Source organism: Plectropomus leopardus, chromosome 12 (assembly GCF_008729295.1).
Source record: "Plectropomus leopardus isolate mb chromosome 12, YSFRI_Pleo_2.0, whole genome shotgun sequence".
Lineage (NCBI taxonomy): Eukaryota > Metazoa > Chordata > Actinopteri > Perciformes > Serranidae > Plectropomus > Plectropomus leopardus.
The window spans coordinates 18,318,181-18,441,727 of NC_056474.1; the positions used below are offsets into that span (position 1 = coordinate 18,318,181).

General features: G+C 38.8%; 7 protein-coding genes across 12 annotated transcripts; 6 read left to right on the forward strand and 1 right to left on the reverse strand.

Moving 5' to 3' along the window:
• The first annotated feature begins 21,208 nt into the window (after nucleotides 1-21,208).
• Nucleotides 21,209-42,982, forward strand: LOC121951265 (nicotinamide/nicotinic acid mononucleotide adenylyltransferase 1-like). Its single transcript, XM_042497530.1, has 10 exons — nucleotides 21,209-21,351; nucleotides 23,593-23,776; nucleotides 26,533-26,618; nucleotides 29,025-29,426; nucleotides 33,445-33,623; nucleotides 34,928-35,029; nucleotides 40,103-40,253; nucleotides 40,750-40,928; nucleotides 42,521-42,622; nucleotides 42,818-42,982. The coding sequence occupies exons 1-10, from the start codon at nucleotides 21,240-21,242 to the stop codon at nucleotides 42,869-42,871; spliced, it is 1,551 nt and encodes a 516-aa protein (XP_042353464.1). The 5' UTR covers nucleotides 21,209-21,239; the 3' UTR covers nucleotides 42,872-42,982.
• rbp1.1 (retinol binding protein 1, cellular, tandem duplicate 1) lies at nucleotides 32,852-37,626 on the forward strand. Its single transcript, XM_042497972.1, has 4 exons — nucleotides 32,852-32,980; nucleotides 33,445-33,623; nucleotides 34,928-35,029; nucleotides 37,019-37,626. Exons 1-4 carry the CDS (start codon nucleotides 32,908-32,910, stop codon nucleotides 37,067-37,069), a joined length of 405 nt encoding a protein of 134 aa, XP_042353906.1. The 5' UTR covers nucleotides 32,852-32,907; the 3' UTR covers nucleotides 37,070-37,626.
• Nucleotides 42,983-44,436: 1,454 nt separating the features above from the next.
• On the forward strand, nucleotides 44,437-53,169 carry copb2 (COPI coat complex subunit beta 2). Its single transcript, XM_042498252.1, has 22 exons — nucleotides 44,437-44,527; nucleotides 44,996-45,133; nucleotides 45,311-45,397; nucleotides 46,073-46,199; nucleotides 46,324-46,472; nucleotides 46,644-46,790; nucleotides 47,044-47,143; nucleotides 47,248-47,390; nucleotides 47,593-47,792; nucleotides 47,940-48,050; nucleotides 48,140-48,228; nucleotides 48,332-48,438; nucleotides 49,117-49,260; nucleotides 49,387-49,517; nucleotides 49,755-49,962; nucleotides 50,135-50,245; nucleotides 50,402-50,616; nucleotides 50,725-50,863; nucleotides 51,796-51,933; nucleotides 52,033-52,110; nucleotides 52,257-52,430; nucleotides 52,690-53,169. Exons 1-22 carry the CDS (start codon nucleotides 44,525-44,527, stop codon nucleotides 52,783-52,785), a joined length of 2,835 nt encoding a protein of 944 aa, XP_042354186.1. The 5' UTR covers nucleotides 44,437-44,524; the 3' UTR covers nucleotides 52,786-53,169.
• Nucleotides 53,170-54,523: 1,354 nt separating this feature from the next.
• LOC121951106 (segment polarity protein dishevelled homolog DVL-3) lies at nucleotides 54,524-73,573 on the forward strand. The gene is made up of 15 exons (XM_042497330.1): nucleotides 54,524-55,096; nucleotides 59,291-59,360; nucleotides 62,048-62,163; nucleotides 64,314-64,426; nucleotides 64,918-65,053; nucleotides 66,187-66,277; nucleotides 66,396-66,465; nucleotides 66,716-66,855; nucleotides 67,425-67,501; nucleotides 67,658-67,725; nucleotides 67,821-67,970; nucleotides 70,228-70,359; nucleotides 70,686-70,853; nucleotides 70,975-71,178; nucleotides 72,824-73,573. Exons 1-15 carry the CDS (start codon nucleotides 54,936-54,938, stop codon nucleotides 73,180-73,182), a joined length of 2,055 nt encoding a protein of 684 aa, XP_042353264.1. The 5' UTR covers nucleotides 54,524-54,935; the 3' UTR covers nucleotides 73,183-73,573.
• Nucleotides 73,574-75,671: 2,098 nt separating this feature from the next.
• Nucleotides 75,672-91,639, forward strand: LOC121951307 (AP-2 complex subunit mu-A). Of its 4 annotated transcripts, XM_042497575.1 has the most exons (14): nucleotides 75,672-75,843; nucleotides 77,762-77,883; nucleotides 80,998-81,003; nucleotides 83,404-83,669; nucleotides 83,906-83,988; nucleotides 84,560-84,565; nucleotides 84,749-84,884; nucleotides 85,788-85,932; nucleotides 86,230-86,247; nucleotides 86,728-86,847; nucleotides 87,611-87,746; nucleotides 87,931-88,028; nucleotides 88,264-88,375; nucleotides 90,486-91,639. In XM_042497575.1, the coding sequence occupies exons 2-14, from the start codon at nucleotides 77,810-77,812 to the stop codon at nucleotides 90,618-90,620; spliced, it is 1,335 nt and encodes a 444-aa protein (XP_042353509.1). In that variant the 5' UTR covers nucleotides 75,672-75,843; nucleotides 77,762-77,809; the 3' UTR covers nucleotides 90,621-91,639. The 4 variants fall into 4 exon arrangements, with proteins under 4 accessions (XP_042353509.1, XP_042353512.1, XP_042353511.1 ...); XM_042497578.1 differs by lacking the exon at nucleotides 86,230-86,247 and having other exon boundaries at nucleotides 75,674-75,843; XM_042497577.1 differs by lacking the exon at nucleotides 80,998-81,003 and having other exon boundaries at nucleotides 75,677-75,843.
• An 11,437-nt stretch (nucleotides 91,640-103,076) lies between these two features.
• pcyt1aa (phosphate cytidylyltransferase 1A, choline a) lies at nucleotides 103,077-117,449 on the reverse strand. 3 transcript variants are annotated; one of them, XM_042497768.1, is made up of 9 exons: nucleotides 117,124-117,449; nucleotides 112,721-112,834; nucleotides 111,467-111,566; nucleotides 111,127-111,243; nucleotides 110,491-110,642; nucleotides 110,153-110,231; nucleotides 109,264-109,406; nucleotides 108,934-109,122; nucleotides 103,077-106,276 (listed from the first exon to the last, which is right to left on the reverse strand). In XM_042497768.1, the coding sequence occupies exons 2-9, from the start codon at nucleotides 112,832-112,834 to the stop codon at nucleotides 106,058-106,060; spliced, it is 1,113 nt and encodes a 370-aa protein (XP_042353702.1). In that variant the 5' UTR covers nucleotides 117,124-117,449; the 3' UTR covers nucleotides 103,077-106,057. The 3 variants fall into 3 exon arrangements, with proteins under 3 accessions (XP_042353702.1, XP_042353704.1, XP_042353703.1); XM_042497770.1 differs by lacking the exon at nucleotides 117,124-117,449 and adding an exon at nucleotides 116,925-116,976; XM_042497769.1 differs by lacking the exon at nucleotides 117,124-117,449 and adding an exon at nucleotides 116,751-116,821.
• A 2,908-nt stretch (nucleotides 117,450-120,357) lies between these two features.
• Nucleotides 120,358-122,947, forward strand: LOC121951266 (extensin-like). Its single transcript, XM_042497531.1, has 4 exons — nucleotides 120,358-120,445; nucleotides 121,460-121,510; nucleotides 121,939-122,078; nucleotides 122,288-122,947. Exons 1-4 carry the CDS (start codon nucleotides 120,358-120,360, stop codon nucleotides 122,945-122,947), a joined length of 939 nt encoding a protein of 312 aa, XP_042353465.1.
• The last annotated feature ends 600 nt before the right edge of the window (nucleotides 122,948-123,547 follow it).

A 123,547-nucleotide genomic window follows, 5' to 3' on the forward strand; every position in this document is an offset into this window, starting at 1 on the left:
TCGAACATTTGTGTCAAATTTGAGGAACATTCCTTCAGATGTTCACATGATATGTTCACAAGAATGAGACAGATCTAATCAATTCATCCTCGACTACAAGTGGATGTTGGAGCTAAATTTGAAGAATTTCCCTTGAGGTGTTCTTGAGATATCACGTTCACAAGAATGGCCAGACGGACAGACGGATGGACAGACAAGCTGAAAACATAATGTTTTTGGCCTCGGCTGTCGCCTGCACGGAGGCATAAAAAAACACTAAAGTCCAATAAAGGCAAAGAGCCATTACTTCCCTAAGATGCAAGCCTGGAGCTGCCATAGCTGCTAAAAAGAGCACTTTCCTTTCTGATGACAACTCAGAACCATTTTCTGGTCAATTACTTTAAATAACGTATAATGGGTGAGCAGTCACAAAGAGAGAGAGGAGAAAGGATTGATGATGTGTTTTAATGTTAATACATCCCAAACCAATACATCAGCAGCGTGATCAGTGCTCTTATTCACTTCCATACACTTCCATTCTGGTTATTTCATCTGTGACCCTTCTCCTCCCCTCTCCTCCTCCTCTCTTTCTACACGATTGCCTCTAGGGCTCCAGCTTTCCTTCACAAAAACCTGTTTTCTCTCACTAAAGAACTATCTCCTATGACATGTAATAATGTGTAATCACAGGTTCAAAGCACAACCAATCTGAGCTTTAAAAGTTGAAGGGTGACTGATACTCAACTCAGAGTAACAGGCAGATGAATGACACATTTATCAGTGCAATGTGCCCCAGTTCGACCCATCGCTTTATGAATGTGCAACATATTTCATTATCACGGTCGATGTTGCCAGTGGATCGCATAAATGGAAAAATGGAAGCTGTAAAGTTTTTATTGCCTGTAGAGTTAAATTTATTCATTCAATAATCTGGAAGAGAAAAGCACATTTCTGACTATAGTGTTCTGGTGAAAAGTAAATTATTTAGTCGCAAAAGGATGTGTATGTTGCCAGAGGCTGACTAAGTATTTCCTTCTTTTAAACTATCAAAAGTAATTTCTGAACACCAATCTAATGTGCCAGTTTGGTGGCACTGTCTTTTCAACTCAATACAATAAAGTTATTGTCTGCCTCTGAAGAAAATTGACTGTAATTATTAGTGCCACAGAGATATGGGGGTGAGAAATCCACACACAAAGCCTTGGCATTATAATAGAAATTTAGCAGTTCAGTCGTGGGTTAATTGTGACAGGTAGACTGATGAGGATGTTCTGGCTTCTTCTTGCCAGGCTTTTTGTTTGGAGGACCATCATTTCTTTGATCTGACTTCCTTTGACTCTCGAAAAACAATGCACAAAAGTTTATTTAACACAGAGGAATCATTTCACTGCCTTGCAAAAACATACTGCCTCTGTCTATTCAGACAGAACAGACTGCGTTTGAAAGAGAGACAGACAAAGGAGGGAGAATTGTTTTAATTTATAGTCCTATATATTTCTTAGTTACCTTTCTGTTTGACAAACAATACAGAAACGGATGCAATAAATTATGGTGGTCTCTTTTACAAATACCAAAAGCCAAGGCTCAGTGTTAGGGCTCATTTATGCTCAACGTTAGATATGTATTTGGACCGGGATAAAGCCTCCATACTCTTGTTTTCAGTTCGTCCTTACTTAAAGACATCCAAAAATTAGTGTGGCGTTACAAATTGATAACATAGTGAAAAGACTTCTCCAGTGCAATATATTTAATGACCTCGCAGACCGTAAGGCTGTATGTCGCTGATTATTTTATGGTTATTTTCTTGCAATTTTATGCTAAATTCCTGTCTGTAGCTAGCTAGTATACGTTCCATTTATTACCCAGTAAACAGCCCATACATTCTGAGCATATTCTTCTGCTTGTTTTGTGTCCATTAATGTTCCCATCAGCTGGTGATGGGAAACTTAATATTTTACCATGGGACCAATGATAACACATGCATGAAAAGGTAACGTTGTTGTCAATTTTGCAATGTAAATGTGATTGTTTAAATCAATAATATTTTGCTAAAAAATGTCAGTAATTGAATGGAGTGAAATCTGGCCTACTGGAAAGTGCTAATCAATCAACTATTACTAATGTCAGCTATTGTAGCTAAGTTGCCTGCATGTAATTATTCCCACATTCACCCAGCGACACACAACCCCCAGCAGATTTGCTCCTCTTAGTATTCACTCCATATTATAGAGCAATAGGAGAAAAACAATTCACTGAGGTTTGAGATTTATTTTAGATTTGCAAATTTGTTTGTCTTGATCCTCAAGAATATCCACTGTGGAAGACTGTATCATACCATTTTGCGTGCACTGCATTTGTGAAAGACACAAATCAGTGGAACACCCTGCCTGATGATGTGAGGAACTGCAGCTCTATCAGCACTTTCAAAACGAATGTTAGAAGTCTGTTAAAAGCTGCTCAGCTTTCTACTTACTGACCTTGAGTTCTATATTATGGTCTTCATGACTTGCTTTTATTTGACAAGCATACCCTTGTGATTTGCAGCTGTGTGTAGCTTTCTATTGCATGTTTTGTATGGGGATTTTTTGTATAACATGGCATGTTTTTACTCTGTATTGATTCTGTTGTGCTGTCATTTTGTTTTGAACTGACAAAGATACTACAGATGTGAATTAATTCAAGCTATATTGTGTTATGGTGCATTAAATGGTGACAAAAAATGTATGAAAACAGTCAACTAATGCAGCACACCAACACCTCATATACTCACTAAGTCCTCCTCAGAAAGAGAGACAGAATCACCTTTGAGACATGTGAAGCAACGTGACTATATGACTATCAGTGTAAGAACCAAGTATCAAACTTTCAACTAAAACACATTACAAAATGCACACACACACACACACACACACACGTACACACGCACACCTTTACAATACAGGGTTTCCAGCAGAAAAGTTATTAGGCCTGGCGGCAAGCATCTTTTGAGGGGGCCAGGGGCCAAATATCTTTTTTTTTTTTTTTTTTTAACGGGGGCTCAGCATCGGCCAGCAACAGATGGCAGAGCCCTATAGAAAACAAATCCACAGAGGGAGTTGTGGAATTGAGAATTTAGAAGAGGTGTTTCCATAGGGTCCTGCATCAAGTTAATCCCAAAGTTGACTGGAGATTTGAAAATATGACGATGTCTCCAGTATTTCTTCTAATAAAAAAACTGTCTAAAGTTTTTGGGCTTTTCCTCCTTGACATGTAGGCCTACCGTTATGTGTGACGATTGATGAGGTTCAAATGTAGGCAGCACCCTAAATTCCACCGAGTCTGTCAGCAGCACATTGCGGCCGCGGCACGGCCTCCTGAGCCAATCGCAGATGTTCTAGTCAATGCTCGTTATTCAACTGAGTGCGCCTCCGAACGTCTCAGCAGTGGCTTAATGCTCCATGTGAAACACGCGGCGAGTCTATTTTTGCTGGACACAGATAGCAACCATGTCAAGCCTTGCACAGACTCAGGATCATGTTTAACTTGACTAAAACGTTACATCAACCGTATCTCATGCTTCTCTGTCCAGCAAGAGAATGAATACTCCTGATAACAGTCACGGCACATGAAATAGACAGAAAGTAGATCATAATTAACAACAGCACTGTACTATTAACAAAAACACGGGTAAAATCTTATCTCATATCTATTTCGTTTATGATTACATTATTAATTATTCATCTATATTAATAAGATATGATATGTTTTTAACTAAATCACAGCCACACTAAAAAATGGAATCAAAACTCTTTTATCTACTTTACCTGTAGACTGCAGGCTGCAGCCCAACAAAGTCTCATGGTAGAATCACTAAAATCAAGGAAAAATTACCACAAAATCAAGGGAAAATGACGAAATTAGCACAATCTCATAGAGTCTACAGTATCAGCTGGCAGGATGCTCTGCTTCTGAAATGCTTCACAGACACTCCTGGTGGAATATAGAGCCACGTGGAGAACGGAGCAAAACTGCGCCGCCATCATAATGCTCTCGACATGTTGCCGGTGGAATCGAGGGGTTAGCATTTGTTACTTGGAAGTGGTTTGAGGCGAAATGTCTGTCTACTGAGTCTCTCCTGAGTCAGTAAAACAATCATTGATCCAAATAAAAAATTTATTTTGCCATTATTGATACAATAACTGTTATGTACTGTTAAATTATATTAGTTGGGTTAGGTTTTATTATTATGTGAATGTAAACAAACTACAGTAATGTGCAAGATGTGTCATACGGTCATGGCTGCACGACACAGCTTTCATTTTTTCAGTTCTCCTGTATTTAAAGTTAAAGGACATCCAGTGTAAATAATAAACACCAGAGTTAATGTTTAATAACTGCACAATGTTCTCAAGGCCAATGAGTAGTCATGTTAAATAACTGTTAAATAATCATTATTTCAAAATCAATCAAAATAATTGTAATTATTATTTTTGCCATAATCAAGCAGCACTACTTTGTAGGAGGTAATATTACCCCCCAAAAAAATGTAATTGTTGTATATGAGAGAACGCATCTGAACATTTGTTCACAAGGATGCACAAAGGCTTCGTGGAGCTCTCGCTGATAAAACGGATGTTTCATTTTCTGTGTGTGATGACGAATGTCAATCGATTAACAATAATGAGCTCAAAAAACCTGGGTAAGCACCATTATCACAGTGTGCAAAAACAATGCTGAAATTGCAGAAAGATTAATAGGATTTTTTGCTGACAGGGAGCAGAGTTGTAATAGCAAAAGCTGTGGACCATGAATAAAATAAACAGAAAATGTCATTACACCAGAGTAAGTAAAAATTAAAACTCATCTGTTGTGACATGGACTTGATGGGAAATGTTGCTATGCTGACACAAGACTTGTGGGTGGTAAAATACTGCCCGTTCCTTTAAGGACAAACAGAGAGAGGGATGGAGAGAGAGAGATAAAGAGAGGTGGAAAGCAGCGAGGATGTGTATGAGTAGTCAGCAGTCAGGTTGAAAGGTCGGATGAGTTTATAGGAAGAGTGTACCAAGGAGGAGGGCCAAATGACTCCGAGGGCAACAACAGACTATACATCAAAAACACTGCAAATGGGGAAAAAAAGGGCAAAGCTGCGGAGTAAATTACAAATCGGAAATTGAGGCTCTGTTCTGACTCATCCTAATTTATGGATCGGGGAAACAAGCAGTAGGTGACTCATAATCACACTACTTGTTTCACAGTAATACAGTGTAAATGCCCTCATAAACCCTATGCCCGCAGTTCATCTTTCACGTGGACAGGGACACTAAATTATGCTTTGAAATTATAAACAAAACTGTGGATTACACAAATGAGGCCATTAAGTCCCTGGAGACTTACTTCCTGTTACAACAATTAGTGACACGGAAAAGTCAATATTTGCACATGTGCTAAACTATAGCAGGTTTGATCTGCTTAATTCTAAGCTGATAAATAAGCATGAATACAGCGGTCTAATACATGAGTGAATATATGAGAAGGACACCTATTTAAAGAGAAACTTTGCTCTGCATCATCGGACCGGTGTAGTGTCATGATCAGTGTCTGAAATTAACTTTTTGACTCACCAGCCAAGGTGGCTGGTAGAAAATAAAAATCCACTGAACATGCATATTTATTTTAGCAGCCAAAATGATAAATTGCCTTTTTTGTTTTACATAAACATTTGTTTTAGTATATTTTACTGAGACAATAGTGTATTATGTTGAATACAAACTTTAAGAGAGAAAGCCAGAACAAAATCTGAAGCAAAATTATTTAAATACTGTGAACAGCACATTACCGCAGCTTCAGCCTGTGAATAAGTTCCCTCTAGTCAGCAGTGATGTCTTGTATATGCCTAGGGCTTTTATTTTAAAAGGTGAGAACGGAAGAAGTGGAGCTAACGCGCTGCCTCTGAAAATGTGGGAGCAAGTAAGAGTTTGCCATCTTAATTTTTAATTTCCTAACATCAGCTGTTGTCCCCTTCATAAACAGTGCTGCAGAACTAGTAGGGCTCAAGACAGCCAGCTCATGCATCAGTGTGTGCGACACGGACGACCGAGGAGCAGGAGAGCTGTGCGCACCTAAATGACACCAAAACGCCACAGACTCTACCCGATATTGAGCAGGTCATAAATTGTAAAAGTTTCTGTGTTCAAACTATTTTAATTTGTTTTCAGAGTTCTGCAACAGCAAAAGGAAATAAAGTCTAGAAAGCTCCTTTTTACGTCCCTTTATAGTTCAGATGTTTATTTTCTGCCAAAAACACGTCATAACTTCCAAACCTGTGCTGTTCACAATGAAAGCTGAAGAGCATTGACAAGGTGAGCAGAAATACAAAACACACCAAAAACAAGAAAAAAGAAGAAGAAGAAGTGTGTTTTTTCAAAGGTCCCTGAGTTTTAAAAAGAACAGAAAATAAACCAGTTTCTCTTAGTCTCACTGGGGAATTTTAATTAAACAACAATTATCTATACACAGTAAAATTTCAAAAGAAATACTGCCCATTTCTCATTACGGTATACAATTATTAATTTCATAACTTGAAAACTTGGCACTTCAGTGTGGATTCCTTAAGTATATCAGGCACATGTTTTTAAGACATTTATAAATTAAAAACTACTCCTTTGCTGTTCCATCAAAGAGGTCATTTTTTCAGGAGAAAATTAAATTAGGGTATTAGGAAAAATTAAAAACAATTTTTGTCTCGGCTGTATTAACAGGAAGATAAAAGAGTATATGTACTGTTCTCAAACCAATCGGCTTGTAATTTAACACAAATTTTCATTTATTTTCATGCAACATAACACCACATTATGAACGTAATCTAAGCCCATGAGGCATGAAAAGCCTAATTAGCAGGTGTCTCAGGTAGGCATATTGGTACATGATAAGTTGCTAAGATGAATTTTGCACAAGCAATCCATTATACACACAAAAGAGACACGATACACAAATATGATACACACACAAACACAGATTATGATGCAGCAATGTCACCTCAAAATACGGCTACACTTCATAACGACATCATCTAAATGATTTATAAATGCAACAGTGGGAGAGTAAGGGGAGTGAGGGATGGAGAGCAGACGAGGAAGAGAACAAAGAGGAGACATGAAGGACGATGGCAGAGGTGAGGACATACTCTCTGTCATGAGGTGAGACTCGAGACAGGCAGATTTACAAAGGAAGGAGAGGATGAAAATATGAAAGTGATCCGAGAGGAGAAACAGGGGTATTTGCACTGACACACACAAACCCAAACCCTTATATCTAATGCGCTGCTGCCAGAAGGGGAGAAGAAAAGAGAGGCAAAGTCAGTGACACAGACAGAGACAGGTGGGGTGGTAGAGTCCTAGAGGAAGAAACGGGAAGATAGACAGAGAGAAACAGAGATAACACTCCTGACTGATGACTCATGAAAATTAAAACCTTTCTTCTTGAGAACATGCTTTCATTTTCCCTCCCTGCTGTGATTCCTTTCTTCCTGAGCTGCGATTGTAGCTTCAGGTACACCAGGTGCATGAGTCTGTGTATGCATGCGGACGTGACTGAAGGTGTGAGCAAAACCACACAGACTCTTGTCTGTTTTTCTCTCGCACACATACGCAGTAGCACACACACAGTTATGTTCAGTCTCCTCTCAAGATATTCTTTTGTTGTGATTTGTTTTTCAGTCACACACTGAGTTGCCTTGTAGGCAACGCATTAGAAAACTTAAAAGAATTCCCTTTGGCATGACTTGCCGTAGCACCTGTGATGTTACACTATGTAGTTTTACTTTGTAGCCTACCTCTCCAATATTCACGCAAACCTGCGGTTGTAAAACATCTCTGGAATCATATCTCATGATGGAAAATACATGGCTCTTTCATGATTACCACTGAAGGGAATCAGAAGAGGCAATAAAAAAAAAATCAAATATAAAGCCATTTCAAAGCGTATAGCAAGGCTTTGGACTGACTATACAAGTAACCCACACAGGACAACTTGAAAGGGAGATGAAGGAGATGACTCAATCCATGCGTGAGTGGGTCTGCATGTGTGTGAGTGTATATCTGTGCGCGTTTCTTATATTGGGCTAGAAACGAGCACACACTGCAATGTTAACTTGTTTTATTAGGTGTACAAATACACAGCAGGCTAATAAGTTTGTATTGGAATTATAATTAAAACAGTGTGCAGTGGTGCATGTCTTCATAACTTCAGGCTTTATCATGAGTCACAACAGACCACGGTCTAATGTTTAATAAAGGATTTCCAGGCCTGTGTACATAGAGACCATAAGATAACACTTCAATGACACCAGCTTGTGGGACACCGCAGAGGCACAGCGCTTCAGTTCAGTCTGAAGCTGTTGCTGAACGTTGCTCTATTCAGCCGAACCATTTTCAAAATTTGTAGTTTTGCATAATTATCTGAGAACTAAAAAAACATCTCTCAAGAAAAACAATCCACCAACAGAAAACCTCCGTAGAGTTTCAGGGGCACTCAACCTCCCTCTTAGCCGACCTTGCATCTGCTCTTGCTGCCAACACTGAGGCTATTTCTCGTGTTTTAACTGTAATGTCAGTGAGAACAAACAAGCTAAATTTAAACAAAAGAATCATTCCGCATCATTGGGGACTGTTATTAGATTTAAGTTGAGGGAAACAGATTTGAAGAAATCATTTTATATTTGGTAAATGAAGCTTTTTGTCATCTAATGACAGCAAGAAAGATGTCTGCTGTTGTTGACAAAAAAAATGCAAGCGTGCCTATTTGGTGATTCTTTGGTGAAACCAAATGAAAAAAAGACAGCCAGAGAACATCAATGAAGTGATTTGTAAGTCAGGACTAAAGATGGAAATCTCTGCTCACATGTTGAAACTCAAAATCTAACAAAAGTCTGCCACACGGTGAGCAATCAACTCTCAATCATTGGGGTGTTAGCAAAAGCATTAGGCCTATATCTGTGTTATCCTTATCCACAATACATCAATGTTGACAAGCATCCAATTAAATAAAAATGACCTCACCACTTGAGAAATTTGATCCCTCTGTCAAAAAGGGCTTATTGCCTATATATTGTGGACATTGCAACATATGCGTGTCCAGTCCACAGATAATTACATCTACGTGTCGGCTTTTTTTTGGATGATACTTTCATACGTGGTTATTCTAAAAGGAATACTGTCAACAGGAAAATGTAACTTTACAATGTCGTCCAAACCTACTTATGGCTGAGTAAACACACGAGACAAAACACTGAACAAGTGGTCAGTTACGACTGGATTTCTGGTGGCAGACGACCTCGAAATCCTGCAAGAAAGTCAATTCTTACGTTCTTTAGCCAAAATAAACATGGAGGGCAACTAGCAGCATTAGTGTTAAAAAGGTCTTTAAAGAGGAAAAAGGCACAGAGGCACAGTCCATCTGGCAGGTTGGACTGTGAAGCCTACAGAGAGAAGGGAGGTGAATGAAATTTGTAAAACAAAGCAAATTTTAAGTGAGGTAAAGCTGTTGATTCACAGGCACATCTCCTTAGAGCAACACACAAGTGAGGTCATCGATTGTAGATATCGGTTGCAAATTAAAAACATGTCTAAAACAATCTTTATGAGTGGCTGGCCACAACTGAATTGCTGGCTGAATTGCTTTGTTCGATCATATGTCAGGCAAAAATTATTTTCAGAATCGGCTCAATGTTTCTATTGTCTTTACCTACCTTGACCCGTGCACCACATCCTTTGATGCTGTAACATCACAGTTTAGGAAAGGCGGTATCTAATGCTTTTTGTCACATTGTCTGTGTTTCTATCTCTTCTGACATCTCAAACATTGGTGTTCCTGAAGCATAACAAGCAGTGACACTCTACTTAAGGCCAAATCTGGCCCAAGATAGGGTGCCAGGTGGCCCCTCAACCATTTTCTAATTCACAGTAAAAACAAAGTGAGTCACACTTATTCACATTTAGTATAAGTAAAATAAGGTGCCAGAGTGCATAAAACAGCACCAAAACTAAGCTTTTTTTATATCAAAAAAGTGCCTGTGGAGGTTCCTCTGCACCTCCTTACAGAGGTCCTAGCTAAGTTCCTAATGTCCTAAAATCCTAGAATTGTCATAAAATCTGAGACATGTCTTAGAAACCCAGAAATGTCCTAAAACCTGAAAAAAATATCCAGAAAACTTAAAAACTTCCTTAATTCCTGGAAATGTCCCAAAATCCTAGAAACATCATAAAGTCCTAGAAATGTCCTAAAATCCTAGAAACATGTACGAGCTGCTGTGACCGGCCCCTGGCCTCCTGTCATTTTGCAAAAGTGGCCCCCGAGCAAATCAAGTTTAGTATCCCTGATATAGAGGGAAATGATAAACAAATCAAGAAATAAAAATATAAAGACTTTAGAAGGATTATTGTCAGAGTTTCATAGAGAATCCACATGTACATTACATATACTGTTTTTGTAGCATGTCTTCTTTCCTATTACTGTTTCTACTCTCTCACTCACTGTCTTCTTTACGGTTCCACCTCAGTCATTTACTGACAACCTGCCACCTGGCGAAGAAGAAAATATGTTTCTTTATTAAGAAATAAAAAAGTGTTTACTCTGATAGTTTTTGAGTACAAGAGTGTCCGTGCATCAGTGAGAGAGCAGGGCAGTGTGTCTCTCAGAAGTCAGCACTGCATGCAATGTTTATCCACCACATATTGAGCCGTGCTGACCAGAGAGCCCCACCGGGGCCACTGGACCAGCTGGTGTGATACTGGCATACACACAAACCCACACACAGACACGCCTCTCTCTGCCTCTCTCTGAAACACACACAGACAACAAACACACTCATTCTCTCATCACCAAACATACATCATCCTATGGCAGCCTTTCCATTTCGTTCCTCTCCTCCACCTTACGCCTCATCAGACATATTATAATTAGCCGTGCTGAGTAATTAACATCCAAATTAGGACATTCATTTGCATATCTGCCCTCATTTGCATATACTTCTAGCAACACATACCTGACACTCCTCCCCGCTCTTGGAAATGCCAGTACAAAACACAAGGGTACTCAGACTTTTTCAACACAACTGCCTGCTATCACGACTCATGCACACACCTTTTTACCTATAGAAAACATGTTTGTTTTTTCTCCTCTGTGAGGCACTAGAGAATAGGGCTGGGCAATAATGGCTAAAAATGTTATCACGATGAAAAGATTTCATGTAGGTCGACATCGATAATGATCTACTTTAAAAGTCAAATCATTATTTAAAGGCTAACTTTTGCTCCTGAGTGAAAGTTGAAGAAATTATAGTGTTGATTGAAGTTTTAACTATTATTTATTGTCAGAACATGACAAGATTTTCCATACAGCAGAACATTTAAAAAATCTGAGGTATATTCAAAACAATTATAATAAAATAATGTTATTAAATTAAACAAATAGACCTGAAAACTTGAATTCTGGTCAGCAGCATGTCAAACTCTTTGGTTTACAACTTCTCTGTTTTATCTGACAATGGAATCAGAATAATTAAAAAAGACAAAAATCTCAACTGTGCTCAGTATTTTCTGCATAAGCTATAAACCCACAGAATGTAAGTTTTCCATTTCTCAATCAAAACAATAACAAAAGACATACTTTGATAATGTAAAGTGACGTGACTGAGGCAGAAATTATGTTTACAGACGAGGAAATGTACAAACATTTTATTCACGTTACCTCACACAGTCACACAAGTCATATCATTACAGCTGATCAGCCAGTCAAGTTAACTTGCTAACATACTGTTATCATTAGATGAGTAAACTATACAGTGACTGTAGCGAACATTATGGGATGAATTCAGTCATAACTTTATGCGTGTCTTAAATGTTGTTATGTTGTAAATGTTGTTAACAGTATAACATTGCCATACGCTTTAGTGGCCGGCGAAAGTTGGTCGGTCAGCCGGTCTTCTTCTTTTACGACAGCTGATGCTTCGTCTTCCTCTGGTTAAAATCTAGTTTTAAAGGTGCCTTACCACCTCCCACTATGGGCATATGGGTTGTTTAATTATATGGAAAATATCTCAAACATTCATTATATCACTATCAAGGAAAATTAAATTGAGATAATTATCATTACCATTTCATTGCCAAACCCTATTACAGAACAAAAACTAGTGATGGTAAAGGAGAGAGAAGGCTTGAGGTGGTGGGAGGTTGAGAAAAGGCGCAACGTGGGTAAAAGAAAGTGAGAATCCGTACAGGTTTGGACCTGTACGGATTCTCAGTACAGGTCCAAACCTTTACTCACGTTGCGCCTCTCCAAAGAGGGAGGGAGAGAGGGAGAATATAAATGGAGCTGAGGAGGGGGTCAGTAATAGAGGCACCCAGGATAGAGTGAGAATGTGACACCCTCCAGATGAGAAAAGGCAAAGTAAGACAGAAAGAAGACTGCCTCACCATTTATACAACTCACTTAAGCCCATAAAACTTTGGAATTGAATCCAGGGCGGTGAAGAGAGAAAGAGCAGCAGCTCTGGAAATCAGAATGAAGGTTATTGGAGCTTGGAAAAAGAATTGAGAAGGAGAATGACGAAACACTTCTCTCTCTCTTTGACATTTGCCCTCTGAATGGCATCAGCCCAGCAGAGCGAAGCAACAAAAGTCAGAGAGTCGAAGGAGAAGTAAGAAAGGAACAGGGAGAGAAACACAAGCGAGAAAACAGTGGAAAGAAAGAGAATTGAAAGGGCATGAATGACAGTAAAGAGGAAAAAAGCGACAAGACGGGCAGAGCACTTCCCGCCCGACATTGTTTCACCAGCCATTGCACAGAAGAGGAAAACCTGAGTTATGCCTTTGCGTTCCACATCGCTTTCGCGATTTATGTTCCGACGAGGATAATGCAGCTAGACGGCTCTGTTCAAAAGACAACCATAAATCTGATCTTGTTTTCGATTTTTTTTTTTCAGCCCGATTCTTTCTTTTTCAGCGCCCCTCAAATCCTTTCAGCAGACATTCATCTGCTCTGGTCTATTTCCTGACTTCTTATGTAAAGGTATTCAGCAGCAAGCCTTTGTCTCATGTATATACTGTATTCTGCTGAGCTTGTAGAGCTTGTAAATACAAAATCCACACACACAAAAACTCTGTCTCTCTTATACAGCCAGAAACACCCGCCTGCACACAGAGGCCTTAATTTATTCCTTGTCAAATGTTAAAGGGAAACGGCTTTACTTAAAAAAAACAATAGATGATCAAATCTGAGAAATTTACGATGACTTCTGTGCTGAGTCAAAGTACATTAAAATAGGACAAAGCTGAGTTCACACATCACATTCACCAACTGAATGAGTCACAGAGGTCTCCATAGAAAACCTCTCTCTAAACTTAATCTAAACCTAGTTAGCCTTCCCTCTGGCTCCCGGCCATATGGAGGTCTTTCATAAACAGGGAAAATAATGATAATGTTTGGTTGAGCGCAGACAGCCAGTCAGCCCTGCGCTCTCACTCCAGAGACCCAATTAATACCACTGTAAACCGCCGCTGCCCTTCATAGGCAGCACCAGTCAACGCTGAGTGTGTCTGTGTGTGAGAGTGAGTGAGAAAGGGAGAGAAAGATGTGTGAATATCACAGGGTGAGGATGTGGTTGAATATAACGCCCTGACCGTGACTGCCCTCCCCAAGCACCAATTGATTATCAAAGTTAGAAATCATCTTCAGATCACTGACCAACCAACCAATCATGACCAGCAACATAACCGCTGATATCCTCAATAAATGTCATGTTTATGGTGTTATTAATCATTTCAAAAGCAACTGGGGCATGTAAGGTTGCTGCTGTAACACAATGTTATGGGAAAAATAACTTCCCAGCAACCTTTAAGGGTGAAATAAATACTTATATGCTGCTAATATATGATTCAACAGAGTATGTTAGGCAAGTAGACTGTGGTGAGTAATGTTTATCGTCGAAATTCTATAATCAAGTTATCGTTTTTCATTTTTCAAGCTAAATACCAAACAGTTCCTAGGATAAGTTTCTCATTTGGGAGTATGTGTTGCTTTTCATCATCTTATGTAATGTAGACTGATCAGCTGAATATATCTGGGACAAAATAAGACATTTAAAAACATTGGCTTGGGTTTTAGGAACTTGTGATGGAGACACAAAAGGCACCAAAAGCACCTTTGACTGTGAAGTACCTTTAAATCTTTGCAACATTCTCATTTTATGTGCAACATCCTCTTTTGTTATGTAGCTTTTCATGTCGATGCATATGTAGGTACTGAGCATGTGTGTTTGAACTGGTATGTGAGCATGAGTGTGTGTGTTTTAACATAATGGCTTTTTACCTTGTGCTTCTCCTTTTAGTTTTTTATTCGTATTCTATTGAGCTCTGCAAAATTTCGTTTTATATATACCTGCACAATGACAATAAACGCATTGACACGATTTTGTGTCAATTTATAACAATTGACAAGTAAACGATGAATCGATTAATTGCTCATTTAAATCATTTTTTGTCGCCCTCCTGTCTAATGAGGGTTATTTGCAGATCTTTCCCATGTATCCCTCTTCCCAGCACATCACAGTGAGACTACCTTGCTTCACAACAAAGCTGCAACTTCCCATCAAACCGAACACCTGTCCCGTTAATTACCCTGTCCGCCATGACACGAACTTTAAGTAACTCCTCAGTGATTAACCAAGAACAAAAACAACAATCTGAATACTAAGCAGAACTCAACTAGCAACAGCCCCCAAAAAACCTAAATGGCGACTAAGTTGTTGGACGGAAGGTTGACGCTCTCCTTCGCAACTTGAGCAACTCAAACGCGATAGAGCACAACATTTTTTCGATATTTTTTCCATCTTTTTCATGTTCCTACCTTTTCCGCCGAGAGTGCAGGAGTGGCCCCAAAGGAGCCAAAACAGCACAAAAGGGACCCCGAGTGTGTGCATGGTTGTCGAGCAGTGTGGGTGATGTTTCCTCGTCCTTTCCTCTGCCGAAATCCTGGATCTCCTCCCAGGCGCGAGGATGTTTTCAACTGGTCGGGCGCGAGGCACTGTGAGCAAGGAGAGAGAGACTGACGTTTAAATTGCGTCAATAAAACAAAGTTTCCTGTTGTAGGTTTTCAAAATAAAATATAATCGCCTGACAATGTGGAACAATGTCAAATAAAGGTGTCAAAACAAGGTTGCATATATGCAGGATGAACATCAAATTATTTTCTAACATGTACTGTCAGACTTTAATGATAATATGTGCTCGAAAAAAGGATTTACCCAAGAATGACAAATTCTCCACATTTATTTTGAAGAATGAAAGCGTCCCTTTCGGGTCAAATTTAGCTTTATTTGGTAGGCTTGACATAAATCTGTTAATGAGAGAAGTGGTAGAGAGGAGGGAATAAAGGGAGGAGATCTGTCTGTGATGACTGTGAATGTGTTGGTAGTTTGGAGGGGATTGATTTTGAAGGCTGCTGCAACCGAGAATTTGCTGTCAGTGATTGGATTCCTCCAGAGAAACACAGCTACAGCTATTCAATCAATTCAATAAACCCCGAGCTATGGCAAGGTGGCACACCAGTAGCTTACCACAATCTCAGAAAATGAAGCAATGGCTGATTTATTATGGGAGATAGAGGATCACAGTACTACGAGCAAGACAGGGAACATTAATTCTCCGATGATCCAAGTTTTCAACACATGAAACAGCTACTAAATCAGCATTTTCTAACTTTAAAGAAATGTCTATCTAAATCTACTGGGTGTGATGAAATTCTTTGTCCCTCAGCAGAACACGGCTCGAGGGTTGTTAATGGAAACGCACTCCCACCCCCACCCTACAATATACTGATAAAGATATAACCTAAATTAAACAATTTGTCATGCAACAAGAGGCAACCACGCACCTTTGTCTGAAATAACCATTATCAAAGGTAATCAAAAATAAATAAACTTAAGAAATTGGTTTTATTATTACTACCCAAGTAAGTATAGAGAACCCCAGGAATGCCTTCTAAATCTACTGGGTGTGATGAAATTCTTTGTCCCTCAGCAGAACACGGCTCGAGGGTTGTTCAACTACCATTAATGTCTTTATTATGTTGTATTTGTAAGAGAGCCTAAGCAAAGTATGAGTAAAATGTCAATCGTGTATGTTGCCCTGCATGTGTAATTCATGTGGACAGTAGTTGCTTTCACTTATTGCATATTTATATCAATATTGTTTGAGAGTTTGAAATTTTGTCCCAGTGGGCAGACTTGGTTGCCTCCAGTATTGACTCTATAAATACAGCCTTGGGTATTTCACAGTAAAAATCTGATTAATCTGATTGTCAGTGTGACTATCTGTTAACATTTGATTGACATTTGTCCATTATCACAGTAAAAAAAGAAAGTGTTTTATCTTAATTCAGGTGCAACAAGTTGCTGATATCCACCTGCTGGCAGTTTAGGTTTTCAGATTAGTCAGCAGCCCATGTGCATGGTTTAGTCAGTTTATTAGCTGTTATCCTCCATTAATTGCCTGTGTAAATTAGGCTACATTTGGGAAAAAATATATATCACTTTAATTAAGGAGTAACATGAACTGCAGATTTCTTTTTTCATTTTCTTACAGCGATATTCCTTTCATAATCGAATGAAGCAGCTGCTACACTGTGATGTTTTTCCAGCTGTATCCTCCTAACAAGAGCCTGAACGGCGAAGCGATACTCCCCCTCACAGATTTGAGTCTTTCAGTTTTCACCCTGTGGCAGAATCACTGGTTTTCTCTAACGGCCGTATGTTCTTCAATTATTCCCCCATGCTTCTTCATCTGTTGGGTGTGGGTGTGGGGATTAGAGTGAGAGAGAGAGAGAGGGCAGACCTCAAGTGAGTTAAGAGGATAACAAAGATAGAAGAGACACACACATCCACACGCAGAACCACATTTACATGCACACACGGTCACTTACACACACACACATACTCCCAATTGGCTGTTTCCATGGGCAGTGCCAGCTAAGTTACAGCAGAGCAGTGATGGGAGAAAGATGGTGTAATGAGCAGATTGTCCTTCTACTGAGGCATAAGCTCAGCAATCATTCAGAACAGGGCACAGAAGGAGAGATTCACTCTGGCATCACTGAATAATTTCCTGTTCTGTTATTAATAAATGCACATTTTAATCTCAACATTTCACACAAACTCATATGGAGTAGTACATTTAAGCCCTTGAAAAAGTGTGCAGCCTTCTTTGTGGGGTTGGCTGATTTCTCTTTTTGATTTTGCACTTTTTCAAGCTTCTGTATTCTCCAATACTAATAATAATAAATACTCAAAAGTTTTTGACTGTTGACCTGCTCATGTTATTTATAAAGAACATTATTAAATCTTTACTGAGATAAGAACTTAAAATCTGCAAGAACTTTACTTAAAAAAGGACATAACTTATATATATCCTTTATTTTACCAGGTAAACATCTGGCCAAGAGGGCCCCAAAATACTGTTAAAGCTATTAACAAACAGACATCACACAAAGAGCAAGCACAACATCCAGTTCAAATGCAACAGTTAAATACATTAACATGTCTAAGTGTCTGAAATGATTTCAGTGAAAACTTGAATAGCACTCTCATTGTCCAATTGTACTATTTTCTCAATCCTTAAAAATTGACTTAGATTCCCACATAATAATCTGCTCAGCCAATTTCAGATCCTTCTGCAAGTTATACCAAGAAGAAGTGAGCAGCATATATAACCCTTTATAACATGAGCAAACTGCCTTGGTTTCTTTCAAAAGGAAGAAGGCAGTGAGCAACAAAAGAAGAAATGACCCAAATATTAGCAAGAAATTAGTCAAATGTACAAGAAAATCTTCGATAGTTCAAGCAGTATGTGTGAACATAAAACACATATCAATGATTCTTGAAGGACACACCATCCACACCTGGTTGTCACATCAGTCTCACTTTAACAACAACAAAATTAACATCCAGGTTATATGTTACAGTTGTATTACCCCCAAGAAAATCCAAATGTGAAATTGTTTCTTCATCCCAAGAAAATGAATCTGGGAGCTCTTCTTCTGTCTATCTAACTCTGGTGTGGCACCACAGATTATTGTCTAAGACAAACTCCTCTCTGCTGGGGTAAAGAGACATGTGGATTTTAACTGATAGAGACTGAGCGGTCGAATCAATAACAAGTTTTAGTTTTCCAGAAACATGATGGTATTTGTCTGTTGTTGTTTTGTTTTTTACACAGTCGATAAGGGACTTGCATGTACACAGTTTTTCAGTTGATACAGTCCAGTTAATACTGACAATAACAACACATAACAACATACTATACTGCAAAAAGGTGAAATAGGTTGCATGCATATTGTATTGTATGGCATGCATGTCCAGTTCTTGCTGCCTTAACTGTCCTCACTGGGAGAATTAAATGCATTTCCCAGTGGTATATAGCAATGGTCTGTGAAATGCCACATCACTTACTTGAACCTTTGTATAATTTTAATGTTATTCTTTTCCCCCTGCGACAAAGTAGTTATTGGAAAAGCCATTTGCTGTACAGCCATGCTGTCAGACAGTCAATTAGTGTTCGACAAAGCTTCTCCTTTCCATCTGACAAGCAGTTAACAACAATGGGATAAAAGGTTACCAGGAGCATGTAGGTGTTTGATGCTGCACTGCTGAAAAGGTCAGCTTATGATTGTGGTTTGTTTCTTCTGGGAAGACATCCTTACCCACAGAAGCACATAAGATTAAAAAAAAACTCACAAAAATGTAATACAGGTTGCAAACAAGGAGCAATGTTGAGCATCTTTACTGTGTACAGTATAATTACCTTGATTTTGAAGTGTATTTCAGCACCATGGAGAGCGCCGTCACTTTAACCTAACCTTTCTCCAGCAGGGGTCGCACTTCAGCAGGGTGTTCTGTGCGGAACCATCGAGTAACAGCTCCTCAGCACTGGGGAGCAGGATCAGTGTGACACACGTACCAAACAATGTGTGTAAAAAAAAAGAAAAGGTAAACAAACGATTTATTATACCTACCTTTATACTTCATGTTTTTTGCACCGTGACAGTTTCATTAAACTGCTGCTCAGCTTCATTTATCAGTCATTTGAATGTCTGTTTGTCGCTTCGCACGTAGTTTGGTCCGCTAGGCTAATGAAGGTTAGCTGCTCGTTCAATGTCAAGCTGTCTGCTGAACGATTTTGGATTTGCTTGTTGTCCTCTGGCTTTAACTGCACTGTAACAACTGACAAAAAAACTCTCAGCAGTTCATAGCTGCTACGTCTTACAGCTGTGAACTTGGAGCTGAACTGCGAGAGACGACAGTTTCTGGTCTGTTGCATGTAGCATGCACCTGTCAAAACCTCCGAATCAAAAAATTATTTTGTTTTTTTTAAAGGAGGTAGCTTAACATGTGATTTAGAGTCAAAGGCGGTGAACATCGTACACATTCAACAGTGCATGCACTGTTGTCAGTTGTGTTGTCATACGAGGTCAAAATTTACAGCTTTAAGTTGTTTTTTTCAGGGCACTGTTATTATCTGCTTTATCTCAGTACATAAATTGCATTCAGTGGAGGAGCAATGTCTCTTTTCAAAATCAAGTAGAAGTCATTGTGTCAGTCAGTCAGTAAATACTTAAGATAATCATTTTCTTTGAATAGCACTTTTCTAGCGAGGAGCATTAACTGAAAAACAAAGTGCAATTAGAACAATAATAGGACACTATAACACCACATACATAAAGTCCTATTGATGCACTAAAAAAGGCTTACGAACAGTTAAAAAAGTCATGCAAATCCGTCAAACAAGAAAAAAATAGAAGATCAAATATTAAATAGGAAACATTACTATCTGGAAGAGCTGTATTATGCAAAAAGTACATTTAGGGGTCACACAGGAAGACAACTAGGGTTGCAACAGTGTACCACTTCCAAAGTATCCCATGTTATTAAAACTGACAGCTATCATACCGTGTACATTTGCTTATCCACTGTATTGGAAAAAAATGCAACTGGATGGAGACTCTCCTCATTCTTTTACATTTATCTTCAAAAGGAATACTTTTAATACATACGTCCATAAAGAAAGGTTTAAAGTTTCAAGTACAATAACATGTTTGGATACAGTGATATGTGAAACCATGATATTTTCATATGAAGTAATTGTTCCATGAAAATTTCATATTGTTGCAACCCTAAAGACGACACTATATTATAAAGTGTATGTAAAGTTAACCAGGTAAACGTTTAGTGCGTAGGATTTAGTGGCATTCAGTGGTGAGGTCACAGATTGCAATCACCTTAAACTTTTTCCGTGGGCCAAGTGTGCAGGAGGAACTACAGTGGCCGATGCAAAAACGCTACAACAAGGATGGCTTTATCTAGAGTCAGTGTTTCGTTTGTCCATTCTGTATGACTGTAAACACAACATGGCAGACTCCTTGTAAGAGGACCTGCTCCGTATGTAGATATAAACGGGTCATTCTCACGTAAAAAAAAACCCCAAAATGATTCTTAGTTTCAGGTAAGTATATATAAAAAATCTAGTTATCAGTATTATATTCAGTTTTTGCCAAATTATCCCCCTAAATTCTGCACACTGGACTTTTAACCAACAAATTCAATGTTTGCAGTGAAATACGTTCTTTAAATGATGGCTGCGTACCTGCCGAAGAGGCTGGTTGAATTGAACCATCTTCCCAGCCAATGTTTGGAGGAGGGTTGGTGTTAATTTCCCTCTAGACTCTCTACACATTCATGTACACATTAAAATTAAAAGCCACTGCAGCTGCTCCCCTCCTCTGGTGTCTGACTCTAGCGAAACGCTGCCACATTTATTGTTGCCAATGTTTCTAACAGCTTTTGGTGTCCCAGTGATAAATGAGCAGAAAAAAATGTTATGGGTTGTTCTTTGGGGCCACAGATACTAATGCTGAGCTCATATATTGTAAGGTGCTTTGGTATTAAACCAAAAAAAAAAACTAAAACCAAATGACAAATTGGTTGTTAACGTAAATGCAACTAAGGCGAAACCCTCTGCAAAATGGTACAGCAAGGCAGGTACTTAAAAATAAAAATGATTTGTAGATATATCAAATTTTCTTGCACAGTGTCCTGCAGAAAGTTCAAGAAGAGGACACACTAATGTTAGCTTTCTTTAGTTTTCTCACCTTTGCATCAGATCATCATAATGTTGATAACTCTTTGTTTTCCTTCAAGGTTTTTTGACAGCGGTGTGAGGGTGTAAACCAAGATGGCCACCCGCCGTGTTCCGCTCGTCTTGCTCGCCTGCGGCTCCTTTAATCCCATCACCAACCAGCACATGAGGCTGTTTGAGCTGGCCAGAGACCACATGCACAGCACAGGTCAGATCCTGACATCACAGACACTGAGCATTTATGTGTTTATTTTGTCTTTCCGAATAATCTTCAGGGTCAAAGCAGCTCCCGTAAAAAACAGTATATGTATTATTATTTATATGAACAATGTTTCCAGTGTCTGTGTATATTAAAAGAGGTAGCTCACACTGATGAACCTCACAAGAAATATGACCCCACTCTGCAGCTGTACAGAGATTTTTAAGACTCTAGCTCATTGGTTTTCTTTTATGGCCTTACAAATTTACGGTTTGGTCCAGTTTCCTCACTTTCATCAGCCTCGTTTCCAGCAGCAGCAGGCAGCGTTTTCCAGCAAACAAACTTCAATAAACCTTCTGTCTGACCTGTCCAGCACCAAGCAGCAGCCTCACAAAGTTAGAGACAAGCTGGAGAAGAAAATTGAGCGCCTAGCAACGTAAAGATGCAGATTTTTGTCTCAGGAGTTGTTTTAATACAAAAACTCAAAGGAAAATTAGGTCAACATAAACACCCTCTAATGAATGTTAATGTTGCTTTGTGTCCTGCTGCCGTGAAAGTAGGGTATTTGTGAGCGCATTAGCCGTAACAACTTAAAACGACAATAGCAGGGCTTTGTTTTCAGCTTGTTGTGTTGCCCTTCTGCCCCCTAGTGGCCCAAATATCAATGAATGCAGTTTTAAATGCCCCACATTCTTGTCTGTTTGCATTACTACAGACAACAAGAAGAATTAATACGACACATGTATTAAGTGTTCACAAACATTCATTTTGTTTGATGCTGCAGAGACCTAAGTTGCTCTACTTGTTGTTCTTCTCTTGTATAAGTGAAAAAAATATCCCTACGCTGTATGTGTCTGTTGTCATGTGCTGCCACGCAATGTAGTCATGTAACAACCATGTAAGCAAATACCTCCAAAGCTGCTGAGCATAAGAGTACGGGGCTGGTCACATGGTCACAACAGCATCATTGTACCTGAAGAGTTAAACTGGTCCTGAGTCAGCTTTCTCAGTCTAAGATGCTTTATGAATAAAGTGCTCAGTGCAGCATTTCAGTGGGCGGGAACTTAATGCTCTTACAGTTTCCCTTGGACCCCTTCACCTGTAACACGTCAGCTGACTAGTTTGAAAATTACTGTTAGCTGCGCACAGGAGCTGTTTTTATTCTGCTGAATGTTTGTGCTACAGAAGATAATCTATGTGTTTTTAACCCGTTTTTAAATGCTAGAATTAGCCCAATTTGCTTCTGTCGAAATTTGAATTGTCAAACATTTAGTCGGATCCACTCCTTATAGCAGTTTCTATACTCTTCATATTGATTACACAGTTTGGTACTTTACATCGTGTGACTTCATCACCCATGTTAATCTAAATTGCTTTGGTGTGAGTTGCAGAGTGTTGGAGAAGTCAGTCACAGAGATGTCTGACTTCTCTCAAATATAATGGAACTAGATGGCTTTGTGGTGCTCAAAACGCCAAAAAAGATTAAATTAAAAAATTCAACAACCATGTCTCATTCCAGAAATCATGACCAGGCTACATAGATCTTGTTGTGAGCAGTTTCATGTATGAGCTGTTTTCTTTCTACCACACCCACCTACTGTATCACTGCACAGAAGGCAGCGTAAGTCAACCGCTAGCTCACCACTGAGGTAGCTGTTGTTACAGTTCAGCTGAGGAGGACGCCGTTAATGTTTACTGCTTGCGCTATCACTAGCATGAGCCTCTCGTCCATGAATAGATGCACAATTCCTTCTGCAAGGTGATACAGTCTGCAGGTTTCATTAGGTAGAAAGAAAATAGTTCCTGCATGAATCTGCTCACAACAAGGTCTGTGGATTATCATCAGTAGCCGGGTCAAGATTTCTGGAAAGAAACGCTGCTGTTGAGGTTTTCAAATGTATTTTTTTTGGCGCTTTGAGCACCACTAGCCGAGTGACATCCAATCCTATCGCATTCTAGAGAAGGCGGATATCTCTACAGCTGATATCTCCAACACTCAGCATTTTACACCAAACAATCTAAATTAATGAATACTACTATAGGTAAGGGGAAATTATGTATATTTTTATTTGGGGGTGAACTGTCCCCTTAAAAAGAAGAAGATTTCTCCTTACATATGAGGTATGACAAAGCACTGATAATGTTACCATCCATATCTTAGAGATAACTGTATCTACTGATTTATATTCTGTTTCTGTATCAGCTGTCATGACCCAGAAAAACTGTATTAATCTTCTTCTCTCCCTTCAGGCCTGTACCAGGTGGTGGGTGGCATCGTGTCTCCAGTGAGTGATGGATATGGAAAGCAAGGCCTGGTACTGGCTAAGCACCGAATTGCTATGGCAAAGCTGGCTCTCCAGAGCTCCAACTGGGTCACTGTTGATCAATGGGAGAGCCAGCAGCCAGACTGGACGGAAACTGTGGTCACCATGAGGTATAAAACAAGTTTATAGCAACATAAGAGCTCACACTGCTTTGTTTGAAAAAGAAGAAACTGTGGGGTAATATCATCCTCTGGTCCTTTTGTGCTGTCACCTTGTGTCTGCAGCTAGTCATTAGTTTTGGGACCTTATTACCAATACAGGTCATGAAAAACTGGAAAAGTCATGGAATTTCACAATCACATTTTCCAGGCCTGTAAAATTGATGAAATTATTAAAAATCATTAAAAGTTTTGGGGAAGTCAAGGAATGTTGTTGCATTTAATAAAATAAATTAAGAACGTATGGTAATTTTCCAAGGATAACCTTCAATATTATGTATCTTGACAAATACATAATTGTTGTATCTCTATCTTCATGTGCCAGGTAGCTGAAAGAGTTCAAATCTGATATGTTTTAAACCCTAAGCAGGTGCAGCAAGAAAACAGATTATTATGGGTCCTTTAAAAGTCATAGAAAAGTTTTGTATTTTTGTCAAAAAAATGTGTGGGAACCCTGAATCAAGCACATCTTGTTCCCAGTTTATATTTGCCACTCAGTAGCTGCTATTTGTTTCTATTAGCTTTTACTGTGTCTTCTTACGTCCCTCATCATCCAAATATTTTTTTGCCCACACACCATGCACATAAACATCGAGTACACTCACCCACAGGAAGAGAAACGAAAAATGAAAACGTGAACAAGGTCACATTTAGCCATATCCGATGTCATTTTGTGTATACATGTATACATTTGTATATAACTACAAGCTTACAGGCCTACATGGCAAATACACAGTAAATACAGCATGTATACATAATATGCATAATAGGCATATTCTGAAAAATATTTTTGACATTTGGAGTGGCATGTGAAGAGAAACAGAGCAAAAAGGATAGTTATACACACATTGCGTAGGTGCAAGGCTTCAAAAAACTTTCCCCAAGAGAAACAGAGCACCCAAACTATTACTTATCTTAGCCCTGTTGTAAATACAAATGGACAAAAAATAATAAATACAGAAACAGTGAAAGTAATTGGTGCAGAACAGACACTATACATACTGTTGTCTGAAACCAGATCACAGATGGAGAGGAAGTTTTTCCCTGGACCCTGAAGTGCATTTCTTATTGTCTCTAACAGTATGAATTGCATCAGGTCTTTCAACCAACGACGCTTTCGCTGGATTTGTTGATTTCTTCTCAGCGCAAGCAGTGTTGTAAAAGCAGAGGTGTTTTTATGTCTTTTCTTTATTATAGAATTTTTCTGTCTGTGATACCAAATATAGCTGCTGCTGCTGCTGCTGCATTGGGAAATCAATATAAAGTGCTCCTAAAAGTGTTTTAAAGATCCAAGACCAGTGAGTTGCCAAAGCAGGGCATTATCAAAATATATAGGTTAAAAATACAGTTACTGTTATGAAAACTGTCAATGAGGCAGCACTGATCAAACATTGAAACAAGGCACTGTTACTGCATTGTCTTTTTCTGGAAAGAGACTTTGCTGTTTAGTTTTTTCAATTAAAAAAAAACTTTTTTCTTCTTCTTTTTTTCAATTTTTTCTTTCAGTGTTTCAGTTTTTCAGTTTTTCTTTTTGTCCCTTTGAGCAAGCCAAGCACCATCTAGTTAATTCTATTGTAGAGAAGTCAGACATCTCTACAGCCGATATCTCCAACACTCAGCTGCTCACACCAAAACAATTTAGACTACTAAATAGCACCACAGGTAAGAGGTAAAAAAATATATATATATTGTGGGGTGAACTGTCCCTTTCAGTTGGCCGGGGTTTTGCGACATCTGTCTTAACTTGCGTCTGTGTATTTTAGCACGTCTTGCTTTGAAAAAGTGATGTAGAACTCTGCTGACATGTCCTAGTTTTACCACAGCACCAGCAGAGCTCACAGCGATGTACTCTCCTTTGCTGCTCCTCTGCCTGCACCGCTTCTTACCAACTTCAAGTGCTTATATAACAGAGTGTTGCCAGGTTCTGGCCTCTTGGGTGCCGCCAGACTAGACTGGACCCGTGTCAGGTCTGGGTTTTTTCATGAGGTGAAATCAGGGGCACCGGCTGTTAAACTCTCGGGCAGAGTGAGGATGGTGTTGATGCAGAAAGCTGTCTGTGACATGAAGACGGGTGAAGAGAGGCCTGCGTAGGTGATATGAATAAGTCTTTTTTAAGAAATGTATTTGCAGATGGCTCTTATCAAGGGGTTTGGCCCAGAGGAATGAAAGTATTATTGCACACACCCACTGCATGTCATTTATGTCATGTGCACATACCATGTTGAAGATTACTTTAGAAAGATATCTTACGCTTGCATCATTGAACTTTTTACGTTTCATTCTCTGCTCCTTCCCTGCTTCGCATTTCTCACAAATCCCCTCGAGTGTTTGCGCAACACGGGTGCTGATCAAGGCATGAAGAGGTCTGTTGTTGACCAGAGGCTCACACACACGCACACACAAGCAAATAACACCTTTAAGAAGCTTTACTTGAAACGAGTTTTCCTTCCTCTGTGAGTCATCGATATTTCTCTTTCTTCTAGTTCAGTTTGTTCAGGCTTTATTGGCGTGATTGATGTTTAGATTGGGAAACATGTTGCCAATGCGCATGCATAAACGGAGCAAGGCAAATAAATGAATACACAGTTAGCTGCTGGTAACAACAGAAGATGAAAGGAGGCAAGACCCAAAGACAAATCTATGTATTACTGTTTCTGAAATTAAAGAAATCCATTCTCAGTCGCTCTTTCTCTGTCATTGTTGGGCAGGTATCATTATGGACGTATCCTGAAGGAGTACGAGCAGAGCGCAGGAACGCACAGTGACTCCAGTGGAAACAACACTCCCCTTGCAAGTAAGAACCTCTTACTCTTGTGAAGTTGGGATCAGCTTAATAACCTTTGACCTTTGACTGTTTCAGGCATTTCAGATGTGGTTTTAATTCTTGGGATGGTAATGTTGGTTGGTCAGTTAACATAGATTTCCATGAATTTTTGTACAGATATTTATGTGAGGAGGATGAATAGTTCCTTTGGTGATCCCTGTTTTTTCATTTAGAGCCACCAGCATGTCAAAGTCTGTCCATTACTTTGGTTTATACTCAAATACCTGCAGAGCTAATGACATTAAACATCAGCCTCAGCTGCACTTTATATTTAGTGTTAATTAGCAAATGTTAAAATGTTAACAATATTTTTTTAAGAAAGCCCTCAAACAGAGTAAAGGCCTTTTAGGGTTAAGGATCTGAATCATTTCCACATAATGTGCCTGTGTTTAACACGTGCAAAGTAGAAGCAGAATGGTGCTTTGCGGTCCTGACTCACAGTGGTTAAAGAGTATTAGGTATGGATTTAGTACTTTGAAGACTTTGTGTGGTTGCATGCATGCGTGCATGTGTGTAAATGCTCCAAGAGCGTATAAACTCACAAATACATAGATGTAGTTTATGTGAACATGATGGCTGTTGTGTAACTGAAAGCTAACCAATCAGTATTCAGGAACGTTTTCCTGGATTATCTATGATTTATCAAACACATTCACACGAGTGTTTGTTTGGGCCCTACACAACACTGCATTAGAACATGTTTTATTAAAAAGAGAACTATGGATAAAAATAGTCATGAGAACAGTCATTAATTAAGCGGACAAGATATGTGTTTTTACAACAAAATAAAAAGTTATTTTCTGTTTTGGTCTCCTTTTCAGTTCACTTTATGTCGAGCCTTTTAAACACAAGTCACAGTTCAATTTGAGTTTTACAGAAAAGTTGAACTCCCAGAGTAACTGGTGTTGTTGTGTTGTGTTTTAGCCTCCAGCAACATGAATATCTAAGCTGTGTAATTTTTAGAACTAGGAAGTCAGTTTTTGTAATGTTCAGACTTTTCATTTGCCTGCTCCAGACTCAGAATATTCACTTATTTTGTCCTCGGTATTAGCATCAGTGATGTCTCCAGTTTTTGAATTTTTCTCCTCAACAGTATGAGCTCTCTGTGAGGAGACGGTGATTTCATATGGGATTGCCATTTTTGTAGCTTGATTGTGAATCAGCCAGTTGGCACACACTACTGGACGGTTTCCATGAATGAAAAACTATCAGCACTTGAGGATTATCTCACTTTCTGCCATCGTAATTGCTCTGAAAAATATCAACCATTCACAGAATGATTATTTGTGGGTAAAATCATTACAAGGGAATCAGCGATACCAGACCCCAGTGACTGATCAGTGGATAATACCTTGTGAAGATAAAAACAAAGGATTCAGCGATCTGAGTTGAACGAGCCTGATGTTATTGCAGTGTGGCATTTTTTACATCAACAAGCATCAAAGTATCTGAGGCTACATCCACACTAATGCGTATTTGTTTTAAACCGCATGACAATTGCTACGTTCACGCTTAGCATCCAGACTACTCTGGCATTTTAGAACCTCTACAATACTTTTGAAACGCTGCCAAACCTGCTTCAGTTTTAAACCTCTGGGGATGTGTTTTATCTGGACACGAGAAACAGAGACTTTTGAAAACAATGACACTCATGTTCGTCCCCCAACTGGGACTTATTGGTCACGCCTTGTCAAGCGAAAACATAATAGGTAGGTCAGAAAAGATTTTTATGATGTTTTTTTGGGGGTGTTGTTGTCACTTTGATACTCCTTTCTCAGTACAGCAGCTTCCTCTATGGATAGCACAACTCTGATAAGTCTTGCTTTGAGATGTCTCCAAATCTGTTTTCTGCCACCTTGATGGCTTCATAGTCATGTTACTCTTAGTAAGAGTAACACGCATGCCCAGTGGACGTGAATGGTATTTGTTTTTTTGGCGTGATGATATAGAAATATTTCTGAAAAGAGTGTGTGAGGCCACACTGCACTTGTTAAAGGTCCAGTGTGTTCAATTTAGGGGCAACTTCTTGCAGAAATGCTATATAATATTCATAAAGATTTTTTCATCAGTATATAATCACCTGAAAATAAGAATTGTTTTGTTTTTGTTACATACGGAGGGGGTCCTCCCTCAAAGAGTCCGCCATTTTGTTTCTATAGTAGCTCAGGATGGACAAACCAAACACTGGCCATTTGCATTTTCGTGTCAGCCGCTTTAGTTCTCCTACATGCTTGGCACACTGGAGACATTTCAGTTATGCAAACTCAATGCTAGATGCCACTAAGTCCTACATATTGGATCTTAAAATATTCAAAGCTAGCCTGGTTAGTAAAAAGCAGCCGTCCTCCTCACATCTTATTCCGCCTCTCACCTCAGGCCCGTGTCCACAGTTGAAGCTCCTGTGTGGAGCTGATTTCCTCGACACTTTCGAGGTCCCTGGCCTGTGGCTGGACGAACACGTGGAGGAGGTGGCCGGACGTTTCGGCCTCGTCTGTGTTAGTCGAGGGGGGCTTCAGCCGGAGCAAGCTGTGCACAAGTCGGACACGCTCTCACGCCACCGTCAGAACATTTTCCTCGTGAGGGAGTGGGTGAGGAATGAGACGAGCGCCACCGAGGTCCGCCGGGCCCTGAGACACAATCTCAGTGTGAAATATCTGATCCCAGACTCTGTGATAGAATATATTCACCAGCACAACCTCTACACGGAGGACAGCGAGAGGAGAAATGAGGGCACAGTGCTGAGGCCGCTCATCAAACAGGCACAACGGCCAGTGAAGAGTCTTGATGACTGATAGAGGAACTGCTGCAGCGCTGAGCTGAACATTGGCCCTTGAAGTGTGAATTCACTCACAGATCAGTGCTTCTCTTCAGGGACAGGAGTCTGTCTTAACTTCCACTGGACTGCAGCGTGATAGAAGTTTGCACAAAGAACCACACATTAGGTGTTTTCCAGGCATTGCTTGTTTTCAGTAGGAAGCATCTTCACAGTGCAGTGGTGTCTTTAATCGTACCCACCAATGTTGCAAATACTGAGCCTCATCTTTATGCCAAGGTGTCAATAAGCATTTGTTTGTTAAAAGTTTTCATCCTTTGTAGTTTTACATATTTCACAGCTTTGCAGAGTTGAATAAATTGAAATGAAATTGCATATATTTTAAGTACTTGGTGTCTTTTCCTTGTTGCTGTATAAATATATTAATAATAATCAGGATTTTAGAAATAATGAGGTCATGAGTCCCTCCAATAACCCAAATCCCACATGCAGAAACACACACAAAAAACCTTGTCTACTCGGGTTTTGGTTTAGTGACATCATTCTAATATATTTCTAAAAATAAATATCAGACTTTGTCAGAGATAAAATAGATCTTTGACTTTTTTTCCTCTCATCTCTGTCCTTGATGTTTACACAGTCTACCAACCTTTATTAAAACAGATAGCATTCAGTGTCTGACATTAAGATATATTAGAAAATAAGACCTTTAAAACTGAATCATATGAGCACAAAATTAATTTTATTCTCAGATAGCAGTTAAGGTAGAAAGCAGCCAAAATCAAATCATATCATGAAAGAAACAATTTTTGTGAAACATAGTTCAAAGTGCAAATTTCTATTAAGATGTTTTGGAACTGTCATGTTTTTGGGTTTTTTTTTTAATGTGACACTAGTCTTAATCAGGGGTGAAACCTACGGTCTGTGGGTCAGAACCGGCCCATCAAAGGGTCCAGTCTGGCCCACTGGATGAGTTTGCAGACCTAATATTGATCCATTGTAAATAGGTGCCAGATTTCAGGACCAACTTAAACAGAGAAGCCAACTTCATGTAAAATGCTGCTTCAGAGGCTTTTCTACCCTGAACAGAATACAGTTCTCTGAAAAAACGATGAATACTCATATTGTGGTCATATTAAAAGATATAGAACACTGTGCAAAATATTGTCAATCAGCAGCTTTAGCACAAAAGAATCTGTAACAATAACTGTGAAACCCTAATGCTTGTTTGTAAGGTAGTGGATATCTTAACCTGCTTCTTCCATAGCTTCCACTTAAGTTTGGTATGGTGATGCCAACATTGATACACAGGAGAGGAAATATGGAAAATTGTGTGTAATGACAGTGACTAGTGGACTGACTGAATGTGAAACTGAAGCTGAGACATACAGTATAGTTGACATTGCACTTATTTTTCAGTAGACAGCTCAGGCTGTTCATCATCTGTTCTTTAAATGGATGAACATTTTCAGAAAGTACTTCTGTACACTAAAAGAAAGCAAAGGGGCTCAAAGTGTCAGCACCCCCAAGGTCTTTACGTGCAAAATGTCACAAGACATGGGCGAAACAACCATAAAGAAACACAAAATGACTACTAAAAGACAAGACAAAACAAGACCATTAAACCATTAAAAGAGATAGAACAACCATAAAGAGATGCAAAAAGTACTAAGATATGAAAAGGAGGATATACAATGTGACTACAAAGAGACTCAAAATGACCCCAAACAAACATTAAATGACTACAAAGAGACACCAAAGACACCAGAGATGCAAAACATCTACAGAGATGCAAAATATCTGCAAAGTGACCCCAAAAGACTCACAATTAAAAGAGGTAAAACAACAACGATACACAAAATTACTACCAAGAGATGCAAAGTGACTACAAAGCGATAACAATATGTTTACAAAGAGACACAAAATGATGACAGAGATTTAAAATGAAAATTTAAAACTAAGAGATACAAAAGGACCACATAGATAGGTAAAACATCTCAAAAGACGAGGAAAACAACCACAAAGACAAAAAAAAATGACCACAACAGACACAAAACAACTACAAAGACACACAAAGAGACTCACAACACAAAAACAACATGAGATGCGTAACAACTCCTAAGAGATGCAAAACAAAACAAAAAAAGAGGCTAAACACACTATAAAGTCTGTGTAGTAGTGTTGGTGGGGCCTTCTGCATGTTTGTGACCAGCAGCAGCGACCCATTGTCTTGTAATCCTTCCTTTGGGTCTGGCCCACTTGAGATCAAAATGAACACTTCACCTAAACTGAATTTGACATCGGTAGTCTAAATGCTGTTCAGATGTGTCATTCTGGTGGAAAATACTGAAACTTTTATGTATGTATTCATTTTTTAAAAAAAACATCACCCTTTAAAATACAACCACGGGTGTATGTGTGTATATATTATATATATTAAATGATGTGCATCTAAATTACAACGTTATCCAACGTCCCATATGTGCGTTCTAAACTCTAGGAATCTAAACCGAATCCTGTTTTAAAAATTCTCTAATACGAAGATGCTCATTGGTGTCTCTTCTCTGCAGAAGCTTCCCAATAGCAATTCATTGCGGATCTATTCAGTTTCCCCATTATCATCCACACACTGTATCTGCGAGCCTGTATTTTTTTCCACCAAAGGATTTAAAGTAATCCTGACAGTTGCTCAGCTACAGGAGGTGTTCTCTCACTGAGGCCAATGGCTGAAAGCGCCACTGTGACTGATACTGACTGGCATCCTTTGAAAGACGGTGTGTGTTTCTGTGTGTATGTGTGTCTTTGTCTGTGTCCCAGTCAGTAAAGGATTTAGACAGTGGGTTTGCTGCAGCTGGCCCAAAAGAGAGATTATCAAATTAATTGAGTTATTTAGGCGAAACAAAAGATATGACAGTCCTATTGTGCTGCATTTAATTGTTTCAGTCGGATCATTTTAAGATCAGGTGATTCTTCTTTTGTAGTGAGCATATCATCCACACTGTGTGCTCCACTCAGACACATTCACACACTGATCTGTGTTTTGATAGATCTTTGTGGGATTTCACTCCATTACGCTGATTGTTGATGGCCCTGCATCATCATTAAAACCTCATCTTATACAACAGAAGCAGGCCAAATCTGCCACACGTGGAACTCCATAGAAGTGTGCTTGTGTCAGTTAATAAAGAAAGTGTATTCATCCTAATCCCACGCAGGCGGAGTAAGCACTACCCAACATAAAGCACACAAGTGTACTCTACATTATGTATGCATGCCGCATACAATATGTAGGGAAAGCGTGGGGAGGATTGAGGGGTTACGTGGTGCCAACCGAGGGAGGGAAGTGGGAGGTAATCGGATTAAAGTGAGTTTGGTTCAAATTGAGGCTTTTGACAGCAGGTTCTGCACTCGGTCACAAGTAGCCATCCACAGCGGACCTCTTCATCATTCACTGGGAGTAAGGAAAGCAGCAGAGCAACAGCCAACATGCCAGTTGACTTGAACGGATATTGGAAAATGATTTCCAATGATAACTTCGAGGAGTACCTCAAGGCTCTTGGTGAGTTTGTATTTGTAGAAGGGGAGAGTGGAGGACAGGCCTGGTAAAGATGAAAGCACTGAGCAAACATATCATCATCAGAGCTCTTTATAGCAATGTTGTTGCTTTGTAGACTATCCATATATTTTTACTTTAGGAGAGCAAGCTATCATTTTAGTTTTATATCTCACATTGTAGCAGTACAGTAATGAGAGAAATACAAAGTTGTTGTGATACTTTTTTTCGATACCATTAGTTTTAGGTAATAACTATATATTATTGCCAGGAATACTAGCCATTTTAAAAAGTTAAACTCAATAGAAAATTTCCATTTTACCTCAAAGTAAACAGCTGGATAGAAAAATGTCTGCTGTATCTAACCGTTTATAAAAAATGTTCATACATGTGTGTGTCTACTGCAAGAAAATGCCCTGCCTCTCCTCTCTCTCATTAATTTTCTACTTTCCCTGATCAACCGGTTGCAGATGTAAACGTTGCCATCAGGAAAATTGCCACTTTGTTGAAGCCTGACAAGGACATCACCCATGAGGGGGATCACATAATCATTAAAACCCTCAGCACCTTCAAAAACTACAACATGGACTTCTATGTGGGGAAAGAGTTTGAGGAGGATCTGTCTGGAGTGGACGACAGGAAATGCATGGTGAGCATTCGGAGCATTTCATCTTAAAGGTCCCATATGGCACTCATTTTCAAGTTCATACTTGTATTTGGGGTTTCTACGAAAAACATGTTTCATGCTCTAAGGTTAAAAAAAGACCTTATTTTCCTCATACTGTCTGCGTGAATATAACTGGTATCACTGTCTGTCTGAAACGCTCCCTTTTAGCACCTGTTCCTTTGAGCCCCCCCCCCCCTAAAAAATCCAGTCTGCTCGGTTTATGTGCTGCTAAATGTGCACTCTTGGTGTCTCTGCACCATCACTGCAGCTGTGGAATGACTGTAATGACATTAAAGCAGCAGTTTCTACTTTCATATAGTATTGTTGTAGAAGCAGAGTGGGGGTTTCGAGGACAATTTCATCAACTTCTGAGGTGCATGAATGAAGAATGTCTTGGAGAGGTCAAAGAGCTCCAGCAACATTTTTGAGCACAACTTTATATACTTCATTAATAAAGTTGTTCTCTAAACTATAAGTACTGCTGGAGCTCTTCATATAGTATTGTTGTAACACGACAACTTCGCAGAAATCCTGGCAGCTCCTTTAAAGGCACAGTTCCTGATTGCAGACTGTGTGCTTTTTTCTTTGGATTGAATGTTTAATACCTTCACAGCACTTATACCTGCTTGATAATAAAAGAAAAAGACATGGAAATGTGACTTTTTACAATATGGGATTTTAATGACCGTACACATGTTGCATTACTGTTTTAAACTTTTGCAAAACCTGTTAAACCTTCCCAATCTCCCATAAGTGCAAATCCTATAAACTGACTTTTCTCTGCAGCATCCCTCCAGACTATAATGAGCATATGGTGTGAAATTTTATACAAAACTTTACACTTTCTACTTACAAAACTTCCCTCAAACTTTTCATGCTTGTGTCGATGAATTGATGTAACGAAGACCAGTGTCAGATACTGCACAAGAAGAAGTGTAAGGCAGCAAAATAAGACTCACATTCTTTTAATCAGATTGTGTCCCTGAATACTGAATAGGATCAAAGATTATCTGTGGTCCCTCTTGAAAAAGCTTTTTTTTTGGTATGCTGATAGGCTGATTACAGATAAGCTGTAAGCTGTTTGGATGAGAGAAAAGGGTCACGTGCGTCTGTATGTGCAGATTTTATCAGAGTAATTATTTTTAATAGGGGCGCAGGAAGACTGAGCCTCTCGCTCAGCATATAAATATATAAATCTATATGTTCATGCATCCACAATTCAAGACCTCCATCTGTGCATCATGTATTATAATCCCATTTTCTCCTCGACTTGTGACCTCTTGCAGACCACCATCACCTGGGAGGGAGACAAGCTGGTGTGTGTGCAGAAAGGAGAGATTGAAGGAAGAGGCTGGACCCACTGGGTGGAAGGTGATGAGCTTCATCTGGTAAGAAAACATCAGCTCCTGCCATGAATATTAATGTATGCAATTCGAACACTTAAATCCAAATCCAAAATGCCTCTCAGCACTGTATGCGAGGTGCATATATTTTTACGTGTGATTCCCAAGAATAGGGCCACTGGCTTCAGCAGTAGTAACATTATACTGTGTGAGGTGCATGTGTAACTCATTTACTGCCAGGGAAATCATATTTTTTTCTGCATAAGGGAACTAGCTCTAAAAATGCTGTTTTCGGGGGAAAAAACAGCCTTGAATCTCAAGTGCGTCTCATTTATTTAGCATTTCTTTCTGTCACCATGAACTGTGATCCAGCACATATCAACATCAGCCACTGCCATGTTATTATCTTGACTCTTCCAAGCTAATTTCTGTTATAACTTCAATAACTTTTTTTCTACTCTGTGAAATTCAAAGTGCGGCCCAGTGTGGCCTGTAATGAAACCATTAGCATCTGAAAAGACTTTAAAGTAATGACTAGCACATTACCATTTTCATTAGCTCAGCATTATCAGATTTCCCTCTGTGTGATTACTGCTATCAAAGATAAGCAAAAACAATCTGCCAAATTATTTGGTTTAAGTGATGCCAACAGATGTTTTCAATCAGCGGCCATGAAATTAGTTATTAGTTAGAAGTTCCCAAGAGCTGGAGGAGGGTTAGAGCGTGGAGCAACAGTGGCCTCTGGTGGCAGAAATTATTTTGCAATGTGGATGCAAGAAGGAATATTGGAAAACTGTTCCTCTCCCTCAGAGATATGGTACCCAATGTGGGGGTCCCAACCCCACTAGAGGTCGCCAAAGCTTCACTTGGTTGTGAGGCTTCCTTGATAAAAGGGTGTAAGAATTTGTTTTTAAGTATAAACAGTGGGCTTATATCTCAATATTTTTATTCATTTATGCGAAGAAAACTAAAACATTTTTTAAAGTTTAGACTATTATTGAAATTATAACCCTTCAAATAAATATCACAGGATAAGGGCACAGTGAAGATCTGAACACAAACTATATTCACAGCGCCTTCACTGTCTAATCAACAACATTGTTCTTCATTGAAAAAATTCGCAGATAAATAACCAAAGACCTAAGAGAACAACGGCCAAGCTTTATGGAAAAGAAAAGCCTGACTTTGTCATCAGTATGTATGATAGTTAAAAAAAAAAAAACAATACAGACAGGGAGATGTATCAAAAGTTCCAAAAATATCACAATATCATAGATGTTATTGTGTTCACTATTTGGGTTAATTATACAGTTTATTAGTTGCTCTAATAGTTGTTGCATTGAATATAATATGAGGTAACCATAAAATATATCACTTAGTTAGCATTTATCAGTTTACAATAATAGAAAACGGGTCCCTTAATGAAAAATGTTGGGAACCACTGCAAGTACCTTAGATTATTCAAAACATTGCACATTCAAAGGTCATACATCCTTTACTAGTAACTGAACCATCCTCTGCTCCTCCCACCCAAAGTTAGTGTTGCTAAGTCAGACATTTCTTTTGTCTGTAATTGTATGATTCAGAGAAGACAGTAGGGTTTAGGATCTGTCATCCTCCTCCTGGCCATTCCTGTTGGTCAAAATTATATCCTGAGTCTAGTTAAAGGTCCAGTGTGTAAGATCTGGGGGGATTTAATGTCATCTAGTAAAAATAGATGAGGATTGCAGATTGATCTGACTACCACAGGTTTTCAGCAGAAATCACATTATCTGTAGATGTCTCCTTTCTGAAACAAATAGACCAGGATAAATAAAACTGGTAAAAAAAAACGTAATCAAGCAATTTCAACAACAAAAAAAAAAAAAAAACAGTACTTTTCCAAAACTCTCGACATGTAGGGGCTGTTAACTACAGTTGCCAAAGAAAAAGAAAAAACATGATCGACTCTATCTGGAGCCAGTGTTTGGTTTGTCATTTTTTAACTGCTGTAGAAACATGGCGAAAGTCAAAATGTTCTTTTATTCTCTGCAGGAGCTGAGAGCTGCAGGAGCTGTTTCCAAGCAGGTCTTCAAGAAGACTTAAGATGGCCCTTACTGAACGACACAGCGCTCCCGGCTGACATCGGCTCGACGACAGGCACATCCCATGCCTCAGATGTACCATCCCACTTCCCTTTGGTCTTTTCATACATCTCTCTATATGTCCATCCACCCATCTTTCCTGTTGTGCATATTATTTTCACAAAACACACATTTATATTTCATTAAAACTGTTGCCTTACTTTGTCAATCCAAAGGTCCGAGGCAGTGTGCACCATGTAGTATCACAACATGCAATACTGAATATCTGTCTCAGGGTCGGTGCTCTTTTAAGTAACAAGTTTAAATGAGTTGGAGGCATGCATACGAAATGCAACAGAATGAGCAGTGGGAAAGTAAAGGCAGGTAGTAAAGAAAAGAGAGTATCGTATTTTAATTTTCTTAATGATTGCTGTGGATGGAAATTTTTGAGGGCTGTAAACTTCCTTGGTACTGATGCTTAGTGTCCAGACTGTATATCAGATATAATGTGTGTATTTATCCCTCTCAGTTCCTTTGTGAATGTGCCAGTGATAGTGAAATGAATCAATCAATAAAGTAAGCAACACTCAATAATGTCATTTGTCTTTTTCTGAGTGTTTAAACCTGTAATTTCCTTTGCTAAACAGACTTGTTGGAAAAGGAAATGATGACAAACCATTTTAAATGATTGGAGTTTCACGGGTCAAAAGATCAGCTGTTTGAAGCTCCTTTCAAAATGCCTTTCCAGAAATGTGTGAGAATCTGAAGGCCTCTACTTGAGAATTTCAGGGAGTGAAGTGAAGCTTGCAGAGCTTCGGCCAACTTGAACCACGCTGTGCTCTGAATCAGCTAATCTGTCAGCTCACTTTGTGCAATGCCATCACCAATTGGGCTGTCTATACAAACTGTCCAACTCACTTGCTCATTCTTTGCTGCTGCTGCTGCTGCTGCTGCTCGCCCTGCTGTTCAGCCCTCTGCCACTTCTTGTGCATGCACGGCCTGCCACCACCCCTGTGTCTACCTGCGGAGCTCTGTTTATTTATGGTTCCCCAGGGGGTTTGTTATTGATCTCTCCCTGCTCTTGCTTTGGCTGGCTCAAAAAAATTATGGTCTCAGAGAGGGGTCGAAACGGTGTCTGGCGCCAGGGTGAAATCTGCATTTGCATTTATTCTCAATAAAACGTTTCTGCTAAGTGCAGGGGTGGTCTGACGGGAAGTCAGTAACTCAGCTATTATTTTTATCAGCAATCAACAGGCGAGCAGCTCAGTACAGGAGAGGATTTTTAGCCATTGTTTACTTTTAGTGCCTGTGCTTTCATAAAATAGGTTTTACTTAATGTTATCTCACTTGTGTGTTTGACCTTAACTGTGCAGAATGACATGTGGATGCATGTCAGATGGTTCATACCTCCATGTAAGCCATTAAAAACTTATAATGGACACCCTGTCTAACATCATTCCTTACTTATGGAGCAGGTCCTTGCCCATGTGGCCCGCTTTATTGATTCTACAGTAGCAAAGAAAAGACAAACCAAACACTGACTGTAGGTAGGGCCATCTGTGTTTTCACTGTAGTTCTCCTTCATGCTTGGCACATGGGTGAAGTTTCAGTTGGTTGCAAGCTGCAACCTCACCACTAGATGCCACTAAATCCTACACACCAGGCCTTTAAAGCTATAATCCTGAAGATAGATATTAGATATTATTCTTGGTTTAATTAGCAACACCTGTGGTCACTGGCAGTAATGCTTAGCACAATTTAATAAGACAAGCCCCAGAGCTCTATTAGAAAGGAGCCATATGTCAATCCTATTTATTAAACCTTGCAGTTTCCTTTAAATTTCTTGTGCAAACACACATCATTTGCATCCAGCCTGAGAACGGCAGACTCCGCCACTGACAATGCACAGCACAATATAGAAAGGTATCTAATGAGTGTAAGACAATTTAGACTCATTGCTATATTGCTATAGCTATATAAATAGAAACAGAAATTGCTGTTTTTATGATGAAAATGTGAATGGTTATAACATTTAGAACATTAAAATAGCAGCAAATAACAATCTGCTATGTAAAGATAATGTAGACTAATTACATCCTGAGCAGAGGGTCAAGTCATGCTACTTCTTGATGTGTTGCAATCCAAGTTTGTCTGTTTTTTGTGGTAAATGATCAGGTTGCATATGCATGTTAGTGCATGAATCCCTGTTTGTCTCTCCTACTGCTAGCCAATTGCTGTTACTCTGCGCTGTGTTTATAAGGCAATTTCAGGCAGTTACTGCTAATAATGGTCACAGCGTGATTGCAAAAGCATAGCCCCCATCCTCTAGTTTCCCCCAGGTTAACACCACCATAACTCTGCACTGTTGCTGTTTTTAGCACTGTTAGCTTCTAGCCGCTGAATCAGTTACCTCCATGTTGAGAATCATGTGCAGACAACCCTTGCTCTGACTCTGAATCACAGATATGTGCTGAATGTTGCATACAATTCCTGTAAACTTTAGGAATTAACAATATTTGAGAATGAGTAAACACTGGTCATGTCAAACAACATAATTGGACTTTTTGGAGAAAAGATAGCCAGATAGATGGATGGATGGATGGATACATTTATAGATAATTCCAAAATTAGTCACAAGTGCTGATTTTTTCTTTTTACAGGAATACCAGTTGAACTTAAGTAACCTCCATGCTCAAAGTTCGGGTTTTCTTGATTACCATGTGAACTTTCCACAGAAAAAGAACAAATAGAGAGAACACACTGTTGGCAGATGTTACAAAATAGCTTCTCCTGTCTGTACATTGTACAATGGCCATCACTGCATGCATGTGTGAGTGTGTGTGTGTGTGAGTGTGTGTGTGTGTGTGTGTGTATGTGTGTGTGTGTGTGTGGCATATGTCCTTCACAACCTCCACCATTGACCACACAAAGACTGAAAGAAACGGGTGAGTCTTCCCCCTCCCCCTCCCAAACAACTGCCCCTGCCAATCCCCTTCAAGCTATAAACTCACTTATCAATAGTTCTCTGCCCTCGTGCCCCCTGACTCATATAAAGACAGGAGGACACCCTGCACCTTCCCCCTCCGTACACCGTCTAAAGTCTACACACACAGCAGTGTCACCAGCTACCATCATGCCTGTAGACTTCAGTGGAAAATGGATACTGGAAACCAGTGACAACTTTGAGGAGTATTTAAAAGTGTTGGGTAAGAAACTTTTAATTTAGGTGGGTTTCATTTTGCTTTAGATGTTATGTGTTAAAGTAGTCTTTCAGGGTGATGTAACAGGTTGGACTAGCTGCACAAGTAACAAAACCATTAAGTTTCATGTTCTTTTAATCTTCAAAAGAGTGTTTGCGTCTTTATTATATTATTTAATTTAATCTGGAGCTAATGCAAAAATGTTTTTTCTGAGGCAGTTATTTCACCCCTGAATATTGGGTACACAACACCTACTAAAATTATTAAAATTTAAATACCGCCCCTTATCAACTGCATCACTTTTCATGGACATGATGTCTTGTTTTTTGGCATCACAAACAGAAATAAAGACTTACTTTTCCAAAAAGTAATGAAGTATACTCTAAGATTAAACACAGGATTGAGTAAAACTTTCCACATTACCACATAATTTGCTGTGAAATATAATTTATGTACAATAATCTGGCTCTTGTATAAGCAAGTCTCTTTATTTTGGTTCTAGATATTGACTTTGCCACAAGGAAAATTGCCATCTCCCTGTCTCAGACCAAAGTGGTCACCCAACATGGAGACAAGTTTGAATTCAAAACGCTGAGCACCTTCAGGAATTATGAGCTCGCCTTCACTGTAGGGGTCGAGTTTGATGAGTACACCAAAGGACTAGACAACAGAAACATCAAGGTGGGTTGATGGCTCATATGGAGTCTTTGAAGGGATAAGAGTCTGTTTATCTACTGAGTCAATATTTCCCATTTCTTTGTTGCTTTTGTGATAAAGAGGGCACGTTATCTACATGTCTACGTGGTAAAGATTGGTCTGTGGTCAGTTTGTGTAACATCAGGGCTGCAGACAAAACCTACAGTAGTGTGTTGAATTACCGGTGACAAGCAGAGATGAATTGTAACATTGAATTCCATGAGAGGGCACGCTTTCTGGGGCCCAGCTGCTACAGGGGGCCCATGGAAGCCAGCAATAATCATGTTCTCACTTTCACTTTTGTCGCTTTGGTAAAATGTAGCCTGTTTCATTATGAAAACTTCCTCTCCTGATTTTTTTTGTTAATGCAACAATTGCAAAAAAAAGAAAAACTGCAGGCGGTCAGCCACGAGATCTGATAAATGTACTGATCTAAACTAGGAGAGAAAGAGCATGTGCATGCTTTATTTATGAAAATAAAGTTGTTGTAGTGAGGGGCATGTGCACAATATCATACTGTGTTCATATTGTATCACAATTTGTGCAGTTTTTTCTCCATTAACCCTCAAACAAGGGAAACCTGACCCAGTTATTCTCTATACTTACATCTTAAGAAAACTTGTTTAATGTCTTTAGAGATTGTATGAAAAACAAAAAATAAGGCAAGGCATTTCTGTAGACTGGTCTGCCTTTAATTTTCTTACAAAATTCTACTTATCCTTAAATGAAATAATCTCCTAAAACCCCCTTTGGACCACCTGGAAAACAATTCAATCTCAAAGCTGGAAACACAGTTGTTTTTTCAACACCATAAAGTTGACTTTTTATGATTCTCACAGGAAAGCTACATGACCGACATATGCTGATCTTATAGAATATGATGCAGTTCTATAGATTAACCCTTTAAGAACCTTAATTCATATCAGTTGTTGATGCCTTTAATAACCATGTTAACCTCAGGGACCTGCGAAAATGTGTTTAATTTCTTCGAAAACATAGGAAAGATGCAATGAATAACTTGGCAAGAAATGTTCAGCAGATTGCAAGAAATTAGTGAAAGGTGACAAGAAACTGACTTGAAAATTTGCTGGGAGGTGATTATTAATTTTATTTATTAAAAATAGGGGAAAAGTGGGAAAATTACATTCATAATTCGAATGATTCTAAACTTAAAATTGTGCCACAGACAAAAATATTTTATTTTATTTTATTTTTGGCACAATTTTCAGATATTTTTCTTGAAGCATTTTATTAATTTCCTGCTCATTTTTGGCCCATTTCTTGTTGCTCATTGCTCATTGCTGTTGCTCATTGTCATTCTGGTATTTTGGGAAGAAATAAACTCACATTTCAAAGGGTTTAGTAAGATTTTTGAATTCAGGCCTTCTACTTGTAATGTTATAATGCTGTATGTGTACTTTTACTTAAGTAAAGAATCTGAATACTTCTACCTCTGGTGGCAGGCTCATCTGAAGAGGAAATTCTTTGCTGCAGTGTTAGGTCAAAAATGTTTTAAATATGCATTAAAGAATGAAAAACGTTCATTGTTAATGTGTGCACTGTATGTTATCTTGTAGTGTCTGGTGACCTGGGAGGGGGACAAGCTGGTGTGTACTCAGAAAGGAGAGAAGGCCAACCGAGGCTGGAAACACTGGATCGAAGGAGGCAAACTGTGCCTGGTGGGTTGGCAATATCTGTCATGATAATTAGATTTTTGTTGAAATATTTGGACTCCGCTGATGTATGAAAGAGGAATGTGTTGGATTAGTTGTAAGTATTGTGCAGCAAAATGTGATTGTTGCGTATGATAAGAGTAGTTTTATAACAGTTATTGCTCTCTTTTATTCTCTAATTTTTGCTCTTTCCTCCCACAGGAGCTGACATGTGAAGGTATAGTCTGTGTTCAGGTGTTCAAGAGGAAAGAATAGAAGGCAAATATCTGTTTTAGTTTTCTTGGTAACATGGTATTTGTTTGCTCCTCACTAAACTGTTTTCCCAAATGTATGAATAAAGTAAATAAAAGTGATTTTCAGACTAAATGTCATGTTGTGTTTTAAAAGAGTCAGTTCATCCCAAAATCAAAAATGCATGTTTTTCTCCTTACCTGCAGTGTTATTTGTTTAATTTATCAGTCTAGGTGGTTCTGGTGTTAGTTAGCAAGTGTTTGTGATATAAATATCTATTAGGGGTATAAATGACAATAAAATAAAATAAAAATAGATAAAATAAAATAAAAGGCATTACAATAAAATCTTTGGATGTAGAGGTTACAACTTTGATCTGTGCTCACATTAGTTACATGAGAAGAGAGGAGCGTGTATATTTCTGTGTCTGGAAAAGCTGATGCGACTGATGATAGGCCACTAGGCTACTATCAATGCTCTGACTGATAAACAAACCCAATAAACAAACTGTGATTAAGAGCAACACATTTAAGAATTGTATTTATTCTATAGTAAATCCATACCATGTGCATATTCCATGTTTAAAGTGCTTGTTTGTTCTCATTACATTTCTTGGTTAACTGGAAAAATTAGTTGGTAGATGATTTAGTGCTTTATTTGAATAATTCCCAACTCTCTTCACTTACTGGCATCAGTTTAACAGTTCTCTCGAGGGTGTGCATACACCTAGATGTTTAATAAAGGAATGAATAAAAGCTATTTGTAATCATAATGTGATGCTACACACTTATAAACCACACAGTTTGTAATATAATTGGTGCTTGTGAATACTGTTTTTTAAAAATGTATTCAACATATTCTTGTTACGACATAGCCTTCTTATAAGAATTACATTTCACTCAAGATTGACAAACCAATTATGCTAACAAGAAAGCTAAGATATGCTCATGCATACATTGCTATATTGAGAAAAAAAAAAACATCTTGCACAAATTTAAGGCCATGCCTCTGTTCTCTGTCACCTCTATTGTGTCAGGAATTAATAATACAAATAACTATAGAATTTTTTTTTGCAAGATGAGACAATTACAAAAATAAGACAATAAAATATTTAAAAAGCAAAGAAAGCAACAAAGAAGATAATTTAAAGTCAATATAATCTAAATAAAATAAAGAAATAAAATAATAAAAAATAAGCAGCAGGAATAAAATTAAATTAAAAAATTAAGACTTAAAAATAAGACTGTGATATTACTCTAAGTAATATTAGACTCAAATATCATGTATACTTATATGTAATTTATTTATTAAATATTCAACTCAGTAATGATGAATTATGAGATCATGTCATAGTAATGGGCCTCTCTGTGATGGTTAACTGCGAAATAGAGTAAATAGTAATATGAGGATTAATTGTTGTAATGGCATCTCAATTAAAACTACCGAAAACGATAAACAGTACAGTGTTTTGTTTCTGTCATCGTGTCACACATCACGGCCTGCAGCGGACCTTCATGTCACGTCACCACTTCCAGAGCAACTCACGCGAGACTGAGTTTCAGGAAGTTCCACGTCAGTATCAGTGTTCTGTTCACTGAAGTCGCAGAATTTGGACCCCGATTACAGCTGTTCGCTACTCATTTATCCGGCCTTATTGCGACAACACGGGGATAAAACATGGTAAGAGACATTTTAAACAGTCCACATGATGTGTTGTTTCCGCACAGGTCATCCGAGTCTTCAAGATTATTTTAAAGGACAGTGAAACTGGCAAATAATAATGCATTATGGTGAATAGCTTAGCGGCTAACTAGCTTCAGCTAGCATGAAAGCCTATCGCTAACGGCTATTAACATTCATAAACACGGCTGTGTGAGAGCTTTATGTGTGCTTACAAATGATCTGAGTAAGTTTTCGAATTGATTATTATATGATGTATATCTATAGGACTGTTGGAACCACAGAAATATGCTAGGAGCAATTTTAGCATGCTAACGGTTTTCTCTTTACTACCTTGTCCTGTTATTCCGGGTCATGACGTTGACGCTGCCGAGTTTTTACCAAATCATTAAATCCCCACGTGAAGCCACTCAAATTGATAGTTTGAATAGCACAGAAAAATGACTCGATGTCCTCTTGTCTTTTCAGCCTCTGAGGCTGGACATCAAGCGGAGGCTGACAGCTAGGTCAGACCGGGTGAAGAGTGTGGACCTTCACCCAACGGAGCCATGGATGCTGGCCAGCCTGTACAACGGCAGTGTGTGTGTGTGGAACCACGAAACACAGGTGTGATCACTAATCAATGGGCCATCTACGCACATCACACAATATAGAAACATAGATGACTAAACACCCTCACTTGAATATGTTATTTAATGATTCAAAAAGACTGACTTGACAGTCAAATATAAGCAGTGATGATGCTGAGGGCCAAAATGAATCAACATTGTTTTTCTTTTCCAGACTCTCGTCAAGACTTTTGAAGTCTGTGACCTTCCTGTCAGAGCCTCAAAGTTTGTGGCAAGGAAAAACTGGGTCATCACAGGAGCGGTGAGTAAAATCTGTTGTTTGTGTTGAGATCACAATGCTGACAGTTGTCATCCATAAAACCAGCAGTTTAATAAACTCTTAGTATAAAGAGAGTATGAGCTTATATCTGTTGGTGTCATGAGTTATGCAGGCTGTGGTGTTACATCAAAGTGTAAGCATTTCAGCTTTACCTCTGATTATCTTGTTATACATTTTTCTCATTGTGTCAACTCAACTCAACTTTATTTATACAGCACCTTTCATAAAAAGATGCAGCCCAAAGTGATTCACATAGTGACAGAATTTAAATATCAGACACAATTGAAAGGATAATACAGACAACTATACATAATGTTTTACAAGACCAGAAAATTACAACAATAACACATTAAAATATTAAAAAGCAAGCAAAACAAAATAGACAAAGAAACGAAAGATAAGCGAAAGTCACTATAATAAAAATAAAATAATTAAATAAAAGAGAAGAAAAATAAGCAGCAGGGATAATATAAAGTAAAAAAAACAATGATTACAACTTAAAACTAAGACTGATATTACTCCACATAATATTAGACTCAAATAGCACATACTAAGTTCTTATTTTGTAATGTGTTTGCTGTTTTATCTATTTTTTGTTTAATACCTCAACGTGCTGTGTATTGAGCTGATAATCACACATTTTTTCTACCTGCACAGGATGACATGCAGATCCGTGTGTTCAACTACAACACCTTGGAGCGTGTCCACATGTTTGAGGCCCACTCTGACTACATCCGTTGTATCGCTGTCCATCCGACCCAGCCCTATATCCTCACCAGCAGTGGTATGCTAGGAAACTTATGATGCCTTGATTGGTAACATATTGATTAACAGACTCAGAGGTTTCTTTATACCAGTGTCCTCAATTGCATGCACGCATGCATTAACATATTTTTATTTCTGCGCAGATGACATGTTGATCAAGCTGTGGGACTGGGAGAAGAAGTGGTCGTGCAGCCAGGTGTTTGAGGGTCACACTCACTATGTCATGCAGATTGTCATCAACCCCAAGGATAACAACCAGTTTGCCAGTGCCTCACTGGACAGGACGATTAAGGTAGGGACTGCTTGCTGTTGTCACCTTTACTGCTGCTAATTTTATCTTATTGTTGGGTGAGTCCCTGGGACACACATCTCTCTGCATTACGGCAGTATCTTTAAAGACTATAGATTAAACACATGCATGTGCATTCAGTGATTCTCTGCCATGTCCTCTGGGTTCTTTCAGGTTTGGCAGCTTGGCTCTTCGTCTCCCAATTTCACTTTAGAGGGTCACGAGAAAGGAGTCAATTGTATCGACTACTACAGTGGAGGTGACAAGCCTTACCTCATTTCAGGGGCCGATGACCGCCAAGTAAAGATCTGGGACTACCAGGTGAGAAAACTTTTCATTCACTATACATTCACAATACTGATCATGGAACTAATACTTATGAGGAGCACAGGCTCATTTTCTACTTTTATTGCATAATGTTTAAAATGTCAATAATAATAAAGTACTTAAAGAGTTGATGGTTCTAAAAATAATGTATGTTTTACTCAGTGATCTGCTACTTCCCTTCTGTGAGCCTCCGTTAGCATCGTGTCTGTATAGTATAAATATTTAACTGTTTCTCTGTGTGTTGCAGAACAAGACCTGCGTTCAGACTCTGGAAGGCCACGCCCAGAATGTCTCTTGTGTCAGCTTCCATCCCGAGCTGCCCATCATCATCACTGGATCAGAGGACGGTGAGCAGGAATCCCAGTCATCCTCACCCCTGTGCCCAGAGTTAATCTCACCTCATGGTGTCACTGATCATTGCTTTATGCAACGTTGCCTCCTCTGTCCACAGGTACGGTGCGCATCTGGCATTCAAGCACTTACCGCCTGGAGAGCACTCTGAACTATGGCATGGAGAGAGTGTGGTGTGTGTGCGGCCTCAGGGGCTCCAACAATGTGGCGCTGGGCTACGATGAAGGCAGCATCATAATCAAGGTGAGCAGAAGAGAGAATGATACTTGAAAATGTATTTAACTCTTACCACATGCATTTCCATCCTGTTAAATATAGAGGTAAAATGAGTTATGCTGGAAAAAAAGGAATTTATCTATTAAAGACATTAAGATGAAATATATTATTGTTCTAATTAAATATCCAAAACAAATATCTCTCCGCTGTGTCTGCCTCTGCTGTGCAGGTGGGTCGAGAGGAGCCAGCAATGTCTATGGACACAAATGGAAAAATCATCTGGGCGAAACACAGTGAAATACAGCAAGCAAACCTGAAGGCCATGGGTGACGCTGAGATCAAGGATGGAGAGAGGCTGCCATTGGCTGTCAAAGACATGGGCAGCTGTGAGATTTACCCCCAAACCATCCAGCACAACCCTAATGGAAGGTATGCATTCAGGGCCTTTTACTGGTTACGAGTATTTCAAAAACAGGCAGACATGAGCACCTCATATGTTTTTGTTTGTTAGCCAGATTAGAGGTGACACTGGAAAATGTCCTCTGTCACTCATTTATGCCTTTTTGTGTGCACCAGGTTTGTTGTGGTGTGCGGAGATGGGGAATATATCATCTATACCGCCATGGCTTTGAGGAACAAGAGCTTCGGCTCAGCACAGGAGTTTGCATGGGCACATGACTCATCAGAGTAAGTATGCTGTTTATAAGAGGTGTGATAGTTCCCTGCCATATACCCCCTTTATCTGAAAGATAACTGCAACTCTTTTTTAACAACAGATATGCCATCAGAGAGAGCAACAGTATCGTCAAAATCTTCAAAAATTTTAAAGAAAAGAAATCTTTTAAGCCCGACTTTGGAGCTGAAGGTAATGTGAACATTGCTGTGTAGAAGACTCATGTTTTTTTTTTTTTAAGTAGATTGTTCCAACTGTCTTTCCTCATTGAATGTGTTCCCATTCTTCCCTGCAGGAATCTATGGAGGTTTCTTGCTTGGAGTGAGGTCAGTGAACGGTCTGGCATTTTATGACTGGGAGAACACAGAGCTGATCCGGCGCATCGAGATCCAGCCCAAACATGTAAGACTGACTTTTCATTTACCAAGGTGTCTGCAGGTCCTTATAATATCTTAAATTCAATGTTTTATAAATATCTGACAGTAAAATTTGTTATTAAATTGTCTAATTTGATTAAATATAATTTAACTTATCAAAATATTATCAAAATTTGTTGAGCTCTTCTGCCTGAAAGTCGACATTTCTGATGTTACAAATCTTTGAACCAACCACTGAGCCTAATGTTGCCCTTTCACTTTACACATGCACTTACTTTCTGGCAAAATGTAGATTTAGTCTAATATTAAACTCACTCTAATAACAATATTCCTACATAAAAAACCTGCCTCTGTACTTACCGTTATATTTACCTGTAATGCTTGAATAAGAAAAAGATAATTTGTCCAATTGTCAATCTTAAATTGGTTAAAAGTTATCTTGAAAAGGTCTTAAAAAACATTCAATTTAAGTGTCTGATACCTGTAGACACACTTTTTCCATTATTGTTTGAGGCCCTGGTCTTGTTTTGATAAAAATGTACTATGAAGCAGTTTTATGCTTCTATATCTCGATCTTTAACAGCAGTGTGTATATAGTATATTGACTGCTTAGAGAGGCTGTTGTCGAGTAATTTTAGTCACTCCCTGATTCTTGCTCATTTTCTTGTTCAACCTTTTTTCCTCTTTTTCCTAATTTGTCCAGATCTTCTGGTCAGACTCTGGTGAACTGGTCTGCATCGCTACAGAGGAATCCTTCTTCATTCTGCGTTATATGTCAGATAAAGTAGCTGCTTCTCAAGAGAACAATGAAGGAGTGACTGAGGATGGTATTGAAGATGCCTTTGAGGTAAGCGCTTTCATCTTTCCGTGCTTAAAGATACTTTTATTTATGTTTCAATGAATCTTGTTTTTACCCACAGAGTACAATTCAAGCTTCAACTCAAAACTTTTTGTGCTTATTTGATATGTGCAGGTCCAGGGAGAGATCCAGGAGATTGTGAAGACTGGACTCTGGGTAGGAGACTGCTTCATCTACACCAGCTCCGTGAACAGACTCAACTACTATGTAGGAGGCGAGATCGTCACTATTGCTCACCTGGACAGGTACAAATTCAGTATGTCGTTTAGCTTGAAAATAAGTGGGCATGAGGTTTGCTGAATAAAATGTAATACCTACCTCTTTAAAACCTGTGCACTGTGTATATTTCTCAAGAAAACGCCTATTTTTATGCTAAATAACACTGTGTACTCTATTAACAGTAAGTAAACAAATCTCAGGGTTTATTTGCTTTCTGTTAAGGATGCTGCATCTGTAACGCTTAATGTCGTCTCTTCCTGCAGGACCATGTACCTGCTGGGTTACATTCCAAAAGATGACCGTCTGTATTTGGGAGACAAGGAGCTCAACATTGTTAGCTACTCTCTGCTGGTCTCCGTCCTGGAGTACCAGACTGCCGTGATGAGGAGGGACTTTGGAATGGCTGACAAGGTGCTTCCCACAATTCCTAAAGAGCAGCGCACCAGGGTGGCCCATTTCCTGGAGAAACAGGTAAGGAAATACAGTACTTCTTTTTTTGTTATTAAATTGCAGTAATACCAGACGATATTCTAATTGATACCTATGTGATTTTTTAGAATTAATTTAGACGGGTTATGTTAATATTTAATTCAGACAGGGTGCTTGCAGAATGCTGATGGGTTATGTTTCTTTGTCTCCTCAGGGCTTCAAGCAGCAGGCGCTGGCTGTGTCCACAGACCCAGAGCACAGGTTTGAGCTGGCGTTGCAGCTGGGAGAGTTGAAGATCGCCTACCAGCTGGCTGTGGAGGCAGAGGTAAGCGCATACTAGTTGGCCTATCACATCTTCTAGCTTTGTAAAAACATTGTCAGACAATTCACAGTGGCTTACAAGAGTCCATTGTTTTCATTTCATCACTATTCAGGCTCCCGGCAGGTACATTTCTAATATATGTTATTCTGAACCCTACAGTCAGAGCAGAAGTGGAAGCAGTTAGCAGAGCTTGCTATCAGCAAGTGTCAATTCGGCCTGGCTCAGGAGTGCCTGCACCATGCGCAGGATTACGGCGGCCTGCTCCTCCTTGCCACAGCCTCCGGTAATGCCACTATGGTGGGAAAACTGGCTGAGGGGGCTGAAAGGGACGGCAAGAACAATGTGGCCTTCATGACCTACTTCCTGCAGGGGAAGTGAGTACCAGATGATTGTGACACTGGCGGGCAAATAAAGGGAACAGATTTATTCACAGAGTTATCACGTATAATATGTGAAAGCTAAATAGCATTTTTTCTTCACAGTCTGGATCAGTGTTTGGAGCTTCTGATCAGAACAAACCGACTGCCTGAAGCTGCCTTCCTGGCTCGCACCTACTTGCCCAGTCAGGTGTCCCGTGTGGTCAAATTGTGGAGGGAGAACCTGGCCAAGGTCAACCAAAAGGTCAGTTCTTTTCATGATTATTGTTTAATTTAATTAAATATTGATAAAGCAAAGACGTTTAAACTAAGATAAAGAAAACAACCATCACTAATCTAACTAGATCTTGGATTCTTAAAGGAATACTTCACCCATCATTTGGTTATCAACTACTTACTCAGTGTTATGTTGAATTTGTGAAGAAAACTCTTGCATGTCAACATTGAACCAGTGAAGAATCCAAAAACTGAGAACATTTTTAATGAAGTCGTAGGAGTCCAAGTTTAACAACAGAAAAACTATATCTAAACATCTGTTTGCAAACTCAAACCTAACTCAAGCAGTATAATCCAAGTTTCATTTATCCAGTGTTATGCTCAGTACTTCCCAAACAGACAACCCTTAACAATGGAGATTTTAACTAAAAGTGAAATTTACCTATGCCCTCTACAAAGCCAGACTCCATTGTCAGACACCGTAATTTTACCTCTCTGAACACAGGAGCTGCCGGACTACCGGTGCCTCGATCAGTTGGTTATTTTGTGTTATTGTGTGACTTTGGTGAGTCTGAACTAACCCTTTAAAACACTAAAGTCACAAAGTAACACGAACAAATGAACTGACCAGCAGCTCTTGTCTTCAGTGAGGTAAAACTGCTGCTGGAGTCCAGCTTTGAAGAGAGCAGCTTTTGATAAGTTTCACTTGTCTGTTTGGGAAGTAGTGCCCATACAACTGGATAAATGAGACTTGGATTAAACTGCACAAGTTGTGTGAGAGGTTGTAAACGGAGGTTTTGATGATGTTTTGCTGTAGTTAAATGCAGTCGTCTATGACTTCAATTCATCAAAAATTTACTTTGTGTTCTTTGTTCACTGGGAGAAAATATGACGTCAGGATTTTTCTTCTTGACCATGACACACTGTATCAATCTCGGGGCCCCACAATCTACCTTACAGGCAGCTGAGTCTTTAGCAGACCCCACAGAGTATGAGAATCTGTTCCCTGGGCTGAAGGAAGCCTTTGCAGCTGAGCATTACCTCCGAGAGACCTGCATCGGCACCTCTAGGCCCGCCAAAGATTATCCTCTTGTAACGGTGAGTTTAACAAATGAGGTAGTTGTGTTGCATGACAGTATTTCTGAAGAAGATCTCGTTCTGCTCTTCTGTATTTTAACAAAGTCCAACATTTTTCAGCTCAACGAAGACAGGAATATTCTTGAGGAGGCTCAGGGATATGAGCCCAAAGGAACCTTCATTCCTGCTGGCTCCAAGGTTTGTCCGCAGTATCCAACATTTTCTTTATAACCACCTTTTATGTAATCGTAACCTGATTGATATTACAGGAGGCTCAATAAAAAAATAGAGAAATTATTGCTCTGTTATCAGACAAAGTTTATTTGAATGACTTTTTCCTGCAGACACAGGATAGTGAGGAGGCAGTGGCAGCAGCTCCCGTTGTCGCTGCAGCAGTTGCAGCAGTTGCAGCTGTGGCGTCTTCTCAACCTGAACCTGCTGCTCCTACAGCAGTGGACACAAAAGAGGAAGAAGAGGAGGAGGAGGAGGAGGAGGAGTTCTCCAAGTCACAAAAAGAGGTTGGATTTCTTTTATTTCTGTTTAATTTTTGATTATAGGGTCTGTTTCCTAACATGAAAAAAATACACAAAGATTCTTATTGATCACACAAAGGTTGCTTTTACTCAGTCTCAATAAATTAGTACCAACTGGTTCTCAGAAAATCTAAAGAAAAACATTTGGATCTAAAGCATACATAAATAAATTAAAAATTTAAAATGAGAATAATTCTTTTAAAAAAAAACCAAAAACTTCTCCTTTGTGCGTGTTTCTGTGCAGACTCTGGACGAGCTGGAAGTGGACCTGGACAACATGGAGCTGGATGACATCGACACCACAGATGTTAACCTCGATGATGACTTTCTAGATGACTGAAACCCGACCCCACTTTGCTCTCCAGCACTCTTCAGAGCTAATTTAAAAACAAAAAAAGAAGAAAGAGACCAAACCCCCTTTGCCCTTTTTTTGTATTTGTACGTAAAAATATTATATTGTCATGCCCTCCTACTGCAGTGGCAGGATTTTAGTAGATTATGGGGATGATGATGTTGGTGATGATGATATCAGTAATGTTTTATTCTCAGAAGAACAGTAGACATCTATTTCAGACTTATTTTGTACACCATTTATTGATTGTTTGAGAAACTTTCACTAACTGTCCATTGAGCGATAAGGTATATTTACTCTTTGCTTTTTGTTGTCTGTAATGATAAACAAACTTCATTCAGTCCAATAAACTCCGGTTGCTGTACATATTCACATTTGACTTGAGAGTGTCTGGTACAAAATGCTAAAATAGTTTAATATCTTCAATATATATCCTGAACAGAGAAGCCTTTGATTGAAGAGGAGTGAACGTTGCATCTTCCATTACACAAGATGTTAACATGTTACTAGTTGTGTCATGCGATCCACATTTCAAAAATATGTAAATAAGATACGGCATATCGATGTGGGTACAACTCAAACAAGCTTGATGCTTTATATACACAAAAACTTTTTAAATCAATCAGCACAGTTGTTTTAATTTACTAAGGCTGATTATACCTCTGCTTAGGTTGGCGGAGCTATAATGTGAATTATGAGAAATCACGCAATCCATATACTAAAGATGCAAAGGTTTTTTTTAAACTGGTGCGAGAAAACAGAAGACTGAGTTGGATGCTACCACACATGCCTGTAGAGCATTGAAAACTGATCATAATAAGTCTATTCTAAATAATTTAAAAGTTCTATATGCAGCATTCATCCAGCCAGACTGTTTGTTTTTTCCCTGTGCTGTGTCCAGAAGGTGTTTTCCATCTGCTGTCTACTGTCTGCCTATTTTCATGTGAACGCAGCATAAGGGCCATAGGTTTGCCTCAGAGTGACTCATAAAATGCATGAGGACATTTCCATTGTTCTTGTCAGTTACTGCAGAAATGTTATTATTGTAAAGTAAGTCTGAATATCGAAATTGATAAAATATCAAGGACATCCAACTGAAAACCTGCAAGGCATAAACATGCTGATTTTCCAAGTGCATACTGAGATAAGACTCTGACAAGACTTTATTTTCCCAAAGGGCATTTTATGGGGCTTCAGGCAAATGCCTGTTTCGCCTAATGGTAAAGTCCACCTATGCTTCTAGTGGTGGTAATGCGACCAAAGTGCACGTCGTTTAAGCATAACAATAGCTCTTTACTTCTGGTGATTACACTTATGCTTCAAATTCCAAAGAGTGGTGTTCATTTGTGAAGATTATCTTGTAGTATCATAAACGATTGTTGACAACAGGGCTTATTTTCTGCAATAATCTAAAATCCAATGGAAAAATCCCATAAACTATTTGAAGGGGGAACCAGGGCGATGTCAGCTTCCAGGTTGGCCTTAAGGAAAAAAACGTAAGTCCCAGGGTTAATCTATCTGAAAATCTCTGAGCCTTTAAACCCAAATCATATAATTTCTTTGCCCCCCTGTGGCTGCAGGGGCCTGCTGCCCTTCTCTGTGTGACCGCCTCTGTTGACTCCTGCACTGCAGCAGAAGTAATGTCCACATGAAGCTGTCAGTCTCCTCCTCTCCTGTGGATGGCGCCCCTCCGAGACAGGCTTGGACGATTTTGTGCAGTTTCGTGTGCAACAAAGTGCCGAGCTTGGCAGCTAGCGAGAAGAGAAAACCGACCCTTCAGAGAGTGTTTATCGTTGCTTCGTTTTCAAACAGTTTTCCGGTTATTTAAAAGCCTTCAGCTGCATTTTGAAAGTTCAATACAAAAGGGAACTAACGCGATTCAGTCGTCGGGCGGTGTTAGGACGCTTTGTGGAGGAGCAAGGTGCTTTTTTTTTAAAATAGAAAGGCAGGCGTAGAGCTCGCGAGCTGGCGTAGAGAAGAGAGAACCAGGGCTACGTAGCGACTAGGTCAGCCGGGGAGAGCCGGGAGGACTACGGCACAGCCGCCGCCAGCGCCACGGGGAGTCGGGGCCCGAGAGGGAGCCTGCCAGGCCCTCGGCTTGATGCACCCTGCCTGCCTCGCCTTAGCCGCAGTCCGAGATGGGGGAGACCAAAATTATCTACCACCTCGACGACCAGGAAACACCATATCTGGTGAAACTGTCGGTGCCGGCGGACAAAGTCACTCTGGCAGACTTCAAAAATGTCCTCAAGAAACCAAATTACAAATTCTTCTTCAAATCCATGGACGATGACTTCGGGTAACTGTTAAAGGGTTTATTCTGTTTAACGGATTCAGCCCAACACTCTTGGGTTTTCTGTACGTTATTGCAGCTGGTTTAATTTAGTCGTCACCTCTGTCAGCTGGCTTGTCATCAGTTTTAACGCTACCTGGCTGTCGATCACTAGCTAGCTACTTGTTCCTTTGTTAGCCGTTAGCTCGCAGCGTTAGCAGGTCTGTTTAGCGTCCCGACCCCGTTTGTTTACATTGCTTGTGTGGCTAGCTTATGCATTGACTTTGTCTGACCAAGTTTGGTATTTGTAAGTTTCATGAACACATGCCAAAGCCCTGAATGCCATTCTAACTTATCTTACGTTGAGTGGAAACTGTAGTAGTTGACAACACTATATCCAGTTAAAATGACACGGAGGTTAGCTTCCGATGGAGCATTTAAGGGAAGATTTCAGGGAAGAGTAACTTGCACTCCTTAGCGACAGATCCTCAGTTTTTGCAGCTTTTAGTGTTGTGAAAGCATGTTAGATATTTAAAGTAAAGCCCTGACGCAGTCTGAAACCCACTTTCACATCTGTAAAATCTTTATTCTTTTTGTTACAACGCAAACAGTGAAGATTTTACTTGTTTTTTTTCACATGTTGACCTCATTAGACAAGGTCCGGATCAGAACCCACGATAGCAAGACAAATCAACAACAGATTATTCCGGAGGCGCCTAAGACTTTTTAAAACACAGTTTAAGATTTGTTAATCCTTATTCTATTTGTGAAAATGCAACATAATAATGATAATAACAAAGGTAGATTTCACTGCTTCTTTTCACATGTTCACCACATTAAACCAGGTCCAGGTCAAACAGAATACAGGTTTCACAAAACTGAAATTGTGTTTTAAGTTTTCTGTAGCCCTCTTGGATAATCTTGTCCAAATTGACCCATCTAGGTGTGGTGATCTGGACCTGGCGCAGTGTGGTCTACATGTGAGAAACACAGTGAAATCTCTTTATTGCATTTTTACAAATAGATTAAAAAATGTGCAAATGTGAAAGGGAGATTCACACAGCGTCTGGGTTTTATCTTAAGTGTTTAATATGCTTTCACAACAGTAAGAGGTGCAAAAAGCGTGCAAGTTACTTTTCCCTTAACTGCTGAAGGCAACTTCAGCATAGCTCAGTTACAGCTGTCAGTTGGTGTCCAATGTATGGTAAGGTTTGTGCTAACAGGCTAACGTCAGAGTGTAAATGGTTAGTTTCAGTCAGTCAGTACAGAGTCCTGCAGGCTCCTGCTGTTGTTGTCTATTAGCCCGAGGAATGCAGAGTTGGACACAGGAATGCCCTGTTCATCACTCTGGCAGCTTTATGAGCATGTCCTTTTGTGTTAAAACATGGCTGGAAAAGTAGACGTTTTATGTTCCTTCAGACTGTGACTTCTACAGAGTTTAAAAAGAGGGGAAATGTACTGTTTTTAAAAATTTCAGCCAGGTTTCCAGAGTTGTTTTTGGCTTAAGTCAAACTAGGGTGGGGCAACAACTTCTTAACATTCACAAGTGGCAAAGACATGTTTGAAAGGACCCACAGCTATTCATGTTCTGAAGAGTGGAGGGATGTTCTGTAAATAGACCATTGAAACTTTTACTCTAGGGGTGTACAAACTTTTTTTAATGAAAGGACAGAATAGATTATGTGAAATATCAGAGGTGGACAAAGTACACAACTCTCTTACTTGAGTCAAAGTATAGGTACTCCTGGTCAAATGTTACTCAAATACAAGTGAAAGTTGCTGAGTCAAGTTATTACTTGAAATAAAACACTGCTGTACTTGCTTTTAAAAAGGTATGTATTCAAGTACTTTAAAAAATGTATAGTTGCACTTTGTCACAATACATTTAGAGAACCTACTGACTGTAAAACAACCCACTAAATGCACTGACTTGTTTGTAGAACCCGTGAAATGCAAGCTTGTTGAATACGCTGCAAGGCCTATAGAAATGCCCACAGAAACACAAATTGATATTATTTCTCAGGTTGAATGGCGAATTCTTCTAGATTGTGATGAAGTTTGTATGTGGTAAATAGAGCAAACATTTAAAATGTAGCAAAGCTAATGTTACAAGTAATGAGAGCTTTCATAGAAATATAGTGGTACCAAAAGCACAATACTTGTCTTTTAAATGTAGTGGAGTCAAAGTAATACATTTCCAAAAAAGTAATAATAAAGTCAAGTACAGATTATTAAAAAAACTCTACCTAAGTACAGTACTTAACTAAATGTACTTTGTTACTGACCCCCAAGGGCAGCGTCCTGCGTCATGTAGGCTATTTGGAGAAAAAAAAATCCGCACAAATGAGAAAAAAACAACTGTTTCATCTTTCAGGGAAAAACAATTTGCCGCCAACTTACTTTGGAGCTCTGTATTGGCGATACAATACATACTAAGACAATGGTAATGATTTAATATATCGACAGTATACTGCAACATTGTAAGCAAGGCGATATATTGTTATCATTTTAATCTAATTTTAATGAAAACTGTCAGAAAAGCCACTCCACCATAAAAAAAAATACTTTTAAACACTAGGATCTGTATTTATCACAGTCCTGTAACTCGTTGGGGATATGTTGTCAAATTGAAATGGCACAATCACATGACTGAAGACAGATTACAACACTACTTAGCATTTGGGGGTTTGAGCACAACACATGTAAACAGTTAATTTAAAAACAGATTCAGTATTGATTTTCAAAATCACTGTATCGTGAAACATACAATAGCGATACTCGAATGTAAAAAAGCTTTCTTAGGCCCTGTACTTTGCTGTGGCTCTGTTTGCTACCTAGCTGGAAATGTCTGCTGTTGGGTAACCGTTTGTTTGCTTGGTTGTTGTCTGTTCTTGAAGACGCATTAATTCCACCTACATAGTTCCTACTCGGTCCATGTCTACAAACTATATTATATTCCTGCCATAGTGAGGTGAATGGACAAAATGCAAAATGATCTGGTTAGATTAACCAAAAATGTGGGGGCCACATATAGTATATTTTGACCTACAAGCCGAAGGCTGTTTAAAAGCAGAAGCCTGCTTTACTCCAAATGGTGCTATAGACTGAGCAACCTGTCAGACTGGAATAGTGTCTGTATTTACCAAGACTCTGAGAGAAATGTTCACTGACCATCACTATTCCTTCTTCTCTGAAAGGCACAGCTAATCGTTTCGTCGCCAGTAGTCTGAGGCACTTGCTCAATACATGCCTGATTTGTTCTTGATTCCTGCAAGTAGGCAGTAAGTTGAAGATTAATTTACTGGAAAGGTTTGCTGAAAATTTCTTACAGTTGAATTGGTTAAAAACACAGACAGAAGTGTGTTTGCATAGAAAATCCTAACATGCATGCCTGTTAATTTCAGAGCTAAGAGCTTTCCTTTTTAGCAGCCTTTGGTGTATAGACAGGCACTTCTTTATAGCTAATGCCTGAACACATTTATGTCAGACTTGCCCTCTTTTTGATTAGTTTCCCATGTCTGTGCTTGGAAGTCTCTGACATGCAGTGATGTTGGCCTCCCCTCTGAGATTTTGTTTTATCCTTTGAAACCTGAAAATTGATGCTATTTCTTTCAAACACATGGGAAGAAAACAATGAGCAGCAAAGAAGAAATTACCCAAAAATTACCAAGAACTTGAAAAGTGCAAAAAAATTCCTGAAAATTCTAAGCAAAAACAAGGAAACTGCATGAGATCAAGTATCTACAAATCATAACAATTATGTGACATAATTTTAAATATTGCAATATGCACAAGAAAAGTGATGCCACTCTAGTTTTCAATGGGTTCATAGTGCTAAACTGTATGAGAGCATACAGCAGTGTTGCTCCCACTCCTCTTTATATTTTCTTCAACTTGGTTATATTTCACCATCGCAGGCAACAAACCATGAAGAAGTAGATTTAGTTTTGCAGAAAGGTTTAGGGAATACATTTTACGTGCTCACCTGCCTCTGTTACACAATAATCAGCACTGAAAAAAATATATTGTCAATATAGCATATCTCTGTCTGGCAGTGTGTATAAACACTGTAGTAAGTGCACTGTTCCATCAGTATTGGTTGTCCCAGTTGTCAGTGTCTGCCTTCATGGAAGTATTGCCCATCTCAAGCCTCATGTTTATTGCCTAAGTGCTTTTGTGTAAGTTAAGGTTGACTGAAACAAAGCTTTGTTCTCTTTACAGGGTGGTAAAGGAGGAAATATCTGATGACAACGCTAAACTGCCCTGTTTTAATGGACGCGTGGTGTCGTGGGTAGGTTCAAAATACCCCCCGGATTGATTTTCTTGTTTGTTTATTGTCTTTTTTTGTTGTTGTGTGTTGTTTTTTGCTTGTCTGTGTTCACATATTTGTGTGGGTAAGTAAGTGACTGTGTAGCAACTGCGTGTGTGTACAACAGTGATTCCCATCTGTTGGCCTGCGACCACAATCATACTCCATCTCTAGGGAGCTGCCCTATGCATCTGTGTGATAATTTCATTATCACATAATGATCTTAGGAGAAACAGACACATGCAAACACGCTGCTCCTCTTCTATTATCTTGTGTTTTTAAGCCCTTTTAGGAAAATGAGCAGCAGTGGTTTTCAATTCCCTGCACATGCTAGTCACCACACGCAGCACATACATACATACATGTACTTGCATGCAGTGTCTCATTTCGAGGCTCTGAGCAATAATTCTCCCTGACTCCACAATACAAGAGACATCTGGTGCTCCCTTCCTCTCCCCTCGACATTGAAATTGGGTTAAGAGCAAGTGAAATCACAGGATAGGAGGAAAATACCCCGTAACAAAGAGCCTCACTGCGTGTCCTCTAACAGGAAGATTGAATCTCACAGGGTGGGGAAAGTAAAGTTGTGAGAAAGAGTGCTCTGTTTCTTGATGTGAAAGGCCGATGCAGTCGGTTAATTTACTACAATGTGGTTAGAATTATAGGTTTTATTTCAGAATCATCAACAGTGTTATCGCTGGATTTTTGAATTTAAAAGCCAGCGTGCTCGTCTTGATGTGTCTCTCTGCCGTGGTCATTTTCATTAGACTGTGGAGGTTTTGTTGGCGGTAGTTCAAAGCCAGTTCTTGTCTTTATGTGTTTGTTTGTGCGGTTGAAAGTTTTCTAATCTCTCGGGGGTTGTTGAAATGTTCCGTTTACAATGAAACGTTATCTCTGTTACAGTGTGTCCATTTGTTTGTCTCCACTGTTCATCTGTTGTTTCAATGTTGTGATTGATTGTTCTCTGGGGGCCTGGCTCGCTATCAGCACATCATCACAACAGGCCAGCACGCTCAGTCTGGCCTGTTGTACTTCACTGTCAGCTGACAGGTAGATTTTCAAATTATTTTTTACACCTTAGTGCACCTTAACTGTGCTTTTGTTAATTTTTTTCTCCCCTTTTAAAGTGTTGTCACTGTAAACTAAAAATAAAACAGTAAAAGAAACCATGTAGAGATATTGCCTGGATAAAAGGCTGAACAAAATGAGTAGCAGGGCACATGGTCATTATTTTTTAATCTGTATATCACTATTATGTCCGTACAGGTGTCTGTACAAGTTGAGTTTTTCAATGATGCATGGTAGAACTGAAATGGTTTATTGATTAAAACACAAAAAAGCCAAACATTTCATGGCTCCAGCTTCTCAAATGTGATTTGTTTTACCACTTTCCTCTGACATAGACTCTAGTAAACTGTTTCTAAAGAACACAGGGTCATAAAGTTTACGTAATCATTTCTCTGGCAATACACCCGAGTGACAAATGACCAGGTAAACCTTTTTGTATGTCACACCTCTTGAGTTTGATCAGGCCCAATAATGCAATATTATCACAACAGCTATGCCATGATATTATTGCCATAAAAAAGTTTTGCGATGCGCTTGGTATTTCATTAACATATATCAAGATACATTATCATTTATTAACTGTTTTTAACACAGACAGTTGCAGCCCTACAGACAGTCAAGTAAAGTGAACATCTTTGTGTTTTGGACTCGTGGTCAGATATAGTAGGGCAAAACACTATGTATAATAATATACAATGTCATAATACCTTGATGGGTGTGGTGATGTTAACATGATACAATCTGGGCCTGTTGTCTATAAAATCAAATTGAACCAGATCTTTTTGTGCTGGACTGCATTTCAAACAGCTGTATTTCATATCATTACACAACAGACAAAGGATACTTTTTAAATAGTGAATGATTATAAACAGCAGGCAATTTCAGCTTCTAAGCCAACCATCGGCTGCTAATAGTGGAGACATTTCCACACCGATCTAATGTTAGCCTTTAAGCTTGTTTTTGCTTGCACATCCTGCAAGTACGTGTTTCTTTTCTGATATGGACAACGTCCAAGATGCCACAGAACTCCAGATCTATGGCAGAACGTCAAAAATAAGATCTTGAGTGAGCAGGACTAATGTTCGCTGGAATGTTTTGAAAGTAAAAGAAAAAGGGGAAAAGAAAAACTGTTGGAAATGTTGACAGCTAAATATATTAATGTTAAAATTTACCAGTCATATGCTTTCCCCTGAAAACTCAGTTATGGTCCTTTGCATTCCACTTTTTTTCCCACGTGTTGGTAACTTGGGCAACACTGTCAGGTAGACAATCACAACTTGGCACAGGCTCCTTCTTTCACAACTCTTTGAATCCACAGCTGCCTTTTGGACAGCCTTGCTCTTCCAGCAGGAAATTAGCAGAAGACAAATTGATTTTTACATTTAATCAAACATTGTAGTCTAACAGCTCCTCAACTCTGCCAAGCCTTTAGGCAGTGACAATTAAACAGGATATACCACCCAGGCCTTGAATATGGTGTAGTGTAAACACAGAGGAGCTCTGACGTGGCTCTGCTGCCCACTTGCTCCTTGTCTTTCAGTGTATTCTTCCCTCTGAGTGTTTGTCTCATCCCTCTGACCTGACTCTTCGTCTGTTGACAGTTGGTCTCTGGAGATGGGGCCCACACAGATGCAGGCTCAGTGGCAGACAGTATAGAGCCGGCACCCCCTTTGGAGAGGACTGGGGGCATCGGAGACTCAAGACCACCGTCCTATCAGTCAGTATATTCATAGAAGACTTTGTAGCATATTTAATTTAATGTGCAACAGAGAGATTTTGTGTGTGTGTGTGTGTGTGTGTGTGTGTGTGAGCGCGTGCATGTGTGCCAAGACTGATGCCATGACTACTCTGTGTTTGTCTCGGTGTGTGTGCCTTGAATGAGTCCTGTGTTTCCTAATAACCGTGGTTACAGAGGAAATGGAAAATTGAATGTGAAAAGTATGACACCTTGTGACTGCCTAGGAGGAAATAAAATCTACCTTTTTAACCATTAGATTATCTTCATCCTGGAAGTTAATCAGAGTACTGATTTTTCTCATTCATGCTTCATGCTGACAGTCTTTTAGTTCAGACTGAAGCTGTGGGGGGCATTCCTGTTGTGCATGACAGTTTCCTCATCAGATCATTGGTTTGCAGAGGGCAGGAACACACAGTAGCTACTGTTGTTGTTTATTTGTTTCTTTTCCTAGCAGCTTTGCTGACTGACAACCAAATACATAGCAACTGATTTCATGAAGGTCAATACAGCAGTGTTATTCAAATAACTTTTTAAAAAAATTCTTGTATAACCTTACCGTTATTTGTGACATTGATGAATCAGTTGGGCAAATGATCAATGGTTTGGTGTTGCATTAAAGGGTAACTTTGGTATTTTTGAACCTGGACCCTATTTTTCCACATCTTTGTGTCCAGGTGACTGATGGAGACAATAATTTTTAAATTGGTCAAGTATTGACCGCAGTTGCAAATCAGGCTGCAGTCGTAGTCCCTGCGGACAATTGGCCACCCCCAATTTACATCCATCAAAAGTGCTTGTGCTTGTCACTGACAGGCTCAAATGGTTATAGAATATAACATGGTAATAATAATATAATATATAAATAATATAATAATACGGTTTAGAAGTGTCTCATAACATTACAGAAAAGGTCCTACAGAGAAATTGAATGTTTTTCTGTACCTTTCACTGGTCTGTTTGTTATTATGAACAAATATTGCTCAAGGAGAAGTCCCGTTCAGAAATCTTGCAATATGTGACTTGTTGCAGGAGTGACTACAATGGAAACATTAGTGAGAGATTTTCAGTGTCATAGCTGAATATTTGATTGATTTTGATGATGCGGAAAAATCTTTGAGATTTCAGAATGAGACTTCTCTCTGAGCGAGACTTGGTTACACACACTAACAAACGGACAGAATCATCGAAAGGTGAAGAAAAACATTTCAGTTCTCTGAAGGATCCTTTCCATAATGTTATCAGACGCTCATAATAACAGTCTTAGCCTTTTAGTGGAAAAACAAGCACTTTAAGTGGAACTAAATTGACGCTTCACAAATGCCCTGAGTGGTTACATTCCAGCAGCGTTGCTTCACTGCTGCGGATGGAGCACTATTTCTCAATGCTGGATCAATATAAAGAATTGTTGTTTCTGTTAGTCACTTAGCACAAAAACGTGGGAAAATAGGGCCTTTAATAGAGGCAATCTATATCAACTCAGTCCTAACAAAGTTAGCTTAAGAGTTACATAGTTAGTTGATGCTAATAATGTAATGCTTAAAGTGAAATATTTATTGCTAGCTTGTTAGTGAACATACAGGCTGTTCCCTTCAAAAGGATGATTCGTTTTTATCAGTAGACATGGAATGGTGCTTTAACAGCAGCAACGCTTTTGTTTAGACTCTCAGCCCGGCTTTTTCTAATTGTAGGACAACCCATCATGCTTTTTAAATTTTTTGTATATATGTGCTTGGACCACCACCATAAGCGGATGCCTCTAAATAATTGTTCTTTTGCCCCACGATACATTCATAACAGTGGGTGTTCTGTTCTTCTTAAATCAATAATCTACGTTGGCGTTCCTGTCATACATGATTGAAACGCTCTGCCGCAGCTGCAATCTGAACCTATGAAAAAGTAGATGGTGTTGTCATTGCTAGTTTTAACATTTGTTAGGTGCAGTCTAATTCATGTGCAAGTTCAAATACACTTCTTACACAACACCGTTTGTAATGTGATAATGACAAGAATCATTTAATAAACACATTTGTTTTGTGGCTGAATGAGCTGAACTGCCTTGATAATCCAGAGTGTCATTCTGTCTCTTTTCAACACCAGCTATGATTTCTGTTCATCGTTTCTGTCTGCAGTGGGAAAGCAGCAAGCGGTCGGGACAGTTTGGACAATGACACAGAGACTGGCTCCATGGTGTCACAAAGGAGAGAGAGGGACAGGCCGCGACGGAAACATGCCAACGACCACGGTCAGAAAGACGTTTGCTAAATAGTGTTGTTGTTTTTCTCATAGTACTGTATGTATCTCACAACTGGCCAATGCCATTAATCTGGTAGGTGAAAATAACTTTAGGAGGATGTTGCAGAAAAAACATTTGAGTCAAAGTAACATGTAGGTGCTGTGCAGTTCTTTAGACGTATTGATCTTTATGAATATGCTACGATGATTGTCAGAGTTGTCTTGCAACATTTTTGCGACAGTATCCAGATTTATCTGTTGTGGAATTATGACAATAGTTGAACTGTAATTGCTATGTATTCATTACTGATCAATTAAGTACAAGAATGGTTTGAAGTGAGTCATTTTGTAAACTGTGATAGGATAAGAAAAGAATAAAGACAATACTCGACACCTGGCAGACTAACTCTAAGCTTTTGTCTTTTTGTAACACAATATCTTAATTTTCATGTGCCTCATGTGTACATGTGTCATCCTGATCATAATGCTGTTCTGCTGCAGGCGGAAGGCAGAACGGCTACTCATCGCGTTCAATGGGACGCGGGGGCCCTGAGTACGACAGCTGCTCATCCTTCATGAGCAGCGAGCTGGAGTCGACTTCCTGTTTTGATTCAGAGGATGATGACGCAACCAGCAGGTCAGATATTCTGTGTAGCTGTTCAGCTTGTTGTTAGTAAGTGCATTTCCCAGTGAGAAAATGGCGTTTTGGCTTGAGGAATGCATCTGGAATTACAGATGATGGTTTCTGGCAGAGATTAGCACAGACTAATTGTCTGGTGGTTTTTGTGGTTACCCCCCAGGGTCTCCTCCAGGGGTCGTAAAAATATGTGCAACCCACTTAAGAGACTGCTGTTCTCAGTCTTTAGGAATCTCCCTGGATGATTTTCCTGTTGATGCAGATCTCTGCGTAACAGCTTCATCAGTGCACGAATTTCCCTCCACCAGAGAAAGAAATGCCTGAACAAAATTTTAATATAATTGGTGCCAACAAATGATTTGTCAGTCAGGTCATAACTTTTAAATCAAGTGAGTTGGATGCTGTTTTACATACGGTTAAAGCTGGTCCTGACTCCTGGCAAGCACCACTTTCATTGTGGAAACAGTGTTTATTCGGGCTTTTTATTGTGTAGGTAACATTAAGGCTTTAATTTGATGTTTAGACAAGTTAAATGGGGGAAAAAGCTTTTATTTCTGTGCAGGTATTTTTATGCATATTATAATGGTTTTCTTTTTGTTTAGGTAGGATTTATTTTCTAGTAACTGAATTAATCTAATTTAATTTAATAATTTCTTTAGTTCAGTAGTCAAGGGCTGCAACTAACGATTATTAGTTAAATAATTTGCAGATTATTTTCACCATTATTCAAATAATTGTTTAGTATATAAAATGTCAAAAAAAAGTGAAAAGTGCTCATCACAGTTTTCCAGAGCCCAGATTGCTTCTTTTGTTTAACCAACAGTTCAAAACTCTAAGGTTTTTAAATAACCATTGTGAAGGACATAGAAAAGCAGCAGTGTCTCACATTTCAAAGGCTGGAAGCAGCAAATGTTTTAATTTTTTGCTTGAAAAATGACATAAACAATAAAACAATATCAAAATAGTTTGTGATTAATTTTACTTTCTCTTGACTAATTGATTAATCGACTAATCGTTGCAGTTTTAAAGTAGTCATGTACAATGCATGATTGGTAATAAGATATGTATTATAGCCTTTCTGTATGTGTGTATAGTCCCTAAAAAGATAGTTTTTCTTCTTTTCTTGTATTCAGATTTAGCAGCTCCACTGAGCAGAGCTCCTCTCGTCTGATGAGACGACACCGCCGTCGCCGACGGAAACCTAAGGCCTCCAATATGGATAGGGTGAGCAGACACAGTTAGATACAGGACTACAAATCAACCCCCAGACTCCTTATTAAAAACTGTGCTCCAGTTTTTGACTTTCGATTGTTCTTCTCGTATTTATTTTCTTTCCCCCCAGTCTTCGTCATTCAGCAGCATCACAGACTCCACCATGTCTCTGAACATCATCACTGTCACTCTCAACATGGGTGAGTGACTTGGAAGCTGCACAGATGCAGTTAGATTTGTTTGGATAAATATTTTGCTATTTTGCTATTTTGACACCCCTCCCCCTTTCTCGCTTATACTGTCACGCTTATACTGGCCCCCCAAAAAATTCCTTTTACAACACAAATGTAACCAATTTACTCCACATTGATGCTGACGATGATGTCATTTCTGCTTTTACTTACTGCACTGCTGCTTCACGTCTCTTGTGTGTTCCTCTCCTTTTCACAGAGAAATACAACTTCTTAGGCATCAGTATTGTGGGTCAGAGTAACGAGAGGGGAGATGGAGGAATCTACATCGGCTCTATCATGAAGGGAGGAGCTGTGGCTGCAGACGGACGCATTGAGCCTGGGGACATGCTGCTGCAGGTGTGTGTCTGTATGTGTGTGTATGACTGAGGGAGAGAGACACACATGCAGAGGAGTAGATGCATGTTTTGTTTGTGTGCCAGCCTCTGCAGTGAAGTGAAAGGACTTAGTAATGTTAGAGCAATTTCAAAGGTTTTTCATTCAGATGCAAATGTATAAAGGATTGAAAAAAAAAGCATTTCTTGAGTGTGATCAGTGCTGTTAATGTATGTGGCAATATATATTATAGAACATGTAGTAGTTTAAGATTTTTAAGAAATACTTTTACTACTTTTTTAATATACTGTGTAAGTGTTTTTTCGTTTATGACTCTAATGATCATTTTTATTATTGCAAAGCCACTTTTTATGTTGCACAGCATGTTGAAACTCTGCTAGTTCACTAAAGGCTTTGTGTCGTGGGATTTATTGATATAACTGTAACTCAGTCAAGGTGTTTTGTTAGTTATATAGGAATATAGCAATTTAATGTAAGGCTTTCATTCATTCTTATAATGAATCATGTTTTTTTGTGCAATTGTATGTTTACAACCTGACACATTTTTTTTTCTTTCATTTTCACCTCTGTAGGTGAACGACATAAACTTTGAGAACATGAGCAATGACGATGCAGTTCGAGTACTGAGAGACATAGTGCACAAGCCTGGGTAAGTAGCAGCAGGCACAAGTTAATTTATGCAATGATATTCTTTCACAGCAATAGATAGAAATATCCATCCATAAAACACAGATGCAAAACAAGGGCATGACTGAATTTAAAGTTGAAGCTGACTCAGTTCTTTTGTCTCTGTGTTTATAAACAGGCCCATTACTCTGACTGTGGCCAAGTGCTGGGACCCAAACCCTCGGAGCTGCTTTGCTCTGCCCAGGAGTGAGTTTTTCTCTCACTCTTCCTTGTTATTTTAGTAAAGTTAATTCCAGAACCATCTGTTTTGGTAACTGCTTGTCCTGCATTTTATTTAACAGGTGAGCCAATCCGGCCCATCGACCCGGCTGCGTGGGTGTCCCACACGGCGGCTATGACTGGGGTATACCCTGCGTATGGCATGAGCCCTTCTATGAGCACCGTCACCTCCACCAGCTCCTCCATCAGCAGCTCCATCCCAGAGACTGAACGTGAGTCACACGTTCCTGCAGCACTTTAATTCAAAACAACTTCCTACCATAACTCTTAGTCACAGTTTTCCATTCACTTTCCTTTTGTCTCTACAAATTGATTTTTTGCTTACATGCCTCCCTCTTTTTGAATTTACAATGTACTTATTTGTTTTGCTGTCCTTTTTTAAAAATGTTTTACAGTGTGTACCAATTTTTTTGTTTGCTTTTTAGATAACCTACTCGTAAAGGCGCTTCATAGATAACTTTGTCTGTCCACACTCTTATGGCAGGAGTCATAAAGTCATCCAGGATTGTTGATATTTCAGGGTATCACTTTTTTGAACATTGAGCCCCTGCACTGAGACCTCCAAAAATGCAGTGATGTCTTGCTCAGCCACGTTTGTATATCTCAGTGTAAAGTGTGGCCCTGCCCTCTCACTGCATTCTTGTGACTACTGTCTGTTCCAGCTATTACTGTCTTCAGCCTCACAGCTTCCATCTGCTCAGTAACTCTTGTCAAAACTGTGCCATAACTCACAACTTTCATCTTCCCTGTAATCTTTGGAGGAACAGGGATGTTCTCTTTTTCTTTTTTTCAGAAGGAAAATATTTCCTCTCTTGACAAACTTTCTTGACCAAATTGATATAATTTATGGAGATTTCCCCTCTCAGACAGAACACATATTTAACATGATCATCACATGCCTAAACTGTGCATTTCTGGGTACAATTTATGGTTTATTGGTACAGTTTTCTTATATTTTGGATAATTGATCTACTGTATTGCCGACAGGCTTGATTTGTTTAATGACCTTCGCCACATTTAACTACATTTACATAAACCCCTTTGCTGAATAAGTTCTGACGTAGCGAACATATAACTCACGACTTATCTCATGACTGTTGTTTCCGTTTATTGCATCTCCCCGTGCATTACAGCCATTGCATTAATTTGTCTTCGTCTCCAGACAACAGGAATCATGGCCCATACCAGCTGACATAAAATAATTTTTAAATCTTGCCCAATTAAAAGAAATTCCTTAAGTCCTCTCTAAGTTTTTCTCTCATAGATGGGTTAGAAGGCCCTACTTTTTCTACTCTATTCACTGGCAGATTACAGCCATCTGTAAAACATCCACTATGCTGCCAACTTCTGGCAAAACTGCACTTTGTGTAACCTAGTTTATTCTTTCCATACAAGCTGATAGAGAAGCACCTAATTCATTTTTCTTTTTTGCAAAATTTCAAATATTTGCTTAAAAAATTGCTTGACAATCTAACGGAAATATGGCCAGTGATGTTTTAAAAGAGAAAAATCTGTCTGCAGTCTTAGATACGAGTGTTCAGTTGGTGAGCAATGGTTTCTTTCTGCACTACTTTTCTCTGTTGTCCAACAATCATACAGGGAAAAATATGTCACAGGTAAGAAAGCTTCAACAGTACATAATGCAGTGCAGCCACATAAAAGGTTGAGTTTTGCATAAAGGATGTGGCTGAAGCTTTTATCCTAGAAGTATGAAAAATTACTTGGGATTTACTAAATACATTTTTAATAATCTCTTCCTTTTGAGGATTTAGAAATCATTTACTTGTGCTTGTTAACAAGTTGTTAAAAATTATGAATTTATTTGAACTTAATGTCAAATTTTATCATGTACAATAATCCCAAAAGACGATGTTCACGCTCTACTTATTGGGGATAGTCACAAAGCATTCTGGGAAATAAAGGAAATCACTACTTGAGATAGTGGTAGATTAGAAAGATTGAAGTGGGAACACCAAAAGGTAAATTATAGCACTTTTTATCTTATCTTGAAATTAACTGAGTCCTCTAGGGAGGACATTTTATACATATCATCAGGCTTTTGTTGTTTGTTTTTTTTGTGAAGACCAGCTCAACCGTAGTCCAATGCAAACAAAGATCCAGCTTAATCGGTCTGATTCATGACCAAGACAGAACTGGGGTCACATTACAGTCCAGACCACAGGAAACCAAATATTATTTGAGGCAAATTCCAAAACAGACCAACATTTTTGGAGTTGTCAGAGATGCAGTAACAGCACACAGCTGTGCTTTCATTAAATTTGTAGGAAACAAAACAAAATACAGCAACAGTTCTGACGTGTGTGTGAGATTAATGTCTTTCTCTGTCAAACAGGTTCTGTCCTGCTAAACATAAACATCACTTGAGACAGATCACATTCAAACAGTTTCAGCTGTGACAGAAGGATGTGGTTCAGCTCCCATGATAACATGTCCTCTGCACTTTCCCAGGATTCGACGACTTCCATCTCTCCATCCACAGCGACATGGCAACAGTTGCTAAGGCCATGGCATGCCCAGAGTCTGGTCTGGAGGTGCGGGACAGGATGTGGCTCAAGATAACCATCGCTAACGCTTTTATCGGTATGTGTCAAAGCAGACGGCGTGATCCAGCATTTATTCTCTCCTTCATCAGTATGCACAGCCGTCTCTACTCTTTATTTACACAGTTCAGCTTGTAGATTCCTGTCTGTCTCAGTGAAAGCCTATTGTATTACTTCAGAAAGAATAATAATAATCATCCCATATAGTTTTCCTTTACTGCTCCAAGTTTCATATCATAGCAGCTGTATTTCCTTTGTTTCGTCCAGTAAAGATTTGGCTTTGTTGCTGAACACAGCAAAATCAGCTCTGGACAGATAAACATCTCATAAATCATCACCTTGGATATTGCATCTTTATGTCCTCAGGTTCTGATGTGGTGGACTGGCTCTTCCATCATGTGGAAGGGTTCTCAGATCGCCGAGAAGCCCGTAAATACGCCAGCAACCTGCTGAAGGCCGGCTACATCCGACACACCGTAAACAAGATCACCTTCTCTGAACAGTGCTACTATGTCTTTGGAGACCTCTGTGGCAGTAAGTGGACGCTCAGCTCTTTGGTTAGATCTGCATCGAGTGTTGGCAATAAAATCAAGTCTCCACAAACTGTTCATGTCGTGTCTGGATCTAAATTAGTTGTTTCTTCTGTCTCCCTCAGATATGACCCATCTGTCTCTCCATGATCACGATGGTTCCAGTGGGGGTGCTTCGGATCAGGACACTCTCCCCCCTCTGCCACATCCCGGGGCGGCCCCCTGGCCCATGACCATGCCCTACCAGTTCCCCATACCACACCCATATGACCTGCAGCAGCCCTTCCACGGTGGACCAGGCACTGGGAGTGCAGGAAGCCAGCACAGTGGTGAGTGCAGCATGAACAGACATACTTTATGTGTTCATCACCAGTAAATTCAAGACATATTGAAGAACAATCAGAAGATTACTGGTAGAAACAAAATTTAAGACATTAATGTTGTAACACTCCATCTCAAATCTTAACTTAAAAAAACACCAGACTCCCAGAGGGTTGAAGTGTGCCCGTTTCAGTGTGACGGTTCCTCCTTCACAAAGAACAGCAGCAGCAGTGAGCTTGAAATCACATCAGTAACCACAGATTTTGATGAGGAAAAGTTTTCATGATGCAAGAAGTTTTAAAATGTCTGCAGGAACTTCTCCAAAGCCCAGAGGAGCACAATTCTGTCTGAGCAAATCTTTTCCATCATCTGTATGTATGACACAGACAATATGTTGCCAAAACATATCTTAAATATGACACTTTAAACAGAGCTTACAGGCTGTAACACAGAAACAGCAATAAGTTGTTACAGTCACTGTAACTGACATGAATTCATGCAAGCTACAGTTGCATTTCCCTAGAGGAGCAAATCTTTAACATTCACTCTTTTAAGCCCACAGAGACAGAGCTTTTGGTAGATCTCTCACTTTGCACAGAAAGATTTAAAGGGAATGCTCCAACATCTTGCTGGGTTGAACATCTTGTTTGCTGTCTTATCCAGAGCCACATGAGAAAATCCACATACATTTTTTCTCCATATTTTCTATACAGCTGGAGGTCCAGTGCATGTTTAAATTAGCTTACTTCAAAGACTTGAAGGGGAAAGCCTGGCTCTTTCAAGAGTGCAAAATATTCCTTCCAGCAGCTCCACAGCTGCCTTATTGACATGTTTTATTTTGTATATTTTACATGTGTAGAAATAGAAAACCAGACATTGTGGTTTTAGGAACAGTTTTCTTACGCAATGGAGATATTTACTGACCAACAACAGCTGAGCTCACTGACTGCACAAAATATCTCAGATGTCCTGTACTCAATTTGTGGTTGCACACCACTATTGAATGCACTGAACTCAAAATGTCAGAATATTCCTTTAAGGGTAGAAACTGTGATGGTTTTAAATTCATCAGTCTGAAGAACTTGCCTCTAAAGGAAGCTGTGGTAATAAAATGAAAACATGTAATTGCCATCAGTAATGGCTGTGCTGTTTGGCCTGTGAGAGGCAGTAAATGCTCCGTAAGCATGTCTGCATTAGTCATGCAGTTCCCCTGAGAGTTTCCCACAAACTGCTTCATTGCTTCCTGCGTCACTTCTGCTGGCACCCAGATGGGAGTGAATGGTTCATGTATCAAATCAGACTTTTTTTATATAGCACCTTTCATACAATCATGCAACCCAAAGTACTTGACGGAGTAAGCACGGAAAATGAGGTAAAAAAAAAAAAAAAGACAAAAAATTATAACAATAAGATGAGATCTTAAAATAAATAGAAGACAAAAGAAAACATGAGACAAAATAGTGCAAAAGACCAAATATAAGACTTAAATACAGAGGCAACAACAATTAAAAAAAAAAAAATGTCCACTGAGGTGGAGACCCTTAGTTAGGGAGAGAGAGACTGTTTCATGTAGGTCACTCAGATTTAGTAAACAAACATGTGTTTATATATTGCACTTTGGTTTAATATTTTTCTCTTCTGCTCTGTCTATAGGAAGCAGTGGTTCCAACTGCAGTAAGAACGAGGGGAGGAAGTCCGGTGGCAGCGGCAGCGAAACTGAGATCAGGAGCCACCGAGCTCCGAGCGAGCGCTCAGTGGCTCCCCCTAGTGAGCGAAGCGTCCGTAGCTCCGTCAGCCACCGCAGTGCAAACTCCCACTCGATAGCCTACGGTCCTGGCCTCGTCTATGGCCCCCCTGGCCTGCCCCCCCAGCCCCAACATCTGTCTACAGCTGCACCTGGCGCCCCACCAGGCAGAGAGCTTGCCTCTGTGCCCCCTGAGCTCACTGCCTCACGCCAGTCTCTGCGCATGGCGGTGGGCAATGCCGGAGAGTTCTTTGTAGATGTGATGTAACGCAGGTTGTAGGCCGATAACAAAGTAGCAGATTGGGCTTTCTCGTGTTGTTATGAGACTGAGAAGGACAGCATGACAGGACAGGAGGGAGGGAAGATTGCAGAAGCTGTAACCCAAGACCTTGACTCCACTCTCCAAATAGCAGAAATGGAACCAACCGTGGTGTGTATGTCAAGAGAAAATGTTCCTCCTCCCTTGTGCTTTTCTTCCTAGTAGTAGTGGCCATACTTTCTTCAGTGAAGAAACCCCCTCGCTCAAGATGGAACCAAAGCGCCTCTCTCAGTTTCCGCTCCTCAGTGGGGAAGAGTTTGCGTGAGGACAAAGAGCAAGAGAGGGAGGGAGACGGTGGAAGCAGACAGCTGGGGAAGATGACTCAGCGCTTTTCTACATGGATGTTTTTCATTTGTTCTTCTCTTCATTCTTCGCTCTGCCTCCCTTATCTATCACCCTCTGTCCTCCCCGCCCCTGTTCACATCCAAACTGAGAGAAAAAAAAGCCTCTTCCCTCCTTCCATTTTTTCAATTCACACTCGCTGACCTAACAAGAAAAGAAAAACCCTGAAAGAAAGCTGAAACGAACACTAACTGTTAACCTTATTCAGACGTTTTAAATGTTTGCTTGACTTAAGAGAGAAAGAAATGGAAAATGTGTATGTAGTGCAAGAGAACCGCAGTCCTTCTTACTGTAAGAATGCATTTGTTTTATTATATACGTAGTTGGTCACAACTAGTTTCATTTTTCAACACTAAACCTGAGCATCCAGCTTCAAGAGTCATTTTTACACTACACAACTGCATTTTCATCTGTTAACCAGAGCATTTTCCGACTCTGTCTTGTGATAATGTATAGTGGAAAAAAATTTCTTACCATGACTTTCACACTACTCTTTTATCAAGGAAAAAATTTCTTTTTATTTATAAATATAGTTTTATGACTTAACTTTGCTGCTTTGTGTTATGTTTTTGTTCGAATGTATGTGCATATGTTTGTGAAGACAATTTTCAGTCCAGTGTTTTTTGTTTTTTTTTATGCTACCTGGGGTCGTGTTTGCATTTAAAGACTGCGGATTCCAGACTGTCCGAGATCAGGAATGTGAAGGTTAGGCAATCTGGTGCACAGATGTGTGTGTGTGGGCTGTGGGTGTGTGCAAGAGATCAGCCTGAGTACATTTAGACTTGCTTCAGAGCTGAATGACCCTATGCAAAATGTTCCCTGTGGTTAGAGGGAGGAAAAACTCCTGTGGAGAGGTGATTTGATTCAACTTGGACAAAAAAAGTAGAGTTGAATCAGATGGACTCTGCAGGATGAAAAAATAAGACCACCCACACAACCATCAGTTTAAAAGTACAACCATGTTTCCAGTGTCCTCATAGAAAAATTTGTTTTTTTCTTTTTGCTCCCATTCACTGGAAGTGGGAATCTAGAGCAGTTTAGGAACTGTTATTTATGAGAGGGGAGGAGAAGGTGCAAAATAGGGTTGGCACTTTAAATATTTTTTTTAACACTGGAGAGGGAGTTATGTTCTTGTTTTGTCTTAGGGGAGGGACATTCTACTTTAAATCATCATATTTTGTATTATTTTAGATAGCAACGGAATCCCAAAAGCCACAAGTGGGTCTGAAAAGCATATTTTCTTTGAAAAAAAAACAACAACTACCAAATCACACCACTTTCCATTGCCAAAACTGTGAAATATGTTTACTGATGAGGGAGGGAGGCTCATGCATTTTCCCTCAGTAACTCAGGAAAGCTCAAGGAAAAAGTATGTGTAGGTCTGTCAAGAATCAAAAAACAAAGTTGCACCCCAGCCACCCCCTACTCTGATAAATAAAGTACAGTCCCTCATCCACCTCTGGAGCAAGAGAAGAATATCACCATTACTCAAAAAAATTCAGTCCTGTAAGACCTAGATCAAAATCAGTTTTCCTGTGCTGTGTACAGACGCCTTTCACAAGCTATTAAACGTCTGGTTCTTTTGAAAACATTAGTAACTGAAGCAGCAACTTGGCAAGATATGTCACATAAATTGCAAAAAGTAGTAAAAAGGTAAAAGGAGATTACCTGAAAATAAGTCTTAAATATTTATCATTATATTAACAAAAAAAAAACACTCTTGGAGACATTGTGTTCCTTGCTTTTGTTTTTCATTTATTTTTTCTATTTTTAATTGCTTATTTACAGGTAATTTTCTTATACTTCTTGACGGATTTCTCTATAAATTTTTTGGACATTTCTTGTTAAGTTACTTCTTCTTTGCACGCTTTTAAAAGAATGAAGCCTATCTGCTCAGGTTTTAAAGGGTTAATTAACCAAGCTGGATACGTGCCAACATGGTCCCAAGTCCATTGTAAAAAGAGAACTAGCCCACTGTGCTGCCTTGTAGTCATCACAAATAATAACCACTAATGAAGAAGAAAATAGGCAGTAGTTTATGTAGCTTATCATAACAAGGCCTGGGTGCGGTTTACACATCGCTCCAGCCGCGCCTTTTCCTGTCACAACGGAACGGCTGTGCGTCAGGACGGCGGGTCAGCTGACAGCTATCTGAGGACCAGGAGGAAGGAGCGGAATTAGCGGGTGTGTGAACTGGGAAGCTACTGGATCCTGACTTAATATCCGAGGCCGACCGGGGAGCGAAAGATTGGTGGCGAGAGAACTAGGGTAAGTTCATCGAAGTCGAGACGGATACACATTTGTCGTCAAAGTGATCATCTGTAGCCCCGTAACCGTTGAGGAAAGCCGGTGAAACGGTTTCATTCGGGGGCGACGTTAGCATTAGCAACGTTAGCTGCCGCTCCGTTAGCTAACGTCAAGCTAGCAGCGGCAAGTAGCACGGTAACGGAATCGAGGCGGGTTTTCTCCTGAAAGTAAAAGCACACAGCGTGGCATTTCTGCAGTTTAGTAACGATATAATGCGATTGGAAACAGTCGGTGCTATGCTTGCCAAATTGTTAATTTTAACATTTCCGCTAATTAATAGTATTGCACGTTAAATGGTCGTCAAACGGTCAGATTTTCTTTTCACCGGAAGTCCATTTAAAATTCCGCACGGCTCGACGCGGTTTCGCACCGCCAGCTAGCCTGCTATCGTAAGCTAAATTAGCTAGCTACCTCTCACTCGGTCTATTCTCCATCACTTTGATCTTAGCTGAAGGTCAAGCCTCTATCAGTGTTGTAGCCACTTAAGAAAGCTTAAATTACATCGTTTCAAGCAAAAGTGTGCCTCACTGGCGGAGGTACAAATGAGAAAATATGAAAAATTTATGAACGTTAGGAAATGGCCCGAGTGAGCAGACATCTTGACTTCGGCCAATAAAAGGGCGATTAAACGCGATCGGGTCTTGTGCACGGTTTATTCGGTCACGACCCGGCAATGTCCAAACGGGTTGATTAGTTTAATGATATTGGGCATAGGCATAGGATTGTATTGTGCACTTCCTCTGGGCACCGCGTATGTAAATTGTCTGGCCTCTGTCTTCGAGGAATTTCAAGCATGTCCTTCATCCCCTGGTTTCCAGAAGCTTCATTCATGAATGAGAGCAAACTGCTAGTATTTGTTGGTCACAGCCATAAAATAAGCAACACTAACACCTGCACTGCCTCTAAATGAATTTATATGTCTTAAGGATTTACTCTTGCTTTGGATTTCATACTTAGTCTATTTATATCCAGACTGCACCTGGCAGGAAAATTGCACCCAAGAAAGAGCAACAGACTTGTAGCTGACTATTTGGTGGCATCCTGCTTCAAACTGGTGGCTGCTAATCTGCTGTTAATCTTACTTTGGAAGGAAACAAGGATTTGACTGTGGTGTAAGTGTGGAAGAGCAGTGATACTTGAATTATGGCCTGCAGGCCAAATCTGGTCCCCAATAGAGTGCCGTTTGGCCCCCCAGCCATTTTCAGTATCACACTAAAAATAAAATGGGAATTGTTTTTGTACCTTTATTACACATAAGTGCTTAAAATGGCTTTGAAGTAGTGCTTTTTATCAAAAAAGTGTCAGTAAAGGAGCCCCAACCCCCTTACCAGAGGTCCTAGATAAACCTCTAATGTCCTAAAATCCAAGAAATGTCCTGAAACCCAAGAAATGTGCTAAAATCCCAGAAACATCCTGAAATTTGAGAAATGTTCTAAAATCCAAGAAATGTCCAGAAACCTTAGAAACGTTCTTAAATCCTAGAAACGTCCTAAAATACTAGATACATGTATGGGACTGCTATGACTGGCCCCTGGCCTCCTGTCGTTTTGCAAAAGTGGCCCCCAAGCAAAGCACTTTGAGTTCCCCTGGTGTGGAGCCTTTTCAGCCTGTATTAGAGTGATGTTTGTTGTGTGTATGCACATGCACGTAACAAAAATGAGTCACCACAGTGGGGCAGCTGCAGGATATGTTCAATTGGCTGTGTGTGTGTGAGTGTGTGTGTGTGACACAGACAGAGAAAGCGGATGTGAGGGACAAGTGCTTCCCTGTACTGTTGGTCACTCCCTCACTTTTCAGTGCTTTCACTTCTCTGTCACCCCTTTTTCCTTTCCCCCGTTTCCTTCCTGCAATCTCTCGCTTCATTTCTATCTCTTCTCAGGCGGGGTTTGGTTTCACCATGGCCAGTTGGGACTGAGAAGCAGCCAAAATGATTGGAGGATTGTTCATCTACAACCACAAGGGGGAGGTCCTCATCTCCCGGGTCTACCGAGATGACATCGGGTACGTTTCACAGGAGCAAAGCTGCTGTAACATTCTTAAATTTTGGGGGACTTCATGTCAGTGACAAGGGCCTGATCCAGCGGGGTGGACAGGTTGGTATTGGTACCGAAGGGATAAGAGAGGATTATGTCCCTCCTCCTAGCTTAGGAGTTTACATTTGACTGTTGTGTTATCTCTTTTAAAAATGTGTTTAAAAAACAGCTAAGCCAGGATTACATTCAGGACAACCCTTTGACAAAGAACACAGTTTGATGCAATTACAAAATGACAATAAAATGTAATAATCTAATAATACAAAAATATGACCAACATGTGGTTATTTTCTCAGTAAATGAATTATAAAACACAAAGGACTATAATAAAAAAAATCCTTATTCAGCTTTGTTCATGTTGTATGAGATAATGAATCTGTTCACTCCAAACCACACCCTTGTAAAAGATTAGTTTCAGCGTTGTCCAGCTCTTCCAAAATGATCTCAATGTTTATACAAGACACAAGTTCTTTATTTGTACCATATGGAAATGAGATACTGATAGCTAGCACCATTTTGCTCTCTGTACTGAAAATACCTTTTTTTTTTTTGGTTTGGCATGGAGGGATGGGGAAAGTAATAATTGCCTCGATGGAAAAAAAAGAGTAGATAGTGGCTCACTTTAAATGTGGAAGTAAAAAGAGGTTTTAAACTCACAACTGAACAGCTGAGACAGGAAGATCCAGTGTTTGTTAAAATGAAATTGTTCCTGCTGCCTAGGATGGACGACTAAAAACATGTCCTAGTCATTTCCAGTGTAGACTTGGAGTAGTAGGCTAAAAAACTCAGCCACATGTCGCTTAACCACATTGCAAACAAAGTGGGTCAAGGATTGCTTCTTTACATGTGTCAGGTGAGAAGTCCACATATCGGCAGGTATGTTATTAACAGATACTCGACTGTGTGGTCAGAAGAATGCACTATACATTATGAAGGTCTGACTTGTATGCTGTCCATCTTTCTTCCTTTCCTATTCCGTATTTGTGTTTGTTTGTGACACATTGTAGATGTGAGTCATTGGAATGAACATACCAGGTCTCCATGATAACACCCAATAATCACTGTCTGTTTTGTGCAAACCCAGCCACGTTCAGTGATTGAGTGGAAGGCAGGCATCTCTCCAGAACGGACTCTAGTCCAGTGCCTTGCAGATTTACACATTGAGGGTTGGCAAGGTACAGAGAGGGCGCAAAGGTAGAAATTGATTTTCCTAGTGTACATGATGTGGGTAAACAGCAGCAGTGCTGGGTCAGTGGGTTATTTTTTTTATGTGTAGACTTTTAAGGCATTTTGAAGTATTTTATCACTTGGAACAGTTTTGCTGTAGTTGTAGGGTTAGAGGCACATAGGAGACAGTGGATTTGGGCAGAAATAGAAGAGTATATGCTATATTTCAGAGTTCAGTGAATCAGTGACTGACAGACGGCACCATTATCCCTTTGAAACCTCAGCAAGTTGGTTTGAGAGTTTTCAAAAACATGGGACTGGGCAACGAGCAACTTGAAATTTATGAAAAATATATTACCAAGAAATAAGTAGATTTAGAAAATTATTTTTGAAAACCTAGGAAAAAAAGAAAAATCCAGGGAAAATGTCAAAGTAAAATTAGCCAGGGGAAAACTATATAAACATTTTAATTACATATTTAAGGTTGTGTTACAAAATTCTTATAATAATAAATAATAATAATAATATTTCAAACTCCCTTTCCAGGTCAGTTTAGTGTTTTTATTATGATTTTTCATTTACTTTTTTACTAATTTCTTGCTAATTTTGGGGTCATTCCTTCTTTTGGCGTTAATTGCCTTCTTCCTGTGTTTTAGAAAGAAATCAAGCCAATTTGTTCCGGTTTCAAAGGGTTAAATAGCTGGTTTAAACTAGATCAATGCAAGGCCTGCAGGTTTGTGACATACAGAGTTTTGAGCGTGAGGATCCCTTCCAACTTTTGTCCAGTTTCAAGGCAATAATCGGCAATGTAATTGTGTTTGATTAGTTCTACATCTTTGTCCAGCAGTAGCACAAATAGTTGTATGGCTGCTCGCCTCTGCCTCCTCAGACACAACACAATGTGTACTATGAATAGCATAGAAAGGAAACAAAAATATAATTCATGCCCTCATAACCACAGTTCTTTTTGGTATTAGAGTTTTCTTATTATGTTCATTCGAAAACCAGAAAATCCATTGGTTTTGTATGCACATCTCCACTGTGGTCCTGCCATCAGTTCCTTTTGGTGATCCTCCGAGTTGCTGCAACAGCGCAGAGTAATCCAGACTTACGTGTTGCTCTAATGGCTGCAGTGTATGAGCTGTAATGTTGTGTTGACATCTATGGTGGCACTGTATTGCAACAGGGCTTTTAATTGTAGCTGAAATAGAAATTGATCCACTTGAAATAATTAAGCTGTTACATAGTGATACAAATAATCAATATGCTCTTGTCATGCTGCCTTGATGATATCATAGATTAAAGAGTAATATAGTGCTGCTGGCTTGTTGCAGACATATTCATTTACAGTTATTAGGGCAGGATATCAGTACTCGATACTTTTTAAGGTACCAAACGAAATAACCCAGTAAGTAGTGTTGTAAATTTTCCAGTCAAAACATGCCTGCATTTGATCCTTTTTGTACCTAGATCTAGAAAAAGCCAATCACAGCTGTTCTTTGATTTAATGCATTATGATTGGCGCACAACCGCAGCAGCTACAGCTGTGGTTAGGCGAAGTTGAGCGTGGTGCATTTGACGGAGTTTGCAGTTCAGCACGCTGAGAAGCCACCATATGTTCGAGAGTATGGCCCCTGTGGCATCTGGTGGCATTTTATTGAACCGAAATTTTATATAACCTGGTATTGGTATCGCTTTAAGGGAAGTAGTATTGGTAGTAATTTGGTTTCACTATTTTTTTAACCATACCAAGCGCTATTCTTAAGAAACACCATGTTACTCACTCTGTCTGTGTACATGATGCACGAAAATGTCTCTTGTGCATTTTTGTCTCCTCTCCTTTTACTTCATCCTTTTTTCCTCTCTATCCTCTGTATCACCATTTTCCTCCATCTGTCCATCTTGGCCCCTGTAGGAATAGGTAAGAGATGCTCCAGCCTATCAAGCATGACCCCTCCCCTCTCATGGCCACCGATCAGTGACCCCCCTGAAACCCCTTACTGCATGCCCATTGATTCCACAGTCAACTTCCTGATACTTCCTCTAAGCATGAGTCACCTGTCATGACATTACAGTGGTGAATAAACCACCAGATACTGAGATAAAACAGCTAATCTTATTAAAGCCACCAAATGCAGACACAACTGGAGCCCTTCAATGAGTGTTGATGCTCACATGCAGCGGTACTTAAGCATGTAGTCTGAGCATGGGATATGATGGTTAAGTTAGTCCTCTCATTCTTTGACTCTGCTCTTTCACAAAAAAAACCCAACAATTGTTTGGATCATTTTAGATTAATTTTATGGTGTCTCATTTGTGAAAGTGGGTAGGTACATTTTCAATCTTGACACAATTATTTTTCTATGTATTCTCACATTTTATTGTCTAAGTGACTAATGGGAGTAACAATTTTTTATATTGGGTGCATTATTGAGAGAGAGGGCCACAGCTAGCAGCTGCAAAACAGACTAGTATAACCACTGGGCATTTGGCACTTTTTTTTGGAACTGACAGGCTCATATTGTTATTTTAAGTGTCTGAAACCATAATGGAAACGAATGTGGACTCTCCAGAGATAGACCTATTTGTTAAAGCATAAGATCCTTTTTTTCTTTTTTGAACAAAAACAGCCCCAAAATTGCCATTGCCAAACTCTCTAGACTCCATTGAAATAAACATAAAACACTTAATTCAAAGTCATCAGAAACAAAATAAAATTAAAAAACTGTCTTAGTTTGCCTTTTCACTGTTCCAACTATTACCATCTCTGTTTTGGATTAATTAAACCGTTAATTCACCCAGAGAAATGTGAAAATTTGCTGACTCCGTACACACCAAATGTACTGTTTATTTAAATGAACTCTGGTGGGTTTGCGATGAAGATTTCTGTGCTGTTTCTGGTTAAAACAAAAAGGAGCTAACTCTTTAACAAAAAAGTTGATCTCTGTAGGGATCCTTTCTGAAATGTTGTCAGATGCATACAATAATAACAGCAATCTGAGCGTGTTGGTTGCAAAAACAAGCACTTAAAGTGGACATACTCTGATGGTGCTTGTTTTGTCGCTGCCAGCTGCTCTCACTTGATACTGGACCAATTAAAAAAATGTTGAACCAATATAAAAAAAATTTAAAAGACACTAAAAATAGGGTCCAGGTTGAAAAATACCAAAGTTACCCTTTAAATGCAGTCATACATATCAAGGAAAAAGATCTTTCACTTTCTTTTTGGCGGTGTTAGTTGTGATAAAGAAACCGTTTCATGGACAAGGCAGACATCATGGCAGCCTCCTATGAGACTGGCATGTTGTACTTTTGTCTTCATTTAACAATGGTCCCATTCAATTTGTAAACTTTTAAACACAAATGTTGACATTTTAATGCTTTGCAGACATAGTAGAAATTGTATCTGTACGTAACATCGACCAAAAATGCCGCTACCTGTATGTCTCTATGGCCATTTGTCCTTCATGGTGCCACTCAAAAATAGAAGCAGTCAGCCAGAGAGTGGTTAAATCTTTTACCCGCAGGCTTGGTTCTTCTAAAATGTATTTGGTATTCCATTTTTTGATGAAGTCTTGAAAATCAGTAAGGTTGACAGTTCGTGTTAGTTTAGACCTTTAGAAGTCGTCAGGTGTTTCTCAGTAAGATTTGGTATTCCTGTGAGAACATGCTGCATCCTCTGCTCTTAGCCCTGTTATTTATATATCCACATTAATCAGGGCTGCTTTTCCCCAAAACATCATGCTGCTAAGGTATACCATAAGGTAAACATAATCTTGCTGACTTTTCAGCATCAGTAGAACTGAATTTAAATGTAGTCTGGTCATATTAAAAACTAAAAATAAAAAATCGTTGTAGTCAAACTGTAGTCAAATTTGGATCGTACATGGTCAGAAATTTTTTTTACCCATTGAGATCAGGTTACTATAACACTCTTGCCTGGGTGTCAGTCTAAACTCTCAGAGCGTTCCCTCTCCCTCCTGGTAATTATCACCATTTACACAAAACAAAACTCCTTTTCTCTAAATGCACCAACTTAAGATGTCCTTTTCCAGTTGGCTGGGCAATGTTTTGATTATTGCTCATTCCTTGAAATGGGTGGATTTGCCGTTGTGGTCTGGAGGGATTATTCATTTGTAGTCTAGCGCAGGACTGGTTACATGCAACATTTCACAGGATGTCACAGGGTGGGATAGTGTTAACCACAGTCTCACTGTTATGTAAATGCATGAAACAAATTTCTCAATTCCTGGCTCATACGTCTCTCTCTCTTTCTCCCCCTCTGTGTCTCTCTCTCTCTGTTTGTTTTGTCCGATCTCAGGCGTAACGCAGTGGATGCGTTCCGTGTGAACGTGATCCATGCCAGGCAGCAGGTTCGATCCCCGGTGACCAACATAGCCCGCACCAGCTTCTTCCATGTCAAGCGCTCCAACATCTGGTTGGCGGCCGTCACCAAGCAGAATGTCAACGCTGCCATGGTGTTCGAGTTCCTGTACAAGATGTGTGACGTCATGACGGCCTACTTTGGCAAGATCAGCGAGGAGAACATCAAGAACAACTTTGTGCTCATCTACGAGCTGCTGGATGGTAGGAGGCCATAACTGCATGCAAAATATAATGAGATACAATTGAGAAGCGGGCTTATAAAATCAAATAATTAATTATTGTAGTTAAGTAGATATTAGTCGTGCCTTTTTTTGTATTTGTCCTCCCAGTGAAAGTTCTGGTCGCGTAATGTCTCGTTCAGTCTGGTTCTTTCCATTACCACATGTCTGGGTTATTTCTTATCTCTGACACACTGTTATCTGTTTGTGTTCATACAGAGATCCTGGACTTTGGATACCCCCAGAACTCAGAGACCGGAGCTCTGAAGACCTTCATCACCCAGCAGGGCATTAAGGGACAGGTCAGTTAGACAAATTAAGTCTCACATTGAACTAAGAGAACGAGTATGTATAGTCAGTTTCCACTTTTGATAGAATTTGCCTCAACTTTATGGTCATTGTGGTGCTGTTGAATTGAATTGCATCATACTGTGATTTATATACCCCTTTTATATCAGTGAGGGTAGACTGTATATTAGAAAGACCTCTCAGTATAAGTCAGGACCTGCAGAATCGCAAGTGACAGACAGGTGATAAATTCTTTGTTTTATGCAAATGAACTGAGTCAGTTTGGTTGATCTAAATCAGGAGGAACGAAACGTTGTTATTAGAGTGCTGTCAAAGATATTAAGCTATAACTGATGGAGTGATGTAATGATATCTACACTGGCAGTGAGTTAGAGTGACACTTGTGTCTTTATTGAAACTTTGCAAAGCGATTTTTAGCTGAAAGCTGTCACGCTAGTGTTTTTGGCGGACGATTTAACCGCCAATCATCTAAACTGAAGTGTTAAAATTGCATTGATCTTATATCTCTCTGGTTCTCTCTCCCTGTTTCTCCTCAACTGCGGTCTTGGACACTTCATAATTCAGCACCAGGTAATAACACTGAGAGATTCAAGCTCAGGAAATTCATTTCATATATGTATGGAACCATGTCACATTTGTTTCTCCATCTTCCTGTAGTGCTAATGATCCCTTTTCATCGCCGTCTTTCATTTGTCAGTCTGTCAGCCTTCTCCTTTTATTAGTGGTGATATGGTTACTCTCCCTGTCTCCCAGACAAAAGAGGAGCAGTCTCAGATCACCAGCCAGGTGACGGGGCAGATCGGCTGGCGTCGTGAAGGCATCAAGTATCGCCGCAATGAGCTTTTCCTGGACGTACTGGAGAGCGTCAACCTGCTTATGTCACCACAAGGTCTGTTTGTAAAGCCTTGCAAAACTGGATGGGGACTGCTGACATGAATGATTTATTGAAATGCTATCATACAGAACAGTTAGTGACAGTAGTTCAAAACTTCAGAATTTTGTATTTTGGTCTGGCCCTGTTAATATTCATCTTCAGCTGACAAGACAGTAACTTTTTTTACTAGCTTATATGATGCTTTCCATTGTAACTTCATCAGCAGATGAAGTTGGAGTGAGTTTACTATTTCAGCTACAGATGGAGAAAATGATGTGCTTCTGAGTAATGGATAATTCAAAATACAGGCCTTTTTTGTTTTGTGCTTTAAGGAGTTTTACAAAACACTCAGAGCAATAATGCAGCTGCAAACCACTATTTGCTATGTAAAGACACAGTGGAGTAATGGCGTCCCATGCAGAGAATGAAGTCACGCTCCCTCTGTGTGTGTCGTAATCTTCTCTGTTCTTTGTTGTGGTAGACAGTCTGGCTGTGTGTGCATGTTAGTGCATGCAAGTCCCTGTGTGTGTATCCCACTGGCTAACTAAACGCTGCACTCTGCACTGTGCACTTATGATGGTTACTGCTGATAATTGGACGGTGCTGTTGCGGTGTAGCACCCACCCTCTGGGTGAACACCACAGTCATTGATAAGTTCTGAAAAATGCATAGAGCTCCTTTAAAAAAAAAAACAAACTGCTCATTAATTTTTGAGTATTATTGTTTTTATGTAAAGACTTAACATTGACAACAAATTACAGTCTTGTGTTGGGATTATTGAGAGCATTTTTACCCTTTTGGTTATATTTAGGTCTTAGATTTTAACTTAAAAGAGAGTTTTCAGAAGAAGTTAAGTGCCTGGTGCCTGGTTCTGGCTGGTTTTAACTAAAAAGTCACGTTAGCTCCTGTCCTGTCCAGGCCAGGTCCTGAGCGCCCACGTGTCGGGCCGAGTAGTGATGAAGAGCTACCTGAGCGGAATGCCCGAGTGCAAATTTGGCATGAACGACAAGATTGTCATCGACAAGCAGGGCAAAGGAGGAGCATCTGATGACGCAGGGAAGAGGTGAGTGACACATTTTGACAAGCGAGGCTGAAAAACATTAGAAAAAGTGAAATTCAGTGTCTTTGAGAATGGTGCTTTTACATTATTTCTATTTTGAAAACCCTGACAAGGAAATTTATTGTCCAAATTTCCAAATTTAAGAGACCACCTTGTCTGTTAGCCCCGTGTCTTTGTTATGAGTGTTGTCTTGCTGTTTACAACAAGACAGGCTTTACAATTTATTTTTAATTTTTTCTTTCCTTTGGATGCATCTCTCCTTTCTTTCCCTCTCTTTCTTTTCTATGTGCTGTACCTCAGTGATTTAGGGGGAGGAAGGTACTGTACTGACAAGTGTCCTCACCTTCTGCCACCTCAACACACAAACACACACACACACACCTGTCTTGTCGAAGCCCTTTAGCACATTAAGAATCATCTCATGCACTGCTGCTCCCCACACACTCAATACACCTCAGTATAACTCTTCAGTGTACATCCCGGTGGTTGTTTCCCTATTTTGTGGAATGGCTGGTTTGTTTTATTATCCCACCTAACATCTAACAGGGACTGTGATGTGTTTTATTGCACAATAGTGTCATTAACCTCCACCAGACCTTTTTGTCTTGATACTAGCAGTTTTGTTCCTCTGTGTACCTCTTTTTTATAACTATGGACATTAATTGAGGGAGAGTAGTAGTTTTATCTTTTGCTGAATTTGCATAATGATTATTAGATATAATTAGTGAAGACAAATAGGTGAACTAATTTTCTTTTGTCTCTTCTTTTGTGCGTCTGATGTGTTTTTTCTCCCGGCAGTGGGAAGCAGTCCATAGCCATCGACGACTGCACTTTCCACCAGTGTGTGCGCCTCAGTAAATTTGACTCGGAGCGCAGCATCAGCTTCATCCCCCCAGACGGAGAGTATGAGCTCATGAGGTCAGTAGATAGGTTAAATCTTTTAAAGCTTTTGCTTATTTGTAGTGTAGAGTAAATCGTCTGCAATTTAAAGCCAAAGCTCACCATTAATATGATGACACTGTGCGGTCCGATCACAAAGCCACAACCTGAGTGATCACACTTTACGTTTAAAGTAGATGATATATTGGCCCGTATGTCCCTGCGGACCTTTCTGGCTACAATTATTAATCAAGATTTGATTGAAAGCTCTTAGATTGGAAAAGTTGAGGTTTGTTTGCTAGTGAAGATAGGTTCACAATCGTGTCGAAACAGACATCCCGAAAAGAGCTGAAAAGAACATTTCTGCAGTCCAAGATTTGATTCCCTCTCTTCCTCTCTCTCTTAGCGGCGCCACTAACTAGCTAAATATACACTGTACAATCGATTGAGTGAGGAAAAAAGGCACTGACCTTCGAGAACTGACTTGTTGCTTTGCTTTAACAAGTCAGAAATTTGTCCAACGGTGAGTTGGGAGCAGTCAATCAAGCCGTAATCGGTATTCGCTCCCTCCAGTACACTGCATGGCAAACAATGTCCGACGAAGCTGACATTCAGTCTTATCTTTAAATTGACATGTGCGGCCAGAAAACCAGGTCAGAAATGTGCTCAAATGGTACAGTGTTTGCTCAGCTTGATGAGAGGCATGGAAGAACATTGAAATAACCTGAGGACATTCTCATTTCTGATTTATGAAATTACATTATTTTGTAAAATGAACCACTTTGTCTCCTCCTCCTCGCAGGTATCGCACCACTAAAGACATCATCCTGCCGTTCCGTGTTATTCCTCTGGTCAGGGAGGTTGGCCGCACTAAACTGGAGGTTAAGGTGGTCATCAAGTCCAACTTCAAACCCTCGCTGCTGGCCCAAAAGATCGAGGTGAGCAAAGTCATGATGCTGATAAATGCCACTGGCAGCACACGCAGATCCTAGTTTACACATTTTTCTACGCATCTCGAACAAATGTAATCTGAGACAGTTTGGGTCCATTTTGAATGATGTGTATGAAGTTTGATTTCTTTGTTATTAAAAGTTTTGTGTTTCTTTATTATCACCACCTCAGGTGCGTATCCCAACGCCCCTCAACACCAGCGGCGTGCAGGTGATTTGTATGAAGGGAAAAGCCAAGTACAAGGCCAGTGAGAACGCCATTGTCTGGAAGTGAGTAGCTCAGCCTGTATGTTCATGAGATACAACCAGCTCACTGTTTTATGCTCTCTGTGTCAAGTTAATGATTTAACAGCTTCTCTTTGGTGTCTTTGTTTAACCTCTCACTCAGTTCTCTTTTGTAAACCCTTTTTTAACGTATCTGTCATTCAGAGGTTTTAGAAATTAGGTTCTTTGCTGAAACCTGTGCGACAGTTACAAAGCTCACCGCTGGTTTATGTGTGTGCAGGATCAAACGCATGGCTGGGATGAAGGAGTCTCAGATCAGTGCTGAGATTGAGTTGCTGCCGACCAACGATAAGAAGAAATGGGCCAGGCCTCCCATCTCTATGAACTTTGAGGTCAGAACACATTAATAATCTCAATTCAGCCACCGCCTTCCTCTCAGTCACCGCCTTCCTCTCAGTCGCACATAACGTTTGTGTAATCTGAAACAGTTGCTCTTGATTAGGCTCCACTGCCTGATTAAATATGAGATGTTCAGTGTGCTCTGTGCCTCTGTGCATTCAGCACAGCTGACAAGCGAACAAATAGACGATGGGTTTAATGTGATCCCAGTATCAGTCATGCAAATCACAATCTGTTTGCTGTCACCTCATAAACAAACACTTCCTGCTCAGAGCTCCCTTGATTTTCACACTCACCGTTACAGCCAGCGGCCTGTGTGGCCTACAGCTCCCAGCATGCCCTGGCAGGCCTTAACCTGCTCTACTAAGTTTAAAACTGGTTGTAAATGCTCAGAAAACAAAGTTTTTGGACTTCTCAGAAGCTTGCTTACATTTGCTTGAAGAATTTAGCATTGTCACATCCCATGGTAAATTTACTGAGTGTCCTCATTCAAGTGCTCGGGTATATGAATAGAAAAGCTTTTATTTATTGTATATATAAATAATCTAGTTAGGAAGCTCAGAGGTTGGCTTTTATTTTAGACCTAAATGTTGCTCTATCTACTTTTATGCGAACGAAAACTCGAAAGCTACTTTTGTGTCTGCGATTGATCACAGTGACATTTTTTGCATGCATGCACCTTGAATCACATTTTATTACAAATACAAAGTCCCTTTCTAACAACTGTATTTTAAATGCTTTGAAGGGGTTGGACATCATTGGTCACTCACAGACAACAACATTGGTATATTTTTTATGTACAAAGTGGTACTAGGCACACCCGGTGTTAAAGGAGCTATATATAAGATCATAATTTTAGTTTAAAACATTCAAAAAATAAACTAACCCTATCAACAGAGTGTGAAGAAATCAAACCTTCACATCTTTGAGGTTTTGTCCGAGATGCCTGTATTGTACTGCAAAGATCTCCTCTGCCAAATTACCAGGGATCCCTCTGTAATAATACATCCTGACCCGAGAGGCGATAGCGAGTCACTGTGGCCTCTAGTGTGCCGCAGGAGAGGACGAAGATGTTGAGCCGGTCGGTGTTGTGTCGAAGTGTGTTCCCCCGTTGAATAGTGCCGCCCCCTGTTAATGTGTAGTGCCCCCCTTAGTGGTCATGGTTAGGGCTAAGGGTTTGGGTCAGGTTTAGGTAAGAGAAACACATATCGACAGGGAAACAGTCCTTGACACAACACCGGAGTCAGTAGACACAGCATAGAAGTTATTGTCTCTGTGATTTAGCGTGTAAGAAACAAAGCGATGGCAGAAGCTTCAGGATAACGACCGTTATCGCCATCGCGAGCAGCAGAATTACAGTAGATATCTGTGCGGCTTTCCAATGCTGGAGACAGCTCTTGAAGCGTTGAAAAGATGCGATTTGATGCTGAACTCGCAACATTTCTGTTAGACTGGTTAAGTAAAATCTAACATTGGCTGTATACTGAACCATATCTTTAGTGTAGCTAATGACAACACAACGTTTAGGCTTACAGTTTGTGATAAACTTTTCAGAGGGCGTGATGTGACTGTTTTCTTGTTACTGTCGTGTTGCTAAACCTGAGCTAAGTAAGCTATAAAGTAAACTATTCACAAACGCCACACGTGAAGATCATAAGATAGCAGCCTTATTTTGACCGGCTGCATTCGTGCCTTTATTTATGACTGATGACTGTAAATTGCAATTGTATGGACACAGTATTAGACCAACAATTAATGTATGAAATACTGTCCCCAAATTGGTTGGACTGTGGCTGGAAATTACAAATAGCTCCTTTAACAGATCTCGGGAAAACTGTAATTTCTCACTATGCACCATTGGATTGGATTTATCTACAAAATAATCTAAAATTAGAAACTTTTGTATCCATTGATAAATTTAAAGGGAAAATTCACCCCCAAAACAAAAAGACATACTTGTCCTCTTACCTGTAGTGCTATTTATCAATCTAGATTGTTTTGGTGTGAGTTGCAGAGTGTTGTAGATATCAGTGGAAAGAGATGTCTTGGCTAGGTGTCTTGTCATGTAAAATAAAATGAAACCTTTCTCTTCATGCTCCGCAGGTTCCATTTGCTCCCTCTGGTCTGAAGGTGCGCTACTTGAAGGTGTTTGAGTCCAAGCTCAACTACAGTGACCACGACGTCATCAAATGGGTGCGGTACATCGGCCGCTCCGGCATCTACGAAACGCGCTGCTAAAGTTCAACCCTTTCCAGGCAGCGAACTGACCACTCTCCTCCCATCTATCCTGTTAAGATTTTTTTCTTCTGCCCCCTCCTTCTTTGTCTCTCTCTTCCCCCTCGACTCTTATAGATTCTCTCATACACCCCCACCCGCTCTCCCACCGCCACCCTCACCCCTTCCTAACTAGGTGTTGGAGATTGAATTTACATCGTAAAAACAAAAAAAGTAAATATGATATAATGCACAGATATATGCAAAATGTGAACCATTGTATCGTATATATCTCGTAGTGATGAGTAAACCTGTAAACCAACTGGTGTCCGAAAGGAAAAGACAAGTGATGCAGATGGGGACCAGGGGGAGAGGATTGGAGACACCTTTGGGTGTCTTTAAGGGTGCTGTCTTGTGTTTATTCAGTGTTGTTATCTGCTCTACAATTAGAAGTCCCACAAGTACTAGAGGTAATCCCTGGTGAGATGATTTGTAGCTGTTGTGGTTAAAATGAATCCTGATATCGTTCCTGTATATGAACTTCTGTCTCAGTGAAGTCTGTCTTTCAAATTGAGATGCATGGTCTGATTCTGTATTGTGGACTGATGGATATTTGATCTGTGTTTTTCTTCTTTTAAGAGCAGTCATTCAGATCAACAGTCTCTTATTGGGGTAGTTAAAAAAGATGATCATGGCTGAGCTGTTTTTGTACCTTCTGGAGAGTGTATTCTTTCCCTCGCTATTTTTCCACGATTAGTTTTCAGTGCGTACAGCTAAAGCAGAGGGTAACATTCCAGACAGTTCTGAGGTTTGACCGTCATCTCGATGAGCTCGCGTGTAACTTGTGACCCAAAATTCCTGTTTCTTAAGATCAACTTTGTCACACTATTTTTGAATCAAAGACGCTTTGGGGAAATGTGGCACTGGGAGTGTGTGCAGTGAGGTGAGGTCTCCCCCTGGTGTTCGCCTCGTCACTGTCTGCTTCTTCATGTTTGTAGCCCTGGTGACCGTTCTGTCCAATAAAATCTGACTATGTAACCAAACACGCCTACGTTGTGTGTGTTCTGTTTGATATTGTTTTAGGTTTTTCTAACTGTCTTATAGATGATGTTGTCTGAGATGAGGGAGGGACATGGTGTAGAAACAATGGCTTTGGGGCAACGTTGCTTGCAGCAAGTCCATAGCTGTACTTTTGTATTTTTAGTTTGTTTTTTTTTCATTGAAGCGTGCATTTGCTCCTTACAGTTTATTTAAGGATTTTTTTCTGATACAGGACAAAAATTCTCCACACCAGACTCAACAATACATCAACACAGCACAACCAGAGAATATGAAAATGTACAAGTGAGTTTATGTTTCATGAAAATGTTTCATTTCAGCTTTATGTCATTTTCACGACATGTCAAAATTTGATATTTTTCAACATACTATACTATAGCTTCATTGGCAATTTTTTGGGCATGTTTTTGGACAAATTATTACGTTTTGAGCCTTTTTTTGGCCATTATTTCCACTTTGTATAGTATGACGTGTCTCTACAAGCTATATCATGTCATTTTCAGCCATTTTTATGATGGGTCAAAATTTGACATTTTTCGACATACTATACTATGGCGTTTTGGGCCATTTTTTAGACATGCTAAAATATGATGTTTTTGGACTTTTTTGACGTTTATTTCCACTTAATGTAGTATGACGTATCTCTACAAGCCAAAATAAGTTGGTTTCATCCATTTTTATGGCATGTCAAAATTTGACATTTTTCGACACACTATACTATGGCGTTTTTTGGCCATTTTTTGGACATGCTAAAATATGATGTTTTTGGACTTTTTGACGTTTATTTCCACTTTTAGTAGTATGACATATCTCTACAAGCGCAAATAAGTTGGTTTCATCCATTGTTATGACAGGTCAAAATTTGACATTTTTCGACATACTATACTATGGCGTTTTTTTGGCCATTTTTTGGACATGCTAAAATATGATGTTTTTGGACTTTTTTGACGTTTATTTCCACTTAATGTAGTATGACGTATCTCTACAAGCCAAAATAAGTTGGTTTCATCCATTTTTATGACACGTCAAAATTTGACATTTTTCGACATACTATACTATGGCGTTTTTTGGCCATTTTTTGGATATGCTAAAGTATGATGTATTTTTAGTTTTTTGGCCTTAACTTCCACATTGTATAACATGAGGTGTCTCTACAAGCTAAAATAAGTTGGTTTCATCCATTTTTATGACATGTCAAAATTTGACATTTTTCGACATACTATACTATGGCGTTTTGGGCCATATTTTGGACATGCTAAAATATGCTATTTTTTGACTTTTTTGGCCATTATTTCCACTTTGTGTAGTATGACATATCTCTACAAGCGCAAATAAGTTGGTTTCATCCATTTTTATGACATGTCAAAATTTGACATTTTTCGACATACTATACTATGGCGTTTTTTTGGCCATTTTTTGGATATGCTAAAATATGATGTATTTTTACTTTTTTGGCCTTAACTTCCACATTGTATGACATGAGGTGTCGCTACAAACTAAAATAAGTTGATTTTATCCATTTTTATGACATGTCAAAATTTGACATTTTTCGACATACTATATACTATGGCGTTTTGGCCATTTTTTGGACATGCTAAAATATGAAATTTTTTGGACTTTTTGGACCTTTATTTCCACTTTGTATAGTATGATGCGTCTCTACAAGCGCAAATCATGTCATTTTCAGCCATTTTTATGACATGCCAAAATTTGACATTTTTCGACATACTATACTATGGCGTTTTTTGGCCATTTTTTGGATATGCTAAAATATGATGTATTTTTACTTTTTTGGCCTTAACTTCCACATTGTATAACATGAGGTGTCTCTACAAGCTAAAATAAGGTGGTTTCATCCATTTTTTATGACATGTCAAAATTTGACATTTTTCGACATACTATACTATGGCGTTTTTTGGCCATTTTTTGGACATGTTAAAATATGATGTTTTTGGACTTTTTTGGCCATTATTTTCACATTGTGTGTCATGATATGTCTTTACAAGCGCAAATAAGTTTGGTTTCATCCATTTTTATGACATGTCAAAATTTGACATTTTTCGACATACTATACTATGGCGTTTTTTTTGGCCATTTTTTGGATGCTAAAATATGATGTATTTTTACTTTTTTGGCCTTAACTTCCACATTTAGTATGACATGAGGTGTCGCTACAAACTAAAATAAGTTGATTTTATCCATTTTTATGACATGTCAAAATTTGACATTTTTCGACATACTATACTATGGCGTTTTTGGCCATTTTTTTGGACATGCTAAAATATGAAATTTTTTGGACTTTTTTTGACTTTATTTCCACTTTGTATAGTATGATGCGTCTCTACAAGCTATTTCATGTCATTTTCAGCCATTTTTATGACATGCCAAAATTTGACATTTTCATACTATACTATGGCGTTTTTTGGCCATTTTTTGGATATGCTAAAATATGATGTATTTTTACTTTTTTGGCCTTAACTTCACATTGTATAACATGAGGTGTCTCTACAAGCTAAAATAAGGTGGTTTCATCCATTTTTATGACATGTCAAAATTTGACATTTTTCGACATACTATACTATGGCGTTTTTTGGCCATTTTTTGGACATGCTAAAATATGATGTTTTTGGACTTTTTTGGCCATTATTTTCACATTGTGTGTCATGATATGTCTTTACAAGCGCAAATAAGTTGGTTTCATCCATTTTTATGACATGCCAAAATTTGACATTTTTCGACATACTATACTATGGCGTTTTTTGGCCATTTTTTGGATATGCTAAAATATGATGTATTTTTACTTTTTTGGCCTTAACTTCCACATTGTATAACATGAGGTGTCTCTACAAGCTAAAATAAGTTGGTTTCATCCATTTTTATGACATGTCAAAATTTGACATTTTTCGACATACTATACTATGGCGTTTTTGTCCATTTTTTGGACATGCTAAAATATGATGTTTTTTGGACTTTTTTGACGTTTATTTCCACATTGTATGACATGAGGTGTCTCTACAAGCTAAAATAAGTTGATTTTATCCATTTTTATGACATGTCAAAATTTGACATTTTTCGACATACTATACTATGGCGTTTTGGGCCATTTTTTGGACATATGCTAAAATATGAAGTTTTTTGGACTTTTTTGGCCATTGTTTGCACTTTATGTAGTATGACGTATCTCTACAAAAACAAATAAGTTGGTTTCATCCATTTTTATGACATGTCAAAATTTGACATTTTTCGACATACTATACTATGGCGTTTTGGGCCATTTTTTGGACATGCTAAAATATGAAGTTTTTGGACTTTTTTGGCCATTGTTTGCACTTTATGTAGTATGACATATCTCTACAAAAACAAATAAGTTGGTTTCATCCATTTTTATGACATGTCAAAAATTTGACATTTTTCGACATACTATACTATGGCGTTTTTGGCCATTTTTTGGACATGCTAAAATATGATGTTTTTGGACTTTTTTGACGTTTATTTCCACATTGTATGACATGAGGTGTCTCTACAAGCTAAAATAAGTTGATTTTATCCATTTTTATGACATGTCAAAATTTGACATTTTTTCGACATACTATACTATGGCGTTTTTGGGCCATTTTTTGGACATGCTAAAATATGATGTTTTTTGGACTTTTTTGACGTTTATTTCCACATTGTATGACATGAGGTGTCTCTACAAGCTAAAATAAGTTGATTTTATCCATTTTTATGACATGTCAAAATTTGACATTTTTTCAACATACTATACTATGGCGTTTTTTGGGCCATTTTTTGGACATGCTAAAATATGAAGTTTTTGGACTTTTTGGGCCATTATTTTCACTTTATGTAGTATGACGTATCTCTACAAAAACAAATAAGTTGGTTTCATCCATTTTTATGACATGTCAAAATTTGACATTTTTCGACATACTATACTATGGCGTTTTGGGCCATTTTTTGGACATGCTAAAATATGAAGTTTTTGGACTTTTTGGGCCATTGTTTGCACTTTATGTAGTATGACATATCTCTACAAAAACAAATAAGCTGGTTTCATCCATTTTTATGACATGTCAAAATTTGACATTTTTTTTCGACATACTATACTATGGCGTTTTTTGGCCATTTTTTGGACATGCTAAAATATGATGTTTTTGGACTTTTTGGGCCATTATTTTCACTTTATGTAGTATGACGTATCTCTACAAGAGCAAATAAGTTGGTTTCATCCATTTTTATGACATGTCAAAATTTGACATTTTTCGACATACTATACTATGGCGTTTTTGGCCATTTTTTGGACATGCTAAAATATGCTGTTTTTGGACTTTTTTTGGCCATTATTTTCACTTTGTGTGTCATGATATGTCTTTACAAGTGCAAATAAGTTGGTTTCATCCATTGTTATGACACGTCAAAATTTGACATTTTTCGACATACTATACTATGGCGTTTTTTTGGCCATTTTTTGGACATGCTAAAATATGAAGTTTTTTGGACTTTTTGGACCTCTATTTCCACTTTGTATAGTATGATGCGTCTCTACAAGCTATTTCATGTCATTTTCAGCCATTTTTATGACATGCCAAAATTTGACATTTTTCGACATACTATACTATGGCGTTTTTTGGCCATTTTTTGGATATGCTAAAATATGATGTATTTGGACTTTTTGGGCCTTAACTTCAACATTGTATAACATGAGGTGTCTCTACAAGCTAAAATAAGTTGGTTTCATCCATTTTTATGACATGTCAAAATTTGACATTTTTCGACATACTATACTATGGCGTTTTTTGGCCATTTTTTGGACATGCTAAAAATATGATGGTTTTTTGGACTTTTTTGGCCATTATTTTCACTTTGTGTGTCATGATATGTCTTTACAAGCGCAAATAAGTTGGTTTCATCCATTTTTATGACATGTCAAAATTTGACATTTTTCGACATACTATACTATGGCGTTTATGTCCATTTTTTGGACATGCTAAAATATGATGGTTTTGGACTTTTTTGACGTTTATTTCCACTTTGTATGACATGAGGTGTCTCTACAAGCTAAAATAAGTTGATTTTATCCATTTTTATGACATGTCAAAATTTGACATTTTTCGACATACTATACTATGGCGTTTTTTGGGCCATTTTTTGGACATGCTAAATATATGAAGTTTTTGGACTTTTTGGGCCATTATTTGCACTTTATGTAGTATGACGTATCTCTACAAAAACAAATAAGTTGGTTTCATCCATTTTTATGACATGTCAAAATTTGACATTTTTCGACATACTATACTATGGCGTTTTGGGCCATTTTTTGGACATGCTAAAATATGAAGTATTTTTTGGACTTTTTTGGGCCATTATTTGCACTTTTATATGATATGTCTTTACAAGCGCAAATAAGTTGGTTTCATCCATTGTTATGACATGTCAAAATCTGACATTTTTCGACATACTATACTATGGCGTTTTTTGTCCTTTTTTTGGACATGCAAAAATATGATGTTTTTGGACTTTTTTGACGTTTATTTCCACATTGTATGACATGAGGTGTCTCTACAAGCTAAAATAAGTTGATTTTATCCATTTTTATGACAGGTCAAAATTTGACATTTTTCGACATACTATACTATGGCGTTTTTGGCCATTTTTTGGACATGCTAAAATATGAAGTTTTTGGACTTTTTGGGCCATTATTTGCACTTTATGTAGTATGACGTATCTCTACAAGCGCAAATAAGTTAGTTTCATCCTTTTTTATGACATGCAAAATGTGACATTTTTCGACATACTATACTATGGCGTTTTTTGGCCATTTTTTGGACATGCTAAAATATGCTGTTTTTGGACTTTTTTTGGCCATTATTTTCACTTTGTGTGTCATGATATGTCTTTACAAGTGCAAATAAGTTGGTTTCATCCATTGTTATGACACGTCAAAATTTGACATTTTTCGACATACTATACTATGGCGTTTTTGGCCATTTTTTGGACATGCTAAAATATGATGGTTTTGGACTTTTTTGGCCATTATTTTCACTTTGTGTGTCATGATATGTCTTTACAAGCGCAAATAAGTTGGTTTTTCATCCATTTTTATGACATGTCAAAATTTGACATTTTTCGACATACTATACTATGGCGTTTATGTCCATTTTTTGGACATGCTAAAATATGATGTTTTTGGACTTTTTGGGCCATTATTTTCACTTTATGTAGTATGACGTATCTCTACAAGAGCAAATAAGTTGGTTTCATCCATTTTTATGACATGTCAAAATGTGACATTTTTCGACATACTATACTATGGCGTTTTTGGCCATTTTTTTGGACATGCTAAAATATGCTGTTTTTGGACTTTTTTTGGCCATTATTTTCACTTTGTGTGTCATGATATGTCTTTACAAGTGCAAATAAGTTGGTTTCATCCATTGTTATGACACGTCAAAATTTGACATTTTTCGACATACTATACTATGGCGTTTTTGGCCATTTTTTGGACATGCTAAAATATGAAGTTTTTTGGACTTTTTGGACCTCTATTTCCACTTTGTATAGTATGATGCGTCTCTACAAGCTATTTCATGTCATTTTCAGCCATTTTTATGACATGCCAAAATTTGACATTTTTCGACATACTATACTATGGCGTTTTTTGGCCATTTTTTGGATATGCTAAAATATGATGTATTTTGACTTTTTGGGCCTTAACTTCAACATTGTATAACATGAGGTGTCTCTACAAGCTAAAATAAGTTGGTTTCATCCATTTTTATGACATGTCAAAATTTGACATTTTTCGACATACTATACTATGGCGTTTTTTGGCCATTTTTTGGACATGCTAAAATATGATGTTTTGGACTTTTTTGGCCATTATTTTCACTTTGTGTGTCATGATATGTCTTTACAAGCGCAAATAAGTTGGTTTCATCCATTGTTATGACATGTCAAAATTTGACATTTTTCGACATACTATACTATGGCGTTTATGTCCATTTTTTGGACATGCTAAAATATGATGTTTTTGGACTTTTTTGACGTTTATTTCCACATTGTATGACATGAGGTGTCTCTACAAGCTAAAATAAGTAGATTTTATCCATTTTTATGACATGTCAAAATTTGACATTTTTCGACATACTATACTATGGCGTTTTGGGCCATTTTTTGGACATGCTAAAATATGAAGTTTTTGGACTTTTTGGGCCATTATTTGCACTTTATGTAGTATGACGTATCTCTACAAAAACAAATAAGTTGGTTTCATCCATTTTTATGACATGTCAAAATTTGACATTTTTCGACATACTATACTATGGCGTTTTGGGCCATTTTTTGGACATGCTAAAATATGAAGTTTTTGGACTTTTTGGGCCATTGTTTGCACTTTATGTAGTATGACATATCTCTACAAAAAAAAATAAGCTGGTTTCATCCATTTTTTATGACATGTCAAAATTTGACATTTTTCGACATACTATACTATGGCGTTTTTGGCCATTTTTTGGACATGCTAAAATATGATGTTTTTGGACTTTTTGGGCCATTATTTTCACTTTATGTAGTATGACGTATCTCTACAAGAGCAAATAAGTTGGTTTCATCCATTTTTATGACATGTCAAAATTTGACATTTTTCGACATACTATACTATGGCGTTTTTGGCCATTTTTTGGACATGCTAAAATATGCTGTTTTTGGACTTTTTTTGGCCATTATTTTCACTTTGTGTGTCATGATATGTCTTTACAAGTGCAAATAAGTTGGTTTCATCCATTTTTATGACACGTCAAAATTTGACATTTTTCGACATACTATACTATGGCGTTTTTGGCCATTTTTTGGACATGCTAAAATATGAAGTTTTTTGGACTTTTTGGACCTCTATTTCCACTTTGTATAGTATGATGCGTCTCTACAAGCTATTTTCATGTCATTTTCAGCCATTTTTTTATGACATGCCAAAATTTGACATTTTTCGACATACTATACTATGGCGTTTTTTGGCCATTTTTTGGATATGCTAAAATATGATGTATTTTGACTTTTTGGCCTTAACTTCAACATTGTATAACATGAGGTGTCTCTACAAGCTAAAATAAGTTGGTTTCATCCATTTTTATGACATGTCAAAATTTGACATTTTTCGACATACTATACTATGGCGTTTATGTCCATTTTTTGGACATGCTAAAATATGATGTTTTTTGGACTTTTTTGACGTTTATTTCCACATTGTATGACATGAGGTGTCTCTACAAGCTAAAATAAGTTGATTTTATCCATTTTTATGACATGTCAAAATTTGACATTTTTCGACATACTATACTATGGCGTTTTGGGCCATTTTTTGGACATGCTAAAATATGAAGTTTTTGGACTTTTTGGGCCATTATTTGCACTTTTATGTAGTATGACGTATCTCTACAAAAACAAATAAGTTGGTTTCATCCATTTTTATGACATGTCAAAATTTGACATTTTTCGACATACTATACTATGGCGTTTTGGGCCATTTTTTGGACATGCTAAAATATGAAGTTTTTGGACTTTTTGGGCCATTGTTTGCACTTTATGTAGTATGACATATCTCTACAACAAAAACAAATAAGCTGGTTTCATCCATTTTTATGACATGTCAAAATTTGACATTTTTCGACATACTATACTATGGCGTTTTTGGCCATTTTTTGGACATGCTAAAATATGATGTTTTTTGGACTTTTTGGGCCATTATTTTCACTTTATGTAGTATGACGTATCTCTACAAGAGCAAATAAGTTGGTTTCATCCATTTTTATGACATGTCAAAATGTGACATTTTTCGACATACTATACTATGGCGTTTTTGGCCATTTTTTGGACATGCTAAAATATGCTGTTTTTGGACTTTTTTTGGCCATTATTTTCACTTTGTGTGTCATGATATGTCTTTACAAGTGCAAATAAGTTGGTTTCATCCATTGTTATGACACGTCAAAATTTGACATTTTTCGACATACTATACTATGGCGTTTTTGGCCATTTTTTGGACATGCTAAAATATGAAGTTTTTTGGACTTTTTGGACCTCTATTTCCACTTTGTATAGTATGATGCGTCTCTACAAGCTATTTCATGTCATTTTCAGCCATTTTTATGACATGCCAAAATTTGACATTTTTCGACATACTATACTATGGCGTTTTTTGGCCATTTTTTGGATATGCTAAAATATGATGTATTTTTACTTTTTTGGCCTTAACTTCAACATTGTATGACATGAGGTGTCTCTACAAGCTAAAATAAGTTGATTTTATCCATTTTTATGACATGTCAAAATTTGACATTTTTCGACATACTATACTACGGCGTTTTTGGCCATTTTTTGGACATGCTAAAATATGAAGTTTTTGGACTTTTTGGGCCATTATTTGCACTTTTATGTAGTATGACGTATCTCTACAAAAACAAATAAGTTGGTTTCATCCATTTTTATGACATGTCAAAATTTGACATTTTTCGACATACTATACTATGGCGTTTTTTGGGCCATTTTTTGGACATGCTAAAATATGAAGTTTTTGGACTTTTTGGGCCATTGTTTGCACTTTTATGTAGTATGACGTATCTCTACAAAAACAAATAAGCTGGTTTCATCCATTTTTATGACATGTCAAAATTTGACATTTTTCGACATACTATACTATGGCGTTTTTGGCCATTTTTTGGACATGCTAAAATATGAAGTTTTTGGACTTTTTGGGCATTATTTTCACTTTATGTAGTATGACGTATCTCTACAAGAGCAAATAAGTTGGTTTCATCCATTTTTATGACATGTCAAAATTTGACATTTTTCGACATACTATACTATGGCGTTTTTGGCCATTTTTTGGACATGCTAAAATATGAAGTTTTTTGGACTTTTTTGGACCTCTATTTCCACCTTGTATAGTATGATGCGTCTCTACAAGCTATTTCATGTCATTTTCAGCCATTTTTATGACATGCCAAAATTTGACATTTTTCGACATACTATACTATGGCGTTTTTTGGCCATTTTTTGGATATGCTAAAATATGATGTATTTTGACTTTTTGGGCCTTAACTTCAACATTGTGTATAACATGAGGTGTCTCTACAAGCTAAAATAAGTTGATTTTCATCCATTTTTATGACATGTCAAAATTTGACATTTTTCGACATACTATACTATGGCGTTTTTTGGCCATTTTTTGGACATGCTAAAATATGATGTTTTTTGGACTTTTTTGACGTTTATTTCCACATTGTATGACATGAGGTGTCTCTACAAGCTAAAATAAGTTGATTTTATCCATTTTTATGACATGTCAAAATTTGACATTTTTCGACAAAGCTTGTAGAGCTTGTAGAGACATCTCATGTCATACAATGTGGAAGTTAAGGCCCAAAAAGTAAAAATACATCATATTTTAGCATATCCAAAAAATGGCCAAAAACGCCATAGTATAGTATGTCAACAATGTCCAATTTTGACAACACAAAAATGGCTGAAATCAACATATTATAGTTTGTCGAGACACATCATTGTATTCAAAGTGGATATACAGGCCAAAAAAGGCAAAAAAGTAATAATTTAGCATATTGAAAAAAATGCCAAAACCACCACAGTATAGTATGTTGAAAAATGTCATGTCATTTTGACATGTCATGAAAATGCCTGAAAACATCATATTATACCTTGTTAAGATGCTCCATAGTAAACAAAGTGGAAAAAAAGGCCAAAAACATCATAATTTACCATGTTGAAAAGATCACCAAAAACACCATAATTTAGCACATCCAAAAAATGGCCAAAAACACCATAGTATAGTATGTCGAACAATGTCAAATGTCATTTTTTTTGACATATGATAGCTTGTAGAGACAAGTCATAGTATACAAAATGGAAATAAAGGCCAAAAGCAACATTATTAGGCATGTCTAAATATGGTCAAAAATGCTATAGTAGTGGCCATAGTGGCTGAAAATGACATATTATAGTTTTTTTATGCTATTTTTTTCAAAATATACAAACGTAACTTTTACAATTATATTTTTGATTACTCATTTCTAACCGAATATCACAAAAACATTGCACAGTACACCAGAAACCAGCAGAATGGTGAGGGTTTTTTTCATCATTACTTTGACCGCTGTAAACAATGCAATGACTTTTCCATTTTGTCAATTAAAAAAGTAACAAGCATTCAAATGGTTGCAATCAGATTGGACCCTTCTCACTGCCACTTGTAAAATATTTGAAATTTTCAAGGGAAATAAAGCTGGCTTAAGAGTAGCCAAACCAAACCTACTGTGAAGAACTAAACTGAGAATTAAAACTCAATCCAGAAAAACCCTCAACAGTTACATTTAACCACCGGAGACAAAATAACTAATCAAGGTCAAGAAATGCTTTGGCCAACATGTTTAATACATTTTTCCTTTCTTGCCCATCCTCTACATCCAGGACAACAACAAAATTAACTCCAAACAGTAAAATAATACAATTAAAACGCTGTTAAAACATTTACATGTGTATCTAGCAGTAGTGGCTGTTATTGGCTTGCCACTTGAGTCTTGCCACCTTGAACTCATGGACATGCTCTTTACTGAGAAGCTCATACTGATTTAAGGGAACAAATGCCACAAGAATTGAGGCAAAGTGTCCCAAAAGTAGCTTAGCACCAAAATCACGGCTGGATTTTCTCTGCAAATTATACTGGTTTCTGTACTTTTACTACCAAAAGTAGGAATATATAACTGTGGGGATATATTTATTTCCCAAGAGAGGCAGCCTTTGCTGCTGCAGCAAAGATCGATTTTAATCCACAAGTTCTTTTTAGGAATCCAAGCCTAGAACAGACATCTGTCAACATTTATATTAGAGTCATCTAACGGTATTGCATTCAGATCACCCGTGACGTTTCATTTTCGGTTATATAGGAGACACAACACATGCTTTAATAATTACTGGAGAAGCAGGATTCAGACACCGAGGCAGGAAAATCTAAATTGTCGGACCCAGTCACATCGCCTTAGTGGTGCAACAGTGGCTCTAATCAGAAAGGAAGAATAATGCTTAATCGTTGTGCTCATCTCAGGAAAAAGAATCAGTTCAGGGAAGAAGGAGGTAGCTAAATGAATGTAGTTCTGAAGTTTCATGAATGCATACAGTGAGTCCAAACCCCACACATTAGTATTACCCCTTTTCCACCAAATTAGCTCTGGTTCTTGGATGTTCAGGATTCTTTGAACGTTGGTGCTATCAATCAAACCAGCCTGGGTTTTCACCAGTTTTGATTGGAATCAAGGACGTGTTTTCAGTGGAGGGCGTTGAAAAATGGAAGTAAACGCCAAGCGGCAACCATTTGGGGTGAAAAATTAAGCCAGTACCAGAACCTGCAGTTCTGTGAATGACCACTTGAGGCTGGCTCAAGAAGCGAGTCAAACCAGACCACGACATTAAAATGCACAACTTTAGAGTTGAAATAAAAACGTCTACAGTCAGGTGCAAAAACAGATTCTGTCTCTAAAGCTAATTTCCCCGTTCTTGACCACTGTACGGGGGATGAATTTTATATAACACACACATTAACATTTCATTAAGGCTTAAAGTTTACATTTTTTTAATTAATGTCGGGCCCCTTAACAGACAGCCTGTCTTCAAGGTGTCACTGCACTCTATTATTGCCTTTGTTGTTTGTTTTTATCCCAAAAACAACTACTAATGAGGCCAGTGCACACTCTCTTCTTGAAAATTTTCTCTTTCAAATCTCTAGAATATGACACTTCCATTGAGGTTTTCACAGTTTGCACTTCAGGTTAAGAAAAACCTGCTAATTTCTGGTTCCAGCTGAGAGCCAACTTTTCAGGTACTGAACCAATTTATTTTGCTCTGAATGGTGCAGGAACCAGAACAGAACCACGTTGGTGGCAAAGGGGTATGACACAGTGCAGGCCTGTCTGCCAGCCTTTAAACCGATGCAAATTGCGTAAACAGACTCAGTTCACTAAAGCAGAAGTCCTGCAGGGTGGTGCAAGATTTGAAAAAGCCCGAAATATTTGGGACGGCTTTGTATGTTTTGCAATGTATGTGTGCTACCAATGAGGAGATCTCATTCCTAAAAGTGTGCTTATGACTGCAACTAACCAAAAGATTCTTATGAGAAGTATTGAGACAGTTCTCAGGTCTTCTGCGATATATGAAAATGCTCTATTATCCTCACATCAGTCAGATGAAAATGATGACTTCCCTACAGGCCCAGAATCTGCATTACAAAAAGAAAAAAATATCTAACGCCATCTTTGCTCAAGTTGATTCACTGTTCACGCTGTGAAAGCACTGCTAAACGGAGATAATTAAGATCATTATCTGTGCACAGTGATAAAGAAAGAAAAGAAGAACTCTACAAAAATAAGTATTTCTACATCGATGATTAAACGGGTCGTCCTTGCAAGACTTTCTTCTTGCGCCACAAGAAAGCCTCCCAGTTTGAAACTAGTCTTCCAAAGACTGAATTTTGTGAGCCAACAAAAACATTTAAAAGCAAATTTATTGTTATGTGCAGCAAATTCAACGCTGTACCCAGATCTGTCAACAGACACATGCCGATGTAAGAGTATGCACGCAGAAACATCACATGCACATACACGCTCAGCCCCAAAGCAGGCAGACAAACTTGGAGAAAAAGCTGCTGTTTAATAGACGTATAACACTCAGCTCTCAGGTTCGGCTCCAATTTGATGTAATCTGGAGTTTCACTTTTACTTGTTGAACAGGATTTAAACTGCCCCACATTAGCAGATCATTTAAATGTCCAGTTTTCTGATCTGTTCGGAAAAACTTCCCCTGGAGAGATTCAACAGTGTCTCCATGAGGTCTCAGCTATCCAACACCGAAGTAGATGTGCTTTTCCAGCGAGTGACCAAAAACCTGTGAGGCCTCCCACTAAAGCCATGACAAAAACAAAACCTCTTCCCCACTACAACGTCAACCTTAAGAATACCGTCATAGATGGAGGAGCGCACACTCAGTGTAACCCCTGCAAATATTCCCAAGTGACAGTGAGTGACTAATAAACTCAACATCAAAAGTGACTGAAATAAACGAAGCTAAATTTCAAAGAACTCAGGTGACTAGTGGTGACTTTTACTGACCGTTACGCAAAAAACAAAGGGACAAAATTGGCGGTTAAAAATAAGAGCTGTGAGGAAACTGGCTGTTACAGTTAACTTGACACTGAGGTGCTAAAAAAAAAAAAAAAAAAGTAAAATCATAAACAAACAAAAAAAAATGGAAGCAGGAGCTCGATGGAAATCACGTTACTCAGCAGCTCTGTTAACTGGTAGCGCTGACTGCGACCCAACGACAGTGAAAGATTCAAATGTGCTCTAGTTTTCGTCGTCTTCCTCGTCATCCTCACTGATGAGGTATCCGCGGGCTCCGCTGTGGTGGGGCGGAGGCGAAGGAGGCGGGGAGGTCTTGGTGAAGAAGGGGAGACGGAAGGTGGGAGAGGGGGAGCGCTCCTCACGCGTGGGGCTGCTGTTGGGGCTCTGCCTTGGGCTGATGGCCTGCAGCATACGGCCTTTCCCCTCCTTCAGCATGTGCTTCTATGGAGGTGAGACGGAAACATCCGTAATATCAACTGATGATACAATCATTTAAATGTAAGTACAAGACAGGATGATTAAGGATTAAAAAACTGCTTTAAACAGTCAGAAGGTAAATTCTGCGTCTACACAATGAATAATTTTGGGGACATCCTTTCAAAAGTACCAACATCCTATAAGCCAGGCTAGCTGTTTTCCTGTCTCAGTGCCAAGCTAAAATAACCATCTGCTGGCTTTAGCTCCATAGTTAACAGACAGATACTAGTGTGGTATCAAACTACCTATCTAAATCTCAATAATAAAGCAAAAAGGCATATTTTCCAAAAATGACAAACTGCTCCTTTAAGAAATGGTAGGGTAGAAGCACAATCAGATTAAACCAAATCTTCTTAAATGTTGGGTCAGTGGCATGAAATCTAATCAGATGGTGGTTTATGACCAAACGAAAGAAATTTTAGTTGTGTGCACAGTATTTTGTATGTTCTCTAAGCATACCAAGGTTTTTAGGTTGATGAACGTATAGCGATAGTTTGGATTTTTTGAAGTGGGGTTGTACCAGGTACTTATTTTTAGTCAGTGCATTAAATACAGTAGATGACAGTCGGCACATACCCAGCTTGGAGAAGCAGGCAGGAGTACCGCCACGGAAGCTCATGCCCAGGCCACACAGCACGCATGAGTAGCTTCTGATGGCTACTTTACTGAACTGTAGCAGCGTTGTTGCTGCAGCGCTGCTGCAAAGCTGCCTGCTGCTATATCTACTGCATTTTCACAATTATATTTTATAAACGATATTCCACTCATTTATGAAGTCGTGCAAACCACTTTGCTGTCAACAACACGGTCATGCAAACGTTTCACAAAAAAACTTTCATGTTAACAACTGAGGGGATTATGTCGACTGAAACATCGTCAGAGAGCTTTTATTTTGAAAAGGATAGAAGAAAAGGTTGAGTAAAACTGATATATTTGCATTTCTTTATGTCTGTGACAGATATAATCATTGAAACTGTAGTGAGAGCTAGTATAATTTCAATACAAGTATCAAAAACTTATTTTTACTGTTTATTTTTGCTGTAAATTGGCAAAACTCCCAGTCTCTAGATGTTCTGCAGCTGAGCAGCAGCCACACCGCACCTGAGCAGCACTGCTGCACCCAGCAATGTGGCTGCTCTGATCTGTTAACACGGTTGCCCAGAACCAGGTTCTGTGACGCACACACGCTGCTTACTTAGGGATTATGGCCCGTCGTAAGAATTATACTACAACGATGCAACTCTAAATATTGCTGAGGATTTTTGTTATTGTGAGCTGTTTTTGTGTGCTGTTCTTCACTTTATAGAAGAAACAACATATACAAGAAAATAAAAAAAGAGTGATTATGAGAGCATCATTTATGAATCAGAGCATAGTGAAGAGAAACTTCAGGGCCGTCTGACAGCAAGGTAAAGCAGTAAAAAAATGCCTCATATAGCATCCACTTAGGGCTGGTATACATTTTTTAGGCGGCTAAAATACATTTTGCTGCTGTCCCCGTCCACAGCAGTACATTACTTCTGCGGTGGTTCTCCTGCCTTCTTCTCCAAAATGGAGGCAAGTCAACCACCATCTGCTGACTATGGATACGTACCTCACATAACCCCACTTAAACTGTCCCTTTAAAGTCATAACAGTTGTAGTGGATGATGAGGACAACTCTTGATAAGAAGATATTCAAATGCCTGAACAAAACAGAAACTTCTCTCGGAGAGTCCTTAGATGACCCTCGGGGCTCAGTTAATGGACCTAACTGCCTTGTTGAACTTATGACTCTAGTAAGCAGAACTAAATTACATCAGATTTTATTGCCCGACCTACAGTTTGAGTTAACTTACGACTCATTTGGGGCAAGGAGCTGTCAACTGAGCTCATGTAAAGACTCAGGGAGACATCAAGAGATCCCCACATCATAGAAACTGACAATTTATGCTTTTGTTGCGCAACCAACACGGGACACACATCCGCACATCTTCAGACTGTAAGAGAGGACCACACTGACTGATTTTTGCATTTAAAGTCAAATGTACTATGAATTGTTGTGTGGAGATCTCATACCTACAGAACTGGAACTTTGCCTACATGCCGGTTTTGAGGCCAAACTCACGAACACAAAGCTGTGCCTTTGTGTTACACACGAGCGTAACCGAGCTGCCCGTCCAGTGTCCTCATAAAGGGCACACCGCAACTTTCCAGAGTAAACCTTTTCCCTGGCATCGAGACTTCTGAGGAAGATGAAATGACCTTTGCTGTGATTTTATGGGGTTGATGCTCTTAAATGATAGGGAAACACCGAAAGTCCTAAACACTATGGACACTTTTGTGCCATTTAAAAATATATAGCAAATATAGAGCCGTAACTAAGTTCACCGAATTAATGCTTTTTATATTATGTATGAATTTCTTACAATCAAATAAACTTGAAAGCAAAATGATCAGGTGTTCTTGTATGTTATTATACGTGTCACTGAGTCTCCTATTTTATAAGTGACATGTCATAGATGATAGACTTACTTTCCCTGTGCAACATGTCTCCCAGGTCTTCCCCAGAAGGGTGTGCTCTCAGTCAAGCTGCCTGAGTAAACAGTGATAAAAAAAACAAACTAAACCAAAATCCTCACCAGAGCTCCCTCAGGGCCAAACATCTGCAGGAAGTTGCCGATGAACTCCCTGGATTTTTCCTCCCATTTCTGGATGAGGTCGATGCTCTTCTCCTCCACCTTCTGGACAAACTCTTTGCTCCTCTCCTCCACGTCACGCACCTTTCTTTTCACCTTGTCCACGCGTTCCTGCAGGTGGTACTTCTTCTCCTGATAAAGAGTGGTGGGGACAGCAAAGGTTACAAAAAGTTGAGAGGTGTGTCACCGCCACACACCTCACATACAAACAACTGCCTTCACATGACAAGCTTCGTCACACTCACATAGTTAATCCAAAGCTACGTTTCTTACATTAATGAAGCTGACGTTGAGCTCTTTTGCTGTGTATCCTCTCTGCAAGTTGCGTCTGACATACACATCATAGTCACGAACTATGCGTGTGATGATGTCAGATGTGGAGATGCCCTCTGTCCGCTGGGTGGGAGCAAACATACCTTTGGAGGGCAAAGGGGGACCAAAAGGTCAGTCGACAGCAGGTATAGTTGTGTGAATAGTTAGCCCTTCTTTGTATGTGTGTCTGCAAGCATTTATCTTTGTACTTAATACTGCTCAAAGTTTGAGCAATTTATTACACGATGACACTTCATTGACACTGAACCCAGCCAAATCTGGTCTGTGATCGGGAGCTGGCTGGCCCGATGACCATTTTCTTATTCACAATCAAAAATAAACTGATTCACACTGGGATTTTTTGTACTCTTGATATAAATAGGGTGTCAGTTTAACTTTTTAAAACAACATTTTCACTGTGGTCAAAAAATGATTTTCTCACTCACTTGTCGCAAGCAAAGGAGGGCATGCAACTGTATTAAAGGGGTGGTCTAACAGCACCATAAATTACATTTATCAATTAAAGAAATTTGAATGTGTAAAAAAAAAAACAAAAAACTATCTCATTGAATCTGCTGAATCACTTTATTCAAATAATGCATTTTGTACAAGGAGTAATTATCAATCATTAATTAATTAGGGGTAATGACGTCATAATATGACAACAGATATTCAAAGATTCATTTGAAAACCACAATAGGAACTTTGAATTTACAAAAATTATTCAGTATGGCCCTATTTCTGTATGTTATACTTAAAAAATAGAGTACTACACAGTCCCCTATGTACATTGGAAGCAGTAGTAAAGACTGCGTACTACACTACAACTCTTGGTTACTTTGGCACTCACCGGCTTCCTTAATGTGCTTGTACACATCATCACTGCCCGCTGAGGAGTATGGGATGTCATCATGGGCCACAAAGTCAATCTGGAGAGGTCATTATAACACACATCAAAACAGTAGATTCTCATCTACAAATTGTACAAAAACAAAAATACACAAAAAAGACAGCAGGGGAAAAGTTAGCAAGGATCAGAGATGGTGGCTCGCCATCTCATTCTTTCACATTATTTTTGTTTCTCAATAGTTCTGTGTCCCTCAACTCAAGATTTCAATGAATAAACAGACTGAAGAGCTCTTATTATGTTGTTTTGTCCTTTTAACTTTCTCTGTTTTATTTACTCACACGATGTTTCGCAAGGAACTCCGGCGTTAATGTCCACGGAGCGTTTCGCACCACTTCATCCACATATCGGCAATGTCTGACAGCATCGTATCGCTCGTCCTCATTCATCACTGTGAAGCCCTTGTATTTGTGGGTCAGGTCATCACTGCATACTTTGAAAAGTTAGAAAAGAAATTACAGAAATTATTGTTTAAAGTGCCTTATCCATGATTTCAGTTCAAAACAAAACATGGATGAGGTTGGAGATTTTGAAGCCAGTTAACAAAGAAATGCATTTAAATTATGGAGACAAATGTTACTTTAGTGAAATATTTTTACTGTAGTGCAAAGAAAAACTGTGTTTATCCTAAAAGGGATCATAGTCAAAGGGAGCACAATGTGGAGGTGATAAAACTCTCAAGATGTTAAAATAGAGCTAAGAACATTCAAAAATATCTTTAAAAAATCAAATTAACAAGTTCTCTAATCTTTTAACTATCAGTTTTCTTACTTTCCCCAGGCATCTGACTTTATCAGACTTGTAGTGGGACTGTCGTGATTGTCTTCCTGTTTTTTTAGTTTGGTTACGCAACACTGACTGAGGTCTGCTGTAGTGAAAACCCATATGGACACAAACATGCACAAACACAGACTTACCTCCTACGATGAGGTGTGTATTTGGAAAGAGGCATTTTGCCTGCATGAGTGCTCTGGCGTGACCTGAGTGAAAAACGTCAAAGATGCCATCTGCGTACACTCGCACCGGTCTGTCAGCTGGACGGAGAGAGACGAGACATGCGGAGATTAGAAACGTTTGTACTCATGTGCAGGATCAGATCAGTATTCAAGACTGAGAAGGAATAAACTTATACTGGGTAAAAAATAAAGGAGAATGTGTATAAGAAACATGGGGTTAAATGTTTAATAAGACTAAGTGGCATCAATCATATGGAGAAATTGTCAAAGAAAAAAAACAGACTGAGAAAGTCAGACTCACGTGGTGTTCCCCTCTTTGCCTCCTCCATGTTAACTCTCTCATAAGGTTTCCCATCAGCTGGCACCAGCTCATCTGCAAAAGGTGCAGGGTACTTCAGTCCCTAAGAGATCCATACCGAAAAAAAAGAGGAAGATTTGAAAGATTAAGGATGTTTTCTGTTTATTCACACAGTTTTATGCTTGTATGCCTCTGCTTGCCAGTCAAGTTGCACTTACAGTTTACAACCATGTTCATGAAAACACGGATGCTTCACACACAGCTGCACAGAAGATCTTTACGATCAGCACAGTTTCAAGGTGAACACCAAAGATTAAAGTTACCAATTGAGTACTTTACCTAAAGATTCCCTTTCAGTTCCTGAGATATGACATTGAGTAATGACCAGAAGTGTTTTTGCAGAGAGTCAAGATGTTACAGTAAAGTTTAACGTTGACCTTTTCAATATTAAATGTCATCACTTCATCATTATATCCTATCATACATTTGTATGACATGTTGTCATAATTAGTGTATGAATTCTTGAGTTGTGGCCAAAAACACATTTTGTGAGTTCACAGTGATCTGTGACCACCAGTTCATTCTTGGGTCCAAGTAAACATTTGTATGAAGTTTGAGGAAGCTCCAAAAGGCTTTTTTTGAGATGTTGCATTCACGAGAATGAGAAGGGCGCAAGGTCACAGTGACCTTAATTTGACCACCAAACTCTAATCAGTTCATCGTTGAGTCCAGGAGAAAGTTTGTGCCAAATTTTAACAAAAAAAAATTCCTCAAGGTGTTCTAGAGATATTGCGTTCCTGAGAATGTCACATACAGATGGACAGACAGACAGATAATGTGAAAATATAATGCCTCAAGCCACGGCTGTCATCTGCACGGAGGCATATAAATTACAGTTGGTCACTATAGTGAAAATGTATTCTTCCCTTGTTGTAAAATTAGCACACTCTTGTTTTGTAATATTCTTTCCTGAAACAATCCGATGCATTTATTTTAAGCATCAGTCAATATAAAGTCTGACACATGATGCACACAGCAGATTGACTGCAGACCTCTGAAGAGAAAATACAATTTTAAAAAGTTATGTGAATAAGTTGGACATTTAGTTCCAACTTTTTTAAGTTCCAACTTTTTAGTTGGTAAATCACATCATGCGTGCATATTTAAACAGCCAGAGTGGCTTGCACATACACAGTCCATAGAAACTGCCAGACAAACATGCTGCTTAATGAAAGCCGAAGAACACAGCTGACTCACCACAGTACATCTGGGGATTTTCCCAAGCCGCTCTCCCTCCTCGATCTCCCGATTGGAGCTCTCTCTTCTCCTCTTCCTGGACAGCAGCAGCTCGCTGGAGCTTTGGGCCTCCATCTGTGTCAAACCCCAAGAAAAACGCAATTAAAATACAGCAAACTTTACAAACACAACACACTGCTTTGTCATCTTCTAGTACTCTAGAAAGAGACACATAGCTACAAACACCAAGTTTTACTCTATATAACAGTGGTTTTCAATTTAAGGCCCACAGACCACATCTGGCCCCTGATAGGGTGCCGGGTGGCCCCCTAGCCATTTTCTAATTCACAGTAAAAAATAAAGTGATTCACACACTGGGAACTGTTTTTGTAGGCCTATTTTAGTACACATAAGGAGTACATAAAACAGAATCAAAATGTTTCTGTGGAGAATCCCCTGCATCCCTCAACAGAGACCCAAGCTAAGCCCCTATTGTCCTAAAATCTTCGAAACATCCTAAACTCCTAGAAAAATACTATAATCCTAGAATTGTCTGAAAATACCCAAAACGTCCTAAAATTAAAAAAAAAAAAAAAAAACGTTCAAAAATCCGAGAAATGTCCTTAAATTCTAGAAACATCATAAAATCCTAGAAATGTCCTAAAATCCTAGAAATGTGTTAAAATCCTGGAAACATGCTAAAAATCCTAGAAATATCCTAAATGTCCTAGAGAAATGTATGGGGCTCCAGCGACTGGCCGCTGGCCCCCTATCATTTTGCAAAAGTGGCCCTTAAAGCAAAGCAAGTTCAGTATGCCGGCTGTATAATGTGCTCAAGTTCTGGACTTGAACTCTGTGTTACATAATTATTGTAAAAGCATCATATAGCACACAGCACAGACAGACTGTAAATCTAGACTATGGCAGATGACATTTCCTGAGTCAACCATGACCCAGTAACAGAGGGGGAGCACAGTGTGTGCCTCAGCTCAATGAACCAACAGGAAAGACTGGATACAAATATAGCAGCTTTCACAGACACACATTTGAAGGTCAACTGAGAATGAAAATAACACCACCTGTTTCAACATAAAACATTTTATCCCCAAACATGCAGAAAATTAACCATGACCAGCCTGCTGTTACTGCAACCATAAAGGATGACTGAGATTCAGTTAACGTCACACATTTGGCATCAGGTGATCCAGCCCTGCTTCAGCAGTCTGCAGTCCACCGCAAGTGGGCAAGCTTTCATATTAGATGTTGACCCACATTACCCAGTTGGATGACTTTCCAGTGACTGCACACACTGGTATGTTAAGTGACTCCATTATCAAGTATATCAGAAAACAAAGCTTAAAGGTTTTTGTTTGTTTGTTTTAACCCAAAAAAAGTTTTTTAAAGTATTTTAACAAGCTCAACATCCTGGGTAGTTGTGCATTATGCATAAGTAGAGCTGAAAATAACTAATCCCCTTGATCATTGCTTGATAATCTGCTGATTATTTTCTAATCTGTGAATTGTTTGGTCTTAACATAACAAAGCATTGGTTAATTGGCTTGAAATATCTTGATTTGTCCAAGCAACACTCAAAAATGCAACAATGATCTATTTATGACTATATAAAACAGAGAAAAGCAGTAACGTCTCACATTGTAGAAGCTGTCTTAAAAAATAACTTCATAATTAATCAATTATTAAAACAATCAGAGTAATTTTCTGTTAATAACCCGACTATACAGAAACAAATAAACTTGGACAATACAAATTTAATCATCAGTATCTTAAAGGAATGTTCCTGACCACTAATTTCACTGATATTTATACAGCTGCTAGCATAAAAGTAAGAAAACACTCAGAAATCAATGAGCACGATATTATTTATAGGGTTAAAAGTTGCTCCCGAAATCAGTGTTTGTCAACCTTTTTCCTAAAGAGACCTCTTTTCTATCACTGAGCAAACTGATGACCCCTGGCTGTGTAACTTTTTTTCGTAGATATTTCATATAATCAATGCATAACAATAATAGTACAGAACAACTGATAAACTGTACGATGAACTCAAATAGTGATCAAAATTACAGCAGGAAACTTGTGTAAAACGCACAATTTAGAGAAATTCTAAAGAACTTGTTTCATACGAATATTGCATCAGAGCTACAATTTTCCTATGTATTCTTTAATTTTATAACTCATACACACTTAATAGGCTTATTTATTTACTGTTTCATTCTTTCTTTCTTTTTACAAATTCTTCTGCTTGCTCTTCTAATGCAGGACAAGGAGGGTAAGGACTATGAAGACTGTGAAAATAACTTTTGTTCAGGTCATGACTGTGTCCTTACCCTGTGAAATTTCTGAATTATATCTTAAATAATAATGTAAATTTTAAAAATAATAATTTCATTTTGTTTTCTTCACAGAAATGAATAAAATTATGAGATATAAGCCTACTATAAACTTTTTTTTTTCAAAAACAAAATTCTTACACCCCCCAAAATCAAGAAGGCCTTGCGATATCTGATGAAGCTTGGGCTTTTAAAGTGTGTACTCTGGGACCCCCAGGTTGGAAACTAATGCCCTGAATAAAGGTTTCAGGTGAACACAATCGCATAAAACAATAAATATTTAGATATAAGTTAAACCAACTAGTATTTATGGTGCAGACTACAAAGGGTAGCAATGTTTAATCGACTTGGCAAAAATGTAATGCATATCCCCAGTCTTAATGGCGTCTATAACTGTCCTGTGTATCCTGGTAGAACAGGACTGGGATCTAAAGTAGTCTATGAATTTTAACATCACGTGACGTGCTAACGCGAGGACAGTTTGAAATACCCTCAAAGCTGCCATCAAAGATGATGATGTGACGCCGACCCAATCTGTCCATCTTGAGTGGAACAATAGAAACTAATGCTGATATGACACAAGGGCTCCTGTGTTATGGGTCAAAGCTCTGCCCCTTTCCACACATTACGCCATCAAAAATAAAACCACGGGTCATTTAAAGGGAGGCATTCATTATTTTGAAATGCTGAAATGTCTAACTTCATCACTTCCTTAAGTTTCTAATTATGTCTTAACAACCCTTGGCTGGACTTTTGCTGCTGTGTCAGTACTGAGAGTGTGACTCAGTACAATGAGCGACAGACGTGGCGGTACACGATCCTGGTGGTGACAGCTACCTGATCCAACACTGGGCTCTTGCACAAGCAACCCTCTGCCTCTTTCTCTTGGCAACAGCTGAGAGTGAGAAGCCCTGCAGGGCTCTCACACTCTGTCAGAGGAGATTTATGTGAACAGCACATGTCATCATAATTGAGACGGGCTGCTATAATAAGAAAGAAACAAAAGGACAGCGCCAAATCGTGTTAAACCAGATGCCTTGCAAACGAGGTCAATGACAGCCCCTGGAACCTTATTTCATGAGACGAGACAATGCCTCTAAAAAATATTATGCATATATTTCTTGGAGAATTTTAGGGAATAAGACTTATATTTGCAGAAGCTACCAGGGGTGGGAATCACAAGAGGTCCCCGAATAAAGTCACACAAAATATTGCGATACTGTGCCATATCTATTTTTCCTTCCACTACCAGAATTCAGGGTTGTAAGTAACAAATAGAGCCATTTATCTATTAATTATTTTCTCCATTAATTGTTATTATTAATTGTTCAAAAATACAGCTACCAGCCCGAGGTTACGTTTTCAAATTGTTCCTTTAGTTAAGCCAATAGTCCAAAACCCAAAGATATTCTATTACATAGAAAAGTAGCAAATCCTCACATCTGAGAAGTTAAAATCTGATAATGTTTGACATTTTGACTAATAAAAGACTCAAATGATTGATCAATGATCGAAATACTTGCTCATTACTTTTTCAGACTTTTTTTCCAACTCTTAAAACACTTAATGGAAACTGTAATTTTGGGTATTACGGTATAGACATAGCGATCCATGACAAAGTCGCAGTTATCTTTTATTTTTGTACTTGCAGCAAATGCAGAAATCAAATGTCCATTTTGCTATATGGCAGCTGGTATCCATACCTGACCTCCTTGTGGCTCCCGGACCACACTTTGAAAACCACAGACTTGAACTGCATTTCACACAATGTTCCCGATGTCTGCTTACTCACTCATTTTAATATGTTACCAAATTAACGCCACACAGACATGCCAAAAGTTAACTCTAGTTAGCACAATAAGTATTCTCGGACTTACGACTTTAGTTAGACCAGTGACTCAAACAGCTGACAGAGGAGTTGTACTGGTAACACTGGTTGTGTAGCTTAACTGTCAAATCCTGGCTGACTGAACGCTGCGCCTCCAGCAAAAATCCTTTCAATCAATATGCTAACTGCATACACAATAGTGAAGTTACCTAATGTTTGGCAGCTACTTTGAGTTTCTGCGTACTTACTGTGCACTCTTTTGTCCGGAATGCAGCTCTGCAGGAGTGGGCGGCTTCCCACCCTCGTAATGCAAGCAGGATAGCGAACTGCAACGAAGCTAGCTGCTAGCTACCGTCGAGTGCTAGCAGAAGCTAGCAGGCTAGCTGTAAAGCTGCTTGGCTTGTTAGCTAACTTTAGCAGTTAGCTCGCCAGTTAGCTTACAGCAGAAAGGTTAGTGCGAACAATCCTTTGAGTCCGACGTCCTGAAGGTCGCTGTGTTGCTGTCCGAAAACTGCAACTACCAGAGGGACATACAAATTATCAGCAGTGACAGCTTGTACTACAACGCTGACAGGTCAACAACCCAGGAACTACAAAACTTCGACATCCTTACAGGAAATGACATAACGAGTTGGACATTTCCGGTGTTGTGGAGTTCTGCCACATAGTGGAGACACTGGATATGACAAAAAGACGTCCTCCGTTTCATAACATACAACATGCTGTCCTCAAATGCTTAAAATGTAATTATGTCAAGTTATAAACACACACACACACACACATATCTAATTGACTGAAAAAACAATTAATGTGATTAGTCTTGTAGGGTACCAAAAGTTTATTTTTTATTACAATATTTATAATTTGTATTATAAAAAATCAGTAATTGGCATCCATGTATCAATACAATCAAATCACACAAAGTATTGCGATACTGTGCCATATCTATTTAACTTCCTCTACCAGTATTTAGGGTTGTAAGTAATTTACATATATATATATATATATATATATATACACACACACACACACACACACACACTATAAACATATTGCTGTAAAAATATGGCCAGATTCTAACAGTAACGTACGTTTTTTTGAAATAGTAAAACACTTTAAACATTTATGCTTTTTCAAGCCAATATTACTGCTGGGAAAATAGGGCCAAATTCTGACAGTAATGTACGTTTTTTTAAATGATAGTTACAGGGGTAACAAAATCTTGGACTGAAGGGTACAGAGCTTAAAACCTTGGTCTTGAGTAGATCCTCTTGTGTCCTGCAGAGAGCTCCAGGACAAGGTGTAATTTCACTTGAAGATCAGAGGGGCACAAGTTATGATAATTGATACCCTGAAGGTGGTGATAAAGTTGTGTAACAAATGCTGCCGTACATTGCAGTCATGCAGCTATCCCATGGTCCCCCTCATTACTGGTTGGTTTGAAATAAAGAACAGAGAGCAATGAAATGATTCACTGCAGTTTAGAAGTATTAATGCCACCAAGGAGAATGATTTGAGAATGATGTTAGTGTGACTAACAGCCTGGATTTAAGATCCTTGCGACTTATTTAAATTTTTTATTATGAAACAACTAAGATATTGAGGTGTACAGATATTTAATGAATAACGTTATCCCCTTTCCATCTTTCTGTTCCATGTAATTCTTGGTACTTGTTGAATTAAAGTTGACTCACTGGTTATTTTTTTATTTATTTAATTTTTTCTCTTTAATGTCATTTATGTTCTGTTTTATTTTACTGTAAAATGTTAATGGGGGGCAGGGGGTGTATAAGCCTCAGGCTTCTTGATCACTCGTGACAATTTTTTTGTTTGTTTGTTTGTTTCATTCAACTGAATTTTATGCAGTTTTTTGCATATTGTGTACAAATATACTAAAGAGAACAAAAGAACAAACGATCTCATTGAGCATTGTAAACTATTTGATACATTTACTCTTCTGTCATTTTTAAAGATGTTGCAGGGTTATTTTTCATCTTTCAGAGGGTTTATCCCTTCAATTAACTGTCAAACTGCCATGAGGCTCATCCAGATTTATTTTTGCCCTACTTACACCCTCTGTAAAAAAAAAAAAAGATGATTTATTTTGTGCGGTGGCTGTTTGTCTCAGTGTACAGGTAAAATAAATGTATAGGATTTAAAATGACAGGTACCTTTCCATTTTTGTCATGTGCACAGAGCAATTACAGTATGATGTTTACAATTAGCCACCTGGCAGAGCCGCCATAGACTCCCTGTCTCCTTGTTGCAGTCTTTGATCGCAGTCTTACCTGCTGGTTAGAAGGATAGACTTGGCCTCACTGTTGAAAAGACAAACACTGAGCAGGCGGGCAAGCGCTGTGGAGAATGAAAATGAAGACGGTTAAAAAAATGACCTCAGGATGAAATGAAGCAAAATCAGTCAGCAGATTATGACCATTACCTGTTTTAGCGAGTAGGAAAGCCACAAAACAAACTACCAGTTAATACCATCAGTTATCTTTAATGTAACCTGTTCACACTAGAAGACGTGTAGATATGTGTGGTTGTCAATGTAATTTCTCGAGGGGGATGCACGGGACACATCCTCCTTAATATTTAAAATATTTTTATTTATTCTCCTTAAATTAAACATTAAAGAAACAGGGAACTTTTATTTCAACAAAGTAAAAAAAAAAATAGAAACACCATAAATGATACATAAAATGCACAAACTGGTGCATGAAATTTCACCAGAATACAGGAAATGTAGTTTTGATGCTAAAAATGTGAGGATTCCTCAATCCTTCCTGGTTCAAATGTGTGAATGTGTGAATCTACCCTGGCCCTGCCATAGTATATTCTGGATAACCTATAATACAGTATGCCACTTGGACCCACACTTTTTTTCCTGATCAAGAAAAAAGCCTCAAAACATTTGAATATTGTTTGTTTTTGTCTTGATTGTGAAGAACATTTTGTCTCCAAATGCTACAGGAAGGAAGTAGAAGACAAGGGAAAGGGGGCTCTGGTGGGAAAACTACTCAAAAATTGTAAAAATGCTAAACATTTATTCAAATAGTAACTTTAAAACAAATGTGCATTTATTCGTGTTTTTGCTTTCTATGCATTCATAAATATGTGTATCAATGTGGAAACAAATAAAAGCGGTGTTTTGAAGTCCCCAAACAACAATTTCCCAGGATGAGTTACAGTGTCTTGGTGTTTGGACAAGCTAGCCCATAATTCCTGCATATTTCTTGGGGACTTAAACAGCAGTTGACTCTGCTTGCCCCCTACTTTTTGACTGGCCAAGACCAGAGTTAAAAGGACATATCCAGCTGTTTTGGGACAGAGGGTTAATTTTTACCCTCTGGGCATGTTTTGTCAAGAACTTGGCTACAGTAGCATGGTGTATGTCGTCATGTTTCACATATTTGGTCCATAAAACAAACAGAAAATGTTGCTTAATTGGCAGCTATACATTTTGGAAGACGTGGTGTTGAATGCACAAACTCTACCTCCATTGCTCCATTGATGGCTACATCAAGGACTATGACTCCATAGGAAGGAGGGTGCCTGTGCACCCAGAAGGTGTCGTGCTGACAGTATTGTGTCATGTGGCTTTACAAGGAGTCCGTTTTTGTTTGAAGTTCGTCTTTTACTGCAGGTTGATGCACAGTGTGCTAATGAGCTCTTCCACGTCTCATGAGGGGTGGGCCTACTTGCAGCTCAACGGCCAATGGAAAGGCATCAGTTTTAACAGCAGTATTTATGAACAGTTATGTTGTGCAGCAGATTACACCAGACCAGAGAGATGCAACAACAGGTGAGCAGTTTTCTTTTCGTCGCTAGAAGCCCAAGTTTAAGTTAAAAAGTAGAGCTTTTAAAAGAAAGCAGCTTTGCTTTGCATTGTTTATGTTGTGCAGAAAATTCACACAAAGACAAATTTTTAATCAAATTCTCTCACAAATGTTTAAAAAAGATAAACCATTGCACTTCATAAATTAATATCAGACACCTACTTTAACTGGAAAAAGCATGGAAGGTCCAGCAGTAACTTCACATGCAATCAAATCCTATAATGTTGTGCCCTGTGATACTTTTTAGTGTCTTTGCATTTTTTAAAACTTTTTTTTAGAATAGTTATTTAATAGGCATTCTTTATGCAAGACAGAATGCAAACTAAATTTGGTTTTGTGTGTCATTGCAATTGCAGATGTCGAGGATGTTTTTCCAGGTGTCTCTGTTGAGGGCATTATGCTGCATGCTGTTGGTGCCAGGTTTGTCTGAGCTAAATGCATGCATTTTATTTTCTTTCATCCTACCTTTATGCAGGAATTATAACTGCACCAATGATATGCTGAATCATGATTGAATGACAGAACTGCAGCTGTTACTATGCACTCACAAGTTGAGTGCCTCCTTCAAATGTCTGTGAATTGAACCTTTGAATTTTTTAAAAAAATAAATCATACTAACGATATATTGCTATTTTTTTTTTACAGCAGACAATAATTAAATAATTAGCTTTCTTATTATTTTGGCAAAATATTACATACTCAAAATGATTTGGTGTGTTTAATAATGTTTTCTGCCTCCCCTCAGGTTTGATTGAAGCAACATCTCTGATGAAAGTGAAGAATCCTGAAGGTATTCAATCCACCAATAACTTGCACCCTGCAATAAAAGTCTATTTTTATATTTATATTTGAGCTGGAAAGGTACCTTTACTAAAGTTAATGTATAAGGGAATGTATCTCAAGACATAACGTAGTATAAGTTCAAATGCAACTATTTATGGAAAGACACTGGCACTATTATGGCTATTGTAACTATAACAACTTTCTTCAAACAAATAATTGTTATAATGTAAACTGTTAATCTGTTCTGTATGGTAAACAAGAATCAATAATACTTGTATTTATATTTCAAAGGGACTTTGAATGCCCCCTCTAATATTTTTCCCAAATTGAAAAAAAAAATAAAAAAGCAGCTGTTCAGTAAGTTTAAGTGATCAAAAATAAGCTACTAATCAGAATTTAAATGGTAATTCCTGACTCTGTGTTCTTCCACAGTGAATCCAGTTAGCATTGGCTCTGCTCAGGCTCATGATTTCTTGACTAATTCTCGACCTAAGAGAAACATTGACCCAAAGTGGCACAGAGGCACACCTGATTTCCAGTCCTATTACCGCTTCTACAACAGCATCGGACACATTGAAGGAGTAAGTTGAGTTAATGTGGTTCCAGTTGTATTAAACTATTGATATATATATGAGACTGTTATAATCTCTCTCAACATCATCATAGAGAGCAATTACTAATTTCACACCTACCATTATTGTAATATGACATACATCTGTTTCTATTATTGCCGTGAAAAAAAATCTATATTTTCATTTCCTCTCTGATTTTTTCTGTGTTTCTCAATCAGCTTTATGAGATCGACAGGATTAGGATGCTGTATCAGCAGATGCGTCACTTGGAGTTGATTTACGGCCCGGATGCATCCAGTTACCAAAATGTCATGGGTGTGCTGACAAGCACTGCAGCACCAACCACTCAGCCCCCTCCACCCCCCACCACCGCTGCTCCGACACCAGACCCTCTGGAGAACGCACAGAGGTTTTATCTGTGTAACCCCAAAGACCCGCTGTGCAAACCTCAGATCGTCTACCTGCCAACAGGAGCTGTCCCAGTGCTGTGTGACCCGCGACTCAACCCCTCCTGCAAGCCCAAAACAGAGGAGGAGATAAAAGCCACTGCTCCTCAACTACCCCCAGTTCCTCCTGCTCCCAAAAAGTCTCTCCCATCTCCCCCTCCTGCTCCAAAAGCCATGGAGTACGACTGCGACCCATACTGGGACCCTGACTGCCTTATCGATCATCCTCCACGCCCCATCCAGGAAACATCGCCACCAGAGGCACCAGCTGAGGAGAAAGTGGAGAAACTAGACGTTGCAAAAGCTGAGGAAACTGTCCCCGAAGCACCAGACTCCCAGAAACCCCTCCACCCTTACTATGACCCTTATGATTTCAAACGTGACCTTTATGACCCCTTTCGTTACGCCAATCCAGCTCCTGATCCACAGTAGAAAACAAAGTGCTGAAGAAATGAAAGCCTTCTTTACTGACTTTAAAACTCAATCACAAGACTTAATCAAAGCAGGACTGTGAGCAAATCCACATAAAAACAAAGGGTTAACTCACATCAGGTCAAATCAGACATGTAAATGATGCTTTTTGCTCATAGTTTTTTCCATGTGACAGACGACACTATGACTCATTTGTATGGATGAGAACTGCACAAAAACTTTTGTATGTAACAATAACAACTTTAAAAAAAGAATAAAAAATTATTGACTCAGTGATGAATGTGTGTGATTTTATACTTCATTTTAGTGTGTTATTCTGAGGCATTTTGCAGATTTGTAAACAAAAAACAAACTAAATAGAGCACACTAGTCTGCCTTTCGGTCAGCCTTTGTGTGTGTGGGTTGTTTTGTTGGTGTGTCCATGCGACCGAGATCAAGGACAGGTTGACAGCAGACAGCAGCAGGAGGGGGTCTTTGAAAACATTTCACTGGCGTCTTCTCTTTATAAATCTCTTACTTTTTCAGCCTCTCTTTCAAACTTGGTGCAGATTAATTTGGGTCGGTTTTAGCACTGCTTGGGAGGAGACAGACAGTAATAAG

Bases quoted from the DNA above. Each gene is read 5' to 3' on its own strand.
- LOC121951265 (XM_042497530.1), top strand. From the start codon at position 21,240: ATGGCCACCCGCCGTGTTCCGCTCGTCTTGCTCGCCTGCGGCTCCTTT. The intron at 29,427-33,444 runs GTCTTGATGACT...AACCGGTTGCAG, and splicing joins GGCACAACGGCCAGTGAAGA to ATGTAAACGTTGCCATCAGG. The intron at 40,929-42,520 runs GTGGGTTGATGG...GTTATCTTGTAG, and splicing joins TAGACAACAGAAACATCAAG to TGTCTGGTGACCTGGGAGGG.
- rbp1.1 (XM_042497972.1), top strand. From the start codon at position 32,908: ATGCCAGTTGACTTGAACGGATATTGGAAAATGATTTCCAATGATAAC. The intron at 32,981-33,444 runs GTGAGTTTGTAT...AACCGGTTGCAG, and splicing joins GGAGTACCTCAAGGCTCTTG to ATGTAAACGTTGCCATCAGG. The intron at 33,624-34,927 runs GTGAGCATTCGG...GACCTCTTGCAG, and splicing joins TGGACGACAGGAAATGCATG to ACCACCATCACCTGGGAGGG.
- copb2 (XM_042498252.1), top strand. The intron at 47,793-47,939 runs GTATGCATTCAG...TGTGTGCACCAG, and splicing joins CAGCACAACCCTAATGGAAG to GTTTGTTGTGGTGTGCGGAG. The intron at 51,934-52,032 runs GTGAGTTTAACA...AACATTTTTCAG, and splicing joins AAGATTATCCTCTTGTAACG to CTCAACGAAGACAGGAATAT.
- LOC121951106 (XM_042497330.1), top strand. From the start codon at position 54,936: ATGGGGGAGACCAAAATTATCTACCACCTCGACGACCAGGAAACACCA. The intron at 66,466-66,715 runs GTGAGTGACTTG...TCCTTTTCACAG, and splicing joins CACTGTCACTCTCAACATGG to AGAAATACAACTTCTTAGGC. The intron at 67,726-67,820 runs GTGAGTTTTTCT...TTTATTTAACAG, and splicing joins CTGCTTTGCTCTGCCCAGGA to GTGAGCCAATCCGGCCCATC.
- LOC121951307 (XM_042497575.1), top strand. From the start codon at position 77,810: ATGATTGGAGGATTGTTCATCTACAACCACAAGGGGGAGGTCCTCATC. The intron at 87,747-87,930 runs GTGAGCAAAGTC...TCACCACCTCAG, and splicing joins TGCTGGCCCAAAAGATCGAG to GTGCGTATCCCAACGCCCCT. The intron at 88,376-90,485 runs GTCAGAACACAT...CATGCTCCGCAG, and splicing joins CCATCTCTATGAACTTTGAG to GTTCCATTTGCTCCCTCTGG.
- pcyt1aa (XM_042497768.1), bottom strand. From the start codon at position 112,834: ATGGAGGCCCAAAGCTCCAGCGAGCTGCTGCTGTCCAGGAAGAGGAGA. The intron at 111,244-111,466 runs GTGAGTCTGACT...CTCTCCGTCCAG, and splicing joins GGCAAAGAGGGGAACACCAC to CTGACAGACCGGTGCGAGTG. The intron at 109,407-110,152 runs GTGAGTGCCAAA...TGCCCTCCAAAG, and splicing joins CAAGCACATTAAGGAAGCCG to GTATGTTTGCTCCCACCCAG.
- LOC121951266 (XM_042497531.1), top strand. From the start codon at position 120,358: ATGCACAAACTCTACCTCCATTGCTCCATTGATGGCTACATCAAGGAC. The intron at 120,446-121,459 runs GTGTCGTGCTGA...GCCTCCCCTCAG, and splicing joins GGTGCCTGTGCACCCAGAAG to GTTTGATTGAAGCAACATCT. The intron at 122,079-122,287 runs GTAAGTTGAGTT...TTTCTCAATCAG, and splicing joins GCATCGGACACATTGAAGGA to CTTTATGAGATCGACAGGAT.